This window comes from Petromyzon marinus, chromosome 53, assembly GCF_048934315.1.
Source record: "Petromyzon marinus isolate PM22_M1 ecotype Great Lakes invasive population chromosome 53, UKy_Petmar_22M1.pri1.0, whole genome shotgun sequence".
Lineage (NCBI taxonomy): Eukaryota > Metazoa > Chordata > Hyperoartia > Petromyzontiformes > Petromyzontidae > Petromyzon > Petromyzon marinus.
The window spans coordinates 7,135,105-7,279,283 of NC_133719.1; the positions used below are offsets into that span (position 1 = coordinate 7,135,105).

The 144,179-nt window shown below is 47.4% G+C and overlaps 2 protein-coding genes across 4 annotated transcripts; both read right to left on the reverse strand.

The window, feature by feature from the left end:
- Positions 1-221: 221 nt before the first annotated feature.
- Positions 222-28,139, reverse strand: LOC116953840 (protein FAM161B-like). 3 transcript variants are annotated; one of them, XM_032974096.2, is made up of 11 exons: positions 27,521-28,139; positions 21,264-21,634; positions 19,104-19,371; positions 15,606-15,830; positions 14,995-15,105; positions 12,743-12,941; positions 12,179-12,509; positions 9,773-9,940; positions 8,082-8,181; positions 4,455-4,693; positions 222-3,963 (listed from the first exon to the last, which is right to left on the reverse strand). In XM_032974096.2, the coding sequence occupies exons 1-11, from the start codon at positions 27,611-27,613 to the stop codon at positions 3,837-3,839; spliced, it is 2,232 nt and encodes a 743-aa protein (XP_032829987.2). In that variant the 5' UTR covers positions 27,614-28,139; the 3' UTR covers positions 222-3,836. The 3 variants fall into 3 exon arrangements, with proteins under 3 accessions (XP_032829987.2, XP_032829988.2, XP_032829986.2); XM_032974097.2 differs by having other exon boundaries at positions 9,773-9,943; positions 12,758-12,941; positions 27,521-28,138; XM_032974095.2 differs by having other exon boundaries at positions 9,773-9,943; positions 27,521-28,138.
- A 14,514-nt stretch (positions 28,140-42,653) lies between these two features.
- LOC116953962 (protein c-Fos-like) lies at positions 42,654-72,142 on the reverse strand. Its single transcript, XM_032974305.2, has 4 exons — positions 71,420-72,142; positions 51,904-52,179; positions 44,087-44,194; positions 42,654-43,486 (listed from the first exon to the last, which is right to left on the reverse strand). The coding sequence occupies exons 1-4, from the start codon at positions 71,534-71,536 to the stop codon at positions 42,683-42,685; spliced, it is 1,305 nt and encodes a 434-aa protein (XP_032830196.2). The 5' UTR covers positions 71,537-72,142; the 3' UTR covers positions 42,654-42,682.
- Between the last annotated feature and the right edge of the window lie 72,037 nt (positions 72,143-144,179).

The window sequence follows — 144,179 nt, forward strand, 5'->3', positions numbered from 1 at the left end:
AGGTGTCTGGGATTGTAACGTAGTGAAAAAACCATTGCAATACAGCCAGCTCCTCTACGCACATATATAACTATATCCATTTCACCGACGAAGGCGGGCAAGGCTGGAAAAAAAACTACAGCAGGATAGAACTAGTTGGGTAAATTCACTTCGAGGCAGGAATTTTCTGGCTCTAAAGTGCCCAGAGGTAAATCTCGGCATAATAACACTTACGCAGAACACAACATCCAGATGTTTTTTTATTTGTATTACTTTGTACAGTGTTATCTCAGTACACGTGTGTGTACTCATCCTGAGCAGGCGGCACTCCTTAAACATGTATACATTCACGTGCACACGGATATACAACAATATTGCATGATACAGAATTCAAGCACACTAATAAGGTGAGAACAACTTTGATCCTGGCATATACTAAATGTATCCGTTTATAAATAAAGCATAGTGATGCGCCTCATTGTTGTCACGTGTATTTAAAAAATGTGTCAATCTTAGCATTGTGTGGGGGTACAGCAGTGTCGCAGTGGTCAGCACACTGCATTATGAATGAGACAACCTGAGTTCTATTACCCGTCACAGCTAACGTCAGTGGCAAAGTGATATCTGAACCAGTCCTGCCCCCTCTCTAAACCAGTCCTGCCCCCTCTTTAAACCATCGCCCCCCACCCCGACCTTCACCAACTTGCACGGAATATGGTCTAACTACCCCCAGGATTGACATGGTTGCTGGGAGCCTTTCATCCAGCAGTGAATTGTAAAGGGCTGTAAAGTATAATAAAATAGGTACCCCCAGCCATTATTCTGGGACATTTAAAACTCAAATTTCATTGGATTACATGAAGATTAATATTCCTTATTCTTTTAAAGACATAAAGAGCAAAGGAAAATCACGAAGAGACCGCACTTTCCATGAAACTTTTAAAAAGATCATCTCAATAAGCTAAAAAGAGACAGCTTGACCACAAGCTGCTAGCCATATGAATATATATTATACGTGTAATTTTCATAACTTTATGTCATTCTATTATTCACACACAATTACATATGTTTCCAACAACCCCATTTCCAAGTCTGTACTTTTTAACAAATAAAATGACAACGGTTTTGAGATAAATCCTGATTGTGACATTCTTACCTGAACCAAGTTTTTTTTAATCTCTCCCAGTGTTGCCCTCTTCATTAAAAAATGCAACGATGCTCAAAATCAGAACGAGCAATGTTTATGCACATGTATCTGCCGCAGCAACCTTTTCGTGAGTCACGCACGTCAGGTGGGGTGAGATAAGTAACTTAAGGCTGTAAAACAGCCGAGGTGGCTGGCGTCACAAGTACAGAATACAGCATACACTGAGTTAGACCACGTTCTCACATGTAACCACAGTCCTGGGGAATAATACAACTAACGCAGCACTTGTCATTAGATTACTAAAAAATATATAGGTGGCTGGTGTCAAAATACAGCATACACCAGGTTAGACCACTCTCTCACATGTGACCACAGTCCTGGGGAATAATACAACTAACGCATTACTTTTATTATAATACTAAAAAAAGATGGTACCGGTAATCCAATTTCAGTCGGCAAATGAAAGTAACGTCAAACAGATGGCCATAACTTGTATCCAATGATTACGTTCATGTTGGAAAAAAATATATCTAATTTCTCCCAAATTTGTATTCAGATTGTTCTTTGGCATCACTTCACAAGGCCAAGCATCATTTCGAATCTCTTGCAGAGCGGTGCAAACCTTCGTCTTGGAGAACGTTCGTAGGAAGTTGATATCACAGAGTTACCTCTGAGATTCCTTCAAGTGACCTCTGGTCAACACAGAATAAAGGACATCAATATCCCGCTCTGCATATGAGAGTGAGGTTCGTCGCATGCCGGTCAAACTAATATTTGCATTGTAAGAGGCTGAAATTTTCCCAAATTAAGTGCAGAACCAAATTTTACATGTTTTTTTATACATAGCCTTCGGTAACCGGACTGAGGCCATCAACTCACTGCACTTAATGACCCAGTTTAATCAGAATCTTTATTGAGTGGTGGAATCCGATGAGCTGTGAAGCTTTTTTTCATAGACGTCCAGATCTCAGAGGTGCTAATGCAGCACTCTTGACTTCTTAGCTAATCGGCCATCTCAATTACTTTGATTAAAAAAAATATATATTCAAAATATTCAAATACAATTATACATAAGACATTGCTGGGCCAGAAGCCTGAGTTAATGAGGACAATTGCAACAAATGCATATAGGTTACACTCAGAAGCCTACAATCATTACACCGCCGTGATTCTTGAGCCTAGTTTAATCGTAACATAGTAATTTAAAGACAGTATTAATAAAGGTAATCAAGAAATCAGATTAAATAACTTTGCTAATACGGGATTGCATGAAATGTATTATTATACCTTGAGTTATTGGTTATCGGCATATTTCATCTAAAACTTAGTGCCAATACTGAACCAGCAACAGACGTTCATTCATCATTTCATTGCAATACTTACACTGATAATATACGTATAAAAATTGCACGTGTAAGAATCTGTTATTTAACATGCATGCAAAACAAATGCAAATGTTATGCACTAATCACAGTTTCGCTAACGAAGCATACCGTTTTCAAATAATTTGCATGTTGATTCTTACACGTGTGATGTGAGCCTTAAAAATCGGTTTGAGTTGATGAATCTATTTTACCAGGCCAGGCGCCACTAAGCTATACAGCTCTTTTTCAGAAGTGACCTCCTCACAAATGAGAGCTAAACGAAGTGGCTTATCACGTGGAACTGTATAGCAGCAACCAAATACTCTAACCGAATGTTTCTAAGTGTAGAGGGAAAAATCAGAGGACTCGGATAAAAATCCACGCGACCGTGCAAAACTCCCAATATACAGCAGCATGCGTCAGGGTCGGGATCTAACCCACGACGTCCTGTAAACCAGGCGAGGTAGTTAACATCTCACCACCGTGATGCCTTCCGATGCGTCTTTACACCCCTCACCGATTAGAACACTCAATTGCACCGGTATTGCAGTTACACACATCCTGTTCACAATCTATCAATCAGATCAAGGCGAGTACAAGCATATCACAAAAAAAATCTGGTGCCAATAGCGAACCAACAAATAGCAGACCAGTCGACAAGGTGGTCCAGATGTCTTCTGACCCTTAATTCTCGAAAACCTAATATATATTTTTAAAGTAAGGTTGATGTAAAACACAAATTTAATATGCAAAGTAAAAACAAATGTTAGGGGTTAATGAATTGGGAGGCACAAGATATCTGGACTGCCCTGTACAGCATGAACAGCTGTTTTTAAGGGGGGGGGGGCATTGAAATAGACAAATAGAACAAGCCTGATGAGTCGCTGAAAGTCGAGCGTTTGTTTAAACAAATGTTGCTGTCCAACAAATTGCCCTGCAAAGCCGTGTAGCTAGCTTGTTGATGTGTTGAGACGTCTACTGTTATGCCTTGTGCATTCGTTGAGTGGTGTTGGAGTGCCATCTTGTGGATGTTCTCAGAACTACGTGCAGTGAAAACTGGACAAGCAATTCACGATGATCGATGCAATAATTATTCATTACTTATTTAACCTAGACTCTTTTTGTTTGCAGGCGCGTCCTACATTGGCAATTACACCATGTTTTGCCAGCAACCACTTTATATGCAAAGTTCCATTGGTGAACGTGCCTCTGGCTTTTTAAGGTCTAGATTCTGCTAAGGCATGCTCATTATTCCATTGTCGGTGATTCCATTGTCGATGATATTAAAGACTTTCACTTCCTGAGTGTAAAGTGCACGAGATGGGCCTTCGTCCCATCGTCCGGCATCACTGACGCTCATCCACATCGTCCTCACCTTCGCTGGCATCCTCTTTGTCACCCTCTTCCCGATGCTCTTCCAAGTCACCCTCATCGCTCTCTTGGCTCCCTTTCACATCCTCACTCTCGTCGCCTCTGAGATGCGGAGGTGCACGCACACACACGTACAAGTACACAAACACATAAACATGCACACACACACACAAACGAAAATATGATCATTTAGACTTGTAGAGCACAGGGAACACCTATGAAAGTATGACGCATGAGGGTCCGGAACCATACTTGACTGCCCACATCTCAAAATTGCTGATTATTACACCCTGCTGGAAGCTCATTATTTAAGGCAGCGTTGACCCAGGGCAAATCTAGAACATGCTCACATACCACGTGACATCGATGTGCAAGGCTGGAAAATTGTATTAAGGTTGCCAGGACCATAGCGTTATGGACGACATCGCCTTATTGTGGGGCTTAAAATGTAACGCCACCACTGTTAATTACATACAGTACCTTCCGGCGGCAAACGCATGTTAAAAAGCGTAACGGATTCCATGCGTATGGATGGTTCTTCTTCCCGTGTTTACTGAAGCCCCCGTGTGGCCCCCACTGTGAGCGAGCAGCACCTGCTGTTCTGCAGAGGGCGCGAGTCCTGGGAGTCTCCTCGGCCGATCGAGTCTGGGACGCCGCCCGTCATCCCCGTGTCGCTCGCACCATCGTCATCGTCGTCATCGTCTTCATCAGCGGGCCCGGGCGTCTCCCCGCCGGCCGCCCCGCTTCCAAGCTCGCGCACAAACTCCTCATCCATCCCGGTTTCCTGCAGCGCCTCCCGAAAGCGCCGCTCCGCCTGCCTCTTGGCGTTCCTCTGTGAAGGCGCAGTTTCACATCGGGGCCGAGTGTCTCCCTCGGGCATTCGTCAGTGGATGACAGTCAAGCTTCGTAAACCGGATAGGTTTGATGGTAATTCATAAGTAAATTAGCATTAAGCCCTATCCGGTTTACTCACCTTAACAGCAAAAGCCTTATCACTTATGGCATGTCCATAAATTGCAAAAAAAAAATGGGTAAGTTTGTCCACCCAGCAGCTCGTCGATCCACCGGTGGCGTGGTGGGTTAAAGTGTGGGTACTCCCATATTTTCATTTACGGTAAAAAAATAAAAGGGTAATTTTGTCCACCCAGCAGTTTAAATGGGAATACCACAGCACGTCGATCCACCGGTGGTGTATGGTGGGTTAAAGTGTGGGCACTCCCACATTTTTCCAAGAAGTCTGCCCAGTGGAGGTAGGTGACAATTTGTGTAGTGTTTAAAAAAGAAAAATACACCGCAATGATATAATCAGTCAAGGGATGAGTCAACTTGCTTTGGTAAAAAAATGGATATCTTAGTGGCATAGTTGGCGCGTTGCTCAGAGTTTATGCAAAGCTTGATGTAAAACTAACATTTCCATGTTTACATTCTATCCCTATTAGCCACAGAGAAAACAATGCGTTGTTTACATTTTATCCCAATTAGCTACAGAGGAAAATATGTGTTGTTTAGCACACTGACTCATTTAAAAATAACCATAAATTGTACAAATTTACATGTGCATAGTTCTTAACAGCTGGTGTATTTGATTAAATTCATTAACACAAAATGTAATCTATCTTGACAATTGCTAATTTTAATCAAATCCATCATTAAAAAATTCCGGCGGATCCCCATTGCCACCAATGAAGCTTTTATCCACGTCTTTACAAAACAGAATCCGATGGAAATGAGCAATCATTCGAATGATAAATGACACCCATTTATAAGAATGATGCCCTGTGCGTCTAAATTCCACATTAAGCTCTTGGGTAACACATTTCCCTTGTTATTTAAAGACAGGAACAACCCAAAGATAACTTAAGGAAGGAACAACCCCAAAAACAATTGAAGTCAGTGTGTCCCCCCTACTCAAATGAGCAATAGGGCAGTCTTACGTTGGAGGCCGTGAGTCAGTTTTATGTAAAACGCCACAAACCCATGGTGGGAGTCAGTCTGTGAAAATGGGGAATTCCGACAACGCGGCACTGGTGTCGTTGACCTTTTCAGATGGACTGGCTGAGCAATCTCCGGGCAGGATATGAACTCGAAACTTTTAACAGCGTCATAACCTTGAGTGACCGGTTTACATGATGATGCATTACATGACAAACAGATGCAGACGAGGGACGTCTGAGCGGAAATATGGGAAACCACGCTTCCCGTGACACATTTACATTCACAAGCTGCCTTGTTGTCACTGCACTGCATAGCTACACAATACAGGACACCATCAACTACGATGAGAATCCAGAGACTCAATATTTTACCTTACCTTGAAGAAATGTATAAAGCGCCTTAATCAAGGCGCTTCAAAAGTAATTAACAATGATACATGTGAATGTAACGGTGGAGATGAGGTCAATAAAAATTGATGAGAGGAAGCGATGGGGGCAAATCTGTGATGCGTGAATTCGGTGAGGGCGAAATTGATAGTAAATGATGATGAATGGACGGAATGAATGGGGACTGAGTGACAGCCGTATAATGAGAATATGAAGAGGGATAAGTAACGGTGGCGGTTATGAGGGGGGAGATTAAATGGTCGTGGGGCGAGCTAGGGAAAATAGGCGAGTTTTTAATGAGGGGCAGAAACTAGTGAGCGAAGGTGACTGCTTAATGTGGTGGGGAAGTTTGAATCCAGTGAAGGGAGGCAATACGAGAAAAAGGGCGAAAGCGTGGATTGAGCACAAGGAGGAGGAACAGAGAGAGACGGCAGAGTTTGAGAACGCAGAGGGCAAGAAGGCGACCTAGAATATCCTTACACCTGCACTCCATGCATTCCCTGTCGCAGGGTAAAAGCCCCTTGACCCCCGGCTACATCGTAGCGTAGTTTTTGGAGCGCTCTTTTAGAGACATGAAGGTGAAATTTATCATAGACACCTTCCAATTTATTCCCCTCTTGGTATTATCCCTACCCAGAATTGATCGGCATAAAATACGTATTGTCGATGCATCAATTCTTCTGTAATTCGCACTCTGTCTCTTATCCCCGCACCTCCAATTGGCATGGTTGGCTAAGTACGGTGCGAAAGATGTTCAACATACATACACAAATTAACAGATAAGTGGAGTAAATTGGTAGTGGTTGTTCAGATAAATGTGTCAATAGCACCACCACCCACCCCCCCCTAGATTAGAGGAGTTTCAGGTGATTTCATCCTAAAAGTAAAACAGTACATTTCTATCAAAATTATACGCAAATGTGTCTTTGGGTTGCTCGTTTGCTTTCGTCATGGACCATTCAAAAATAAAATGTGAAAAAAAAAATTCCACCTCCGAAATGTCACGAGCCAGCAGACTCTCCTGTACAAGCTTAGGGACATTATTGCGCTAATGACCTTGAATGGCGCATTTCTGCATCGGCAAAGGTTAAGCTGCCAAACGCCACTTGTGCAACGTTCCAGTCATTTCTACAAAAGAACAATGCGGTGCGCAGCTCTGATGTCTTGTGATGCACTCTCATTATAAACACAACCACAGGATTACAGAAATTATTTGTTATGGGCTGTGCGACCCGAGCAAAAAAAAACAATTACCCTCCAAGATTTTCCTGTCTCGTAAAACTACACTTGGAAATGTGCAAAAACTCTTGATTCACCGTATTTTCTTAATTATGACACGCTCACAAAAGGGAGACGCACCCCAAGCTTGTACCTGGTGCCAATAAATGTATACACATATAGTCTCTCTATCACACACACACAAAACCCAAGCATATTGTACGATGCACCACCAACTTTGGAAACAAGTGTGTCCTATAATGTAGAGAATATGATAATACGCTGGGCCTAAACAGAGACCATCAAGGGCATGTTCAGTTTCCCCATGAAGCGTGACGTGCTGTAAATGCTTTTACAAAATAAGGATGTAAAATTCCTTTATGACGTCAGCTCTCTGACATGTTCTTACCCATTGCGTGCAGTTTGATTTGCTTCATTAAGATCAAGAGTGCGTTATTGTTTTTGTTTGTAAATTGTTTACTGTTGATCGTTGTTGCGCGAGTTTAATTTTGATATCGGCAGGTTTATGATGCAATAGGCTGTGCCCATTTGTTTACGCGTTTACTGATCTTACTGTGGCCCCCAGGCCTCTCTTGAAAGTGAGACTTTTGGTTTGCCAATATGCTCTCACCAACTTTAAACCAAAGCATGTACGTATATGTGAGATGATGATGGCGATACCTGGGTGACTTGCTCCAGCAGCAGAGGTCTTCTGGCCACACGAGCCTTCATAGCCTGCAGCTCTGTGTTGTACTCGTTAGTGCGTTTCTTGTCCTGCTCCCTGCCGGGGGGGGGGGGGGGGGGAATGCACAGGGAGGGGTAGGTGGAGACGCACGATGCACCTTTATCGCCGTATCTTGCCTTCTTTAACTCAACGCGCGCTTTACCTGCTGGAGCTACGTTGTTTTGTTGTTTGACGGCTTATGCCGAGACGAAAATGCTGCTCTCTGCTTTTGCTGCTGCTGGTGGTGATGACGACGACGATGTCTTATGACCTACTTCTCTGGTGTGATTGTCGAGAAGTTGATCGGTAATGTTTAAATGTTCACGTCGATGTTAATGGACCAGTGAATAACTTCAGGATAGCCTGGTGAATATCGTAACTTTTTATCATCAGCGTAGGAGATAAGTGCATCTGCTGTGTGATGTTCTGATGCGATTCAATAGGCACCATTGAGTTTGGTTCTTCTCTGAGTGATTAAGTGCTTGTGAGGGATGTTGGAATTGTCCCAATTTCCTCTTCGCTGAGTTTCAGGATGGAATGATGATGATAATGATGATTAGAAACTCTATTGACCCGCGTGCAGCTCACTTGACCTGCGTGCAACTCACTTGACCTGCGTGCAACTCACTTGATCTGCGTGAAACTCACTTGACCTGCGTGGAACTCATTTAACCTGCGTGAAACTCACTTGACCCGCGTGCAACTCACTTGACCCGCGTGCAACTCACTTGACCCGCGTGCAACTCACTTGACCCGCGTGCAGCTCACTTGACCTGCGTGGAACTCACTTGACCCATGTGGAACTCACTTGACCCGCGTGGAACTCACTTGACCCGCGTGGAACTCACTTGACCCGCGTGCAGCTCACTTGACCTGCGTGGAACTCACTTGACCCATGTGGAACTCACTTGACCCGCGTGGAACTCACTTGACCTGCGTGGAACTCACTTGACCTGCGTGCAACTCACTTGACCCGCGTGGAACTCACTTGACCTGTGTGGAACTCACTTGACCCGCGTGCAACTCACTTGACCTGCGTGGAACTCACTTGACTCGTGTGGAACTCACTTGACCTGCGTGGAACTCACTTGACCTGCGTGGAACTCATTTAACCTGCGTGAAATTCACTTGACCTACGTGGAACTCACTTGACCTGCGTGGAACTCACTTGACCCGAGTGGAACTCACTTGACCTGTGTGCAACTCACTTTACCTGTGTGGAACTCACTTGGCCTGCGTGGAACTCACTTGACCCGCGTGAAACTCACTTGACCTACGTGGAACTCACTTGACCTGCGTGGAACTCACTTGACCCGAGTGGAACTCACTTGACCCGCGTGGAACTCACTTGACCCGAGTGCAACTCACTTGACCCGCGTGCAACTCACTTGACCTGTGTAAAACTCACTTGACCCGCGTGGAACTCACTTGACCAGCGTGCAACTCACTTGACCTGTGTGGAACTCACTTGACCCGTGTGGAACTCACTTGACCTGTGTGCAACTCACTTGACCCGCGTGAAACTCACTTGATCTGTGTGGAACTCACTTGACCCGCGTGGAACTCACTTGACCTGCGTGGAACTCACTTGACCCGCGTGGAACTCACTTGACCCGCGTGAAACTCACTTGACCTGCGTGCAACTCACTTGACTTGTCTCAGCTTTCCGGGGTGGCTCTCGGCGAGGCTGCGATGAGGGTCGTTGGCACGCGCCCGTCGCAAGAGGTCGGCACGCATCGCTCTCTCCCTCTCCCTCCTCGTCTTCGCCCTCTCCTCCTCATCCCTCTCCTTCCGCTCTCTGCCCTCCAATGCCCTACTGCTGCCAGGAAAAAAAAATAAACAAGTAAAAATCACACACGCCAACAAATTTCCTATTTGCCAAATTAAATACACGGAAACATTCTCCGGGTTGCGGAATACCCGACTTACGGAAATCCGACCTCAGAGGAATGCGCCTATAAATCACGTGAAAAAAAAAACGTCAAATGCGGAAATGTTTGCGTTAGTTACGTAAGCGCAAGTAGTGTAGCGCGGTGAGGCTGCGGATGCCACCTTCACTGGGCCAGAATTTCACTAGCATTAAGGTAAATGGAATTTTTTGTTAGCGTTATGCAATTGTTTTTCTATCTCAGAACTCTTTTTTTCCCCCATGTTTCAATGGCTAGTTTTCTTCATTTTAAGTTTATTTCATGAGTTATTTACTGGGTGTACTTTATTTAACACAATTACACTTCGACTGTTTATGGTCTCAGCCAACAACGATTGGAGATGTCTGAGGCCTGGGCTAATGCACGGTAAACAAACATTCGGAAGTGACTGCGTTCCGTTAACAATTAATATTAAAATGTTTCGTGGTATTCATACACAATTGGATACAGTCTATGTTCCACTAGTTTCATTATGGGTAGTGTGAGGGTTGATATTCGATTTAATGAAAGAATCACAGGAAGTGCAGAGCCTATGCACAGCAATACGATACAGGAAGCGATAGAAAATGGACGACAGCAAGATACAATACCGACAGAAAACAAACCTAGTAATCGGGTAGGGGATGCACAACTATTTCCGGCTATGGGATTCTATCGTTGATTTTGGGGGGAAAATGTTCAGTTTCCGACATACGGGAAATTCGGATTACGGGTCGTTCCTGGGAACCTAACCCTTCTGTAGCCCGGGGACTGCCTGTATGATGTTGTCAAACAGAGAAGGCCTGGTGATGGGCAGCAGAGGGCAGTGCTGTAAATTCCACTGCACCGCACTTTTATGTTCCCACGTTTGTGCTCCGCGCATTCACCGCCCCACCACCCTTGACCGTTGCGGTGAAGCATCGTCAAGTAATCCCCATGACCGGCACGGCACGGTGAGGCCATAATTCGGCAGTGGATTGATCCAAGTCCTGTACATGAGTGGGAAAAAAACAAAATACACCCTCTCGCTAGCCTAAAAGAACGTACGTGAGTGTAGGTGGTTGCTCCTTAGCTCTCTGATGCGTTTCTCGGGTTCAATACCGCGTGCTGTACAACCAGAAAACATAGTGCATTGCCTTTGAGCTGTACGCCTTTTGGCGTCCTCTGGTCTAACACCGTTTGAGACGAGGCTCAAAAGAAAGCCGTCTCTGGTGTGGACTAATCAGTTTCAAGGACAATGCATCATATTATCAGTGTGTTTTTTGTTTGCAATTTGACCACAAGTATTGTGGTTAATGCACACATGATTCCTTGTAAAAAAGTTTAAGTTTTGTTGCGAGAAAAAAGAGGAAAAACCCCCTATTATTATATCAGAGCTGTCGCGTGTTCTCCAGAATACAAGACGCACTTTACCCTGGATTTTAAACCACAGGTTATGGTGTCTTATAATCCAGTCGGTGTGTGTATATGTATATCCAGATTTTGATAACTTTATTGACACTTGCGTACAAGTTTGGGGCAAGTCTTAATTTCCAGAGCGTCTAATGAACTATTGAAACTTTTTTTTTAACTTTGGCTCTTTTTCAGAAGCGACCTGGCCACAAATGATAGCGCAACGAAGTGGCTTATCACGTGGACATTTCTAGCAGCCAAATACTCCAAATGCATGTTTCTAAATGTGGAGGCAAAAACCTACGATTTATGTATGTATGTTGAACTTCTTTCTCTTCAACGTGACTTTACCGAAAAAACTAAGAATATTCTTTCGCACCGTACGTAGCCAACTGTGCTAATTGGAGATATGGGGAAAGGACAACAAAACACAAAAAGTAGTTCAATCTAGATAATTTAAAGGTCCATAGTTCCAGCGGCTTCCTAATATTGGCAGGAACAGCATTCCACATGGCCACAGAAGCACATCTGAATGCGCGCGGTGTGGTGACCACCGTCTTTGTTCGATGGTTTAGCCAAAAGCTGCACGCTGCGAGGATTGCCGGAGTTGGCGTGACGATGGTTTATGCTCCTTGACGAGATCAGCGGGGTAAATAATGGGAAGAATGCGGTACATCACAGCCGTTAAAACCTACGCAGCAGCAGCAGCAGCAGTTACTCTTGCTCGACACGTTCCAACCTTGGTGCGACCTCACCGTATGGATTCGTGCCGCCGCCTCGCCGCGTCGTTGCTGCGGGTTGGGATCCAGTCGGCCGCCGGGGGGCACGGGCTCGAGCGGAAGGCCCTCGGCCGCGCGTCCCTCCCGGCGGAGGCCGTGGCTGCGGCGGCCCTCTTCTCCCCGCGTTGCGTCGTGCGAAGCGCGAAGGGAGCACAGGCGACGGGCGGCGGCGGAGGGGCCGAGCGCGACAGCGAGCTGCGCTGGAAGTCGCGCAGCAGGCGCTGGAAGTCGGGCACGCTGTGGTGCACGCGCGGGCGAAACGACGGCTCCGAGCAGCGGGTTGCCACGGGTGCCGTGCGTGACCTGCCTGTCGCGGCGCAGCAGAGGGTGCAGCTTCACGCGTGAGAATGCGATCAGCGTCCTGTACAATCCGTTTTACGCTTGTACGGAGCACTCTACCGTGCAGGGCATCCCAGGGTGCCTTACAACAAAAAGCTCCGACAGTGATATAAACCTTTCGGCCAATCGATCCCACTCAAGGATAAGCTAGTGTAAAACAAATACGTGTTGCCTTCATTCTAATTACTCAAGTCTGCTCACCCTCCCGCTGCTCACCCCGGGCCTGCTGTGCGATGTGGGCGTGGAGTCCGGGTGGAATGGCCGCTTTCTCCAGGAGCTCCTGGGCACGCATGCCGGCCCGCACTCGCCGCAGAAGCTCGTCAGCCGCCAGCCGCTCGCTCACGCTGGGGTCTAGCACGGCTCGCAGGGCCGGTCGCTCTGCCGAGCCCGCGCGCCGGGACTACACACGTGCACAAAGATTCCCGGTGTAGCCTTTAACAGACTGTTGGTGCAAGCGCCGTTAGCGAGGAGCGCCTGTGAAGGTCGGCACGGCACGTGACGTCTGAGGGCGAGTTGACCCAGGGGGAAGCACAGGACCTGGTTCAGCTATTCATCAGCGATGTTGTCTGCGAGCGGGAAATAAACTCAGTGGCCGTATCGGTAGCGCTAATCGCTGCACTGACTCTGCCTACACACACAGCGTACACAAAGACAAAGATCCCCACGTATAGCCTACAACAGACTTTTGGGGCAGGAGCTGTTAGCGAGAGGCACCTACGAAAGTCGGCATGGCACCCGAAGTGGTCGGTGGCCAGCACCACTTCCGGCCGCCTTGGTCTCCCCCAGTGCGGGTATTTTACACGCCGCACCGGCTACTCATTTGAGGCTGAGTCGACCTAGGGGAGGCCCAGGACCGCTTTAGATATTCGTCACTGATGATGGCCATGAGCGGTAATCGAAATCGTGTCGCCGGGTTCGTAGCGCAGTGCACTAACCCCTGCGCTGCCGCTCCCCCACATGTACACACGCACACGTTACACAGGCACACAAGCAGCAGTGACATTTGCGACACTTTAGGTTTCATTGATAGCAGCAGTATTGGCCAAGTATGTAATATTGGGTAAACATGTTATATTGTTATATTGGTGGACACGGATGGAAGAGGGGAGGGTGTGGATGGAGAGTGGGGGAAGATGGGGGGGAGGAGAGAGGGTCTCTCTCTGTCTTTCGTATGGCATTTGAAGAGCAACTGATTGCGCGTGTTGAGTCTGGTAATCCATTCGATGGCACCAGGAGTTGCCGTGGATGTGTGGAATCCGTACCGCCTGTGTAAGCGCATAATGGGAAGTGGTCGGTTACGTGATCAACAGATCGCACTGCGCCACATTCACACATGTGGGTCGCTGTAATTTCCCATTTGAAAAGGAAACGGTCGCACCTGTCGTGGGTGTTAAGCAGTTTATAATGAGCAAGTAAGCCTTGTTATGGGTTTTATTTTGCCTTACATTTGTGTCACCAGTGGTCCACCTGACCACTACCGGCCACTCCATAGCGGCGCAGTATCAAATGTCCACAACAAGTTCAATTGACACATTTACCACATTAGCCTAAGCCAAAGCTAGTGACTCTATTTTCAAGTGTGCTCTGCTGGCAGCCCTGATGAATGTTGTATATTTGGAGTTTGCGTCTCTCTCTCTCTCTCTCCCCGTGGTCGCGTGGATTTTTTCACTCCGGTTCCTCCGGTTTTTCCCTCCACATTTTCTAAACATGCGTCGCTATTGTTTAGATTATATGTGCTGCCATACATTTCCACATGATGGGCTGCTTCGTTGAGCAATCGTTTTTGGCCGGGTTGCTTCTAAGACAAAAAAAGTTTAGTTTTATTTGTTTTTATTGTTTAAACAGATGTGTTTACCTTTCCTATACTTTGCACTTCTATCGTGTTTTTTGTACTGTTTGTTGTGGTAACGTTCTGACCTGCCCCTACTGGACATCTGTGAAAAAGAGCTTTATAGCTCATCGGATTCCTCCAGTATAAATACTGATTCTGATTTGGAGAAATCTGTGGTTCATGTGGAAGCCAGTAAATTAAATGTAATTTCTTTCAGCAAAAGAATAGAAAAAAACTTGGCCTATATTCTCATTCATGTGCTACAAAGGGCCATTGCCCAAAAGGTTGCCTATTACATATTGTTTTACCTTTGAGGCAGTGTTGATGACTATTAATAAAAAATCTAATTCATCATGCGCATTCCATCCTAGGATCCCAATGCGCAATGCAGGAACAGCATGAAAACAAAAAGCAGAACCAGGAGAAAACCGACCAAACTATAGAGGGAAGGCCCCTTTTTAGAGATGGGGTTTCAAAGCAGACTTGAATATATCTCCCGACTCCGATTGTGTTTTAGTTTTTTTATTATTATTAGTGCTTGTGCACCACTGCTCTAATGCAGTTATCACCAAATAATGGGTTACATCCTGGAAGTGTTCGGTTAGCTGCGTCAGGGTGGTACCTTAGATGACACCTCCTTTTCCAAGTCGTGCCGTGGACACACTCTCAACTCTCTCTTGTTCTCCTCCCTCTCCGCAAACTCAAACGGCTTCAGTGATGCCCGCAGTTCTTCCTGTCGGTCACCGCCAGCACCACAAGAATACATGCACCGGTCTTCAGCGTCGAGTGTAACCGGCAAACAAGCGTGGTGCTGCAACATTAGCACAGTTGCTCCGTACGGCGCAGAAAAAGTTCAACATCCATCTTTGTTCGACCTGATGATGGTGTCATGACTTGCGCTTTGGATTTAAGCGAGGGAGAGTTGCACAGCCTCGACCTCACATTCTCGTCCAAACTCATCTGTATCCAGTGGTAACCCAGCTGGCCAGACCGCATACATCCACACAAACGCTCGTCAATTTGTATCGACCAAACATCCCAATGCAGGACCCTCCTGACAAAGGGTCCTGGGACTCGGCGTAACTCTCCTCCTCCTCCTCCTCACCTTGCAGCAAAGGATGTAAGGAGCACCCTGACGCCTGGACCGGCGTGGACGCACACACACCCACACACAACGGCGCCGCATGGCCAACGAAGAAGGCCAGAACGAGCGTGAGCGCAGCGGCGCCTTACTTTGCGTGCGGCGCGGTTGTCGTGGCTGCGCCGCTGCGCCCGCTCGCGCAGCTCGTGGTAGAGCGGCAGCAGGCTGCGCGCCGGCACGGGGGCCGCGCGCACCCTCACGGCGCACTCCGCCTCCTCGCGCTGCCTCCGCTCCAGCGCCAGCCGCGCCAGCTCCTCCGCCAGGCGGCGGCGCCGCGTCCCCCGCGCCGCCTCCCGCTCCACCTCGCGCTGCACCAGCTGCACGCTCGGAGGTGGCGGGCGGGCGGGCGGGGATCGCGGTTTGACAAGCTGACAAGCTGGCGCTGGAGGGGGGCGGGGGGCTATGCACGACGGTCGTCCGCAACTCTGCAGGTAAAAAGGTTGATGGATCACTCACTGGACATTTATGAAAAAGAGCTTCATAGCTCATCGGATTTCTCCAGTATAAATAAATATGCTGATTCCGACTTCGCGAAACCCCCTGCCTACCCATTGGTGTCGAGGTCGCCGCCTCTTGGCTTGCCAGGGTATAGCAGTACAGCCAGTTTAACTGTACTCCATAATGTCTTAAATATAAAAAATAACAATATTAATAATTCTACGTGGGGATTAAGTGTTATCGTCCCTACGCTTGCATGGCTTTTCTCCAGTTACTACCATTTCCTCCCGCGTGTATACACATTCATTGATGAGTTGGCCAAGCATCCCAATGTAGGACCACAGAGCTTGGGCAATAGTTGGCACCAGTGCCGGCTGCCTTCCTGTTTGGCTGTGGTTTGCCATGCCTCCGTGCGAAAAATGAGCGCGCGAAACAAATCCTACAGCGTCATGAAATGCAATTTTCATGAACGACGCTATGTAAAGCTCAACATTATTATTATTAGAACAAATCGCAATCAGAAATGCTCCCATATTCTGCACGGCCCTTGGGCAGAAAGGCTCTTGGAGCCGCCTGAGACATACAGTGAGGGAAAAAAGTATTTGATCCCCTGCTGATTTTGTACGTTTGCCCACTGACAAAGAAATGATCAGTCTATAATTTTAATGGTAGGTTTATTTGAACAGTGAGAGACAGAATAACAACAACAAAATCCAGAAAAACGCATGTCAAAAATGTTATAAATTGATTTCCATTTTAATGAGGAAAATAAATATTTGATCCCCTCGTAATCAGAAAGATTTCTGGCTCCCAGGTGTCTTTTATACAGGTAACGAGCTGATATTAGGAGCACACTCTTAAAGGGAGTGCTCCTACTCAGCTTGTTACCTGTATAAAAGACACCTGTCCACAGAAGCAATCAATCAATCAGATTCCAAACTCTCCACCATGGCCAAGACCAAAGAGCTCTCCAAGGATGTCAGGGACAAGATTGAAGACCTACACAAGGCTGGAATGGGCTACAAGACCATTGCCAAGCAGCTTGGTGAGAAGGTGACAACAGTTGCTGCGATTATTCGCAAATGGAAGAAACACAAAAGAACTGTCAATCTCCCTCCACCTGGGGCTCCATGCAAGATCTCACCTCGTGGAGTTGCAATGATCATGAGAACGGTGAGGAATCAGCCCAGAACTACACGGGAGGATCTTGTCAATGATCTCAAGGCAGCTAGGACCATAGTCACCAAGAAAACAATTGGTAACACACTATGCCGTGAAGGACTGAAATCCTGCAGCGCCCGCAAGGTCTCTCTGCTCAAGAAAGCACATATACATGCCCGTCTGAAGTTTGCCAATGAACATCTGAATGATTCAGAGGACAACTGGGTGAAAGTGTTGTGGTCAGATGAATGGAGCTCTTTGGCATCAACTCAACTCGCCGTGTTTGGAGGAGGAGGAATGCTGCCTATGACCCCAAGAACACCATCCCCACAATCAAACATGGAGGTGGAAACATTATGCTTTGGTGGTGTTTTTCTGCTAAGGGGACAGGGCAACTTCACCGCATCAAAGGGACGATGGACAGGGCCATGTACCATCAAATCTTGGGTGAGAACCTCCTTCCCTCAGCCAGGGCATTGAAAATGGGTCGTGGATGGGTATTCCAGCATGACAATGACCCAAAACACACGGTCAAGGCAACAAAGGAATGGCTCAAGAAGAAGCACATTAAGGTCCTGGAGTGGCCTAGCCAGTCTCCAGACCTTAATCCCATAAAAAAATCTGTGGAGGGAGCTGAAGGTTCGAGTTGCCAAACGTCAGCCTCGAAACCTTAATGACTTGGAGAAGATCTGCAAAGAGGAGTGGGACAAAATCCCTCCTGAGATGTGTGCAAACCTGGTGGCCAACTACAAGAAACGTCTGACCTCTGTGATTGCCAACAAGGGTTTTGCCACCAAGTACTAAGTCATGTTTTGCAGAGGAGTCAAATACTTATTTCCCTCATTAAAATGCAAATCAATTTATAAAATTTTTGACATGCGTTTTTCTGTATTTTGTTGTTGTTATTCTGTCTCTCACTGTTCAAATAAACCTAGCATTAAAATTATAGACTGATCACTTCTTTGTCAGTGGGCAAACGTACAAAATCAGCAGGGGATCAAATACTTTTTTCCCTCACTGTAATTAGATACAAATTATTTGTGAGACTAAAAAAATAAACAAGGGCTAAAGATGAGATGACAACAGACACAACAGTAATGAATCCTGTCTCCTTCCCATTCATGTGTAAGCCGCTGCCTTCTAGCAGGCGGGCAAGGGATCTGTAATTGGCTAGGCCAGTTCGGGGGGAGTGGACGGGCTGGAAGCATTCGTCCCACACACTGGCTGCTGATGAAATGGCCAACAATCACACGAAGAAAAACAAAGGCCCCCCCCCCCCGTGGCCTCGCTTCCCACACGATTCCCAACAAACTCCTGCTGGTGGTTTCTTGGTAATCCTGGCCGTGGTTTCTTGGCAATTCGCAGAAGAGGAAGCGTTGTAAAAACAACGTGCACAAAACACACAATCTGGCACGTACGTCTTGTTCCTTTTGAAATTCGTGTCTATTATTTTCCCCTGGTGGAGGGGGATTACTATCTTTATTACTTACGGAATAGGAGTTGGGTGTGGAGTGGGTGTGAGGGGGTGTTTTTAAAGGTTTTTTTTTTTTATGAAGGAAGAGAGGGGGCGAGGGTGACGGTAAAACAATGCAGTTGTGTTCTCTAATCCGTGCGTTCCTCTTTCTGTCTCTCACAATAATTCCAAGTATGTATCTTTCCATGGACATTTTCACACTTTTCAATGTGCCTCAGTAAGAAAGGTTTCTTTTTTTTTATCAGTTTGTACTTCCTGCTACGAGACACATGGTTAAGAATCATGATCATTAACAAAAATAAAATCGAAGAAAAAACTGAAAAGCATGATGATGGAAATTGTAATGCTACCTTTAAATTTTTGCTCCATATTTTTCTTGAATGACGACATTTCCAAAGCGTACGTCAGAGCAGGTAGTACGCGGCGCGTGACATCACTGCATTGCAATACGTATTGGGGGTCACGTGTGGCAGCTGGCTCACATATCACCAGCCGGTGAAGACGCACGCAAACCCACCGAGAAAGGCTTGGGGATGGTGACTTTGGGCGAGCGAGCGCACGAGGCGCTCCGAGGCTTAGGCCTTGGCTCCGGGCGCCCGTGAAACGCCGCGTAGTCATCCAGACGGAAGCCTTGCCACAGCTGAAGCACCCGCCTCACGGCCGGCGGGGTGTCCACCTCCGAGTCGTCCCACGACCCAAGATCGAGCAGCGAGCGCCAGGGCTTAGAGTGGGAGCTGACGCGCATGCCGCTGCTGCTGGTCCCAGTGTGCAACCTTCCCGCTGAGCTGTGCGGAGACAAACGGCAGCAGGGACAGTGTTAACGTTTAACGCCCTGAAAGGGTTCTTAACACTCGCGATGTATTAACCTTTGATTTAAAGCTTTCGTGACTGCAGGGATTCAGATGCTTGGTTCTTTCGGTAAAGTCACGTAGAAGGGAAACAAGAACCAAGAATATGATGTATTAAGAGACATTTTTTTCCTCACCATAATGCTTGAAACAATGGTGCAAATTCCTTAAATCTCCCCGTCTGTCTCAACCAGCAACATAAATGGGTACACCATATTCAGTCGATCGACAGGTCACGTGTTGTGGGGTAAAGTCTTTAGTGGTGTACTCCAACCTCTTCCAAGGTGTTTGGTCAGCGTGGAAGAGTAGGCCAAGATACGCCCTGAAAGGGATGTGAGCAAGAAATTGCAGAGCTGTCATTGCCAACTGCGAATGCTTCCAGCCCACGTAGAAATGATCAATGAATGGGATTCTGGCAATATTATGTATGTTAAACCTATTTCACACCGTATCCAACCTTGCTAAACTACTGTGTCATGACAGAAGGCAGATGAATAACGAATGGCTCTTGCCCATTCATTCATATTTGGTTGAAGGCGAGAAGCTTCTTTTCCAGTTGCTTTGATAAGGTTCAGCTCTGTCAATAACACAGTAATGGGTTACATTCAAGCAAACTCTGGACCAGTTTCAACGTCTGCTTCTCAGTGTACATTAAAGACCCCATGACATCATTCGCAAGAGAAGGCCATTGTGTGCCGGCTTCGTGGTCAAATATTTGGCAATTTTTTTAATATTACCCTGAAATTATTCGATTGGGATTATGCATAGCAATCATCGCCGACTGAAAAAAAAACTAGGCAGGAACCTCCTGAAAAAGAGACATGAGACTCGGTGAGCCTTAACTGGGTAAGTAAGTGCAAAAATAGAATTTTTTTTTAATAACGATCAGTCAGGCTCGCTGAAACGAATGCTGGTGAATTGCCCAATGTTTACAGGCAAGGACACCGCTGTACTACCAGAAGGCCGTGGCAGCTGATGGGGAGCGTAAAATCACTTTTACCTTTTGCATGGAGAGATAAATACAGGAAGGAGGTGTTGTGTCTGCTTATTTATGTTCACCTTATATTATCGACAACGACGCACAATGATTATGACGTCCGGTGTAAATCAATGTCAATGTGAACGGCATACTGGCCACGGAATTCTGGTTAGGAGTTGAGTCACAATGTGGCCTTAAGATTCTACCTTGCCTCAGCCCCCGGTTTCTTCGTTTGTCCAAGCCAACTTTTGGCACTTGCACTTTATTTGAATTAATATTGATGTTTGTGAACTGCGTTTTGACTTCTTTTGCACAAAGATTGTATTTTGCTCTGATTGCAATCTGCTTCGTTGTTTTTTCTCGTTTTTTATGTCATTGCGTTTGTCATTTTGCGTGACCCAGGTCACTCTTGCAAACTAAACTATATCCCTCCTTTCTTTTGAGTTCTCACTTGAGAAAAAAAAATAAACTTGAAACATTAACCGCTGCAGTGGCGGAGATGTTATCTACCTCGCCTGGTATGCAGGAGGTCGTGGGTTCAATCCCTGACCCTGATGCCTGCTGTATATTCGGAGTTTTCATGTCTCTCTCCCCGTGGTGGTGTGGATTTTTCTCCGGGTCCTCTAGTTTTTCCCACCACATTTAAAAACGTGCGTTTGCAGCATTTGGCGGCTATACATTTCCCCATGATAAGCCACTTTGGTGAGCTATCATTTGTGGCCAGGTCGCTTTGAAAAACAGCTATATAGCTCAGAGGGCCTTACCTGGTAAAATGTAAAAAATATTTTTACAATTTCAATAGTTCATATTGAACGGATTTTTTTTTTTTGCTCGGTCTAAAACGGCAAACCTCGGCAAAGGTGGCTTGGACACGGCACCACGGCGGTTGTCGGCGTCCCACGTGCGATCGCTCCACGCCGCCGGCGTTGCCTTCGCGGACGGCTCCGGCGAGCTCCCCTCGTCCTCCCTGGGGGTCTCAGGTGACATAGGCCGTTGCTCCTGGGCCCTCTTGACGGCTTCCCGGTACAGGACCTCCAGCTGCTCTCCGCCCGTCCGCTCGCCCACTCGCTCGTCTGCCTGCTCGGCGAACCCCCGCAGCCGGGCTGGGTCAGACACAGGGGCGGCCGTGGTGGTAGGGACGGGGCAGACCCGCGTGGAGGGGAGTGACGCCGGCCGGCGTGGCGGGGCATCTTCTAACCCGCTGTCGGAGCCGCTCTCCCGCTGTGTGCACACATGAGAATCTTTATTTAGACTGCAGGAGGAGGGATCCGGTGAGCTATGAAGCTCTTTTACAGACAGATGTCCAGCATGGACAGGTGAGCAAATACGCACAGGCTCATTAGTTTCAGCTTCCAGTTTCATGTATTTGGTATAGAGCCCTGTGAGCCATTCGGCTCTTGAGTCGGGTGCAACCCGCAACAAACAAAAAACAAAACCACGAGCAAGAAAACATCTTAAAGTGACTATGTGACCGTGCAAACAGAAAATCCAGGAAAAAAACAGCAAAATATTCCGTAAAAAGCACCGTACACCAACGTTTAAGGAGTACGGACACCGCTACTTCATTTGTTTACTTGCCTCCTTCACATACAACTTGCCTCCTTCACATACTTGGCCATTCGTGTCAAAAATGTTCAAGTGATTTTAACACATCCCATCAGCAACACGCCCTGCTGGGAGTACAAAATTTCAGCAGCAACAGTTCAACACAAGCAAACTCTGGCATGTTATTTGCTTATTTATTTTGGAACATTCTCCACAAAGATGGTAGTAATTATTCAATTAACTTGGCTGGGATTCTCAGGGAATATCGATGCTACGTCTGCTTTGGAAGGAGAGAATAGGAGAGGATAAATAGGTAATATACACATAAATAAACATACATAAGGTGCAGGATGTGTGCTGTGATGTAATGCTGAGAACACTGGACTTACAATACGGAGGCCGCCAATTCGATCTCCCTGTGTGACAGTTTAAACAACGGTGCAAGTTTCGTAAATTCCTCCCTCTGCCTCTGTTCACCCAGCATCATAAACGGGTTCGCCGCTGCAAGTTGATCGGCAGGCCGCGTGTGGTGGCGTTAACGGTGGGTGCTCCAACCTCTTCCAGTATGACAAGCCAACGTGGAAGAGGACACAAATACCCCTTAGAGGTGCTCTCTAGGGCTTTCTCGAGTGAAGGCCCTTACGCCAGCAGTGATATGAACAAGTCATTGCAGAGTCGCACCTTCATGGCTGCTATAAATTCCCTAGTGTAAAGCCACTCGTTGAGCTATCAATTGTGGCCAAGTTGCTTCTGAAAGAGAGCTAAATAGCTCAGTGGGCTTTAACCTGGTCAAATAAAAATAGTTTCGTTTATATTTGTATAAAAAGAAAGTCCACATTCACTGCAATTAAGAGGCCATCCAGAGCAGAACACAGGACTGTAACTCAGTTCATTCCTTTAAGAGTAAATGTGTCTAATCCCGCTTTGGTTTGTTTAAATAAAAGGCACTGCCTTTACAGTTTCACAATTAGTTTAGAGCTTTAACACAATTTTCTTTATGACGTTTGACCACAGTCACTGTATCTTCAGTTTAACATGAGCGCAATGTACAGTATTGGCAAATAGCAATCTGATTAGGGCTGGTAATCCCGCAGTGATGTAGCTGTGCTGGGACGGCATTAGAGAGGCATTAGTGGAAAGAACATATGTGATGACAAGTACGAGGGCTTGGAGCAACGGCAGATGTGCTTCTCAACGTGTGTTCACACATGAGGTCATGTATGCATGGGGAATTGAATTAAACTGGACTCCCATAAATGTGAAAAGGGTCAAAGATAGAGGTGCAACCCTGCAATATCCTGCTTATGCCACTGCTGGTAGAAGGGCCTGCAATACAGGAAGCTCCAGAGAGTCCCACTAGTAGGTTATTTTGGCCACTTTTACAATTATCAGGAATCTTGGAAGAGGTGAGAGTGCCCACACTTTACCCCACCACACATTGCTTCAACTGCCATGCCAGATGATTGAACCAGCGAACTCTGGATTGCAAGTCGTGTGTATTTACCATACATACTGGCAGTATTATATTTCAGTACGTAATAATGGACATAATAAAGTACGGAAACTAAATTAATGGAAGTTATTAGCCCACAGTGCCAACGGTGGAGTGTGTAGAAAACATAATTTAATGCAATCGTTCAAACCGATGTCAGCTGTAGCTCTGCATTAATTGCACACTGTGGTTTGACCTCAAACTTGGCAATGCAACGATTCTGCTGCTATGGAAACAGATACAATTACTGCTTGTTGCGACGTGACATAATGTAAGCCAGACCACACCTCAACTGCAAATAACCGTACTCCCAGTAAAATTGCCAAGTGTGACGCTTAAATCGTTTAAATCGCAGCATTAATTGAAAGCAGTATTGCGAGCAGCAAGTGATCGGAAGGAAGGTTGCAAGTTCAAATGCTGCTTGGGGATTGACTCATCATACCTCTGGGGTCAATAAAATGGGTACTGCTTCAACATGGGCACTAGGATACAGGCTGGTCTAGTGGTCAGCGTCACGGCTTGCACAGAGTAGAGGCGACAGTATGATTTCCACTGCAGGCGTTTAGTACATTTCTGTGAGGAAGAGTCATAAGTGCATCCTGTTGTAAAATGGATGTTGAAGTCATTGTCATGTTAATTAAAATGTCTCGATTACGTCATTGCACACTGGCGTCATTGTCAAAATTCCCAAGTTTCACAATTCCATCAGCCACGTCTCACTTGCCAAACAGAATGTGGAAAAATCCATGGGCTCTGCCAGATTGCGAGATAGACATTCAAGTGGATGCTTTGCATGAGCAAGAAAAAAATGAATTGCATTAAAGTGCTTAGATTCCTGACAAGGGCTACCTACACAAAATGCCGCGTAACATCCAAGGACGACCGTGAGGTTCAGAAATCGTTTTACAATTTTAGGCTGGAGCAGATGTTGTCGGTGATGTCTGAACATCTTTGAGTTTGGTGCGTTGTCTGAAATAAACTTCGGATATCTGAGCTCAACTCCCACTAATGCCTCATTCTGCATCGTTGTGCAACTCTGTGGTCATGAAATACATGAATAAACCTCCACTCTCTGTCGGCAAAAATACAAAATATGTTTTAGTCTATTGACCTTCTAGACGTGTGTATTCATCGTTAATATTTATTGAGACAAGCAGACGCTGGAGCCATTGATATACAGGATGCCTTGAAGACCGGCAAACTAAATGCTTTATGTTTCCGTGAGATTTGTATGTGGTTGTATTTACATATGATTCAGTAACAGCACGTGCATTTTTACATAGCATTGTTTTCGTTGCACTGACAGGGCCCCATTGTGTTGAACAAGTACTCTGACTGGCTAACATCTGGCTAACCAACAGCAGCTGTTTAACAAGTTTGACTCATCTGATGATGTAGCCGATGGTGATGATGGTGCTAATGGCTTGGCAGCTTATGATGCTGCTTCTGCTTCGAGTGGTGATGATGCTGATGTATGTGATGGTTATGCTGCCCTTACTGAAAATGCTGATATCAATGACTAATATTGCGGCTATTTCGACTGATGATGTTGCGACGAAGGTTACTGTCATAAGGGGCCATCAATAACAATATTGTGACTGTTATAAACGTGACTGTTAGGAGATGCAGCAGTGATGACTGTAATTCAGTTGAAAGCAAGGTAAATGTTTATGAGACGTTGCTCCTGATGATGCTGCTGATGGAGGCGATGCTTATGATGTTTTTTGTGTGCTGGTGATACTGCGACTGCAGATAGTGATAGCGCTGGCAAATTACGCTTCTGCGGCTGATAATGCTGCTACTGTTTATGATGATGATGACACAGTGATGACTCTGATAATTTTAAATTCTGCTGCTTCTGCTGTTACTGATGATTATTGTATTGATGGTGCAACTGTTAATGATTAAACTTCTGCTGCTGACACTTCTGAAACGACTTCTGCAGCTGATGAGGCTGCTGAGAGTGCTTCTCACGCTGTTCACGATACTGATAACACCTATGACTTTTCCAATGCTGAAGGTACTGATGCTGATGGTACTTTTGCTGCAACTGCTGCTAAGGCTTCTGATGCTGATGCTAACGGTACTGCCGTATATGCCAATGCAACATTTACAACTGAAGGTCCGATACACAGACACAGGTCTCTGTAAATCCACTGCTGGATGAGGGCCTTTCCCTACGCCTTGTGGGTCGTGGGGTCACATGCCCATACTTCACCTCAATGGTCAAAGCAGGTTAGGGGCCGTCCATAAATGACGTCACGCGATTTTGGACGATTTTTGACCCCGCCCCCTCGTCACACGGCGTCAAAAAAAGTCAGACCCCCCCTCAAATATGACGTCACAAAGCTCTGCCCCCCCCAAAAAATATAAAACATGCTTCAAATCGCCTTAAACTATTGTCATTGTAGTACGTATTTAATGTGCCGCTGCACTCTGATGTTGTCGGAGAAAACATTTATTTAAAAAAGTCGATTTAATTAAGTAGAACGTGTTGTCTATATTTATTTAAAGTTGCGCATTTTGATGTGACGTCACATTTCTCAAACCCCCCCCACACCTCGTCACACATCGTCACAAATGTCTGACCCCTCCCCTAGGTGCGTGACGTCATTTATGGACGGCCCCTTATTAAAGGCGTGGGGTGCACGGACGTTAGAGAGCAAAGCAGGACTGTACGGTGCAACGATGGACATTGTTGGCCCCACAGGAGCAACCGATAGCGCAATGCGATGTCTTGTGCGCGTCCATCTAAGCAATGTACAGGCGCAACCCCTGCTTAGCTTTGCGGGTGAATGTGGTCACACAGGCAGCGCATATGGGGGGGAGCGGTGGCGTAGGGGTTAGCGCTACGCTGCACTACGCACCCTGGCCACCCGAGTTCGATTCACGCCCACGGCCACCAACACCCGGCTGAAGATTATCTTTGAACCGGTCCTGGGCCTCCCCTAGGTCGACTCGGCCTCAAATGAGCAGCAGGTGTAGCGGTGTGTCGTAAACGTCGCTACTGGGGGAGACAAAGGCGGCCGGGCGCGGTGTTGGCCGCCCACCCTCTCGCGTGGCCGTGCCGGTAGCCTTCAAGGATGCTACTCGCTAACAGCACTTGTCCCTACAGCCTGTTACAGGCTACACGGCGGATCTTCGTCTTGTTGTACAGGCAGAGCCTTCATTTCATTTCTCGGGGAATCTCTTCCGCTGGTTTTTTTTACGGTCAGAGGAAACAAGAGGATGGCTCGGTGTAGTCGGCACTTTGCATCGTTCATCATTTCGGTTTTTTTAAATGCTTTTTTTAAAATGAAAGATTTCACCATAGATTTCACGCTCTGCTCTCCTTACCCCTGCCCTCTTCCGCTCTTAACGTCACCCCACAGCACGCCATGCTCTTACACCCCCCCTTCCTTCTCCATCAACAACAAACACATTTTCCGCCGGAGCTCAGCCCGGGACAGCTCCGCTAACAAACAAAAAACCACACACACACAACCCACAAATCCCCGTTTCACAAAAGGCCACAGTAGCATCGCCCGCACAGCACTGCGTTCTTATTGTTGTCAACATCATCCATCACAGCTTGTCAACCCCTTATCAATGCCCTAACTTATTACAGACCATTTCGGACCTTATTGGTCAAACACCCCGTGCCCCCCTTATAAATCACAACGTTCACCCCACAAAGTCTCATCACAAGGGGAGAAACACGACGCAAATTGCTCCTGCGTCAGCAGTTCCTCCCTGCTGTGTTCGTCTCACCTGATGACGGTTGCTTGTGTTGCGATCGAAACGTCGCCATCTATTAATTTTTCTTATCTACGCGACTTTAACCGAAAGAAACAAAGAGCACGACAACAAACACAGTTCCTCGTTGTTGTCGCTGTTGTTGTTTACCCGCATTGAAAACGTCTGCACGCCGCATTGACCCGAACACTCAATCCCCCGCGGTTGTACAGGAACACGTGGTAACCCGTACGGGTTGACGGCTATGCAGCAACAGCAGCAGCAGCAATCATCATCATCATCAATGATCGCCGTCGTCGCTATGCGCAAGAGATCATCACGTCACCCGCTGTTACCTCCGTGTCCGCCACCGCTGCTGCTGCCGGGGCGACTCGGGGCCTTGCTCGGGCGCCAGCGAGCAGCGCGGACAGGGCGTGTGGGGACGACATTGAGCAGCAGCAGCAGCGGCAGCAGCTGCAGCCCCCCCCAACAACACCGGGGCTGCGGCCTGCGGCCTGCGGCGGTGGTGGTGGTGGTGGCGGCTTCCGTAAGGCGTGGGGTGAACTTCTTTAGCCAGCGCGACGTGAGGCGGCCGTGCCGATCGGAGGTGCTTCGTGGGTAGGCAGTCCCGGCATAAACCACCAGCAGTAATTACAATCACTTGCAGCAGCAGCAGCAGCACAGCCACCAGCAAGTTACAACCACATGCAGCAGTGCAACTGCATGCAATTACAACCACAAGCAGTTACAACCACAAGCAGTACAACCAGCAGCAGTACAACCACAAGCAGCAGTACAACCACAAGCAGCAGTACAACCAGCAGCAGTACAACCAGCAGCAGTACAACCAGCAGCAGTACAACCAGCAGCAGTACAACCACAAGCAGCAGTACAACCACAAGCAGCCGCTGCCGCAACACGCGTCGCCCTGGCAACGGCGGCGAGCGCGCGGTGCCGCTTGGGTGGGGGCGGGGCCTCGGTGCGAGGGGGCGCGGCTGATTGTAGGGGGCGGGGCGTGGGTGTTGCGGGGGAGCGGTGGCGCGGCGGTTAGGGCGCTGCGCTGCGAAGGAGCCGCTGAATCGAAGTTTGATTCAGCATTCACAAATTTAGCATTCACAAATGAGATAATAAAAAAAAAACAATAAACAATGCAATTAAAATGTATTATATTTATTTTATATCTACGTGACTTTACCGAAAGAACCAAGAATATTAATTCCTGCAGTCACGAAAGTTTTAAGTCAAAATTCACAAATGAAATAACTTTTCACTTCATCTCTGGAGGCCCTCCAGCCGGCGGATGCCCCTGGGCTGTAGCCCCGTGCCATAATCCGGCCCTGCCTGAAGGAGTTCGATTCCCGCTCACGGCCAAAGAGTATCTGAATCGGTCCTGGGGCCTCCCCTAATAATCGCAATATTTTATGCTGGAATCCGATGAGCTAAAAAGCAGTTTTAAAAAAAAATTACAGATGCCCTAGTAGGGGCGGGTCAGAACGTTACAATAAACAATATAAAACACGACAGGGGTGTAAAGTTTATGAAAGCTAAACAAATCGCAAATACAACTAAACATGTTTTTTTTTATCTTACCAGGTAAAGCCGACTGAACTATGAACTTATTTTTTTCTGAAAGCGACCTGGCCACAACTGTTAAGCTCGACAAAAGTGGCTTTTTTGGGTATATATATTTAATTTTCTTTTTCTACCTACGTGACTTTACCGAAAGAACCAAAGAGTATACACGAGCCCATCCTCGTGTCTGAGTTTGCGCCATCCACGCGGGGCGCTTCTTGACCCCCTTGGTTCTGTGGCGCGCAGCTTGGCTGGAACTTGGCAGCGCCAATTTTTCGCCCAACTGCGCCTACGTGGGGAGTTGACAGAGGGCCCGGTGGTGGTGGCTGACGGTCGTCTGGCCGCACAGAGAGCATGCGGCGACCAATGGGAGAAGGGGAGGGCGGTAGGTGGCGGGGGGGGGGGTCTACTGCGCGTGGGCAACCAATGGGAGAAAGGGAAGGGCGGTAGGTGGGGGCTGTACTGCGCTTGCGTGACCAATCGGTGAAGCGGAGAATGGTAGGCGGGGGGGGGGGGTGTACTGTGCATGGGCAATCAATGGGAGAGAGGGGAGGGCGGTAGGTGGGGGCTGTACTGCGCATGTGCGACCAATGGGAGAGAGGGGAGGGTGGTAGGTGGGGGCTGTACTGCGCATGTCCGACCAATGGGAGAGAGGGGAGGGCGGTAGGTGGGGGCTGGATCGGCCACTGAACGGCATGGAAGAGGGGAGTTCGACTGCCCCAGCTTGAGGACAGTGAGGTTATTTCCTTATACAGTAATTCGGAAAATACCGAATAACAAAGGGGACTTTGCCACAGCGGCACGCCAGTTGCTGAGCACCAATCTACCAAACCCTAAGATCTTTACCCTGGAATATTTCCCCATAGGTCTAGGTCAGGGATCGGCAGACCAAAATAACAAGAATAGATCTTTTTTACGAATTGTGTAAAAAACAAATAACCCCTCAATGTTTCAGTCACCGCAATGCATGTGAATACCACACGGTGCTCCTCACGAGCTAACGTCAGGAAGCAGTCGTTACAGAGCCGCATGCGGCTAAGGAGCCGCAGGTTGCCGACTCCCGTGGCCTATAGACCTATAGGTCTATCAAAATTATGCAGGAAACTGATTAAGTTTAACACAATGCCACCAAATTTCAGTGCAAATCAATTACTGCCACCTGAACACATGCCAATTCATGGGCCGTCTGGGTCAAAGCCACACAGGTGGTAACCCAATGTACACTACGGATCGTTGTGCGTGTGTGCATCTGTCCATGCGTGTGTGCATGTAAGGGGAGCGATATTGTAATAGATAGAGCACTGCGCTATGGATCCTACACCCCGAGATCGATTCCTGCTCCCAGCCAACATTGGTGACGAATATCTGAACTGGTCAAACAGAGGCAGCCGGGCATGGGACTGACCGCCTACCTCCTCGTGTGTCGTGCCGGTCTGAATTTGTGCCCTCTAAAAGCGCGTGCCCCAACACTGTGTTAAAACGCCTCTACGGGATATTTTTGTCTCTAGATCTAAAATTGACCATGATAATGGTGGTAGTGTCGTCTAAATTTTCCACACTACGGAGCCGCTGACCCAGATGGCAATGCCTCACTCATTAAAACCTCAACCCACGTCATCAGAATTCATATTGAGCCCTCAATCCACGCCGTCATTACACGGGAATTAAGCAAAAACACCATGTGCCCAGACACTGCCAACAAGTGACGTCTCAACTTCCTCTTGTTACAACACATGCCCTCACGTAATGTCACCGATTAACCCACGAACACATTACGGTGATGCTGGCCCAATGGGTTAAATCATTTGATATCACGTGATTCCCCCCCTGCTCCAATTTCAATCTATGAACGTGTGATCTGGCAGGTGAGATGTGGTGGTGGATCCTCGTCCGGCTAGCTGAAACGCCTAGGCTGAAAACCTATGTTTAAAAAAAAATGCAACACATAGCGGACATCTGTGAAAAACAGCTTCATAGCTCAGCGGATTCCTCCAATATAAATACATATTCTGAGTGTGTTACACGTACACATGTACTCCACAGTGCCGTACATATGTCACAGATGAGTGCGTGTGGTATGTGTGATGTATGCGCGTGTCAGTGTAGACCAAAACGGTCTTGATTTGAAGCTTTCGTGACTGCAGGAATCCATACTCTCTGGTTCTTTCGGTAAAGTCACGTATTATTTTTTCTATCTACGTGACTTTACCGAAAGAAGCAGAGAGCATAGACCAAAACGGTTTATGTGAGCTGTGTACTGTGGTGTGTTGGGGAGGCCCAATGGATCGAAGCCTTCACGTCACGTCCCCCATCAGTACCCAGGTGCCACCCACCCTCCCCCACGGAAGGCGAGTAATACAGTCTGGGAAAAAGTATTTGATCCCCTGCTGCTTTTGTACGTTTGCCCACTGACAAAGAAATGATCAGTCTATAATTTTAATGGTAGGTTTATTTGAACAGTGAGAGACAGAATAACAACAACAAAATCCAGAAAAACGCATATCAAAAATGTTATAAATTGATTTGCATTTTAATGAGGGAAATAAGTATTTGACCCCCTCTCAATCAGAAAGATTTCTGGCTCCCAGGTGTCTTTTATACAGGTGTAGTGGAGTAGGAAGGTGTGCTGGGGAAACTGCGCGAGTGTATTGATCACACGGACAGTGTGGGGTTTATCTGGGGTCAGCCTGAGGAGACGGCGGAAACAGTGGGGTCGTGTTAGGACAGCCAGGTGAAGAGGCTGGGGTGGATGAGGTAACGGTCGGGCCAATTAATCCAGAAGGGCTGTGATTGGTTGGTGCTGTTGCTGGGGCCGAGGAGGCGTCGAGGTGTCTGGAAAAAGGGAGGTGGTTGAAGACGCGAGGCGTGCGGAGTCACGCGGACCAATTAATTAGCGATAATGAGAATGGGGATAAATTGGGGGGAGACAGAGAGAGAGAGGGTGAGATTGGAGTTGGGAGCTGTGCGGTGAAGACGTGGAGTTCGAAAACAGAGTTTAGAAGAGAGTTGGAGCATCGTGATGGCGAAGCCGAAGCAAGACGAAGCAGTTAGCAGTGGAGTGAGCATAGTGATAGCGAAACCGAAGCAAGACGAAGCAGTTAGCAGTGGAGTGAGCATCGTGATAGCGAAGCTGAAGCAAGACGAAGCAGTTAGCAGTGGAGTGAGCGTAGTAATTGAGGAGCTGGAGACGAGTTGTGCGGAGACAGAGAAGTGAGATTGGGTTTCGCTGTGTGCGACGACGCTGTATAACGGAGGAGCTGAGGAGGATAGCCAGCAGTGGAGAGAGCGTAGGAATAGAGTTGAAGACGTGTGTGCGGAGCAGAGTGACGTGATACTGGGAACCAAGGTGATGAGCGAGACGGGCGAAGCACGGCGAGCGAGCCGTGGTGTCCAGGATACGGTGGAGTGTGGAGGACGTGTTAACGATGAAAATAAAGAAGTGGTTGAAGAAAGACAAGTTGTTCGTGTAAAGTTCAACCACTACACAGGTAACGAGCTGAGATTAGGAGCACACTCTTAAAGGGAGTGCTCCTAATTTCAGCTTGTTACCTGTATAAAAGACACCTGTCCACAGAAGCAATCAATCAATCAGATTCCAAACTCTCCACCATGGTCAAGACCAAGGAGCTATCCAAGGATGTCAGGGACAAGATTGTAGACCTACAGAAGGCTGGAATGGGCTACAAGACCATTGCCAAGCAGCTTGGTGAGAAGGTGACAACAGTTGGTGCGATTATTCGCAAATGGAAGAAACACAAAATAACTGTCAATCTCCCTCGGCCTGGGGCTCCATGCAAGATCTCACCTCGTGGAGTTGCAATGATCATGAGAACGGTGAAGAATCAGCCCAGAACTACACGGGAGGATCTTGTCAATGATCTCAAGGCAGCTGGGACCATAGTCACCAAGAAAACAATTGGTAACACACTATGCCGTGAAGGACTGAAATTCTGCAGCTCCCGCAAGGTCCCCCTGCTCAAGAAAGCACGTATACATGCCCGTCTGAAGTTTGCCAATGAACATCTGAATGATTCAGAGGACAAATGGGTGAAAGTGTTGTGGTCAGATGAGACCAGAATGGAGCTCTTTGGCATCAACTCAACTCGCCGTGTTTGGAGGAGGAATGCTACCTATGACCCCAAGAACACCATCCCCACCGTCAAACATGGAGGTGGAAACATTATGCTTTGGGGGTGTTTTTCTGCTAAGGGGTCAGGACAACTTCACCACATCAAAGGGACGATGGACGGGGCCATGTACCGTCAAATCTTGGGTGAGAACCTCCTTCCCTCAGCCAGGGCATTGAAAATGGGTCGTGGATGGGTATTCCAGCATGACAATGACCCATAACACACGGCCAAGGCAACAAAGGAGTGGCTCAAGAAGAAGCACATTAAGGTCCTGGAGTGGCCTAGTCAGCCTCCAGACCTTAATCCCATAGAAAATCTGTGGAGGGAGTTGAAGGTTCGAGTTGCCAAACGTCAGCCTCGAAACCAAAATGACTTCGAGAAGATCTGCAAAGAGGAGTGGGACAAAATCCCTCCTGAAATGTGTGCAAACCTGGTGGCCAACTACAAGAAACGTCTGACCTCTGTGATTGCCAACAAGGGTTTTGCCACCAAGTACTATGTCATGTTTTGCAGAGGGGTCAAATACTTATTTCCCTCATTAAAATGCAAATCAATTTATAACATTTTTGACATGCGTTTTTCCGTATTTTGTTGTTTTTATTCTGTCTCTCACTGTTCAAATAAACCTACCATTAAAATTATAGACTGATCATTTCTTTGTCAGTGGGCAAACATACAAAATCAGCAGGGGATCAAATACTTGTTTCCCTCACTGTAATGTCGCACTAATTACACACACAAAGTGCTTGCCACAAATGAACCACAATACCTTGTTGATCTCGTCAAGGAGCATGCATGCACCATCACGCGAACTCCGGCCATCCTCACAGATGGTCACACTGCATCGCGCGGCGCTTTCAGACGCGCTTCTGCGGCTGTCTGGAATGCTCTTCCCTCCGATATTACGACGCCACTGGAGCTATGCACTTTTAAATCATCATCTAGATTTTAAAAATAACTCGTTTCTTTCGGATTGCTTTTTTGTGTTTAGTTTCTTGTCTTTGCTCGCAACTCCAATTAGCAACAGTTGGCTATGTACGGCGCCAAAGAAGTTCAACATACATAATGATCCAACCAGCGGTAAACGAACGGCCATTGAAAATATAGATTATCGATTATACGGCGCGCGATTATCCGGATTCCAACATTATCCGGTCTATCCGGCGAAACTGGCATGCAATCAGACGATCACCGGAAATCCGCTCCAAAGACTGTACCAGTCTGTCACACACATGGTGTGACAACAACAAGTAGTTCTGCTTGGTTTTAGCGTCAAATATTAAAACCAAGCGTTTTTAACCTTTAGGACTGCGCAATACATTCGGAACAATATTTTCATGGGTCCCAAACAGACAAGAGTTTGTGTGACATTAAAAAATAGCATTCTTTATTAAAGTAACAGTGCACACCGAGGCATTTGGAAAACAGCAGTTAGGATTTGTCACGCGTATTTGCCACAAAGTGTGAGCGAAATTCATAAACACTGCATTGTTAGCCTACCTGAAATAATACAATCTCACCTCACATATATCTTTTTTTTCCTTTTGCATGTTGTAAAAAACAGTTTTTTACACGTTTTGAAAAAAGAAAATTCCTTTGCTGAAATATATTTACGGGTACGTATATGCAGACTGGCATGAAAATATACTGGAAGTTAAGTCTGAAATAAAGAGACATCACACCACTTTGTGTTTTATGAATGTAAAAGATACACATTTTCATAACGTATTCCAATCGTGCTATTAAAATCATATCACGTGACAAAGGATCGTTTATCAAAAGTGTCAGAGCAGTGTATCACCCTGTGTGTCAAAGAATGGCTGTGAAGATTGTTTTAAAGCACTTCTAAAAAAGTCCTTCAAGTGGCTTCTTTTACCCTGTACACACAAAGGAATACACTCTCCCACATACTCCCACAAACTCCGACAAACTTCCACAAACTCCCACAAACTCCTACGGCCTCCCACATACTCCTACAAGCTCTGCCATGCGACTCTACGTCACATGACAGTCAGGCCAATATTTTTAAATTCTCAGAGCTGGAATTTATCCACGTTATGTGCAGAACCAAGTAATACATTGCTTTTGTTCGTTGCACAGTCATTGGTGACCAGGCAGAAACCATGAAACTTCCCACACTTGAGAACCCAATTTAATCACAGCCAGCGACCTGGCGTCAAACCCAGAACCTTAGTGGTACTGGCCCAGTACTCTACCCTCTGCGCCACCCGGCCACATCTTGTTTGTAAAACATCTGGTGATGAATAGAAATTATTCCGAACTCAAATACCAGTAACATGAAGCAACTTAAAGCATCCACACAGCGATTTGTACATTGATAAACCTGTCCGCCGCTGAATTACACAATCTTATATATAACATAGGCAGTCATACAAAGTTTCTGGGAAAAAGGGCACAAGTAAGAAAATAACTTTAGGTTTAAAAAATAAAACAAGCTATGTGGTTTTCTCCCCACCAATGAATCTCAGAAATGATGTACAAAGAGCACAGGATACATCTCCCCCAGATCCTCCTGTAAACAGCAGAGCCACTACATAAGTCATAGAGCGATCTGGAAGTGATGTCACAAATCTTCACCCACGTCCACCGGTTATCCTCCAAGGGCCTGTCCTACCACAACATCTCGACTGTCAGAGTCAAGTCAAACGTGTGTCCGTGTCCAAAATGAGCACGGGGCCATTGCTCCTGTGCCAGTGAACATTCCACATTCTTGTGGCAGAGATGTGCTTCTCAAAACACACAACTGCCAAGGATTTCTCATGAATTAAGTATTCACTGTATCACTCCCAAAGGGATGATTGGCTGAGTCATCCTCATTTTGAATACACGACCATCCGATTGGTGAATCGGACACCCTACGATAATGCCACATGGTCTATCGCGGAGATCGGTAGAGTTGTGTTCAAAATAGGTCATCAATAAAGTTAAGTGCAACAAACAAAAGTGTTTTTTGTGTGTGTGAGGTCATTGGTGAATAAACTAAATGCAGGCTATCATCACACCCCCTTCGCAGGGGTTGAAGGAGTCACCTATTGCGTGTGACTCCAGGAATTGTCGCGATTCAGCGTCGCGACTCGAGAATGGATCCTCTTTGTTACTTTGTGGTGACAAGTCGTCACCAGTGGCTGCAGCGGTCACGTAAACCTACGACATGTGACAGTTAAGAATCATAAAAAAAAATTGTGTCGATTCTTACACGTGCAACATAATGCATGCAACTGTGAGCTGAGAGGCAGAGGAATTAATGCATGAATCAGAGACCAAAATTATAGACATCACATTGACTTAAAAAATGTAAGTTGGCTTGGGGAGGACACATAACAATGATGGCCAATGGAATTAGACCGGTAATGGAATGACAGCTTTGGGAGAGAACGTGCCTGAAATGATGATCATCATGAGGATGGAGCAATGAATTTAGCTCATGCGTATGAGCGACATGAATTATTGCATCGCGATACCGTAAGAGTTGGCGACGTGGGGCTGCCTTTATCCAGCAGAAGACAGAACACGACTGATGATTGTGAGCATGAGAACCGATATTCCAATATTATTCAACACATCGATGTATTATACACACCACCCTTACCTAGTTTCATATCAGTTGGCTGTTGGAATTATAACCCAGAATTGCATCAGGATAGACTGATGCAGACTTACACTTCCTCAGCCAGCTCATTGCTAGCATTGAACGTTCAAGGCCACAATCCTAAGTGATGTATCGTGCTGAGGATGCGTGTAATACTTTGGCTGCAGTCAAAATACGTTTTGAAATATGTGTTTGTGTCGAGGTGTCGTTGTGTTAATATTCATTTTGCAGCGGAAATCAATGCCGACTCTGCTCAGCATTCAGACTTTTAACACGTGGTGTGTTTGTTATAGGTTCATACATCCGTACAGCTCGTTGGCGCGGTCAAATTGTTTTTTTTCATGAATTCAAACGTTAACACAACACTGTATATAGTACATTTGAAAACACAGCACCATATATACATCCATAATACAGGTTTAAAAAAAAAATAGATCGCGTAAATATATTAATGCGTCGTTAAACTCGCCACCACCCGACACAGCCAATTAATAAGGTTTGTCACGCAAACAGAACGTGCCAGTTTGTTACTAGTACAGCACACCGGTGTGTGGGAGAGCCGAGCCACATCTACGCCTCTATATAAAGAACGAAACGTGTGGACTTCTCCACAAATCTGGCTGTCGCCTGATGAAGCTAGTTGTAATTACTGGCGAAACGTCGTACTCAGATTGTAAATGTTGTGGCTCGGCTCTCCAACACGCCGGTGTTGCTGTACTCGTAACGAATTGTATTATGGATGATATTGGTCGAGAAAAACCTACACAATTACACTTCGCAACAAAACCCTTGGGAGTCTTACGGCGTCCACATTGCGACCACTTTTCGAATCCGCTGTACGGAACGGGGGTGGTGGTGGTGGGGGGGGGGGTGCTTGTTCGTTTTACAGTCGACCGTCGCCAGATGAGCCTTGGCTCTTAGCTGCAATCATTTGCGGGAAGCCAACAGCACAGGAGCCTGAGGGAAGAGCCGTTTCCACTGGGGAAAAGGAGACCACGTCTTGAATGTTATTCGACGCAGCATTTCAACGGGCACCGTAAAACTTCACCTTCCAAACGACCGCGTGAACGAACCGAACGTTGAGCGGGAGAAGTGCATTTGCTCGAAGGCTTCTGTGCAGAACTTTAGCGGTGGGTGGTCGGAGCTGCTTGCCCAGGTTTGTGAAGCTGTGAGGGGGCGACGATGATTTACGAGCACAGGATTCATTTGTGCGTTTGCCCGGCTTAACGGATGCTTCACAAAGAAGCGCGCGTACAATCTGTAAACGTGCCACATGACAGATACTAAATGAGAAGGTTTATTAAGAGAGGATTACTTTCAAGGGACACTAAATTCCTTGTTCTCCCAAAGGCCACCATTTGACGCGACGGGCGAGTCTGCGGAATGGTAAATATTTAAAGATGTTGAATGACCAAATCCTGCTGGCATATCAGGGTACTGTAGGTGTTTTCAGTGGAAGACTCTGTTCGAAATTGTCACCACGAGTCATTTGCATTCTGAGTGTAAATTGTTTTTTGGACCTGGCGAAATTTGTGTCGCGAGACCCCCAACTCGAAAATCCATTATGAATTATAATATTGGCTTCGACAACCTTAGGCGTGCAGTTGAATAAGTTGCAGTTATTTGTGATTCCACTGCGAGACAAAGGCCTCCCCACGCCGTATACCGGTTATGCAGTCTGTTTGGTTCTACACTACTTCATCACGTGTTGGTGAACGGAGTTGCGGAAAGGGGATGTTCAGATATCACTTGCCACTGACGTGAGCCGTGGAACCACAATACAATTCTGGTAGCCCAGAAACCCACTACTCATCTTAGTGTGGGGTCATTCTCTCCCCATTATGGCCGTGGGGCAGCGGTGTAGCTATCGAGTGTGCAGGCGGTGCAACTGCACTGTGGCCCACAGACTGGAAGGGCCCAGGCACCGGGCTGACCCACCCCTACTCTTTCTGACCTCGTGCCCCTACTGGACATCTGTGAAAAAAGAGCATCATAGCTCATCGGATTCCTCCGCTTGCAGTCTAAATAAAGATGCTGATTTCGATCCAATTGCAGGGCTGATGGTCGCTTTGACCCAGTCACCATGAGGCAGTAGCCAGGTTCATAGTGCAGTGCGCAAACCTCCATGCAAACTGCCCCCCGCAGTGGCGAGATGTTAACTACCTCATCTGGTATACTGGAGGTCATGGCGTTCGATCCCGACCCTGACGCCTGCTGCATATTTGGAGTTTGCGTGTCTCTCTCTCATCATTATCACGGTGGCTAGGAGATATTAACTACATCGCCTGGTATACAGGAGGTCGGGGGTTCGATCCCGACCCTGACGCCTGCTGTATATTTGGAGTTTGCGTGTCTCTCTCTCATCATTACCACGGTGGCTAGGAGATGTTAACTCCCTCACCTGGTATACCGGAGGTCGTGGGTTCGATCCCAACCCTGACGCCTGCTGCTGTATATTTGGAGTTTGCATGTCTCTCTCTCATCATTATCACGGTGGCTAGGAGATGTTAACTCACTCACCTGGTATACCGGAGGTCGTGGGTTCGATCCCGACCCTGACGCCTGCTGCTGTATATTTGGAGTTTGCATGTTTATCTGTCCGTGGTCGTGTGGATTTGTCTCTTCAGGTCCTCCAGTTTTTCCCTCCACATTTTGAATGAACACGCGTTGAGAGTATTTGGCTGCTACAAAATTTCCACTTCATTGAGCTATCATTTGTGACCAGGTCGCTACTTAAAATAAGCTGTATAGCTCAGTGGGCTTTATCTGGTAAAATACATTTTTTTTTAATAAGACACTGTTATGTATCTGAACACTACGTGTTCTATACGAGACATATGCACTTTTATTGCTTTCCATATCTGGTTATAGTGCAACAGGTTTGAGTAAATTGAAAATATCGTGTAAATGTAGCTCGACTGAAATCGACATTTAAAATAAAAATAATAACAACGGGACAAAAGTCACAATCGCTAAAACAACGACGGCAAAAACTGAAATGAAATCACGTCGAATGCTGAAAACCACGACGATCGATGCCCGATTTGGCATTGAGAGCAGGAAGCAGTTGAAAGAGACATGACATTCTGAAACAAAAGCGAATTTGAAAACATTACGACAACACAAGTGCATTTCAAAATACAGACTCATCGCGTTTTGTAACCGACGTTGCCCATGAAGCGTACAATGTGTGACACGCAGAGAAATCCAAAACTCCCTTCGATGCTGAAATGGTCCATGAGCCCAAAGCAGATATTTCACTTGTCGGTACCACCTGAGATGGCACAACTTGATAGTGATTCCAAAATGTGGAAAAACATATGAATTAGACGAGAAATATGATACATTTTACATGGTGGCGTTCGTGCAAATTGCATCTCAAAATCGCAAAGGAGGAACCACAAACATGAGCCAGAAGGCTGCCAGGCAATGAGCCGGCGCCAAAAAACTGCTCTGCAGTTCTCTATATATTAAGATGCTTTCAGCCAATCAGTGAGTGTTTATTATGCACACGGGAGGAAACCGGAAAACCCGGTGACAACCCACGCATGCGAGGGGGCAACACTCTATCCCCATACAGAGCCAGGGTTTGACACCTCCTCGATGCCCACCGGGAAGGGAGCCTCGCGACATTTCGTCGTTTGTGCGGTGATCCACCAATCCTGACTGCCTCTACAGCGCTGGATGACTAGGCCACAGGCATAGCCATCACTACCACCACCAACCGGTTCCTGTTTATTTATGTGGTACTGCAGTGAATAACGTGACGGCAATTTGAAACGAGCGATGGTTATCAAACAATTTACGCTCATCATGGGTTAGAAATAATCCCGTTCCACTAAAGCTTTGCGACCGTAGCTTGGTACCCACTGCTGCTCCGACCCATGGACCGCACATTGAAAAAGGCAAAACGACGCTTCGGACAATTAACGAGCACAGCAATTGTTTTCGCGGCAATTAGTAGCCAAAACGAACATATCTCCAAGTGGTCAAACAAAACGCTGAAGTAAGTCACAACGACATATTATTACCATCACAATTATAACATTGTAAAAATGTTTTTGCTTGCATTGTTTGCGACGTCAGAGAATCGCCGACAAATAACTGGCGAACGCCTTTGCCGTCATGTGGTCAGCATCAAGTAATGTAAAGGATGAGAGGCGAGTGGGGAACAAAATTACTGCACAGTGGCGGCGAGATACGGGAAGTGAACGGCGCGTTGCGAATATCACGGAACGTGCATAGCCCCTTTGGCCGATCCACTGCTGGATGAGGGCATCTCTAATGCCGTTGCGGGTATGGGGGGGGGGCGTTGAGGGGGGCTTTGCCGACTGTATTTCACCACGCTGGTCCAGTGAGGGTTTGGCGAAGGCGTTGGGCGCACGCAAGTGGAGTACAACGATGGATGTTGCGCCGAGGAGATGACCACGGCGAGGAGAGCAGGTGTTCCCTTCAAGCGGCGGAGTTTTGGACATTTTCCGCGAAATGTAAACTCAATCTTGATTTGAAGCTTTCGTGACTGCAGGAATCCACACTCTTTGGCTCTTTCGGCAAAGTCGCGCGGGTAGAAAATGAAATAAATCACGACGTTTCGATCGCAACACAAGCGGTCGTCCTCAGGCGGAAAAAATAGAAAAAAATATAATCCAGCAGTTCCACTGGTTCAGCACTTCCACTGCTGGATTATATTTTTTCCGCCAGAGGACGACCGGCTTGTGTTGCGATCGAAACGTCGTGATTTATTTTATTTTATACCTACGTGACTTTACCGAAAGAATCAAACAGTATGAAATGTAAATTGTTACCGGGCGCGCAACTCGTACTGAAGAGGCGTTTAGGAACTGCCTTATGGAGGACATTCACCTCGGGAGATGGGAAACTGGTGATCAGCTCATGTGCCGCATAAGTACGGGAAAAAATGCGACCCCCTACCCATCACTGTGTCTCCAAATAAAAAAAATATATTTTTTACACATCCAAGCAGCCGCACGGCCTTCTCGGTGTGCTTAACTTCAGCAGCCTCCATTCAACAAAGCAAACTCTGCATTGGTTTTGACATTCAGTGTCTCATCAGCAGCAGTCTGCCTTGCTTGAAGCATTGTTGGTGAACTCCCGGATGTTTAGAGGTAACGATCCTCTCCGCTCGATAGGGGTCCAAGTACAGCAGCTCGATGCAATGTTGCATCGCAAAGCCATGAGAGATAGCGACGCGTTGTGATAGGCCATCATCTAGCAGTGGATAGATCACGGCTGACGATAATCAGGCTTAATTGTAAGATGGTATATGGCGCTTCCCATCGAGCCAATCACAACCCTCACTGATCTCTTTACGGGGGTGACTGATAATGAATTTTATATCCGTGGTGGTTCAGACAACATTTTCGCAAGCGATGTTACTCTGCTGTCAGCAGTTTACAGCGATGCAATGAACTTTAGTCGGCAACGGATACGCGCAGTATTTATATTATTTATGGCTATAAAAGATAAAGGCGCATCCCTGCAATTTCTGGCTCACGCCACTGCCGGAATAATGGCCTGCACCAGATCTCGCTGCTGAGAGGGCCTCTCGTAACAGGGTATTTGGCCTACTCATCCACGATGGCCAGACGTCTTCGCAGATGTCAGAGTTACCACACTTTACCCCACCACCGCCGCACGCAACTTGCAGATGGACTAACCGTGGTGCCCCCAATAATACCGCTGGGTGGGACAGAGGCGGGTGGCTTCAGGAAACGTGCCCCCACTGTTGGCTTTTGCAGGCCCGTGATGTCGTGTGTGACGTGGCCAAACCACCGCGGCTTTATTCTTTTTACTGCTGCCAGTAAGAAGGGCATATGCTCGGGAGCTTTCCTTGTTTTTTTTGCAGTGCGCCACGAAGGGCGTCCGCAAAACATCCACCAAAAACGCCGCGGGTCAAACGCTTGCACGCAGACGATCACAGCCAAACGCGGAGGCCACCCGGTGCAGCTGAGCCACAGGCCCAGCCGGCCCAACCAGGGCTGCCCAGAGGCGGGCCTCGGAGCCTCCTAATCCACCGGCGACAAAAAAAACCTGACTCGTCGTCGGTGGCCCTTCTTTCGTGCGAGGGGCAGACCGCCCATTTCCACCCGCGCCTCCCCCCTTCCAGCCCCCCCCCCCCATCCCCTCCCCGCTGAACCCCAGCCGCCCTGACCGCCGAGCACCAGCGGGAGGTGGCGAGGTCGTGCCTAAAGCGCGAGCAGCGTGGGAGAGCTGAGCGACTCGGAGGACGACTGCTCGCCGCCGCTGCTGCTGCGGCGGTGGGCGGTGGCGCACGTGGCGCCCTCTCCCGCCGCGCAGCCCCCGTCCGCCGAGGCCCCCGCCGAGCACGGGCGCGGACCCGGGAACCCCACCGGGGCGGCCGTGCCCGCGGCCGGGTAGGTGAACACGCTGGCCGGCGGCCCGTTGCCGGCGCCCGCCAGGAGCGACGGCGTGGTGCTCACGAGGGGCGTGTTCAGCGGCTCCTCCGACTCGGCCGCGTCTCTCGCCGAGATGGCGATCATGGGAACCGGCCGCGGGCGGCCGCGTGCGGCCTTCGCTCCCGCGTGAGTCTGAGCTCGTAAGCTGCTGCCGGTGCCGTACCCGCCCGGTTGAGTCCGCAAGCCCGGCGTGGGCCGAACGAGGCCTCTCGGCGAGGCGCGCGAACACTGCGCAACTTCGCCTGCCGCTTTACTTTTGCCGTCGAGGCTGTCGCCTCCGATGCCGAGGTGGTGGTGGTGGTGGTGGTGGACGTCAGCGACGGAGATTCCGGCAACGCGTCCCCCGCCGCAGTCGCCGTCGCTGCCGTCGCCGCTGTCGTCGCTCTTGAGGTTGATGTGGCCGGGCCCCCGTCCGGCGTCGTGGGGTTTCGCCTGGGACGGCGGTCGCTCGGGCGACACCTTGCACGTGTGTTCGTGAGCGTCCAGCACGAACTGCAGTCGCTCCTTCTCCTTCCTCAGCTCCGCGATCTTTATCTGCAGCTCCGACCTCTCGTCCTCCAGTTTGTCCGTCTCCTGCAAATGTAAACACTTTTTGGGTTTTCAGAACGATACGCCCGGTGTCTCGCGGAGTTTGCCGGAATGTCGGCCGGCGTCTCATCGCACGTCGGCTGCCCTCCCTGCTAAGCCGTTGGTGGAAATTCCGCAATCACATTCGTGTGTGCGTCCGTGCACGCGCGTAGCGTCATTGGCGTGTCATCCCCGGTTTGTTTCAGCAATTAGATATTTCCCGTGACCTTGCCTTGACCGCTCGCCCCGACCCCACCGCCTCTCCGTGCCAAATGAAAGCCGTTGCTGCGCGTGCGTGTGTGCGCGCACGGGCGATTGACAGCGGCCGCGTGGTTATTAGCGAAATCCCGAGTTCAATTCCCGCTCACGGCCAGCCTCAGCGGAGAATATCTGAACCCCTTCGTTGGACCTTCCCCTGCGTCGAATCGGCGCGCAAACGTCGGCGCTGGGGGAGACGAAGGCGGGACTGGGCGCGGTGCTGTTGACACCGCGCGCCGTCAGGAGCCGTGCCGGGCACTCCGTAGGCGCTCGCGAACAGCGCTTGCGCTAACGGCGCGTGCAGGCTATGCGGGGGGGGGGGGTGATCTTTTGTCTCCGTGGGCGTACCGCCTGTAGCCTGTCGGTGAGTTCGCGCCGCCGGTTCCGGCATCGCGCGGCCGCCACCTTGTTGCGCTCCCTCCTCTGCCGCCGTCTGTCCATCTCCTCCGGGCTCAACTGCCACAAACACCGGCACACACACGGGGCGGGGGGGTGGGGTGGTGGTGGTAAGCGAATGAATGAATCGATCGACGCTCACTCGCACCCCTTCGCTCAACAATGGTGACGATTTGTATTCGACCGCATCTCATCTGAAGACATTTTTGAAAAGGCACTACCCTGCCCACCCCCCCCCCCCATCGAGTGGCAGCTGTCCCCCGTGCGGCACACGTGGTGACTCGGCATCTGGCCTGCAAGAGGGCATTTTAAGTCTGCCAAGCGAGCGGCTCGCGAATCGCAAAGGTCGTGAGTTCAAATCCTGGTTGGCGGTTGCCTCAGCCCATCATCCCTCCGTGGTCGATAAAATGAGTACCACATTGCGGGGGGAATCAACAGAGGTCGTCCGACAGGTGGACTTGCCTCCGCCAAAGGAAAGCGTACACATAGAAATCCTGCGATACGTCCAATTACCTATGGGACGTATCACAGTGCCCACAGTATCACGGCCTAATTATTGTAACGCGCAACTCCATATATTTTTGGGAACCCCTCAAAATCCGAGGTCCCGAGAGCCCCTCCGTTAAATCAGACCCTGGTTGCAGTTGCGCAGCCTGCGTACCCGAAAGCTATGTCGAAGGAGGGAGGGGGGGGGAGAAGCTACTTCAGGTTTCCCGTGCAACTCGCCGGTGTTACTGTAGTGTCAGCAGCATAGGTGTGGATCGCTGAGGTCGGCATAAAGGCACTGCCCTCTGAGTCACAGACACCTCTATTGTGTTACATGCGGTAAGATGGCACGTGCCCAGACAAAATATCCAACACATATACTGCACTGTACACTCTGTGCATTACGCTTGGCGGATTTTCACAGATTCTAGGACGTACTCTGGAGAATAATGTGTGGCTTTGGCGAGACATTTTGCAGGAGATAATGAATCATGCACACTGTTTTAAAATTGGGAGAGAGATGTCTCGTGGAAGATTATCAATGTACCGCCGGCTGTGTTCTGTCTGCTGGGTCGGAAAGTGGAAATGTATTGCTATGGAGAAGCACCTTCCGGAGGATGGCACTGAAGCACAACCAGACTCCATAATGAAGCCTGTATTATAATACTGGTCGCGAAAAGCCTACGTGTTAAACTAACCAGACTCCAACCCATCTTGTGGAACTCCGCGTGTTCTTTAGGTGATAAACACACACCCCCAACTTTAGTTTTAAAATATAGGGAAACATCTAATCTAGAGCATAAGGAAACAGTGATATCATCATCATTAGACCTCCATTGCCAGTACCAAAATGTAATAGGGTTTTTCCCCTTTTTTCTGGCAACAAAACTGAAACCTTTTTACAAGGATTCATGTCTGCATTAACCACAATACCTGCAGTCAAAATGCAAACAAAAAACATACTATGATAATATATGCATTGTCCTTGAAACTGATTGGTCCACACCAAGGGACGGCTTTCTTTTGAGCCTCGACCCAATTGGTGCTCGACCAGAGGACGCCAAAAGGCGTACAGCCTTTTGGTAGAGCGGGCGGATTGCGTACGGAAGGTTTGCGGAGTCCAAATCCTGGTTTGGGGTTGACTCAACATATCATCATCAACTTATCATTCATCATCATCAATCTATCATCGTCAACTTATCATTCATCATCATCAGCAACCTATCATCATCAACGTATCATTCATCATCATCAACCTATCATCATCAACTTATCATGATCAACTCTGGTCGAGCACCAATTGGGTCGAGGCTCAAAAGAAAGCCGTCCCTTGGTGTGGACCAATCAGTTTCAAGGACAATGCATATATTATCATAGTATGTTTTTTGTTTGCATTTTGACTGCAGGTATTGTGGTTAATGCAGACATGAATCCTCGTAAAAAAAGGTTTCATTTTTGTTGCCAGAAAAAAGGGGAAAAACCCCATTATTACTATTGGGAGCCGCCAATATTTGAACTTAGAATTTCAGTGGCACTTGCTCAACACTTACATCTAAGCCACCCTGCTACCATAAATATATCTAATTTACATGTAAAAAAAATACAATAAAAAACTCATCGCATTTGTCACATTCGTCGTTAATACTGCTTTATAACAGAAACATATATAATGATATTAATGCTGTGCATCGGCCCTCATTTGTGATTAACACTGCCTTCTGTTATTCGGCAGTGTTAATTGTAAATGTCGCAAGTTATTTTTTAAATTTGCACTCGTCCACCACCGCTAAACGTAGCCATTGTGATGATTATTTTCCTTCGTTTCGGTTACCCTTTACAAATATCTGTGAAAAGCGCCGCAAATGAGCAAATATTACGGCTGGCACGACAATTATATCAGACGGCACAATCGGCACACCGTGCTCGGCTGCCCCTTTGTCTTCCGAGCACTATGCTGACGACAGACAATGTCGGGGTAACGATTCCATCCCGATTGGAACCTCGTGGAGGCCCAGAACAGAGTTCGTTCCAACTCATGGGCTGTGTCACAGACGTCCAGCATAGCCACCGTCGCTTGGCCGGGACGAACGCCCGCGATGGCTACGCACGTGGCTGCCCGTAGCCCAGCACTGCGTAGGCAGCGAGGGGTTGGTAGATCACCGCGCGAATCTTGTGAAACTCCCCCTTTGCCCGTGGACTTTCGAGAAGGTCGCCATACCCCCACGTCTCGCCAGGAGAAGGCGGCATGGCACGGTGAACCGATCGCCATGTCTTTACATCTTCGTAGGGGGGGGGGGGTTAGCATTGCCCCAACTCCGGGTTGCCTCGTGGTGCTCCGGGTTTTCCTCCCACACGTATAATAAAACATTTAGACTTAAAGCTTTCGTGACTGCAGGAGTTCATGTTCTTGGTTCTTTCGGTAAAGTCACGTAGAAAAAGAAAAAGGTTAAAATAAAATTGTAAGTAATAAATTAAATTATAATTAATAATTTTAATAATATCATAAAACACTCACTAATTGGCCGAAAACGTCTTCACATAAAGACCCCAATGCAGGCAGGGCCCTACTGAAACAAACAAAAAACAAGAGTCCACTGTGGCTTTCCTGGATAAGTAAGTAAATTATTATGATTACAAAAGAGAGCGGCGAGACTTTTATATTCACGCCAATACAAAATAGAAATCAAGGAACGTCGACCGAGAGTGAAGTGGTCATGTTGTCTTGTAAGTTGATCTTCAGGAGAGGAGAGTGGATGATGGGGGGGGGGAGGTTTAGTTACGCTTCAAAGGTGCTCAGTAACCAAAACCTGCACACACACACACACACGCATGTGCTTAGCCGTTCGCCGTGCTAGATGAGAATAGGCTGAGGCTTGAGAGGAAGTGGTAAATCAACACGGAGGTGAGTCACAGAGGCAGCTCGCCGAGAGAGGGCTCGCTCACGGGGCAGTTGGGGGGAGCCATTGAGAAGTGTGCAAAGCGGTTCAACCGCACCAGGATCCAGGGGCTGGGTCGGTGGAGGGGTGCGGGGGCAGCTGGGCTGGGCAGGCTAACGAAGAGGGCGTGGTGGAAGTTGAATCAGAATCTGAATCTTTATTTAAGGCCGGAGGAATCCGATGAGCCGTGAAGCTCTTCTTGGGGCAGTGAGGTGGCGAGATGTTACTGCCTCGTCTGGTGTTAGCACGGTTGGCTACCTACGGTGCGAAAGAAGTTCAAAATACACACGTGCATTCATGGAGGAGGTCGTGGCTTGGATCCCTATCCTGACCCCTGTGGATTTTTCTCTGGGTCCTCTGGACCATCAACGGTTGCCAAATCTAGCCCCCCTCAATAAAGCCGCCCCCCGCCCCCCCCCGACAGGGAAGCCTTGGCCTACCTCATCAACCCCCACCCCTTCGCCCCCAGCGTGGCTTGCTGCTCTTCCAGAAATTCCTTAAATTGGGCGAGGCTTTTTTGTCCACACCCATCCATTTAGATTTATTCTTAATATTATTACTACTACTACAATTTATTGCCTCTTGTTTAACCGCCTGCGGTTATTAAAGATTCCTATGACAGTACTAAGACGAGAATCCAGTACTTTCATTAAAAAAAATCCTGGCGAGTGGCACTGTGGTCAGAACGCAGATGCCCACAATCTGAGCGTTGCGAGTTCAAATCCTCGCAAGGCGATGACTCAGCCCATCAGGCATCTGTGGTTAATAAATTGAGCACCTCGTGTGAGAAAATGTAATACAGCAGTTGCCCTGTGGAAATCTGGCCCCTGTCACGGACAGTGCTCAAGAAAACACACGAATTAATAATGTGTGTCTTGTTCAACCAGATAACTGACCCGTTAAGATAACCAATTTTAATCGACGAAGCGTTACACGCCTAATAAGAATGTTAATGCCGATTCATGGAATTCAGTATTTTTTTTTGAGATTTAAAAAAAATCTATCTTTTTACACGTTGCATTGGCCACGACGCGGATTTCGAGGAGTGCACTTTTTCAGCAGCGTTGGCTTCATACACAATCGAACTCTGGACCGGTTTCGACACTCATCGTCTCATCAGCAGAGTCAGCCTCCCTTGAACTGATGCCGGTGATGTGCCAGGTGTTCATCGGCAAGGGCCCTCTCTGTTAGATATGGGTCTGCGTTCGACGCAAAACCAAGAGAGATATATATGTATCGCAAAATAATTGCCAGCGTCATTCTCTGAAAAGACGGCAGAATGTTTTTGTTTTTGTTTTAAAGAGCTCCGCTGGGCAGTGTTGGTAAGCTCTCGCCGATCCTGTCGCCTCTTTCCAATGTCCCCATGGCTCAGCTGTGGTCTCTCCTTGCCAATACCGGACTTGGGTTTTATTGTAGTCTGTGGCTGGACCCGGGATTGCTGATGAGGCTACATGAGGGGCGAAAAACACATTCCACATCTTTCTTGCTGCAGACGAGCGAATTCCTTTACTTAAGGCCCCGGCAGAAAAGAAAAAAAAACATCAAGCAGGATTTGGCAGTGGACTAAAAGCGTCAGGGCCTTCGACCAAATCACGTGGAACGCAGCACAATTTCATCAGATCTCAGAAGCTCAGCAGTGTTACGAACATAGGTAGTGCTTGGATGGGTGGCCGCCATGCGCAGCAGGTTGTACTGTACCGTACTGCTATGCTACCTAGCTTTATACCCCACAACCACGAACCGCACACCAAAATGACCAGCGTATCGGGGTACGGTCAGGCACACCCCAGGGAGCCGCGCGGCATGTGCGGTTGCCACCTTTTTCACAGATGTTAACGACCTCGCCTGGTATATAAGAGGTCGTGGGTTCGATTTTGACCTTGACGCCTGCGTGTTTTGAGTTTGCACGTTCTCCCCGTGGTCGCGTGGATTTCTCTCCGGGTCCCCCGGGTTTTCCCTCCACGTTCAGAATCAACGTGCATTTAGAGGATTTGGCTGCCATAAATTTCTACATGATAAGCCACTTCGGTGAGCTATCATTTGTAACCAGGTCGCTTCTGAAAAAGAGCTATAGAGCTCAGTGGGCCTTACCCGGTTTAAAAAAAAAACTTTCTCAGTCAGTACCAGTCTATCACAAATGTGCAGTAAACTGTAGCAAGGTTCAACACAATTGTATGTACGTATGTTCAACTTCATTTGCACCGTGCACAGCCAACAGTGTTAATGGGAGGTGCAGGAGAAGGACAACAAACTAAACACAAAAATCGGTTCTAAAGAAATTAGTTCCAGCAGATATCCATACAAATCATTGCCTGCTACCCTGACACAAAAGCAATTCCCTGACTGTCCGGGCCCAACCTGGGCCAGTGCCACCTGTCCAGGTCAAACCCAGACAGGCAGAAACCCAAGTGGAGAGGCCCTCTCATCCAGCAGCAGTGCATTGATAAAGGGGCCGTACATGTCATGGCACTTTTTGAAACATGTGTTTCTCTTTTAAGACGTAAATAACTAAAGCGCTGCCGTAAGAATCCTGCCGAGCGGCACTGCAGTCAGAACACAAGGCCCCACAATCCGAGCGTTCCAAGTTCAAATCCGAGTGGCAATGCGGTCAGAACACAAGGACCTACAATCCGAGCGTTCCAAGTTCAAATCTGAGTGGCACTGCGGTATCAGATCAAAAGACCCCACAGTCCGAGCGTTCCAAGTTCAAATCCGAGTGGCACTGCGGTCAGGACACAAGGACCTACAATCCGAGCGTTCCAAAATTTAAATCTCTGCTATGGGGTGATTCGGCCCATCAGGCATCCACGTTTCATGCAAATGAGTGCCACTGTGTGAGAAAATCAAAACAGTGATTGCCCTGCGGAACACTGACTTCCACCACGTGAATGTGGAATTTACACGGCCGACTCAGGGTTTCCCATTTGAGATGAATACCGTTCTTCAGTCATTTTGCTAGTTACGTGCGTATGTAGGGCACCAGCCCTGCGGTCAATTACGAGAGTAACTGTACAGCTTGTAACGAATCAAAATGCAATTGCAATTTAAGCTGCCTCACTGCCGTTAACCCCAGGTCTGGATGCCGACATCATTTTACAAGTGGTGTGTTAAGTGAGGTTGCGATGGGGGAGGGGGGGGGGGCGGGAGGGGGGTGCTGTGGGGGGCAAGGGGGGCTGCTGAGAAGAGGCTGGGGGGGGGGGTTCAGACGAGGGCTGAACAATTTGTGGAAATATCTAATTGCGATTTTTCTGACAGATATTGCGATTTGATTTGCGATTACATTTTTTAAAGTCAAGCTTCAGTTCAATATTCACTCTGTAATAGATTTAAAACATGTGATGGAGCATTGCCACATGATACCATCACAATATGAACTGCTCTATATATTCTAATGCAAGGATGAGAACTTAAAAGATATGAATTGCTTCCAACATGTATTTATTAAAAATTTGATAGAAATAAATCAAACAAAGAACAATTGTTAAGTACAAAAATCGCAGCCTTTGCGATTTCCTAATCGCATTGTTTCAAATTGCGATTTCGATTTGAAATCGATCAGACCACACGTAAGATATTAAGGAGGAAAAACGCAGCTGCTCTGGTGTGGAGGAGCTGTAACCGAGGGAATCGGACACCGATCATCTTTGTTTAATACCTCCAGTCCAATAATAGAGGTTTTCCCCCTTTTGTCTGGCAACAAGACCGAAACCTTTTTACTATGATTCATGTCTGCATTAACCACAATACCTGCAGTCAAAATGCAAACAAAACCCATACTCATTACTTTGATAGTGCATTGTCTTTGAGCTGTGTGACGCCTTTTGGCGTCATCTGGTCCAGCACCAATTGGGTCGAGGCTGAAAAGAAAGCCGTCCCTTGGTGTGGACCAATCAGTTTCAAGGACAATGCATCATATATTATCATAGTATGTTTTTTGTTTGCATTTTGACTGCAGGTATTGTGGTTAATGCAGACGTGAATCCTTGTAAAAAGGTTTCAATTTTGTTGCCAGAAAAAAGGGGAAAAACCCTATCATTACATTTTGGTACTGGCAAAGGAGGTCTAATGACGTCAAGGCTTGTACGTATGTATGTCGAACTTCTTTTGCGCCGTACGTATGCAACCGTGCCAATCGGAGGTGCGGGGGGGATGGACAACAAACTAAACATAAAGTGTGTTGAACTTCTTTCACACCGTATGTCGCCAAACGTGCTAGTCGGACGTTGCGGAGGAAGGAGAACAAACGAAACACAAAAAGCAGGTCTAAATGTGCCTCCCAGGACACCAACGTGTGTGTTACGGACAAGACACACACACACACACACGTGCACGCTCACACCCACTCACCATTTCGTCCTTGACTCTTCGCCCCACCATGCGTATGACCCCGGCTCTCGACTGAGCGACGGACGACATCCCAGCGGGTAGCGTATAGGATGGTGGCGCGAGGTGGCAGGGCGCGGGCGCGGATGGGCAGCGGGGCCGGTGGGCAGGGCATGGGGGCATCGCGTGCAGGCCGTGGTAGCCCCCACGGGCCAGGTAATCGGCTCGGGCCTCCTGGTGAGGCCAGGGGAGGCGGTCGCGAGGGCAGCTGCCGACGGCGAGCATCTCCGACACGAAGTCCTGCACGGCGAGAGGAGAGGAGAGGGAGAAGTGGCGGGGTCAGCGTTACGCCTCGCTGGAGAAACCGGTTGCGCAAGAGGGTCGCAACCGGAAACATCGACCCGTCACTCATGGCTCAGTCGTGGACCATTGCAAAAGAAAGGAGTCAATGCGCTCTCGATGCGTTGGGTGGTCCCGAACAAGCGGTGGGAATTCCACATTCCTATGGCCAGGACCTTCCTTTACAGCACTCAAGACTTGTCAGAAAGAGGTACTAATTTTAGCAGTGTTACCTTCATAGACAGAAGCCGGGAAGTCATATTCATGTCAGTGTCGTCCTGACTTCCTGTCCTGATTTGTATGTTCCGAAGATGCTTGCCGCAGTTTTCAGCGAAACGCCGTAGCTCACTGCTAAATTTGGTGGCAAGGATCATTCTTCAACCTGTTGTTGAGCTGTAGCAAGAGTAATCGGTGCATTAAGACACTCGTCTATTGATCATTCCCATATTTCACGCACAAATTTGGATAGAAAGTAGTTCACGAAGCTGCCCAAAGTGTTTGGAAAAACCCTAGCTTCATCTCCATTCTGCCATCTCTGTCCTCATTTAAACAGACTCTCATTAAACAATAATTCAAATGTATAATGCGCATTCCATCCTAGGATCCCAAAACTAAAGAGGGAAGGCCACTTTAAAGAAATGGGTTTCAAATAAGACTTTAATCTATCTACCGACTCTGATTGGCTGATTTCAAGCAGCAAGGCGTTCCATATTTGGGTGTCACGCTAAATGATTTAATTTAACAACATAATTGCTCTCGACTTAAAGCTTTCGTGACTGCAGGAATTCATATTCTTTGGGTCTTTCTGTTTATAAACTGTTTATAAACAGTTTGCCTTTAGAGGCTAACCCCTCTTTTTTTCGCCACCTGATGACGACCGCTTGTGTTGCGATCGAAACGCCGTCATTTTTTTGTTAAAAAAAATGTTTTTAACCTATCTCCGTGCCTTTACCGAAAGACCAACAGAATATAATTGCTCTCATTAAGTTTGTTTAAAAAACTTAAAATCTGTAACTGCGGAATACTTTGACGTTGTCTGCCTACTGAGAGACGCCACTGAGAAAAGAGCCTCTCGGCTTAGTGGGCTTTGCTTGGTGGGAGGGGGGGGGAAAGTCTGATTCTGATTCAGTACGAGTAACAATTAAACTGTGTTTGGCTGCGCACGGGTGCTGTGACATAACGTTGGCCGCATCACTCCGTGGCCTAACAGACAAAGTAAATTAACGTGTCAATCACACGGAAACTAATTAAGTCATAGAGGGTCTTGCGCCTAGAAAATATTACATCATATAATCACCGCACTGTCTTGTCAATTGTGCCAAAACGCCGTTCGGCAAACACTGAGCAAACATTTGATATTCGTTTACTCATAAGTTTTACAGTACTGCAGTAACTGAGGTTGTTACTTCATAAATGTGTTGTCAGGAAATACAACTTTGAAGTTTGCCTTTAGAGGGTAACTCCTTATTTTTTTCTCCACCTGATGATGACCGCTTGTGTTGCGATCGAAACGTCGATACGACCGTAAAGACGTTTAGCAAAACGGGGGGAAAAAAACTATTCTCGCGTGAGTTTTACGTTGCAATCGGCTCAGCGGTAGAGCAAGAGGCTTACAATCAGAAAGGTCTTGAGTTCAACGCCTGTTTGGGGTCGACTCAACCCATTAAAAACTAAAACCTTTTTTATTCTTGAGTCTTTCGGTAAAGTCACGTAGATAGGTTCTTTGAACCTAAAGTAGATAGGTTCTTTGAATCTAAAGTAGATAGGTTCTTTGAACCTAAAGTCACGTAGAGAGGTTCTTTGAACCTAAAGTCACGTAGAGAGGTTCTTTGAACCTAAAGTAGATAGGTTCTTTGAACCTAAAGTCACGTAGAGAGGTTCTTTGAACCTAAAGTCACGTAGAGAGGTTCTTTGAACCTAAAGTCACGTAGAGAGGTTCTTTGAACCTAAAGTAGATAGGTTCTTTGAACCTAAAGTAGATAGGTTCTTTGAACCTAAAGTAGATAGGTTCTTTGAACCTAAAGTATATAGGATATTTAAACCTAAAGTAGATAGGTTCTTTGAACCTAAAGTAGATAGGTTCTTTGAACCTAAAGTATATAGGATATTTAAACCTAAAGTAGATAGGTTCTTTGAACCTAAAGTAGATAGGTTCTTTGAACCTAAAGTCACCTAGAGAGGATATTTGAACCTAAAGTCACCTAGAGAGGTTATTTGAACCTAAAGTCACCTAGAGAGATGATTTGAACCTAAAGTCACCTAGAGAGGATATTTGAACCTAAAGTCACCTAGAGAGGTGATTTGAACCTAAAGTCACCTAGAGAGGTGATTTGAACCTAAAGTCACCTAGAGAGGTTATTTGAACCTAAAGTCACCTAGAGAGATTATTTGAACCTAAAGTCACCTAGAGAGATTATTTGAACCTAAAGTCACATAGAGAGATTATTTGAACCTAAAGTCACGTAGGCGGTGCCTGGATGGGCAGACGACCTACGCGCGACCGGTGGTCACGGGCAGCTGCGAGGCGGAAGGCAACGCGGGCAAAATCCATCGTCGTGCTGTGCCGTAACTTCCACGCTGCTACATTTGTACCCCACGGAGACCCGCACGGTGTGGCCCGCACGGCGTTCCGCGTACGGTTGCCACATTTTCCACAGACCATACCTATCGGGACACAGAATCTTCATTAAGACCGGAGGAATCCGATAAGCTCTGACGCTCTTTTTTTTAACAGATGTCCAGCATGCTCAACTTGCAATCAAGAGCGTTGGTAGTTGATGGTGCAGGTTTCTTAAATCTCTCTCCCCTCCCCCTCCGCCCTCCCACCTGTCCACACAGCAGCGTGAATGGGTTCCCCCCCCACCTCAAATAAGCACGGTTGGCTACGTACGGTGTGAAAGAAGTTCAACATTGTACAAACACCGAAAGTTGATCGGGCGCATCATATGTACGCATGGTGGGGCGCGAAGCGAGGGTATGACCACCGCTTCCAACAAGTCTGGCCAGCGTGGAGGATTAGACCAAAGTACCCTCGAGAGGAGGCTCTCTGCAGGAGGGACTTCCGCTAGCAGTAGCGTGAGCAAGAAATTGCAGGGCTGCACCTCTGCCCTTTAAAATCTTAATCTTAGGCCACCTCCATCTCTAATCACGTGTGTACTGATTGATGTAGGTTGGAGAATATATACAGGGTGGTTCAAAAAAGATATTAACGCTTCTTAAGATAATAGGGTTTTTCCCATTTTTTCTGGCAACAAAACTGAAACCTTTTTTTACAAGGATTCATGTCTACATTAACCACAATACCTGCAGTCATAATGCAAACAAAAACATACTATGATAATATATGCGTTGTCCTTGAAACTGATTGGTCCACACCAAGGGACGGCTTTCTTATGAGCCTTGACCCAATTGGTGCTCGACCAGATGACGTTTTTTGGCGTCATCTGGTCGAGCACCAATAATGTGTGGCTTTGGCGAGACATTTGCAGGAGATAATGAATCATGCAAACTGTTTTAAAATTGGGAGAGAGATGTCTCGTGGAAGATTATCAATGTACCGCCGGCTGTGTTCTGTCTGCTGGGTCGGAAAGTGGAAATGTATTGCTATGGAGACGCACCTTCCGGAGGATGGCACTGAAGCACAACCAGACTCCATAATGAAGCCTTTATTATGAATAATACTGGTCGCGAAAAGCCTACGTGCTAAATTAACCAGACTCCAATCCGTCTTGTGGAACTCCGCGTGTTCTTTAGGTGATAAACACACACCCCCAACTTTAGTTTTAAAATATAGGGAAAAATGTAATCTAGAGCATAAGGAAACAGTGATATCATCATCATTAGACCTCCTTTGCCAGTACCAAAATGTAATAGGTTTTTTCCCCTTTTTTTTCTGGCAACAAAACTGAAACCTTTTTACAAGGATTCATGTCTGCATTAACCACAATACCTGCAGTCAAAATGCAAACAAAAACATACTATGATAATATATGCATTGTCCTTGAAACTGATTGGTCCACACCAAGGGACGGCTTTCTTTTGAACCTCGACCCAATTGGTGCTCGACCAGAGGACGCCAAAAGGCGTACAGCCTTTTGGTAGAGCGGGCGGATTGCGTACGGAAGGTTTGCGGAGTCCAAATGCTGGATTGGGGTTGACTCAACCTATCATCATCAACTTATCATTCATCATCATCAACCTATCATCAACTTATCATCATCCACTTATAATTCATCATCATCATAATCAACTTATCATCATCAACTTATCATTATCATCATCAACCTATCATCAATGTATCATTCATCATCATCAACCTATCATCATCAACTTATCATCATCAACTTATAATTCATCATCATCATCAACCTATCATCATCAACTTATAATTCATCATCATCAACCTATCATCATCAATTTATCATTCATCATCATCAACCTATCATCATCACCCCTTCGAGGTTGGGTATTAAAACGAGCACCACTTTGTGCGGCAGTCAGCAGTGTTTGCCCTGTGGATAAGTTCAACCCCCGTCGTGGGAATGTGGAGTTTCCAGCGCTTGTCTCAGGGCTGTAAACGGTGGGTGGGCACCGCCTCAACGCTCACCTGAGCAGGAAATCATGTTCGACTTGACCGGGCGTTCATTTGAACGAAGCGCTCAAGTTAAATCGGGTTCGTCAGTGCAATGCGGAGCTTGGCAAATGGCAATTAACGAGAGCTACAGGTATAACACTATGTAACACTATGTAAGACTATGTAAGACTGTGTAACGCTATATAACGCTATGTAACGCTATGTAACACTGTGTGACGCTATGTAACACTGTGTAACACTATGTAACGCTATGTGACACTGTGTAATACTGTGTAACACTGTGTAACGCTATGTAATACTGTGTAACACTGTGTAACACTTTGTAACACTATGTAACACGGTGTAACACTGTAACACTGTGTAACGCTATGTAACGCTGTGTAACGCAATGCAACACTATGTAACACAATTTTTGTCCCTGGGTAGTAAGTGTTATTTTATAATTGCTTACGCCTCAAAAGTATAGAAAATGGCTATTATTCTCAACAAACTATGCTTTTGTGACCAGGGCTTTATGTGAAGGAATGACACAAATACACACCACGTTTTATCATTGAAAATATGTACATTTCAAAATATCACTGTCCTGGTCACAAAAGCAAAGTTTGTGGTGAATAATAGCCATTTTCTGTACTTTTGAGGCATACGCAATTAGATAATAACACTTACTACCCAGCAACAAAACATTTTTTTTGGTTACACAGTGTTATATTTCACACAGATAGAGACAAAGGTCCCTCTCCCGCGGTGACCTTCAACGGACTGTCGGGGCAAGTGCAGTTGTTAGCGAGTAGCGCCTAGCACAGACACATCCATACACGTCGACAGAGACACGTCGTAGACACAGACTCGCACACAGATGAAGATCCCCTGGGGTATACTGGACTTTTGTGCATGCTGAGTAGCCAGTTGTCGAGTATTCGGACTGTGCAACTGCACCACGAGCTTGACCCGCCCATACTGGACATCTGTGAGAATCAAGAGCTTCACGGCTCATCGGATTCCTCCTGCAGTCTAAATAAAGGTCCTCATTCTGATTCGACGGCAAATGATGACTCAACGCGCATCCGTAATCAAAGCTGACACCGCCGGAAACCAAATCGCCCGGAGGCTGTTGTAATTACAGGCGAAACGTCGTACTCGGATTGTAAATGTTGTGGCTTGGCGCTCCAACACTATACACTACTATAGACTAGTGCTGTACTAGTGACGAATTGGCCACGTTCTGTTTACGTGACAACCCTTACTGGTTGGCTGTGTCGGGTGGTGGCGGGTTTTAACGACACATTGATATATTTGCGCGATCTAACCCACCCCCTCCCCTCCCAAAAAAAAGCGCCTCTATTAGGGAGGACACCCACATTGGCGTGGCTGCAATTCTCCCCGCATACGACTCCCAGTGAAGTCAAAGCCAGAGGTACAAACGTCGCTGTCAACCCAGTGCTCCAGAAGAGCTTTTAAGTCGCTCGATGTCTCGAATGCACCATACGTAGCCAAACCGTGATTATCGGAAGTGCAGAGGGGGGAGGAGAAGGACAACAAACTAAACACGAAAAGCAGTTCGAAAGAAATGAGTTTTCAATTTGGATTAAAAAGTGCCCAGCTTCCAGTGGCTTCGTAACATCGGAAGGAAGAACGTTCCAGACGGCCGCAGAAGCGCATGTGAAAGCGATGCGGTGACCGTCTTTGCTCGACCGCCGAGTCAAACGCCGCTTGCGAATAAGCTCGTAGCAAGCGCCTGTGAAGGCCTCCATGGCACGCGAGAATGTTGTTTCGGCACGGTGTCCGTCGTTTCGCACCACGCGCTGGGAGCTACTTCAGGAACTGGAACGAGCACCTCGCGGTTTCCCGCCGATCATGGCAGAGTGAGCCGCCTCCATTCGGTTGCTGGAGAAGACTAAACTCTCAAAAGAAAACTACTGTATATATATTTTCTATTTTACCAGGTAAGGCCCACTGAGCTACATAGCGCTTTTCTCGAAGCGACGTAGCCACAAGTGATAGCCCAACGAAGTGGCTTATCATCATCATCATCACGTGGACGTGTATAGCAGCCAAATACTCTAAACGCGTGATGCTGATTCTAAATGTGAAGGGGAAAACCTTGAGGGCCCCGGAGAATAATCCACGCGACCATGGGGAGGGAGACACGCAAACTCCAAATACAGCAGGCGTCAGGGTCGGGATCGAACCCACGACCCTCCTGTGTATACCAGGCGAGGTAATTTCACATCTTCCTAGCCACCGTGGCGCGCGAAACGAAACGAAACGCCGGACAAGGACGCGCGGCACGACCCGAGCACGCGTCGGAGAGCGCCCCTACGAATGAAGATGTCGTCTTCATTCATCCAATCAAAGAGCAAAATGCCACGATGGGGCTACGGTGGCATTTCCACCCCTTTATAAAGTTTTTTTTGTTCCCTACGCTTGCATTCAACGTGACCTTACACAGTCGCCTTGGGGTTGCCTCCCTTTGACGCAACGTACACGGGAGACGCGAGCACGGGTCCAAGACGTGTAGTCTACGTTGCTATTCCCTGGGAAGGGAGCCGAGTCAATTCGTTAGGGCCGGCGCGCGTGTGCAGGGAGCGGTGGCGCAGTGGTTAGCGCGCTGCGCTCCGAACCCGACCACCCGAATTTGATTCCCGCTCACGGCCAACGCCAGTGACGATTATCTGAACCGGTCCTGGGGCCTCCCCAAGGTCGACTTGTAAACATCGCCACTGGGGAGACGAAGGCGGTCGGGCGTGGTGTTGGCCACCCACCACCTCGTGTAGCGTTCCGACCTTCATAGGTGCTCGCTAACAACACTTGCCCCAACAGTCTGTTAAGACTATACTGGGGATCCTTTGTCTTTGTGTGACAGTGGAGAGTGGTGGCGCAGTGGTTAGCACGCTGCGCTACGCACCCGGCGACCCGAATTGGATTCCCGCTCACGGCCAACGCCAGTGACGATTATCTGAACCGGTCCTGGACCGCCCCCGAGGTAGACTCGGCCTCAAATGAGAGGCCATGGTGGCAATATGTGGGTTCGATCCCGACCCTGACGCCTGCTGTAAATTTGGAGTTTGCGTGTCTCTCTCTCTCTCATCATTATCACGGTGGCTAGGAGATGTTATCTACCTCGCCTGGTATACAGGAGGTCGTGGGTTCGATCCCGACCCTGACGCCTGCTGTAAATTTGGAGTTTCCGTGTCTCTCTCTCTCTCATCATCATCACGGTGGCTAGGAGATGTTAACTACCTCGCCTGGTATACAGGAGGTCGTGGGTTCGATCCCAACCCTGACGCCTGCTGTATATTTGGAGTTTGCGTGTCTCTCTCTCTCTCATCATTATCACGGTGACTAGGAGATGTTAACTACCTCGCTTGGTATACAGGAGGTCGTGGGTTCTATCCCGACCCTGTCGCCTGCAGTAAATTTGGAGTTTGCATATCCCTGTCCCCGTAGTCACGTGGATTCTTCTCCGGGTCCTCTGTTTTATTCTCTCTTTACATTTAAAAATACGCGTTCATCACGATCGTTCTCCTGGCCCAGGTCCACTCTTGCAAATACGACTCTACCCTGGTCTGATTAGTTCTCACTCGATGCAACAAAACAATCGACTTGACACGTGGTTATCATCATCACCAGCAGCAACTAAATCCACTGCTGGATGAAGACCTTCCCAAGCCATTGCGATTCCATACAATTCCAGAACTTAATCCTGCTCCCACGCACGAGCTAATTTCATCACTCCATCTCCGCATGGCGACTGTCCCCATTTGGGGGAACGTTCCCGTCCATTGGCTGCCTAAATTCGCCACCAGTTTTTCAGCCATTGGCTATGATCCTTTTTGTAGCAGCGATGGGTCCTACCCAAGCAGACTCTCCCCCCGTCTCTCGGTTATCTATTTTCTGCCCCACGTAAGGGGGGGGGGGGGGGGAATAAATAAACCCTTGCCCAACGCGGCTGTATCGAACGCGCGTTTCGGCTAAGGCCGGTTCACATGATGAACAGTGCCGGATGACGCTAGTGCGGGGCCTGTAGCATATGTTATGAAGGGGCCCTAAATAAAAACAACACGTAAATATTGAAAGACACAATTGTTTTGCTTGCATAGTAAAGCAATTGTATTTTTTTCATTTGCTATACAGCCAGATAATACGACAAATCGCTAACCTTTAGCACGCAGTCGTTCATAAAAGTTGAAGGCGGTATAGTACTGTAGTAATAGAGCAAGTGCAGAATCACTGAACCGGAATTGATAGCTTTTAAGCGTTTAGCGCGGGGCTCTTGAAAGTGCGGGGCCCGTAGCTACTACATTTACTACGAGGATTATCCGGCACTGATTACGACGGACTGTTTGCTGGAACACGAGGGGTGGCGGTGGGGGTGGCGATGTTTCGGGCGCTGCTTCAGACTCTCACCTCGGCGTCGCAGAGTGGCGCCGTGCGAGGTGCACGACGGGGGGAACGATTTACAATATTCACCAGGTGTGCTTTTCTGTGTGCGTATGGTTTTGTGTGCGCGTATTAATTTGTGTGTGTTTTTGTGTGCGTGTGTTTTTGCGCGTGTATGTTTTTGTGCGTGTTTTTTTGTGTGTATGTTTGTGCTTGTATATTTTTGCGTGTGTTTTGTGCGTGTTTTTGTGTGTTTCTGCGCGTGTGTTTTTGTGCGTGTTTTTTTTGTATGTGTGTGTTTTTGCGTGTTTTTTTGTGTGTGTATGTTTGTGTGTGTAGCGGTGAGCGCACTGCGCTATGAATCCGGCCACCGGGTTCGATTCCCGCTCATGGCCACCACCAGTGACGATTATCTGAATCGTTCGTGGGCCTCCCCTAGGTCGACTCAGCCTCAAATGAGTAGCTGGTGCGATGTGTAAATTTCGCCACTGGGAAGACAAAGGCGGCCGGGCATGGTGCTGGCCACCCACCCCCTCGTGAGCCTTGCCGGCCTTCATAGGTGCTCGCTCACGGCACTTGCCCCAACAGTCTGCTGATGCTATACGGGAGATATTTGTACGTGTGTGTGTATGTTTTTGTTCGTGTGTATGTTTTCTGTGTATATTTTGTCTTTGTATATTTTGTGTGTGTATGTTTTGTGTGTATGTTTTTGTGTTTGTGTGTTTTTGTGTATATTTGTACGTGTGTATGTTTGTGTGTGTGTGTTTTTGCGTGTCTATGTGTGTATATTGTGTCTTTTGTGTGTATATTTGTACGTGTATATGTTTGTGTGTCTATGTATGTATATTTGTATGTGTGTGTATGTTTTTGTGTATGTCTATGTGTGTATGTTTGTGTGCGGAGCGGTAGTGTAGTGGTCAGCGCGCTGCGCTAGGAACCCGGCGACATGGGTTTGGTTCCCGCTCACGGCCAACACCAGTGAAGATTATCTCAACCGGTCCTGGGCCTCCCCTAGGTCGAATCAGCCTCAAATTAGTTCCTGGTGCGGTGTGTAAACATGTCCTGGCCACCCACCTCCTCGTGTACCGTTCCGGCCTTCATAGGTGCTCGCTAACAGCACTTGCCCCTACAGTCTGTTAAGGCTGTACGGGGGTTCTTTGTCTATGTGTCTATGTGTGTGTGTCTATGTGTGTGTGTCTGTCGCTCCGCACTAAGCTTCAGGTCTTCTCGGCCACGGTCATTCCCTCCCTTCTCTACGTTTGCGAAACGTGGACCCCCCTAATGGAACATCTTCGCCGGTTAGAAACATTTCGGCTGGCCTGCCTACGATCCATCCTGGGTTTAACCAGGCTGGATTGTGTGAGGAGCTCACAAATCCTTGAAAGATCTGGGCACGGTCCCATCGGTGAGCTCCTCCGGCAGGCAAGGCTGCGTTGGCTCGGTCATGTAGCCCGCATGCCCAGCCACCGCATGCCGAAACAGCTTTTGTTCGGCCGAATCGAGGGGGCTAAACAGGCGCGGCACGGGCTAGAGAAGAGATGGAATGATGTGGTACAGGAGGACGTGGAGCTGAGTGGACTTGCCGATGACTGGTACCAGCGGTGTCAAGATCGGCCTCTGTGGAGGAGGCTCGTGAAGGACGCTACTGGGCAGTTGGAGGTAGTCGCCCTCCAACAACAACGGAGGGCGGACGCTTACGGAGGGCGGACGCTTACAACAACGAGCGGAGCGCTGGGTGACTAGGGCACAGCAGGTTGGCACAGTAGGCGGCACAGGTGGTGCATCAGCCAGTCATCTCAGTCAGTCGACCCGTGGCACCTGGGTCTGCCCCGTGACCTCCTGCCAGCGGGCGTTCGACACTTCACGTGGCCTCAAGGTGCACATGGCCTGGCACAAGCGTCGTGGTGACGTCACCGCCACTTAGTGGCGAATGGCGGTTGTTGTTGTGTATGTGTGTGTCTATGTGTCTGTGTGTCTATGTGTGAGTCTATGTGTGTATGTTTGTGTGTGTCTATGTGTCTGTGTGTCTATGTGTGAGTCTATGTGTGTATGTATGTGTGTGTCTATGTGTCTATGTGTGTATGTATGTGTGCGTCTATGTGTCTGTGTGTCTATGTCTGAGTCTATGTGTCTATGTGTGTATGTATGTGTGTGTCTATGTGTCTGTGTGTCTATGTGTGAGTCTATGTGTCTGTGTGTATGTATGTGTGTGTCTATGTGTGTGTGTGTTATTTTGTCGCGTTGCATTTGCTTCTCCTTCCCCCCTCCCCTCCTCGTCCCGGGCACCTTCAATTAGCACGGTTGGCTACGTGCGGTGCCAAATAAGTTTAACACACACGGACACACAGACAGACACACACACAGACACAAGGATCCAAAGACAAAGATCCCCCGTATAGCCTTAACAGACTGTAGGGGCAAGTGCTGTTAGCGAGCACCTATGAAGGCCGGAACGGCACACGAGGGGGTGGGTGGCCAGCACCATGCCCGGCCGCCTTTGTCTCCCCAGTGGCGATGTTTACACATCGCACCAGGTACTCATTTGAGGCTGAGTCGACCTAGGGGAGGCCCAGGACCGGTTCAGATAATCGTCACCGATGTTGGCCGTGAGCGGGGATTGAATCCGGGTCGCCAGGTTCGTAGCGCAGCGTAGCGCTAACCGCTACACTACCGCTCCCCACGATGCGTACAGCACACACATACACAAACAGACACACACACTGACACACATACACACGGTGCATGGAGAGCCACTCAGCATCCAATAGTCCAATAACAAGGACACGAATCTTGTAAAATTAGTTTAACAAGAGGGGGGAGGAGTCGGGGTGGGGGTAATAATTTCGGAGCCGGGAACGTAATCCGATATATCCCACGTAGGTCGATTATCAGTCGAACGCGGTTTTGCCCAACGCGGCATTTTCCATGAACGTAACCCTCCCCTATGCCCCAGCGTTGGGCGAGGTCTGTCGGGATTCTCCTTCCTGCCTCTCGGCAGCGTCGTTCCTCTCCGCTGGGAAGACTTTTCCTTTTTATTTTATTAATCAGCGAGCAGACGGGTTGACCACGGCTTTACGATGATGATTGTCTCGATTATTTTTTCTATTTTTGGCCAAACTGCGTTCATAATTATTCTGGGCATAGCATCAGGCGATGGTTGAACAAAGATGACCTATCTTACTGATGAGACCCAATCTAGTCGAAAACTGGGCCGAATGTTCTCTCATGCTTCAGGCAACCTGATCGTGGACAAACTTCATTTGATCCGTGTCGCCAGGTCAGTCGGCGAGAAGCTTCGTCCGCGAAGATTAAACGCACGTTATGAAACTTACACACTTGTACGCATTGCCATCCATTGATCTTTTTCTTTCATACCACGTTAGGGTCCACAGAGAATCACTGTCTTTTTAAGAAGAGACCCAGACAATGTGAGTACTGTATACAGGATAAACACAGTCTCTCTCTCTCTGCATGCTGCAATTCACTTTAGCAGCTCACATTTAAATTGTTGAGATCATCATATGGGCACGAACGCTGGCACACAAGACAGCTGCACTCGTCAATGATGTCACGGAGTTTTAAATATCCGCTTCGCATAATTGGGTAATTATGGATATACATTATTGGGCATTCGTGGAAATTAAACCATTAATTGTATGTTTAACTCATTCGGATTGTGATGCTGTCTTCAAAATGAGTGCACCCATTGACAATGAGTACTCTATAGTCATATCATGGGGAGCTTTTTGCCAGTATCAAAGTATAAAAATAAGGATAGGTTTTACTCTTTCTGGCAATGAAACAGCAGGTGTTAAGATGTTTAAATACGAAATAGATACCTTTTGAAAGGAATCAAGTCTGCATTAACCACACGTACTTTTGGTGGATATGCAAACAAACATGCTCTGTTTCGATTTAAAGCTTTCGTGACTGCAGGGATTCATATTCTTGGTTCTTTCGGTAAAGTCACGTAGAAGGGAAATAATAAAATAATAAAAATAAAACAATATAATAAAATTCTCACGACGTTTCGGCCACGACGCAAGCAACCGTCCTCAGGTGAAGAACAGAGCTGTCGGAAAGACAGCGTCCTAATTAACATTGTGTTCATTAGGACGCTGTCTTTCCGACAGCTCTCTTCTACGTGACTTTACCGAAAGAACCAAGAATATGAAACATCTTCTTGGTTCTTTCGGTAAAGTCACGTAGAAAGGAAATAATGAAGTAATAAAAATATAACATAATAAAATAAAATTCTCACGACGTTTCGGCCACAACACAAGCAGCTTTAAATCAAAATATGAAACATGCTCTGATAATAATAGATGATGCATTGTCTTTGAAACTGATTGGCCTACACCAGAGACAGCCTTCTTTAGAGCCTCGTCTCACCAGTGTCAGACCAGAGAACGCCACAAGGCGAACAGCACAAAGACACTGCACACTATCAGAGCACTTATAGCTCGGGGTGAGCAGCGACATCATGGGAACCTTTTTTTGCAAGTTTCAAAGTATCATTCCACAGTCAGCCCATCATCCCACCGCGGTCCATAAAATACATACCACTCTGTGGGGAAGTCAAACAATGGTTGTCCTATGGACTAACTCGCCCTCACCATGGGAATGTGGATTTTATACTCCTGTATCATTTGAGCATACTTTTCCTTTTGACTCGGTAGTCAAAATGAAGTGTCACGATGCACAAATGAGCCGGGGGTTGTGGCCGCATCCGTTTGTGGCTCTAAGCCAGCAGTGGAAATTCACACTTTTAAATCTAGACTGAAAGCTCATTTCTTTAGAACTGCTTGTTGTTGTGTTTAGTTTGTTGTCCTTCCGCCGCACCTCCGATTAGCGCGGTTGGCTACGTACGGTGCGAAAGAAGTTCAACTTGCGCACGTGAAAAAAATTATCCCTGACCTCTTTCGAATACCCTAGGCCAGTTGCGTGCCGGACGGATCACGGTCATAATTTGATGACCTTGGAAGAAAAAAAAACAATCACCTGCAAGTTACTCAACTGTGATGAAACACAAAGCAGAATCACCCCCCCCCCCTGACTCCCACCTCTGAAACGACTGCGCCTGTGAAACAAGGCACCTTCCTGATAGCCTCACGCTATAAAAATAGCGTGACTATAAATTGTCCTAAACTGTTATTATAATTATTATCATCCAAGAGTGGACGCCAGTGTCTCCTTCGTTCGACAACCTCTGCTGATTTTTTTCGCCCCTCTCTCCACAGACTATGATGATGACTGTAAAGGGTTCTGACACTTTAATTGCGATTACGCACGAGACACTGTCTTTGAAATGCCGTGCGCGTGTCACAACACGGCTCGACCTCTCAGTGAGCCAAGGATGTGGAATAACAGCATAAATAATAACGCATCCCCTTTATTTGTGTCTCCACTTAGTTCTTTCGGTAAAGTCACGTTGAAGGGAAACAACAAAATAATAAAATATATATAAAACAATAAAAATTCTCACGACGTTTCGACCATAACACAAACGGTCGTCTTCAGGTGTGTTGGTTTGCATAAATTTATTTTTAAACGGTGCATTTATTTATTTATAAAATAGATGGACTAGTCCTAAATAAACTGCCAAATCGCTGCGCGTGGCGCTAACGTTTTTTTTAAAATAAACAAATGCACCGTTTAAAAATAAATTTATGCAAACCAACACACCTGAAGACGACCGTTTGTGTTATGGTCGAAACGTCGTGAGAATTTTTATTGTTTCATATATATTTTATTATTTTGTTGTTTCCCTTCAACGTGACTTCACCGAAAGAACTAAGAATATGAATTACTGCAGTCACGAAAGCTTTAAATCAAAAATATAAAGTTATTTTTTTTTTACACCACTCATCAGCCGCACGGACCTCCTAGGAGTGCATCTCATCAACAGCCGTTGGTTTCTGGACAAAAAGAATATAGGTTTATAGCACGCGTCGTGAGCAATTCATCTCTTGACCGCCATATAAGAACGCTCGGGACTGGTTTTAAACATTTAGCGTCGAGTCAGCAGTCAAGTTTGGCCAATGTTGGTGTGAACTGCCTAATGTTTATAGGCAAGGACCCTTTCGGTAACAAATGGGTCACACATCTATATTGTACAGCTGACAAAATAATCACGAAGCTCCGTTGGGGAGAATGTTATGCGTATAATCGTTTCTTTCTGTAGTTTATTTTGAATTACCCTCTGAGCCAATAAGCTTTTAAAGCGGGTTTCATCAACAACAAAAAAAACAACAATACCGCTTCCTCGATATACGCAACAAGTCACGGTAAAATGAGCTCACAATAAACAAATACAGGGAAACGAAAAATAGCAAAATCATAATCGCAATATAAATATGGCTCCCGCGTCCCATAGGTGTGTTATGCAGTAGATGTGAAACGTGTGACCGTTCGATTCTGAGAAGCTTTGATCGGATATGATAATGACGTATTTAGATCGTTTGTAAATTTACATTGTGATGTTGGAAAAAAGCAAAATCGAAACATTCAAAGATCGTTGAGCGTCGGCCCATTCGCTCCTGAAATTAAATTCCCAACGGCGAATTCAAAATCCGAGTTACTAACTCCAAGGTCAACAGCATCATCATCATCATGCGAGGTAGGTAAAATCAGCAGCACGCATTGAGGCTGCATCGATGGGTGCTCGCTAACAGCACTTGCCCCAACAGTCTGTCACGGCTACGCGGGGCATCTTTGTCTTTGTGCGAGAGGATGGAGAGCAGAGAGCGATAGCTCCATGCTGCGTGACTCATCATGGGCCCTCCTCCCGGAGGAACCCGGGTTAAACTGGCGTTCTCACTCGTACAGCTCCAGTTATCCGGGCCATGAACACCGCGTAACTGGATTTCAGCAGCAGCCGGTTAACTGAAAGAGAGATCCGTAATCCGCCGACCCGCGGATAACGAGACCACGGTTAAACCGGAGTTCCGACTATATTCAAGGCGCATTACTAGACGCCGCGTGGATGCATTACAACGCAGATCACGATATCGCACCTTTCTGCTTTCGTTCAATTTTGTGTGTGTGTGAGCGACGCCGCTGCTGAACCGGATGTCACTGCGGTGGGGGGGTTAGTTAATCGCGGATTTAAAACGTTCTTATCGAGGCACACTGGAACTACTGCGATGATGCATGGGGGGAGAGGGTGGGGGGGGAGATACGCAAGGTTAGAATGACACGAGATGTCGCGCGGCTGCTGATGTAGATGCAGAACAACGACTGCGATTTCACATTCAGGTGGTCAAGCAGCCCAGCCAAATGACCGCGTCAGCAGGAGGCATTGCGTCGTTATTTGTTGTGCGCTTTGTTCTGGACGAGCCACGGTCGCACACTCCTGGTGAACACACCGTGTCAACCCAGACGGTTTATCCCGTATTCTTGTACAGGGAAACTTACAGTCAATCGGTTTGTTTAAAAAAAACCATAATTGGCACCATCAAGTTCACGTGACCCATGAGTTCATTTCATTCGCATTGCTTCATTCAATCATTGCTATCTGCAAGAACATTTTTTTAATTGTACTGTATTAAGTTTTTATTCCACTGAATACAATGAGAACCCCCTTTTACCAAATCACCCTTAATCTTCCTTCATTCAACCCCAGGGCCCTTTTGAGATCTTGGAAGGCGAATTAGGCTTGAGCTGGGAGAATACTCACAGATGTCAACCCACACGATTTAACCCGTATTCTTCTTGTACAGCAGGGAAATTGAGTTTTCACGTACAGTCGTTTCAAGAAGGTCACCAAAAATGTGTTTTGACTGTTTGTTTGTGTTTCTCCCCTTGTGATGGCACTTTGTAGGATGAACGTTGAGATTCATAAGGGACACGGGGTGACCAATAAGGTGTGAATTGGGTCTGTAATAAGATAGGGCACTGATAAGGAGTTGACAGCTATGGGTGAGATTTTCAATTTACCATTTGTGCATCAGGTATCCGCACGGGGTTAAAGACATTAGTTCACACGCTTCCTGGGCCAGACGGGGACGGTGGGCGCTTGTTCAAAAATCGAGTGGCAGCCAAGCAACGGAACGCAGAGAGGAGGTGGATTGTTACATTAACGTCGGACATTGGGAAATGTTGGCGGCTTGGAGAGGCCTCCTTCATCTAGTAGTGGATTGACCATGGCTGATGATGATGCTGATATTACAGCAGTGATAACTATCTATATATCAGCGATTGGTACAAGGTATTGCTCCGGTGATATACACGACAGCTTTCAAACTCTCACAAAAAGTACCCAAAAAATTGATCAAAAATGTAATTTCTATAATTTAATTCAAGATCCTTTAAAAAAAACTACAGATATAAAATTGTTGCACATCTAGGTTCAAAGAGCCACAAGTTGAAACATTTTGTCCTGAATTATCGGTCATTCTAAATCATTTACATCATTTTGTTAATTTCACGCCTTGGTGAAGGCCTCCACATACCACGTGGGTCAAGGGGGTATTGTGACCATACCTCGCCACTCTGGTCAATACGAGCTTGTGAAATATGAGGGTCAGGCCTGCTTCAGACAATGTCGCTCGCCACTGATGTTAGCTGTGGCTGGGAATTCAACTCGGGTCTCTCGGTTCATGGCGCAGTTGTGCTAACCACCGCTGCGAATGTGTAACCAAAATGGCTTCATGTTTTTTTTGTTTATTAACTCACATACTCAAATATGGTCTTCAATATGTCAGCTTTCCGCTCCTTCTACAATACGAATTAATAGCTTAGCCACTCACTCAAGCCACGGTCGTCTCTATATATATTACTTCCCTATGGCTGCTCGGGTCTGTACAAGTATACAGAACGCATTGAGCCAATCTGTACGCAAAGTGGTACACAATTAGGATGATGTCAAAGTTGTTGAATCGTGCAAATATCGACGAATGAGCGCTAGACACCCAGCATCAGCGTTAAGAGTTCAGCCCTTAAAGCGGGTACAGCAAGTAGATTTTGGTCAACCTGTATCGATTTTTTTGTATATATATAAGCGTTAACTCTTCAACAAAAAACATCGTGAGGTTTCTCCAGGCAGTCCTGGTATAATCGTATATACCCAAGAATACTCGCTCAAAGAATTATCCAACAAAAAAATTCCAAGCACAGCCCTCGTCTGAATAAGTTTTATGAGTCAGAAAGGGGCTTTTTTTTATTTCTCTCAACATGTAAATGAAAGTCGACCACTGTTAAACGACTACAAACTGGAATTAGTTTCATTTATAAGAAACGCACTCCACGTAAAAAGACAAAAATCTCCCATATAAAAATTATCATGCTGTCGGGACAAGTGCTGTTAGCGAGCGCCTAAGAAGGCTGGCGCGGCGCACGAGAGGGTGATTGTGGCCAGCATCACGTCCGTCCGTCTCCCTAGTGCTGATATTTACACGCCACGCCAGGGTACACTCATGCGAGGCCCAGTCTACCCAGGGGGAGGCCATGGACCGGTTCAGCGTTATTCGTCACCGATGTCTCGGTGGCCGCGCCGGGAACGCTCACCGCAGCACTCACACAACACGCACAGCGCACACACAGACAAAGATCTCCTCGTATAGCCTCCCAACAGACTGTTGGGGCAAGTGCTGTCAGCGAGTAGCACGTACGAGGGGGTTTGGTGGCCGGCACCACGCACGACCGCCTTTGTCTCCCCCCCCCCCGGTGCCGATGTTTACACACCGCATCGGCCGCTCATTTGAGGCCGAGGCGACCTAGGAGAGGCCCAGGACCGTGTTCAGACGATCGTCGTCACCGGTGTTGGACCGCGAGCGGGAATCGAACTCGGAAGGGGGCCGGGTTGGTAACGCAGCGTAGCGCGCTGACCGGCTGCCCCCACGGCTCCCCGCACAAAGACAAAGATCTCCCGTATAGCCTTAACAGCCTGTAGGGGAAAGTGCTGTTAGCGAGCACCTATAAAGGCCGGCACGGCACACGAGGGGGTGGGTGGCCAACACAACGCCCGGCCGCCTTTGTCTCTCTAGCGGCAAAGTTTACACATCGCACCAGGTACTAATTTGAGGCTGAGTCGACCTAGGGGAGGCCCACGACCGGTTCAGATAATCGTCACCGGTGTTGGCCGTGAGCGGGAATCGAACCCGGGTGGTCAGGTTGGTAGCGCAGCAGCGCGCTAACCGCTACACCCACCGCTCCCCGCACAGCGCACGCGCACACACACACACGAGCGCGGAGAGCAAGCAAGAGCAGTCGTAAGAACAGTACCTGGGCATGTGGAGCTGATCCCTCGAGGGCAGGGAACTGTTCAGCCGACGAGAAGCGAGACTCGGCGGAAGACGTACTGCATTGGGACTTTGTCTCCACGTCAAAATCCCGAAGCATCTCTCGTGCCGCGGAACCCGGTGAACGGCGGCAGCTTGGTGTAGACGAAATCGACCGTCGGTGGGATTCTCGTTTCGGTATATTGTGTGTGTGTGCGCGCGCGTGTCTCTCCCCGACCCCGGCTAACTTTTGAGCGAAATTCAAAAGGTCCACAGGAACGCACTTCGCCCTCCCTTCTCCGCCCGCCACTTTTGATTACTCACCGCCAATTGAGCGAGCCGAGCCGAGACTGACCCAAAGAAAAATCTTACAAAAAAATAATCCGAGAACACGAACTGGCGACCACCACAGTGACGCGGGTTGAGTCAGTCAGTTACAGTGCCCCGGCGCAACTGAACTGATACACAAAGACAAAGATCCCCCGTGTAGCCTGTAACAGACCGCTGTGCCAAGTGCTGTTCGAGAGTAGCACCTATGACGGCCCGCACGGCTGCAACCACGCCCGACCGCCTTTGTCTCCCCGGCGGCGGTGTTTACCACACACCGCACCAGGTTACTCATTCGGAGGCAGCGTCGATCTCGGTGAGGCCCAGGTACCGGTTCAGACAATCGTCACACTTGCTGTTGGCCCTGAGTGGCAACCACACACAGCACACACGGCGCGCCACCACCCCCACCGTTCCCCCACCCACCCACTCTACTTTCCCCCCCCCCACCCCTTTCTGGCAGGTTCAAAATAAATGAATGAACTCCCGGAGCGCGATGGGTGTCTCAATGAATGAGCAGCGAGACTTGTGAGCGAGCTTCCAGCACGCCCCGCCTCAAACTCCCTCCTCCTCTGCTGTCACACACACAAACACACACGCCTCTTCTGCTGCTGTCACACACACACACACCTCTGAGTCACCCTCTCCGGAGCCAGTGGGGCGTTCCTCCTCTGTTGGCCAACACGGGGGGGAGGGGGTGGTGGGTGCAATGATCTTTTCATATTTGCGTTTTTCTTTTTTAAACGATGAGGTTCTCCATCCTCTTTTTGAGTGGGGCGGACGAGTTCGCTTCGTTCGTCCTACACTTCACGGCAGGGCAGGGCCGTAGCCATGGAGTCAACATTGGGGGGGGGGAGACCAAATCTTCCACGGGGTTCGGGCCCCCCCCCCCCCCAGAAAAAATAAATCTAAATTTGAAAACGAATTTCCTGCCATTTCCTGCATAAAATATAAAAAAAAATCAGTAACACGTGGGATGGATTTTTTTATTTATTTTACAATAATTTCTAATAGTGTATTGTGTTACATTTGCTCTGTCTTTTCTTTTTATCTTTTTTTGTTTCATTGTACGTAATGGCAGAGATTAGGGATTAATAAAGTACAACCATAACCACAATCATATAAACAGAAATCTATTTTATAGCGATATTTCGGGGTGGACATTTTGAGCATATTTGAATATTGGGGGGGGGGGGGATGTGTCCCTCCCAATATATATTATAATAATTACGGTCTTGCGGCAGGGCATTATCCAGGGGCTGGTTGTTTTCTTTAATTTTCTTTTGTTTGTTGTTCGTTTGTTGTTGTTAATAAACATTCAGATTCGAAGTTCAAAGTCAGAGGTGTCACAGTGATTTTCATTGCCTGCTCGAACAATCACCGCTTACAGACCTGGGATAAATTCCGCACGTGTCTATGATGGGGGGGGGGCGAGTCTAATTCCACAGGACCACCGATTGTTGACTTCCCCACAGAGGTGGTACTTATGTCATTGACCCCAGAGGGATGATGGGCTGAGTTAACCCCCTCCCCTCTGCCACCAACCAGGATTTGAACGGTTTAACACGTGGGAGGCTGTCGCGAACAATATCATCCATAATAGAGGGGTTTTTTTTGTGGGTTAGATTTTAGGATCACGAGCCGCTCGCTTTACCGCTGAGCCAGCCGGCTGGTCCACGGTTGGAGGGTTACCCTGAATGTTTGTTCGATCTAAATTGAATACGCAGCTGTTTAGAACTTCTGTTTTGTGTTTAGTTTGTTGTCTTTCTTCCCCGCACCTCCGATTGGAGCGATTGGCTACGTACGGTGCGAAAGAAGTTCGGAGGTGTGGGTATTGGGCCAACATCCCAATGCATGAAACATTACCTGCAAATGACTCAATTGGGAAACATAGGGGACATTAACTCCTTCCTTCGGGAATTTGTTTTTAACTTGGCAGGACCCTCCTGACAGAGAGTCCTGACACTCAGCGAGGCTTTCCTGGGTAAACGAGCGTAGTCGTGAATTAATAAACAACCAAAAAATAATTTGGGTCGCGAAAAGCCTACGTGCTTAAATCACACATTTGCGAAAAGATCTGATGGGAGGGATTAAACCACCACGTGTAGTCCGGTGCCAGCATCAGTTATCAAACATTTCACGGAATAAAAAAAAAATTGACGTACCATTTTTGAACGCTGTCCTCTATTCAACCTCGAGGATCAAATGTTTAAATATAACCAAATGAACCTGCAGTCTGCGAATCACACTTTACAGAATTAACAGACGGCTGTCTGTCTGGCAACTTAAAACTAAATTGAGGTAACCGCTCTCGGTTTAAGGTCCCGCAAAGATTACACGAACGTCGTTAAGTGCTTTTGTGGTGGAGTGTGGGACAGGATATTTTTTTTGTTTATTTACAGAGGCAAGAGACTGTGTCACGACATGAAAGCAAAATGACATTTCAGTCCTTCGGAGTTTGGGCTTTTGAAACAATGTTTCCCATCAGTATTCATTTCAAATGCCCGACACTATGGGCTGGTTTCATCAGCACAGCCAGGCCTGTTACAACAGACGACGCTTGGTTTGCCTGATATTATAGGCAAAGGCACTCCACACAAATCCACAAATAGGCCCCACGATGAGCACGAAGGCTGTGTGCTCATGCGCACATCAGCACGTGTGCTGATGAGACCCTGAAAGTTGGAAGTGGACTACAAATTGCCTTCTTTTTTTGCCGTTCCAAGACGTCTGCAAGTTGCAGGGTATGGGTGTCACATTCACCGCTGAATCTCGGAAGGCACCAGCGGTTAGCGTTAATTTTATTTAGAGAGGCGTAGCGTCGTTGTGTTTTAAAGACGTTGTTCCCACCGCAGAGAACCGTAGCGACACGATCGCCACAACTACGATAGCTGGCGCCCAACTGAAAGGTAAAGGGGCAGCACCTGCAATTACTTTATGGTCTCACTGCTGGCGGAAGATCCTCAACTTGTGGGAGCTGTAGAGAGGGCCACACCTAATAAACAAGAAAATCGGATCGCTTTTAATTCAATAAAATAAAATACGAAGTTTTGGGAAGACAACAGTGGATGCCCTTACGGATAGATTGTCTCCTTCCATTAAAATTGTAGAATATTCATTGCTGGCTCAGTGAAATTAACGGATAAGAGCGTTGCCCTATGCTCTTACGATCATAGGGACAAGTTGATATATACTTTTACTGATTTACTAAAATCACGAAAACTTCAAATCTAGATTATTATCCCTGAGTTGATTGTATTTTTTTCAGCAACAACATGTATACAAATAAATATACAGGTTTTATATATTTGTTTGGCTAAAAGCTGTAGGAGTGGATAACAGCTCATTGCACTATGAACCTGGTGTGACCTAAGTTCGATTCCCGGCCACCGCTAACACGAGTGGCGAAAGATATCTCAAGGGGTCCTGTCTCCCAACCCCAGCACTACTTCACCGACTCGCACTGACCAGCCTGGTGAAGTATGGTCAAACAACTCCCGTGGCCAACACGGCACGGAGAGGACTTCATCCATCAGTTGATTTACAATACTAACAATAGTACGAGTAACTCATTAGACAGCTGTACTGGGACCCATTTCTCTAACAGAGAAGGTCCATGTCCATGCCACCTGGCAGTTCACCAGTATTGTTTCAAGATAGCCCGACTCTGCATATAAAGCAATGAATGTCAAAACCGGTCCGGTGTTTTTTAGCTATGCATTGAACCAACGCATGATGACATTACACACTCCCCATCACGTCGTGTGGATGATGGGTGTGTAAAAAAAAACACAACACACACACATTCGCTTATTTGTTTTACGTGGAGGGGACAGCTATGGGAAGAAAATATAATTACCGTTTGCCTATTTAATTGCTTTGCTTCGTGACACACGTTCCACACGATCCCCGCCTCCCACGTGATCTGACAGTCGCAACATTGTGCGGCGTTTTCCGTGAGACCGCGCCACCCTGTGGCTTGGCGTTGAACATCGCCTCGTGAACGCGGCATCGAAAACTGGGAAAAGTTTCACGAAAGGTCATCGTGGTGCAGCGGGAGCGATGCGTGATGCAGATCGACAATTGGACAATGCAGCTGTCACCCAGCGTAGTGACGAATTCGGCACGGCCTGGGAATCGAGATTCGATTGCAGGGCTGACACCCTCGGTTTCAGTCACCGCAGGTTCTCAAGCGCAGCGACTTGATGGTCTCAAGTCTGGCCATCAAGCTCGGACGAGGATCAAACTCGCTCGTAATATTAAAAAAAACGAGAAGCCTTCTTTCATCTTGGTTGACAGCCAGGGATTTGCACCTAGGGCGATCAGTGGTTGTTGACTCAACGTTTCCATCATAAGCTCGACTGCCAGAAAGACAATTTTAAGGATTAAAGCGTCGTACGAGCGTTGTGGGCGGTTGCTGCTGTGTAATGTTTAACGTAGTGGATCGATCCTCCTGGCGGCATTTGAAACAATGGAGCAAAGTTTCTTGAGTTCCTCCCCCTCCTCTTCCCACAGCCCTCGTTCAACCAGCAACGTGAAATGGGAATGTCGCAGTTGAGCGGGTGGGCAGGTCACGTGTGCGGTGGGGTAAAACGTGTGGATGCTTCCACCTCTTTCCATGACGTCTTGCCATGGCGAAATAGTCCATAGTAGAGGGGTTTTTTTTGTCGGGTGAGATCGCGTAAATATATAAATGCGTCGTTAAAACCCGCCAACACCCGACACAGCCAACTAGTAAGGGTTGTCACGTAAACAGAACGTCGTGCCAATTCGTCACTAGTACAGCACACCGTGTGTTGGAGAGCCAAGCCACAACATTTACAACCTTGAGTACGACGTTTCGCCAGTAATTACAACTAGCTTCATCAGCCAGATTTGTGGAGAAGTCAAACTGTTTCGTTCCTTATGATGAAATCGGTCACATTTTTTTTTATTTTGCCAGGGTAAGGCCCGCTGAACCGTGCAGATCTTTCTCAGAAGCGACCTGGCCATCACAAATGAGAGCTCAACGAAGTGGCTTATTATCACGTGAATAAGTAATATTCAAAAACACTTAAAAAAAACACGCTTTAATGAAATGTACCGTACTCGTAATGGCAAAACTCCACGACTCCAGGAAGTGGCCCCGAAGCTTTCCACAACGTAAGGGGACCGTGGTGATTTACAGCCAACGTCAGTTGAGCGTGGACAATTAGACCCAAAGCCGAAACATAACATATTAAAAATATGGTTGAATTTTTTTTTAAATGATAGAATATAGTGTTGTCATCAGTGAGACATAAGTATACCAAGTTTGCAGTCGATACCACATTGGGACGCGGTTAAAATTGAGTTACACGATTTGAGGATACGACAACAACAACAACAGACAGAGTGAGTTAAATAAAAGCGTGTGCAATAAAATGTTCTAGCAGCCAAATACTCTAAACGCACGTTGATCCTCATTGTGGAAGGAAAAACCAGGAGGACCCACGTGACCACGGGGAGAACGTGCAAACCTCCAGAGTCGGGAATCGAACCCAGGGCCCTCTGTATACCAGGCGAGGTAGTTAACATCTCGCTACTGCGGCACCCTCTCGAGAGGGGCTCTCCAGAGTTCCCGCTAGTGGAGGCATTTCAGCCAGCAGTGGAGCGAGCAAGCAATTTCAGGGCCGCACCTTTACCTTTCCACGAATACCGTATCACAACTACGTTACAATAAAACAAAAACACTCATAGAAAAAAGAATAACTGATGTTTTCACATTCAAATTGCATATTCGCAAATTTATACTGGTAGGAACCTCCTGGTTACACCCGCTCACAGGGGATTATTGTGTCCGTCCGTCCGTCGTGCATCCAAAAATGGGAGGGGTGGGGCTGGGTGGAGAGGGGAGGGTGGGGAGGGGCTGGGGGGGGGAGAGTGGGGAGGGGCTGGGTGGGGAGGGTGGGGCTGGGTGGGGGTTTGGGATGGGTGGGGCTGGGTGGGGAGGGGCCGTTCACCCCGTGGTGCCCTTATAAAACTCAACGTTTAACCTACTCACGCCGGCTTGTGCCCGCCCTCACAGTCGGGCATATTTGCGGAATACACCACGTGGTGCCGCCGTTGTTGACCCTGGCCATTGACCGAGCAACCCAACGTTCCTACCAGCTCCCTCCGCAGGAATGTGTTTTTCAGTTTTGAATTTCAGCAGTGGAGTACTGGCCAACTTGGGAGGTTCTAGAATGAGTGTAGTACAACCCCCACATTTACTTCTGCGCGGGTCATCGTGGGGCCTATTTGTAGATTGTTTTTTTTGGTGGAGTGCTTTTGCTTATAATAATGGGCGAACCAAGCAAGCATCGTTTGTTTTAACAGGCCTGACTGTGCCGATGAATGCTGATGTATACCAGGCGAGGTTTGCGACCCAGCAAACCTCACCTTTACACCAGCCAGAAGTGGCTGCAGTAAAGGTTAAGAACCGCTTCTTTAGAGGGTCGCAGTCATCGCTTCGAACGTCGACCGACCGCCAACCGGAGTGGAACATTTGCTGCAGGAGTCTGCCCATCAAGACGGGGCTGCGCGGTCCACAAAGTTGACAGCCGCCTGCCTCGAACCGAGCGCTTGATCGCCGGGAGGCCGGTCTCGTCGAAGCAACGTCGACGCTTTCTGACGAAGGTCGAACCACCATCGGATGCCGCCGGAGCGATGTCTGCTTTGAGATTCAAACGGAGAAGCGAGAAAGGGGCCGCGCACGGAAGGGAGAAGACGCGTAGGGTTAATGGCATCATCCGAACTGTGCAGAAAAGCGAGCGGGGAGCTTTGGCAGGGCGCGTCACGGGCACAAGGGACCCACGATGACCTACGGGTCAAGAGTGGTAATGGAGTGGCAGTCAAGGAGTGGAACGCGTCCCGAGAGCGCGTGCACATGGGAGACGGAGCGATGGAAACACCTCCACGTGAGGTTATTCGGTGGATTATTACATCGCTGTGTGAATGAGGGATGGTGGCCACTTGGGGAGGACTTCATTGCAGCAGTGGCTGACGATGACGACGACGCAAGTGCTTTGATTAATTCAGCGCCCACACCATGACCTATTAAAACCCACGAACGTTATTTAATCGCCCTTCGTAGGCCACGCTGACGGAAATATGAAGCTGGGTGGTTTCCTGAATGTTTTGGAGTCATCCGTGCAAGGGCGGAATTGCTTTCTCGTGCCAAGGTTCAATTGCCGGGAATCTAGTTGCGACATCTCTCCTCTTCGACCGACGCGTTGACCGCTTCGAAATCGAAAATCGTTAGGGAAATGAGCGACTTATCATCATGAGCGTCATCATCAGCCACTCGGTTAGTCCACCGCTGGACGAAGGCCACTCCACTCCGCACTCCAGCCTGGTCCAGTAGCTGGGACTGCTGCCCCTATCACTGATCCACTCAGGGGCAGTGTCACTGCGCGCCAGCCTGGTCCAGTAGCTGGGACTGCTGCCCCTATCACTGATCCACTCAGGGGCAGTGTCACTGCGCTCCAGCCTGGTCCAGTAGCTGGGACTGCTGCCCCTATCACTGATCCCCTCAGTAGCAGTGACACTGCGCTGCAGCCAGGTCCAGTAGCTGGGACTGCTGCCCCTATCACTGATCCACTCAGGGGCAGTGTCACTGTCCTCCAGCCTGGTCCAGTAGCTGGGACTGCTGCCCCTATCACTGATCCACTCAGGGGCAGAGTCACTGTGCTGCAGCCTGGTCCAGTAGCTGGGACTGCTGCCCCTATCACTGATCCACTCAGGGGCAGAGTCACTGTGCTGCAGCCTGGTCCAGTAGCTGGGACTGCTGCCCCCATCACAGATCCACTCAGGGGCAGTGTCACTGTCCTCCAGCCTGGTCCAGTAGCTGGGACTGCTGCCCCTATCACTGATCCACTCAGGGGCAGTGTCACTGCGCGCCAGCCTGGTCCAGTAGCTGGGACTGCTGCCCCCATCACTGATCCACTCACAACGTTTAACAATTTGAGTACGAGGTGTCGCCGGTAATTATAAGCAGCCTCACGAGGCGACAGCGAGAATTCTGTGAAATCACTGGGACACCAATCCCCTGGCTCACCCATTTTGCCGAACATTCTGCCACCGAATGTGTCCGCAGAGACACCCCAAACTGCAAAGGGAGTTATACACCTTGTTCTTGCCAACGACATCAATCGGCGGGCGAGATGGCAGGATGCGTTGGGAACAAGATATGGGGGCAGTCAGTGTAAGTCTGTGGATCTCTACGCGGGTCTACTACGTGTCTGTATATCAGTGCCTGTGTTGTAGTAGTCAGGCATGTTGTTGTCTTTGAACGTGAGCCACGAGCCCGTTTTGTCTCCGCAACGTTGCGCTGACGTTCCCCACGCGGACATTTGACATTTCTCCTGCACGGTATCCGTGCCGCAGCCCATGGAAATCTTTGGCGGGGTGAGAAACAGTGCCGGATTCTCCTAAGTAGCATAAATATCTACATATGTAGTAGCTACGGGCGCCGCACTTTCAAGAGCCCCGCGCTAAATACTTTCAAGCTATCAATTCCGGTTCAGTGATTCTGCACTTGCTCTCTTACTATAGTACTATACCGCCTTGAATTTTTATGAACGACTGGGTGTTTAATGTTAGCGATTTGTCGTATTATCTGGCTGTATAGCAAATGAAAAAATACAGTTACTTTACTATGCAAGTAAAAAATGTATGTGTTTTAATATTTACGTGTTTTTTAAAAAAAATTAGGGTCCCTTTAAAACATATGCCACAGACACCGCACTAGCTTCATCCGGTACTGGGTGAGAACCGCTGTCGTAAGCAAGAAAAAAAACGCCCCCTCCCCCCCCCACAACCCATCCCTTAAAAAATAAGCCGTCAAAATAACAAACCCAACCAAAAAAAACCGTACTAATTGAGAAACGCTATCAATAAATCAGTGCAATTCCACCGGAAATCACGCGGCTGTGGCCCTTGTGAATGCTGCTGATAGCGCGCGTTGGCCGGAGTGTGCGCGCCTCTGCCATGGAGTGTGGAACAGACGCCTCGAGTTTGGGGGCGAGCAAATGCTCCGTGCTATTTTTAGCCGCTGGCATTTTGGAGAAGTGGGGAGCTCCGCGGAGCCGGCTTGGGCACAGTGACGCAAGTGGAATCGCGCTGATAGCCACCGCCGCGGATGCACATTACGTGCGTGTGCCCGCATGGGATTCGTGGCGTTATTGGTGGGGTGTGGTGGCAGAGACACACGCGCGCACTGCACTGCGCTACGATTCGCAGTGGAAAGCCAATCATTTAAATAATGAGAATCAGGGCTTGATTTTGGGTCGGTGACCCGGATAATGTTTCCGCGCTCGGCATGCCACATCCAGTTTACCTCTTGTAGCCACAGCCATAAAGGAGAATAATATTGGACGCATTTCATTTACGAGTCAGCGGTAAACTGGAGTAGAAGGCATGCGATTAGTAGCCACAGCCATAGTGAGTCACCTCCAGTCTACCAGCGCAGTTGATTGACTACGGCTGACGCTGACGATGATGAATCTATACAAACGTTTGACCTCTAGGGCCAATAACTAGGACCCACAACTAACAGAGGGTCCTTGCCTATAAACTTCCTGATGTTTACCAGCACTGGTTCAAGAAAAGCGTGCCTGCTGATGAGCCACTGAAGGTCGAAATCGGTCCAGTTTTTTCTTGCGTCGAACCAAATGTCGCTGAAATTGTGCGCTCTCAGAAGGCGGCGTGGCTGATGGACGTGATTGTCATTTTGTTTACATGTGGACGAACAGCTATGCGATGGGAGGCGTGCATTGTCTGCCAATTCACTTGAAGGTGCATTCATCGCTGTAGGAGCATATTTGTGCGAGTGGGCGCTTGTCTGGCTCAGCTTGCGTCCGCACGTGTGTTTGTGTCACCCGCATCACAAGCGCTTGTGTGCGCAATGCCATCGCTATGCGTTCTAAGAAGCTTTGCCGTAAAAAATAAAAAAACCCAGGTGAGAATCCTCAGAGCTCTGTGATCTTTGGAAACAAGAAACCCCCCATGCGCACGAGTAAATATATATTTTTAAAATTCACAATTTTATTTACAAATAAATTGGGGATAATCATACATGGGGATGGAACCGTTTAAAAATTGCACGCAAAAATGATGCAGAGGAAGAACTGCATTGTGGTCCTCTAGTCAGTCGCCGTCGAATAAAATGTCATCAAGTGTGACCGACCTTTGTTCAAGTTTATTTTATGTTGATCAAAGACACGAGGGCCCCACAATGCAGTTCTTCAGGAACTGCTGATGGTTCATGCAAAAATCACTCGGTCGAGTGATTTCTGTCCATGTGTTTTTTTGTTAGCGCTGCTTGAAACTTATGGCTTTGCTACCCGCGTTGTTGTTGTTATGATGATAATGGGTTTTCTTTCCATTTAGAGATCATTGATTATAACTGTGTAACAATTTTTTTGTTCCTGGGTAGTAAGTGTTATTTTCTAATTGCTTACGCCTCAAAAATATAGCAAATGGCTATTATTATTCCCCACAAACTTTGCTGTTGTGACCAGGACAGTTAAATTTTGAAATTTACCTATTGTCAACGAGAAAACGTGGTGTGCATTTGTGTCATTCCTTCACATAAAGTCCTGGCCACAAAAGCAAAGTTTGTGGGGAATAATAGCCATTTGCTATACTTTTGAGGCATAAGCAATTAGAAAAGAACACTTACTACCCAGGAGCAAAAATCGTGTTACATAGTGAATTATGAATGGGCGACAATGGCGAAGCGGGTTAACGCATTGCACGACAGGACCAGTGAGCTTCTCGGTCATGGCAAGCGTCAGACAAGAGCGTTGTCTCGACCAGTGCAGGGTGCTGCCCCATTCAGCAATCCTCACTGACCGGCAGCGCGGTAAAGTGTGGTCACAAACAACCCCCAATGATCGTCTCACACACACACCACACACCAAGGCCGTAATCATAATAAATATTGAAGGGGGACACATCCCAAACAATATTCAAATATGCTTAAAATGTCCCCCCCCCCCAATATATTGCTGTAAAATAGATTTCTGTTTATATTATTGTGGTTATGGTTGTACTTTATTGATCGCTAATCTCTGCTATTACCTACAATGAAACAAAAAATGGTAAAAAAAAAACAGAGCAATGTAATACAATACACTATTAGACATTATTGTAAAAAAACAAAAGTCCATCCTATGTGTAAGTGAATTTTGTAATATTTTAGGCAGGAAATTCGTTTTCAAATGTAGATTTTTTCTGGGGGGGGGGGGGGGGGGAGACACCCCCAGACCCCCTGGAAGATTTGGTCCCCCCCAATGTTGACTCTATGGCTACGGCCTTGCCACACACACAACACACAACACACACCACACACACACACCACACACACACACCACACACACACACCACACACAGTGGAGATGCTTTAATCTCGGAGTGACATCACACGCCGCCGATGTCATTCGTGGCCATGGATTAAGACTCAGGTGGCCGGGTTCGTAGCGCAGTTCCACTGCTTCACCCACGTGGGGGAAAAAAAACGCCAATGTGTGTGTTTTAATGCTTGGAAGAGCGAATTAACATTGAATACGATGGTCTATAGAGCAGTGGTTCTTCACCTGGTGTGCACGCACCCCCTGGGGGTGCGAGATGCCCTTTCTGGGGGTGCGAGACATGGCCAGATCTTTTTTTAGAAGGTAAATCATGGAAAACACAAGTTAAGAACGGGCAAGTAAGTACAACAACAACTTTGTTTCATCAAACCCAATGTATTTATTAAACCTGTTTTTTACGATTGAGAAACCAAAGGGGTGCAATGGCTGCAGTGAAGGTTGAGAACGACTGGTCTATAGGATCGTGCCATTGTGCAATGATCAGCGAGCGCACTAGCCAGGGCAGCGGGCAAGAGCAAGCGATTGCGGGATCGTAATACGGTCGGCCGGGCGTGGTGCTGGCCACCCAGCACCTCGTGTGCCGTGCCGACCGCCATAGGTACTATTCGCTAACAGCACTTGCCCCAGCAGTCTGTTACAGGCTACACGGGGGATCTTTATCGTCGTATGCGATGCCGGTAGACATTGTGATGTGATGAGTTCATGAAGAGAGAGCAGGGCCACCATCATCACCACCACCACCACCAGCCAACCACGGCACGGTGACCAACATGGCATGCCTGTGAAATGTGTCACACATCCCTTGCTCCCTCACTCCCATGCGTCTCCCTCCGCCCTCTGCCCCCCCCCCCAGCGAAGGCTACGGGTTTCTCTTCCGGCGGATGACTCAGCCGTGGGCGATGCAGCCCCCCACCCCCAGGTTGACTCACGCCGCACGCCGCGCGAGCAACAGAGAGAGAGAGGTTCGACCAATCTGGGTGGTATTTGGAGTGGCCCCAAAGCCGCTCCAGACACACACAAAAAAATATTTAATCCGACTTCCCTCCACCAGGAGAAGTCGTGGCGGCCGAAAGGGAGGAACGCGCGTTTTGTGCCACCACGCTGAACCAACAACAGCAACAACAACCGCCATTCGCCACGGCTCTTGTGCCAGGCTAGGTGCACGCTTAACCGGCCACCCACCCACGCACACCTCCAACACACACAATTCCATCTTCTCAGCGCCAGGGAACATTTCCTGCCATTGTTAGCAAGAGCATTGGAAATATCACGGGACATTTTTTTTGTATCGCCAGGATCAAAGTATGAAGAATAAGAGTAGGTTTTTTTTACCCTTTCTGGCAAATCAAACAGGGGGTGTCAAGATGTTCAAACACCACGTAGATACACACTCTGTGGTTCTTTCGGTAAAGTCACGTAGGTAGAAATTTTTTATAGATCGCGACGTTTCTATCGCAACAACCGTCTGCAGGTGAGAGAATCAGACTGCTGTGGACGAGGCGTTGCGTTGGTTTAGAGTAAAGCAGATAAAGGACTTTTGTTATAAGGGGCCGTCCATAAATGACGTCACGTACCTGGGGGGGGGGGGGTGGTGAGACATTTGTGACGATGTGTGACGATGGAGGGGGGGGCGGGTTTGAGGAATGTGACGTCACATCAAAATGCGCAACTTTATATAAATATAGACAACACGTTCTACTTAATTAAATAGAAATGTTAATAAATGTTTTCTCCGACAACATCAGAGTGCAGCGCGACATTAAATACGCACTACAATGACAATAGTTTAAAGCGATTTAAAGCATGTTTTATATATTTTTTGGCGGGGAGGGTGGGGGTGGCAGAGCTTTGTGACGTCATATTTGAGGGGGGGGGGGGGTCTGACTTTTTGTGACGCCGTGTGACGAGTCAAAAATCTTCCAAAATCGCGTGACGTCATTTAGTGCTTTTGCCGGGACGTGCCGAGTGAGGTGGGCGCACACTCCGACTCGCTCATCCCACCACGGCGTCGCCTTGCTTGCGGGCGTAACCCGTCCACACTGCTGGCTGTCGGGACGGACGCGGTATCAACGGTAAATCACACGCTTGGGATTCCTCAAATCATTAAGCAAGGATTCCAAGCAGGCTTCGCGACCGGGGCTGCTTCGTTTAGACGGCGTTGCCAGGTGTCACACTCTCCGTGTGACACACTCTCCGTGTGTCACACTCTCCGTGTGACACACTCTCCGTGTGTCACACTCTCCGTGTGACACCGAGATTGGATTTGCATCACGAGCTGCGGTGCTGCGAAGCGCCGCGCAGTCACCAACTCATCCCTCTCCATTGTTGTTTCACGCCACCCACTCTTATTGAGCACGTCCAGTGCCGAATGAGCGTAGTAGCACAAGTAGCTACATGTGTAGTAGTAGCCTACATGTGTAGTAGCTAGTAGTGCATGTAGTAGCTACTACATATGCAACTGCTACACATGTAGCTACATGTGTAGTAGCTACATGTGTAGTAGTAGCTACATGTGTAGTAGCTACATGTGTAGTAGTAGCTACATGTGTAGTAGCTACATGTGTAGTAGTTACACGTGTAGTAGTAGCTACATGTGTAGTAGCCACATGTGTAGTAGCTACATGTGTAGTAGCTACATATGTAGTAGCTACATAGTAGTAGCTACACATGTAGTAGCTACACGTGTAGTAGCTACATATGTAGTAGCTACATATGCAGTAGTAGCTACATGTAGTAGCTACATGTGTATTAGTAGCTACATGTGTAGTAGCTACACGTGTAGTAGCTACACGTGTAGTAGTAGCTACATGTTTAGTAGCTACATGTGTAGTAGCTACATGTAGTAGCTACATGTGTAGTAGCTACATGTGTAGTAGCTACACGTGTAGTAGTAGCTACATGTGTAGTAGCTACATATGTAGTAGCTACATATGTAGTAGTAGCTACATGTAGTAGCTACATGTGTAGTAGTAGCTACATGTGTAGTAGCTGCATGTGTGGTAGCTACATGTGTAGTAGCTACACGTGTAGTAGTAGCTACATGTTTAGTAGCTACATGTGTAGTAGCTACATGTAGTAGCTACATGTGTAGTAGTAGCTACACGTGTAGTAGTAGCTACATGTTTAGTAGCTACATGTGTAGTAGCTACATATGTAGTAGCTACATATGTAGTAGCTACATGTGTAGTAGTAGCTACATGTGTAGTAGTAGCTACATGTGTAGTAGCTACATGTATAGTAGCTGCATGTGTAGTAGCTACATGTGTAGTAGCTACTACACATGTGCAGTAGCTACATGTGTAGTAGCTAAATTTGTAGTAGCTAAATTTGTAGTAGCTACATGTGTAGTAGCTGCATGTGTAGTAGCTACATGTGTAGTAGCTGCATGTGTAGTAGCTACATGTGTAGTAGCTACATGTGTAGTAGCTACTACATGTGTAGTGTCACACTCTCCGTGTGACACACTCTGTGTAGTAGCTGCGTGTGTAGTAGCTACATGTGTAGTAGCTACTACATTTGTAGTAGCTACTACATGTGTGGTAGCTGCATGTGTAGTAGCTACATGTGTAGTAGCTGCATGTGTAGTAGCTACATGTGTAGTAGCTATCACATGTGTAGTAGCTACTACATATGTAGTAGCTACTACACATGTGGTAGTAGCTACTACATATGTAGTAGCTACTACCACATGTGTAGTAGCTACGGGCCCCGCATTTTCAAGGGCCCCGCGCTAAATGCTTTCAAGCTATCAATTCCGGTTCAGTGATTCTGCACTCGCTCTATTACTATAGTACTATACCGCCTTCAATTTTTTATGAACGACTGGTTGTTTAAGGTTAGCGATTTGTCGAATTATCTGGCTGCATAGTAAATACAAAAAATACAATTACTTTACTATGCAAGTTAAACATTTGTGTTTTAATATTTACGTGTTTTTTTTATTTAGGGCCCCTTCATATCTATGCTACAGGACCCACACTCACCCCTCTGCCTTTTTGTTTCACGCCACCCACTGTTATTGAGCACGTCCAGTGCCGAATGAGCGTAGTAGCACAAGTAGCTACATGTGTAGTAGTAGCCTACATGTGTAGTAGCTAGTAGTACATGTAGTAGCTACTACATATGCAACTGCTACACATGTAGCTACTACACAAGTAGCTACATGTGTAGTAGTAGCTACATGTGTAGTAGTAGCTACATGTGTAGTAGCTACAGGTGCAGTAGCTACAGGTGCAGTAGCTACATGTGTAGTAGTAGCTACATGTGTAGTAGCTACATGTGTAGTAGTAGCTACATGTGTAGTAGTAGCTACACGTGTAGTAGCTACACATGTAGTAGCTACATGTGTAGTAGTAGCTACATGTGCAGTAGCTACATGTGCAGTAGCTACATGTCTAGTAGCTGCATGTCTAGTAGCTACATATGTAGTAGCTACATGTGTAGTAGCTACATGTGCAGTAGCTACATGTCTAGTAGCTGCATGTGTAGTAGCTACATGTGTAGTAGCTACATGTGTAGTAGCTACTACATGTGCAGTAGTTGCGTGTGTAGTAGCTACATGTGTAGTAGTTACATGTGTAGTAGCTGCATGTGTAGTAGTAGCTACATGTGTAGTAGTAGCTACACGTGTAGTAGTAGCTACATGTGTAGTAGTAGCTACATGTGTAGTAGCTACATATGTAGTAGCTACATATGTAGTAGTAGCTACATGTAGTAGCTACATGTGTAGTAGTAGCTACATGTGTAGTAGCTGCATGTGTGGTAGCTACATGTGTAGTAGCTACACGTGTAGTAGTAGCTACATGTTTAGTAGCTACATGTGTAGTAGCTACATGTAGTAGCTACATGTGTAGTAGTAGCTACACGTGTAGTAGTAGCTACATGTTTAGTAGCTACATGTGTAGTAGCTACATATGTAGTAGCTACATATGTAGTAGCTACATGTGTAGTAGTAGCTACATGTGTAGTAGTAGCTACATGTGTAGTAGCTACATGTATAGTAGCTGCATGTGTAGTAGCTACATGTGTAGTAGCTACTACACATGTGCAGTAGCTACATGTGTAGTAGCTAAATTTGTAGTAGCTAAATTTGTAGTAGCTACATGTGTAGTAGCTGCATGTGTAGTAGCTACATGTGTAGTAGCTGCATGTGTAGTAGCTACATGTGTAGTAGCTACATGTGTAGTAGCTACTACATGTGTAGTAGCTGCGTGTGTAGTAGCTACATGTGTAGTAGCTACTACATTTGTAGTAGCTACTACATGTGTGGTAGCTGCATGTGTAGTAGCTACATGTGTAGTAGCTGCATGTGTAGTAGCTACATGTGTAGTAGCTATCACATGTGTAGTAGCTACTACATATGTAGTAGCTACTACACATGTGGTAGTAGCTACTACATATGTAGTAGCTACTACCACATGTGTAGTAGCTACGGGCCCCGCATTTTCAAGGGCCCCGCGCTAAATGCTTTCAAGCTATCAATTCCGGTTCAGTGATTCTGCACTCGCTCTATTACTATAGTACTATACCGCCTTCAATTTTTTATGAACGACTGGTTGTTTAAGGTTAGCGATTTGTCGAATTATCTGGCTGCATAGTATCTATGCTACAGGACCCACACTCACCCCTCTGCCTTTTTGTTTCACGCCACCCACTGTTATTGAGCACGTCCAGTGCCGAATGAGCGTAGTAGCACAAGTAGCTACATGTGTAGTAGTAGCCTACATGTGTAGTAGCTAGTAGTACATGTAGTAGCTACTACATATGCAACTGCTACACATGTAGCTACTACACAAGTAGCTACATGTGTAGTAGTAGCTACATGTGTAGTAGTAGCTACATGTGTAGTAGTAGCTACATGTGTAGTAGTAGCTACATGTGTAGTAGCTACAGGTGCAGTAGCTACAGGTGCAGTAGCTACATGTGTAGTAGTAGCTACATGTGTAGTAGCTACATGTGTAGTAGTAGCTACATGTGTAGTAGTAGCTACACGTGTAGTAGCTACACATGTACATGTGTAGTAGTAGCTACATGTGCAGTAGCTACATGTGCAGTAGCTACATGTCTAGTAGCTGCATGTCTAGTAGCTACATATGTAGTAGCTACATGTGTAGTAGCTACATGTGCAGTAGCTACATGTCTAGTAGCTGCATGTGTAGTAGCTACATGTGTAGTAGCTACATGTGTAGTAGCTACTACATGTGCAGTAGTTGCGTGTGTAGTAGCTACATGTGTAGTAGTTACATGTGTAGTAGCTGCATGTGTAGTAGTAGCTACATGTGTAGTAGTAGCTACATTTGTAGTAGCTACTACATGTGTAGTAGTAGCTACATGTGTAGTAGCTGCATGTGTAGTAGCTACATGTGTAGTAGCTACGGGCCCCGCACTTTCAAGGGCCCCGCGCTAAATGCTTTCAAGCTATCAATTCCGGTTCAGTGATTCTGCACTTGCTCTATTACTACAGTACTATACCGCCTTCATTTTTTTTATGAACGACTGGGTATTTAAGGTTAGCGATCTGTCGTATCATCTGGCTGCATAGCAAATACAAAAAATACAATTACTTTTCTATGCAAGTTAAACATTTGTGTTTTAATATTTACGTGTTTTTTTATTTAGTGCCCCTTCATAAATATGCTACAGGCCCCACAATAGCTTCATCCGGCACTAAGCACGTCGCATTTAATAAATTATGGGGTCAAGATAATTCATTTTCTACCTTTGAGTGCAAATAAACGTGCGTGCATTTTTTAGAAGTGAAAAAAACGGATGGTGTCGAGGAGACATCCGCTTAACCCAACGGTGCGTATATATTCTCCACAAACGGCCCCCAATTTATAATTATTCTTTAGTTAATCATCCAAATGTGGCGTTCAGAAACTTGCGCCATAGCTTCATCTTCCGCGCCCGGGAGATTGAATCGGAATGGGTGTCCACTGGATGGCAAGTCCAGTTGCACTGATCGTTACGTTGGCAGCGAATGTATATATTAATAGAGCTGTCATATAGCTTGTGGAGGCGCACAAACACAGGCACACGCGCGCAATGAATCATTGATAGCTGGGGGATTTTTGTTGTTGTTGCCACGTTTATATCGTTATGACTTATATGTATGGCCTCTATCAAGATCCAGATACATTTATACACACGTGCTGCAGTCTTATTAATACTTCCCTGTGGGAGAAAACGAAATACAAAAAAAATAGTTCCTTGATTATTACACAGAACGCGCTTTTGCCACGCGAGATATCATCGTCACTATGTGACTTTTAGTTCAGCCGCCGACCTCAAACCACCACGGTTTTGGAATGGGATGGAATGCGCTTAAATATGAATCACGATTTTTTTTTTTATAAATCTGCATCGTTCCGTTTCTCACCAAACCCACAACCTCGTCACATTTTTGCCACGCGGTAGATATCACAAACGACGACATTGTGTCAGTTCATTTTGTCAAGAAAACTGAACATTTTCAGCGTTTAATGCCTAATTTGAATATTGTATTACAGGAGTGTATATTTGCGCATGCTGCAATGATGTACAGCCCGTCCTGCTATCACGCGGCGTGTTGTTTTCACGACGCGAATTGGACACAACGTGATGAGTGTATTAGGGAACGCGTTTCTTTTTTTTAAAAGGCGGATGCGAATTTGATATAACGCGATCGAGTGAACGGAGATACGTCGGAGCGCGAGTAGGAATAAGCAGTCGTGCGGCTGCCTCGGCCGTAGCATCGCACAAGGAATTGGGATGCTGCTGGATGGTTATACATGCTGTCCACGCGCCTCAGACTTTGTTCAGCCTACATACGCATTTCATTATAACGCGATTTTTACTGGTAGGAACGAAGTTGTAAACTGAGTGTACCAGCCTGCAATAGATTAATGTGTCCGTCCGTCCGTCCCCTTTCAATACTTTAACGAAGTGAAATCTCGTGCTGTTGGGTGTAAAATCAGCAATAGACAGCGCAGAGACTTGATATGTCTTATTGCACCCAACATTTGGAAGTCACAATGTCATAAAATTGCGCTAAAATTCCAATGTTCCTACCAGCCCACCCTGCAGGGACCTGTTTTTCATAACGCGGTGTTCTTCAGGAAGGCAACTCCCCCGTTCTAGGGGAGCATAACGTGAATGTTTAACGCACTCCACTCGCCATCCCAAAGGTCGCCGGTTCATAATCAGATTCTTTATTTTATACTGGAGGAAGCCGATGAGCTATAGAGCGCTCTTCCTCCCAGCGCAGCAGTTGAAACAACGCTGCAAGTTTCCGACATGACCCTCAAGCGCCACCTCTGTCCACACAGAAGTATAATCAGTGATTACACCACGGTCAGGCGATTGGCAGGTCACGCTGTGGTGGCAGTGCCGGATGAAGCTAGTGCGGGGGCCCGTAGCAAATGTTATAAAGGGACCCTAAATATATATTTAAAAAAAACACGTAAATATTAAAACAATTTTTTTTACTTGCATAGTAAAGCAATTGTTTTTTTTTTCATTTGCTATACAGCCAGATAATACGACAAATCGCTAACCTTAAATACCCAGTCGTTTGTAAAAGTTGAAGGCGGTATAGTACTATAGTAATAGAGCAAGTGCAGAATCACTGCAACCGGAATTGATAGCTTGAAAGCGTTTGAAAGTGCGGGGCCCGTAGCATATGTAGCTTCTTTCGCAACTCGAATAATCCGGCGACGTGTGGTGGGGTGAAGTGTGGGTACTCCCACCTATCTCCAAGACGTCTGGCTAGAGTGGAAGAGTAGGCAGAAGCACCCTCTAATCGAGGCCCTTTAGTGGAAGCCTCTCACGCCAGCAGTGGCGTGAGCAAGCAATTGCAGGGCTGCACATTTGCCTTGTACCGGCAATACTGTCGATGTAAGGGGTCGTCCATAAATGACGTCACGCACCTAGGGGGGGTGGGGGGGTGGGGGGTCAGACATTTGTGACGATGTGTGACTATCGGGGGGGGGGTTGAGAAATGTGACGTCACATAAAATGAGCAACTTTAAATAAATATAGACAACACGTTCTACTTAATAAAAATCGACTTTTTAACAAACGTTTTCGCCTACAACATCAGAGTGCAGCGCCACATTAAATACGCGCGACAATGACAATAGTTTAAAGCGATTTGAAGCATGTTTAATATTTTTTTTGCGGGGGGAGGGGGGGGCGCAGAGCTTTGTGACGTCATATTTAATTGAGGTCTGACTTTTTGTGACGCCGTGTGACGAAGGGGTGGGGTCAAAAATCGTCCAAAATCGCGTGACGTCATTTATGGACGGCCCCTAAGTGCAGTGTGCAGGAGCGAGGCGGAGAGGAATTGTGACGTCATCAGGAAGCATTCGTCCAGCAGTGGCTCCATCAAGGCCGTTGACTCGTCGTGAAGGAGCACACCGAGATGACCTGCACGCCTGTGATTCTAAAGTGTTACTGCAGCCTCGCAGCCCTTTGCTGCTCAATGGTTATGATCATTATTTCTAATGTTAATAAATACATAGGTTTGATGGAACAAAGTACTTGCACTCCGGTGATTTGTGTTTTCGATAATTTTACCTCCTAAAACAAAATCTGGCATGTCTCGCACCCCCAGAAAAAAGGCATCACGCACCTCCAGGGGATGAGTGCACCCCAGGCTAAGAAGATTTGAAGTTTTCGTGACTGCAAGGATCCATACTCTTTGATTCTTTCGGTAAAAGTCACGTCGGTGAAAGTTTTATTTATTATTTATTTTTCCACCTACGTGACTTTACCGAAAGAATAAAAGAGTACGTTTCTTCATCATTAGACCTCCTTTGCTAGTACCAAAATGTAATAATAATAAGGGTTTTCCCCTTTTTTTTCTGGCAACAAAACTGAAACCTTTTTTACAAGGATTCATGTCACTGCATTAACCACAATACCTGCAGTCAAAATGCAAACAAAAAACATACTATGATAATATATGCATTGTCCTTGAAACTGATTGGTCCACACCAAGGGACGGCTTTCTTTTGAGCTTCGACCCAATTGGTGCTCGACCAGATGACGCCAAAAGGCGTCACACAGCTCAAAGACAATGCACTATCAAAGTAATGAGGGCTCGGGGTGAGCATCTACATCATTAGACCTCCTTTGCCAGTACCAGAATATAATAAAGCCGTCCCTTGGTGTGGACCAATCCGTTTCAAGGACAATGCATATATTATCATAGTATGTTTTTTTTTGTTTGCATTTTGACTGCAGGTATTGTGGTTAATGCAGTAAACATGAATCCTCGTCACAAAAAAAGGTTTCAGTTTTGTTGCCAAAAAAAAAACAGGTGAAAAACCCTATTGGTACGTTTCTTGTTCATGTTTTTGTTTGTTGCGGTGGCACCCAAGAGCTGAATGGCTCACAGGGCTTTGCCTAATAACTGAACTGAAGAAGAACTTCTGCCGTAGAGTTCCCTCAAGCAGAGGCCCTTCCGCCAGCAGTGGCTTGAGCAGGCGAATTGCAGGGCCGCACCTTTGCCTTACGAGCAATGAAAGCCACCGATAGCTATTTATCCTGGATTGCTGTGACCAGTTACAAGCTAATCACTCAGCTATTTCAATGCTAAATTCTATGCTAATTCCTTTGCCAAGGGGTGCCTCTGCGGATGTGTATACTTTAGCTTAGCTATTTCAATGAGCCATTTCAATGCTAAATTATATGCTAATTCCTTTGTCAAGGTGCTTTGTTTCTTCTCACACAGCTTAAAGGTCGTGATCTGAGCGTGGCTTTTTCACTCCAGCGCTGTCCTCCAGACAGTCTCGTCCCTTCACCTGAAGAAGGCCGCTTGTGTTGTGGCCGAAACGTCGTGATTTTTGTTATTTTATTTTTTACCTACGTGATTTTACCCAATAGAACCAAAGAGTAAGGTGCGGAATGATTCACCATGCGTCTTAGAATAGGTGGGAGCACCCACGAAATGTCATCTCTTTCGCCTGGTATGCAGGAGGTCGTGGGTTCGATCCAGATCCTGACGCCTGCTGCTGCTGTATATTTGGAGTTTGCGCCTTCTCCCCATGGTCGCGTGGATTTTTATCCCCGTGTTTTCCGGGGGTTCCCCCGCCACATTTACAATGAACATGACGCGTTCAGAGTATTCGGCAGCTATAAATGTTTCCACGTGATGAGCCACTTCGTTGAGCTGTCATTTGTGGCCAGGTGGCATCTGAAAAAGAGCTACATAATTTTTTTTAGCTTTTTTCTAGTTTACCTGTTACCCCCCCCCCCCCACCTTAAGGGCCGTCCATAAATGACGTCACGCACCTAGGGGGGTGGTCAGACATTTGTGACGATGTGTGACGAGGGGGGGGTTGAGAAATGTGACGTCACATCAAAATGCGCAACTTTAAATAAATATAGACAACACGTTCTACTTAATTAAATAGACTTTTTAATAAATGTTTTCTCCTACAACATCAGACTGCAGTGACACATTAATGACAATAGTTTAAAGCGATTTGAAGCATGTTTTTTTTAGGGGGGGGGGGCAGAGCTTTGTGACGTCATATTTGAGGGGGTCTGACGTTTTTTGACGCCGTGTGACAAAGGGGGGGGGGGGTCAAAAATCGTCAAAAATCGCGTGACGTCATTTATGTTTTTGCAGCACCCTGTATATAGTAGTATATACATACATTGTATGTATTACATTGGTGTAATGACTCCGACGACAAGGATATAAAAAGAGCCGCTTTTATTAGTTTACACCATAAGGAACCCTACTATGGATTACACAAGCAGGGACCCCAGGCCTCGTGACTGACTTCCAGCTTGTATCTTCCTACGAACGTCCCCACTCCTCGTGCTCTCCCCCTTACAGTATATCTCCCTGGAACCTTCTCGTCCTTGTGTTTTTTTTTACCTCTAGCCAATCCCCGCCCTTTCCTTTTAACGGATCATTTTTATTTTCCCATTCAACCCCCTGATTCTCCAATCCCCTTTAAAAGTCTGCACTCCCGACCAATCAGCGTGGAGGCCTCTTTCCTCCAATCGGAGACCGTTGTTTATTTTTAAATAGCCGTTTAGGGTGCATATGCCTTGGGGTCATTTTCGGTCATTGCACTCGTATAGGCGAACCCCAACTTACGCGAATCCGCGCTTACGCAAAGGCACACGGAACCTAACCCCCGCAGTACTCTGGGACCTTGCTGAACTTGAAACTAACAACTGCGCAATAGGACGTGGGTGTGCGAACCTCGGTTGCTAGGGCTTTTGGCCAAATGCTCTGATCGCCAGGCTGTGTCAAACACAAACACGAGTACAGTTGGTCAACAATGTCCCCTTGGCCCTACAACCCACCCTTGAAGTTCTGCAGACATTATCACAGACGCACTGAGCACAAGAGAAAAAGGCATTTGCCCAGCACATACCAGTGCAACCGCGCATACACACACACACCCAGACGCACCCGGACGAACACACGGACACGTATGGCCACACGCATCTTCAAAACGAAAGTCGTACCTCCACATAAATGAGTCTCATAATCGTTGGCGAATGGCTTCGTGGTCAAATTCCGGAAAGTCTACCTTTTTTCTCTCTCTCTGTCTCTCTCTCTCTCTCACACAGACACACGTACGCTCAATTCACAGAGAACAAAGGTAGATGAGATTCCTCGTTATTTCAGACTGTGTCCGGGGGGGAGGGTAGGGGGCGAGATGTTAACTACCTCGCCTGGTATAAATGAGGTCGTGGGTTAGATCCCGACCCTGACTCCAGCTGTATATTTCGAGTTTGCGTGTCTCTCTCCCCGTGGTCGCGTGGATTTTTCTCCAGGGTCCTCCGTTTTCCCCCTCCCACATCTAGAAATATGCGTCTTGAGTAATTTGGCTGCTACAAAGTATCCACGTGATCAGCCGATTCGTTGAGCTATCCTTTGTGGCCAGGTCGCATCTGAAAAAGATCTGTACAGCTCAGTGGGGCTAACTTGGTAAAAAAAAAAAATGTTTAAAACAGTTGTGCGCGGGCTGCCGGCGTGAGCCGATGACCGGCGGTTGTCCAACGCAGAGGGCCCGGTACCCATCATAAAAAAAAATTGTGGAATTCCCCACCGCTGGATCAGGACTGGAAATGGACGCGAAATCCATTGTGGCTCACAGCTATTAGCTCTCCGATGCCTTCTCAGGTCGTTCCGCGTGCTGTTTGGTACTGAAAGAGAATTCTGAAAGAAAGAAAGAAAAAGCCGTCGTGCAGACGGAAGCCTTTCTTGTCGTGGCCGGGTCACCCGAGTGGGGTTCAGGTCACGTGCAACTCAGTGGCGGATTAAGCGAGTGCGGGGCCTATAGCATATCTTATCAAGGGGCCCTAAATAAAAAAAAAAAACACTTAAATATTAAGACAATTTTTTTCACTTGGATAGTAAAGTAATTGTATTTTTTATTTGCTGTACAGCCAGATAATACGACAAATCGCGAACCTTAAACACCCAGTCGTTCATAAAAAATGAAGGCGGTATAGTACTATAGCACAAGAGCAAGTGCAGAATCACTGAACCGGAATTGATAGCTTGAAAGAATTTAGCGCGGGGCCCTTAAAAGTTCGGGGTCCGTAGCATATGTAGCTACTTGTGCTACTAGGATAATCCGGCCAGGAGTTGGACACGTGCCGTGAGAATCGGAGTGCAGCCTCACGGCAGCCTATTATTTCACCATCGTTGATATTTACCAACCGCCCCAGACGCTCGTGTGAGGCTTACGGAGAGCGAGTTGTGACACCACTTCACACTCATGTTAGCCGTGTCCGGGGAATTGAACTCAAAACCCTCCGGGTTCGTAGCGCAGTGTAAGGACCACCACGCCAACGCTACCCATCCATACACATACAGACACACACGTGACCCAAAGACACAAAAGCAAATCCCCCGTGTAGCCTTTAAGAAAGTGTTGGGGCAAGCGCTGTTATCGAGCAGCACCTATGAAAGCCGTATGGTGGCACACGAAGGGGGTGGGTGGCCGGGACCACGCCCGGTCGCTTTTCTCTTCCTTCGTTTCGATGTTAACAGGGGCCGTCCATAAATGACGTCACGCGATTTTGGACGATTTTTGACCGCCCCCCCCCCTCGTCACACGGCGTCACAAAAAGTCAGACCCCCCCGTCAAATATGACATCACAAAGCTCTGCCCCCCCCCCCAAACCATATTTCCATTTTGAAAATAAAACATGCTTCAAATCGCTTTAAACTATTGTCGTTGTAGTGCGTATTTAATGTGGCGCTGCACTCTGATGTTGCAGGAGTGTTGTTATAACAATTAGTGCTGTTATAACAATTCTATATTTATTTAAAGTTGCGCATTTTATGTGACGTCACATTTCTCAAACCCCCCCCCCCCTCGTCACACATCGTCACAAATGTCTGACCCCCCCCCCGTGCGTGACGTCATTTGTGGACGGCCCCACACATCACAGGAGGTACTAATTTTAAGATTAGCTCAACCTAGGGGAGGCCCGAGACAAGATCAGATAATTGTCACTGTTATCGGTTGCGAGCGGGAATCGAACCCAGGCGACCGGGTTCATAACGGAGTGCGCTGACCACTTTGCCAACGCTCCCCCACCCACACACACACACGTGCCACACACACATACACACGTGCACGCACAGTCACACTTTAAAAATGCCATTCCACTCTCTCTGACTATGGAATGCTACTCAGCTCCGTAAGTGACAGCTGACAGCTGCTCGTGTCAATATCGCACCCAACTACGCTGAACGCACCAATCCTTTGTCAGACGTCGGAAGCCAAGTAGGGTGGAGCATCATTGGTACTTCGATGGGCGATCACCAGTGATTGCCGTGAGATGCCAGTGTTGTGAGTCACCCCGCTCGCTTGAATGGATTTTCTCCTGGTCCTTCAGTTTCCTCCCACAGACCAAACATCCAATTCGCCGAATTGATTTAGGCAACCTGAAGAAGGCCCTCCTGAAATGAAAAGGTTCTTGAGGCTCAGTGAAACAAGAGCATCATCATCACCATCATCATCGTTATTGTAAATCATACCAGTGAGCTTCATAGACCGTTGTTGTGAAGTGCTGTGAGCAAGTTGTGCGCTCAATTTCCACCCACGGCAGGCCACCTTTGTCGCCAGAGTACTCATGTCGACAACACACACAGACACTGGAATAGGTGAAAGTTGTAGGTCGAGGAAACTTCGTCGAAGCCCCCAGGCGAAGTTCAGTCACCCAGTGCCAACGTTGCACAGGGCTGGCAATGGAACGCACGGTTGACAGGAATGTCGAAGCGCTATGTACATTACTTACAACGCCTTCTCGCCCGACACACACGAAGATACAAAGATTCCCGGTGTAGCCGACGCGGGCTGTTGGGGCAAGTGCTCTTAGTGAGCGCCTCTGAATGCCGGCGTGGAGCACGAGGACGTGGTGGTGGTGGTGGTGCAAGCAGCAAGCATGGACACCTTCGTCTCCCCAGTGCTGATGTTGACACGCACACATTACACCAAGTAGCCATCATTAAAGGTTGAGTTGGCAGAGGGGAAGCCCAGGAGTGGTTTAGAATTCAGGAATCTAACCCCGGTTGCTTTGTTCGTTGTGCAGTCCGCTAAACACGATGCTACCGCTCCCATAAGGCTCACACGCACGCCGTGACGCAATGGCGGGATGTTAACTCCCTCGCCTGGTATGCAGGAGGTTGTGGGTTCGATCCCCGACCCTATATTTGGAGGTTTGCGCGTCTCTTTCCCCGTTGTCACGTGCATTGTTCTCCGGGTCCTCCGGTCTATCCGTCCACATTTAGGATCAACGCGCGTTTAGATTATTCGGCTGCAACAAAATATCCACTTGATAAGCCACTTCGTTGAGCTATCATTTGTGATAGCCAAGTTGCTTCTGACAAAGAGCTCTCGGAACTCAGTGGGCCTTACCAAGTAAAATACAAAATATTTAATAGTTTGTTAAAGACACTGTTGTGTATTTGAACACCACGTGCTCTACGCGAGCTATATGCGCGTTCCATTGCTTTCCATCTCTGGCTCTCGTGTAGCAGGTTGGGCAAATTAAAACAAAGATATCGTGTAAATGTAGCTCGAAACAAAAGTCACAACCGCCGAGCAACGAAGGTGAAAAGCCGAAACGAAGTAACGTGGAACGCTTAAACCAGGGCGATCAATGTGGCTTACGACAAAGGGCCTCTACATAGCTCGGCGAGTCTTACCTCGTGCGATAATACAACAAAAGCGTTTAATCTTGATTTGAATCTTTAACTTTTACTGCAGCCTTGCACCCGTAAAAAGAGAATGTTAATAAATACACACAGGGGTTTGATGAAACAAAGTAGTTGTAACGAACGTGCCCGTGCTTGCTTTGTGTGTCCGATGATTTACCTTCTAAAAACAAAAATCTGCCCGTGTCTCGCACCCCCAGAAAGGGTTCGAGTACGCCCCAGGGAGTGCGAGATGCCCTGGGGCGTGCACCCCAGGCGAAGAACCACTGGCTTAGAGGAAGCTCTAAATCAGTGGTTCTTAACCGGGTTAATATCTAGAGAAGTGGTTCTTAACCTGGTTAAGCTTTAGAGGAGTGGTTCTTAACCTGGTTAAGATCTAGACCAGTGGTTCTTAACCTGGTTAAGCTCTAAAGCAGTGGTTCTTAACCTGGTTAAGCTTTAGAGGAGTGGTTCTTAACCTGGTTAAGCTCTAGAGCAGTGGTTCTTAACCTGGTTAAGCTTTAGAGGAGTGGTTCTTAACCTGGTTAAGCTCTAGAGCAGTGGTTCTTAACCTGGTTAAGCTCTAGAGCAGTGGTTCTTAACCTGGTTAACCTTTAGAAGAGTGGTTCTTAACCTGGTTAAGAACTAGACCAGTGACTCATAACCGGGTTAAGCTCTAAAGCAGTGGTTCTCGACCTGGTTAAGCTCTAAAGCAGTGGTGCTTGACCTGGTTAAGCTCTAAAGCAGTGGTTCTTGACCTCGTTAAGCTTTAGAGGAGTGGTTCTTAACCTGGTTAATATCTAGACCAGTGGCTCATAACCGGGTTAAGCTCTAAAGCAGTGGTTCTTGACCTGGTTAAGCTTTAGCAGTGGTTCTTATCCTGGTTAATATCTAGACCAGTGGCTCATGACCGGGTTAAGCTCTAAAGCACCTGGTTAATCTCTAAAGCAGTGGTTCTTAACCTGGTTAAGCTTTAGAGGAGTGGTTCTTAACCTGGTTAAGCTCTAGAGCAGTGGTTCTTAACCTGGTTAACCTCGAAAGCAGTGGTTCTTAACCTGGTTAAGTTAAGAACCACCGGTTTACGCGCTGCCCGTGCACAGAACCCCAGGATGTGTGGTGTCAATGAGCGTCCCTCTCCTCCCTCTCCACGTCCCCAGCACCACTTCCGCTTCGTGTCCGCTCCCCCACCCCACATCCCACAGCGGACGGCGCTGTAAGTCATCGACTAGGAATTTTTCTCTTGGGTATGATTAATACGGCAATCATAATGATGATTATTACGGCTCGGACGGGGAAGAATGTGCGTAGCGTCCGTTGGGATTGTGTTTGGGAGGGCTCTTGAATGGAAAAGCTGCCTTTGAACCGACGGTGATGAGTCATTGGAATGCTTGACACGCCACTTGTCCCTAGATGTCGAAACACATTGTTAGGTTAAATAGTAACGTGAAAAAAACCCCTCCACTATCGATCTATGTATTAGAACAACAAGAAATAAAACACCGCCTGTATAGAAAAAATACACAATATATTTTTTTTTAAAAATAATGGCTCGTATTGTTAAAACTATTACACGTTGACGCCGCATTATCAGTGCCGCCAAAGCACAATGAACTACAAAACTCAACACATTGCTCAATACCACTGCCTTTGCTGAAAACAATTAACACAATAGGCAACGTTACAGGCAATGGTCCTGCAACAGCAGACAAAGGGAGCCCTCCCGAACTACATGCCGCGGAGGCGATTCCACCGGCAAGTGACGAGGGTAAGATATTTCAGGGCTGCACCTTTACGAAATTCAACACCCGACTTGCCGCACTGTTATCATCTGGTTTAACCGTGTTTTGTGTGTGTGTGTGTGTGCAGCCCACCTAGTATACTGCAGTCGCGTTTGTGTGTGTGCAGCATCATATCTGTATGTGTGTCTCTCTGCAGCAAGGAAAACATGCTTCTGGATTCAACGTTCTTTCGCCGCTTGCACCCCAATACTCCAAGGGCTTGGCCGCAGACACGTGCTAAAACTGCCCGATGATTCAGCAGAACTTTTTTGTTTTTACACCAAAGCCAGAGCGCGTCTGAGCTAAACCTCAACCTCCAAACGCTGAAACATTCCCCCGCTCGCCCTCGTTCCTTCGCCCGCCAGATTCCTGGACGTTGACCGCAAAAGCGTTCTCTCGGGCGCCTTGTTACACAAACGACGCGCGGCCACCACCCCCACCCCCCCCTCCCATAGCAGCCACGCCACGATCACTCAAAAACGACCATCGACACGTGCAGGCCGCTGGGGTGGGGGGGAGTTCTCTTTGCTACTACTGCGGTCGTAAAAGTAATAATCATCATTATTTTACGGCGTGCTGTACTCGTGCCATACCGTATATAGCCCCAGTGCTCTGAGCAAGGAAGGCGCTGTGGACCGGTCCACAAGACACTGCCTGCAGTAGTTTCGCAGGAGAGATCGATGTTGCTCGAAATCCCGATTGACTAATTTAGCGGATATTCAGTTTTTTTAACGTGACAACCTTTGGATCGTGACAACCGGCGTCAAGGTATCGTGGAAGGCTCTCTGGGTCACAAGGCCAAGCCCTGCGGTAGTTTCAAAGAAGCGGTTGACATCGCTGCGTGTCATCGCGATTGATTCATTTTTCAGACATTGTTTTTAGAATTTGACATATTTGGACCGCGACAACCGGCGTCAAACGTCCGCTCTGAAGCAGACGGCGCGTTTGGGCCCCCCCCCCCCCTGCCTTGCACCACCACGACACTTCCAGACTGCGCATTTACCAGCGCAACCGACGCCAGTCGATTTGATTCGGACGTGGAATCTCGTCCGCGCCTGGCTCATCGCGCGTCGCCATGGGCATTGACATTGGGCGCGTGAGCCCACACACCCAACCCAGCCAGTTATATTTTACTGAGACCAATTTTTATTTTTATTTTTTTGTGTGTTGCATTTGGCCTTATCTCATTGAGACAAACGCGCTTTGACAGTGTCCCGACGAAAATCCTGGCCTACCCATTCTCCACGAGACGCGCCGTCTCGTTGTCACGGTGTAATTAGCAGGTTCCGTTAGAAAACAATCCAGCAGGGACGGGGTGACGGGAAAATAAATAACACCTTGGCTTCCCTGTTGAATCGCGCCAAATGCAATGCGTGTAAATATATCTCCATAGAATGGTTAATCGTCGCTATTATCAGCCACGGTCCAACTACTACTGCCGGATGAAAGCATTCCCAAAGTCGCGGCCATCAGCTCTCGCGGACTGCAACGCAACGATCCAGCAATTCCTACCACGCGAGTTGATTTTATCGCTCCATTTCCGCCTTATACGTCCTCTCCGGCAATCGACCCTTCCTCTGGCCCGCCACAAAATAGATTCGCAACAAAACAACATCTTGAGCTGAAGTGTCGTCCTGCCGCCCGCACCTCCGACCAGCACGGTTGGCTACATACGGTGCAAAAGAAGTTCAACATACATCCACACAAACGCAATCATTAGTCACGATTCAGGTCGTGATTTCGCTCAAGAATGACTTCCGACCTTTGACGATTGTGGTGAATGTAGCGTCCACCTCGTGGCTGCAGTGGCTGCATGGAACAATTACATGCAACACATTCGAATTGAAAAACACCCGCGTGTTAGCGGAGGGCTTATTCATGTTGTTCGTGTTGTTTTATGGGATCCTCCGGTTTTGGCCCTGCATTGAGAATGTGACCAAATGCAGGATCCTCCCGACAAAAAAATAAACAAACAGTCTCCAGGCTTTTTTGGAGTAAAAAAAAAACTAAATCTGATCGACCAACGTCTGCCGAATGAATCGGCCGAAAATCGTATGCTCCAGATTAGAGTGGGTTTACCAAGGGACATTGCGGTTTTATTTTCGGATAGGAGGAATGACCTCCCTCCCACCCTCCCGTGAGCGGCATCGAATATGTTCCTGTGATCAAACACTAAGCCACGGAGAGGAGTTACCAGCGGAAGTAACAAATAATCATCGCGACGGGATGTTTTTGCCATTGGTGACCGGGCCCCAGGACCATCGATTCGCCTGCGTGCGTGAACTCGCAGCTAACGGCGAGTGGGCTCGCTGGATTTGAACCCAGGACCTCAAAGTGTGTGTGTGCTTTCACTGTTGTTTGGTCCCCCATCCCCCCCGCCTGTGCCAATTGTCCACTTATTTTCTCGGACTCCTAAATTAAAATCTTCTATTGCTTTTGCTTTTTATTTCCCCTTCTCCTTTTTGCTAATTGCAATCAGTAATAGTTTCAAATATATGATCGTATTAGCGCATATCGTATTGTTTTTCCCCCCTCTCTTTCTCCAAACTGCCATCAGCTTTAAATTACTGGAATTTCTTGACTGAGAGATGTGGTCTTCAATTGGGTCTCTAGACAATCGACTGATGGGGTCTCCATTCAACGATAGGTTGACAGACTGCTCCATAATGGGGTCTCTAGGCAATAAACCCCCCCCCCCCCCCAACTGACAGACCAGTCTCTTATGAGTTCGAGAGACAATAACAGACTCACAAAGAGGTCTCGGAAAGTGTCTTTAGACAGAGGACTAAGAGATTTGTCCCTGATGGTGAGTTTCAAAACAATCATAGACATATCGGTTTCCGTCGGCGTCTGGGGGCCATGGCAGACTTGACAAAGGTGTCCACGATCGGGTTTGAAGGCAATCATAGACTGACGAAGCAATTTCTCGAGGCACCAAAATGAATTGGCGCTCGAGACAAATCTCACAAACCAGTCTGTGCTACTGCTTCAGTAAACACTGACAAGGCACTGTCTGAGACAACGTCTTGAGAAGACGGACAGGCTCCTCTGCTTCGTCATGGGACCTTTCTTTCCAGAAATATTAGAATAGGTTTTACCCTTTCTGGCAATAAAACAGTCGTGTTAAGATGTTAAAACACCGAACTGAAACCCTTTGCTGGGAATCGTGTCTCCATTAACCGCCCACACACTTGTGGTGAAACATGCAAACAAAAAACACATGTTCTGGTAATATGTATTGTCTTTGAAATCTATTGGCCCACACCAGGGACAGCTTTCTTTAGAGCCTAGTCTCACCCTTGTCCAGACTATACGGAGTAACTTTGTGTTTACGTAGTTTTATAGTTGAGGCCCTGTTACACTGCTCTTTACTCAACAACCGTTACCTAAAAAAAATCGAGTGTGATGAGATTACAAAATGGGACAATTTTTGCCCAAAAAATAACAATAATTTTGTCGTACTTTGATACTGGCAAAATAGTAATTCTTTTTTTCCAGTATCACAGTATGAATGTCTTTCCATATTTTTTGTTTCATAGATGGACACTGCCAAAGAGGCCCCATTTTGTAGCTACTCAACCGAGCTATGAATGCTCTGATTGAGGCGTTGTCTTTGTGCTGTTCGCCTTTTGGCGATCTCTGGTCTGACATTGGTGGTGAGACTAGGCCCGAAGGAAGGCTGTCTCTGGTGTAGGCCAATCAGTTTCAAAGGCAATGACAAATATTATCAGGGCATGATTGTTTGCATGTTCACCACAAGTACTGTGTGTGGTTAATGCGTGACTCGATTCCTTGTTAAAGGTTTCTATTTTGTGTTTGAACATCCAAACACCTCCGGCTCAATTGTCATAAAAAGGGTAAAAGCTATTCTTATTTTTTCATATTGTGATGAGATTACATTAACAATAAAAAACATGTCTTTATAACCACATACATTTATGCATATATAAATACTTTCACCCCAGATGTTCTCAATTTTCCAGACAGACAGCAAGAATGGGGGCATCAATCATTTAGATTTTTGGCTGCAGATCGCGCTATTGTATTCCCCCCCCCCAACCCACTGTCCTTTGACACAATGAAATGCATAATAATATATATATAAAAATAAATAAAATGAAGCTAATACAATTCACGGCCCGATTGTTTGTTTAAATTGGGCGCAAGCACCACGCTCCGTGGACACGGCCGTCACGGACTTTCAGCATTCGGCGGAAAACCACAACGGGGGGGGGGGCTTCCATAATAAGAGGGTTTTTTTTTGGGGGAGGTGTCAGATCGCATAAATGTGTCGTTAAACCCGCCCGACACGGCCAATTAACAAGGTTTGCCACGTGAGTAAAAACATGCCAATTCCGTTGCTAGTTCGACGCATTCATATTCACGCGCATCTGACCCAAAGACCACTATTATGGATGATATCGGTCGCGAAATCCTACCGCGTGCTAAACTCACAGCGGGGGCCTTGGTTATGACGACCATCGTTTCCTTATCTACAGACGTCAAGCGCTGCGTCCTGGGCATTGCGCAATATCCCAGCGGTGGCATCTCGCCCTTTGGTGGCCCTTTGAGCGGGACATTATTTTTTAGGCCCGCCCCAATCCTTCCCTTCCCCCCCCCCCCCACACTTTTTCATTTATAAATTACTGGCGGTGGAATGACACAACAGATATATGGGCCCGCAACAACTTACATGGGGTGCCGAGATGTTGTCTCCCTCGACTGGTAAGCAGGAGGTCGTGGGTTCAATCCCGACCCTGACCGCCTGTATATTTAGAGTTTGCACGTCTCTCTATCCCCATGGTAGTGTGGAATTGTCTCTAGGTCCTACGGTTTTTTTCCCCTCCAGGATAAATAAATATCCTGATTTAAAACCATGTTTTTAGAGTATTTAGCTGCTATACATTTCCATGTGATAAGCCATTTCGATGGTCTATCATTTGTGGCCAGGCCGCTTCTGAAAAGGAGCTTCATAGCTCAGTGGGCCTTGACCTGGTAAAAGAAAAAAAATGTCAAACAAATAATTAATCATGAAATTCCCTCCCATCGCGTTTTTCCCCCGCACAAACCCTTAAACCCTTTCTGAATTAAGTTACGATTTTTGATTGTGCTGTTTATTGCTGGCCGCATGGCGTTCGTGGCCTGTGTCCACCCGCCCCCAAACCCATAACTTCAGGAGTGGGGTTCTGATGGTGCCGTTTGCTGCATTGAGGCTTACAGACACTGCCATCTCGTGGAAAATTCGTGTACTAAGCTCTGCTTCCACAGCGCTTAACCGAGGCAAGAGCCGTGCCAATAATTATTGGCACAATAATCATTTTTCTCCCTGGATAGTAAGCGTTATTTTTTAATTTCTTACGCCTCAAATGTCTAGAAAATGGCTATTGTTCCCCACAAACTTTGCTTTTGTGACCAGGACTTTATGTGAACGAAAGACACAGATGCACACCACGTTTTATCATTGAAAATATGTACATTTTAAAATATCAATGTCCTGGTCACAAAAGCAAAGTTTGTGGGGAATAATAGCCACTTTCTGTACTTTTGAGGCATAAGCAATTAGGAAATAACACCGGTACTACCCAGGAACAAAAATGTGTTTTTTTTGTGGCGTTACACAGTGTAATTATTCCTTGCTCACGCCACTGCTGGCAGAAGTCCTCTGCACTGCACCGGAGGGCGCTCTCGAGTCGGGAGCGGTGTTCTGCCTTGCGGGGCCTCGCCGTGCCACCGGCGGCCCCTGGTGGCATTTAGTGCGGCCCTAGACGTGCGCCCACTACCCCCCACCCCCCACCCCCCGACAACACACACATCATCATCGTCGTGCCGCTGACAAAGCCCCACAATGGTTTAAAATGCGTGGCGGACCTCACCAAACCGATGATGTCTTATCGGCCAAAGTGCCCACCGCGCCCTGAAAATTGGTGAAGTAGCGGTTCAGCGCTACGAACCCGGCAAACCCGAGTTCGATTCCCGCTCACGGCCATCACCAGCGACGATTTTCTCAACCGGTCCTGGTTTGACCGAGCCTAAAATGAGTACCTGGTGTGGTGTGTAAACGTCGTCACTGGGGAGACAAAGGCGGCCGGGCGTGGTGTTGGCCACCTACCCCCTCGTGTGCCGTGCCGGCCTTCATAGTTGCTCGCTAACAGCACTTTGCCCCAACAGTCTGTTAAGGCTATACGGGGTAACTTTGTCTTTGCGTAGTTATATATTTGATGCCCTTTTGCATGAATTATATTATTATATTCTTGGTTCTTTCGGTAAAGTCACGTAGAAGGGAAACAATAAAATAATCAAAATATAAAACAATAAAATTCTCACGGCGTTTCGACTGCAACACAAGCTTGTATTGAGGCATTGTGTTGCAGTCGAAACGTCGTGATAATTTTATTGTTTTATATTTTTATTATTTTATTGTTTCCCTTCTACGTGACTTTACCGAAAGAACCAAGAATATGAATCCCTGCAGTCACGAAAGCTTTAAATCAAAATGTATATTATTATAGTTTCAGCTTCATCACCTGCTGCTACAATGTTCGGGCTAACGTAACATCAAATTGGGGTTGATTCTGGGCTCATCAGAATTCATTCCTGCAATTGAAATTATCCACGATGGTGCATTGCATTTGCTTTTTGTTCGACTTGTTTAATCAAATGCTGATTTTATCTCTATGATTCGACTGAATAAGCAGTGAAGAATGTATTATTATTTGTAAAATAGAGTTTTGACATCCACAGGAGTGACACGCTCCAGCTCTGCACATGCGGTATTCAATCAATCAGTTTTCTTACTGCCGGTGGCGAGATGTTATCTCCCTCGCCTAGTATGCAGGGAGTCGTGGATTCAATCTTGACGCCTGTCGTCTATTTGGAGTTTACGATGTCTTACTCCGGGTCCTCCGGTTTTTTCCTCCACGTTTGTAAACATTTATTTGGCGGCTGTACATTTCCACTTCGTTTGAGCTATCATTTGTGGCCAGGTCGCTTCTGAAAAAGAGCTGTATAGCTCAGTGGAGCTTACCTGGTAAAATAAAAAAAATATATTAATAGTAGCAATATTTTTCCCAGCCACCCCACATCCCAATGGACCTTTGCTTCCAAAGTATCGAATCGATTTGACTGTAAACTGTAAGGAGGCTCCCATCCTGCAGTGGATTGAAAACAAAAACAAATGGCCTTTGAAAAAAATTATTAACAGATATGCACAATACGCACTTATGTTGTGTCAGACAAATATAGGACTCACGCTGTTTTGATAATGATGATGAACAAGGGCGGAGCCACAGGGGGGGCTGGGGGGGGGGCTCAGCCCCCCCTGAAATTTTGGGAAAGTCGGAAATCGGGATAACCGGATATCCGGCTGCTGCAAAATGCTGGCTGCCACCTTGTGCTGCCCTGCAGGCTGTCACCTTGTGTGCTGCCCTGCAGGCTGCCACCTTGTGCTGCCCTGCAGGCTGCCACCTCGTGCTGCCCTGCAGGCTGCCACCTTGTGCTGCCCTGCAGGCTGCCACCTTGTGTGCTGCCCTGCAGGCTGCTTGAGCGGCAGCCTTTCGAACTTATCGAACTTATTAGCCACATCAGCGGCTCCGACCTAATAATAAACTCCGCGTTCAAATCGAATAAAATTTGTTTTATACATTTGTGGCGCCCATTGGAAAACATGAACACTGGATATCTCAGAATATTGAAGTCAGCCCCCCCCAAAGTCAAAATCCTGGCTCCGCCCCTGATGATGAAGAATAACATGACTTAGTGGTATCGTGATCAGCGCAATTACATAGCAGTTCAAAGAATTGTCCGGTAGAGGGAGTCATTGGCCTGTCTTTCCGCGGGGCTTTTCCATATTACATGTGATTTATTCGTCTCAGTGTTGATTAGCTTAGACAAGACAGGCAAATGCTATAATACACACACACACACATAAATAGGCAAAAATACATAAATATCCTTCGTATAGCCTTTTAGAGTGATGGGGAAAGTCATGTTAGTGAACACTCATTAGGGCCGGTAAGACACGCAAAGATATAGTGTGGGCAGCACTATGGATTAATCACATCTAGATCTATAAATTAGACTATACACTTTTTTTATTTACCGGGTAAGGCCCACTGAGCTATATAGCTCTTTTTTAGAAACAACTTGGCCACAAATTATATCTCAACGAAGTGGCTTATCATGGTGAAATATATAGCAACCAAATACTCTAAACGCACGTTTCTAAATGTGGAGACAAAAACCGGAGGACCTGGATGAAAATCCACGCGACTACGAGGAGAACACGACAATTCCAAATATCCAGCAGCCGTCAGGGTTAGGATCGAACTCACAACCTCCTGTATACCAGGAGAAGTAGTTCACATCTTGCCACCATGCAAACTCCAAATATACAGCAGCCGTCAGGGTTAGGATCAAACTCACGACCTCCTGTACACCAGGCGAGGTAGTTAACATCTCCTAGCCACCGTGGCGCCCCCTAGATCTAGGGTTGACCACCATTTCCACTATCGACCAAAATCCGCACGTATATCTCAGCCTGCGTCTATTGTGAACGACTGTGCAGAATACTGTGATAAAGTTCAACACAATGCCACCAGATTTGGGTAAAAAAAAATCAATTCCTCCAACCCAAACGCAGGTGCCAATTCCCGGGCTGTCTGGGTCAAACCTGGACTCTAGCCTGAAAAGGGCATACAAAGATAAACAGCATTGCGGATTCTAGATTTGAAGTTTTCGTGACTGCAAGGATCCATACTCTTTGGTTCTTTCTGTGAAGTCACGTAGGTGAAATAAATAAATAATAAATACAAAAATAAATGAATCAGGACGTTTCGATTACAACACAAGCAAAAAATCATCATCAGGTGTGACAACCACAGCAAGGAACTTCCTTGTAGTTGTCACACCTGATGATGATTGCTTGTGTTGCAATCGAAACGTCGTGATTTATTTACATATATTTTAGCATTACGAATTCCAACCATTCAACTATAATGAGGATGCACAGTGCACGTCATCTTGGAACGGCCGTAATCCTAGCAGGAGTGTTCAAGTCCAGGCTCAACGCCTCATTTTCTCCGATGTCCTTTGGTTTACAACGTATACATGAAATACGCCTGATTTCTCACGCTGCCCGTATCCAACCGTTATGTACTACATCTTGGAAATGTGGCTGTATTTAGAAAATGTGTGAATCCACATTGTATTATTAAAGAGCAAAAATATATACACGCTGGAAAACGGTTCATTACTTAGCTTAACCCATTAGTATTTTATTCAAATAAGCTGAGTTGTTTCTCATACACGTTCAATTTCAACCCAGCAATTGTCATAATTCCGCAGAGTCTGTAGAGATATCCTGTCACATTGATGAAGCTCAGAGTTGTCAGCTCCCAGGTACCCTAATATTGGGATGTATCGTGGGAATGAGAATATCCGACAATGTCACTAGTGGGGAGAACCACGCACTTACATTTCATTGCCTCGTCAAAGCCGTCTCTGGCTCAAATGAGCATTGAAGCGGCGCTTATTTCCTGTTTCACAGCCCTGAGCCAGTGGTGACAACGCTATATTTAAATCACAGGGACAGGTCCCTCATGAGGATAACCACGTATTGACTGCCAACCCCACCCCGCACCCCCTCACAAAGCGGTACGTAATTTATCGACACTGGATGGATAATGGGCCGAGTCAACCGCCAACCGGGAGTTGAACTCGTGAGCTTCAGACTGCGAGCTCCACCGCTGATCCACCCGGCAGGCTCCTCCATTGTCTTGACTGGTGGATAAACACGAACATTTATAACCACACAGAGACTCTAGACAACTGCCTCCTCAACAAAATGACGATTCTGGAAAACCAAGATGGCTGGCAACCTGCCAGACATTGTCCGAGAGCTTGAGTGGTGTATTTTTTTAGAAGAAAAAAATTAACTGAAAAAAATTGGCACTTTTATTTCCCCCCCCCCCCCCAGAAAGATTGACCGATTTTACAGGGTGACTATCTCTAAAATTTAATCATCCCTGAGACACCTGAGGCAGGCGGGAAGCCAAATGTTGCGAAATAAATTAAAACTTGCGTGACAAGGCTCTTGCCCTAAGATATTAACAGATCTAGAATCGATCACACCCAGCGATACACTGTAGGCCCTCGCTCTCTCTCTCTGTAGCACACAAAAATGGTAAAAAAAAGCATTTTCTTAGGTCGTAGGCAAAGTGGCTACTGCGCCTATTGGATAACACGGCCCTGCCGCCAGCCATTATGGGCTCATAGCTGAGCTGAGACCTTGCTAAGGTTTATGCCTCTCAGGGCCCCAATTAACTACCCAGGAGTTGGGGTAGGCCATATGCTGTGGCCCATGGGCCCTGCATGGACGTCACCGTTCACATGGGGTGATGACAGCTGGACGGGAGGGGGGTGGGGGGCGAGTCAAGACCCAGAGGCTCGAGACACAGGGGCACAAGTTAGGCCAGGTTCTAAGGGTCTAGAATGACCTTGCTCTAAGCCGGGTAAATGTTATTGTGTGGTTAAATCTCACCACTGACCTACAACAAAAATTTAATGGATGGTTAAATTGTTGCGGCAGCCAGGCGGGTAGTGTATATTGCCATAGGAATGTGGAATTGTCAACACTGGCTCTTGGCCCCGTGCCGGTTTGAGTAGCAAACCACTTTAGTTCTTTTCACTCGTCGTTTCTGCAGGGTGCTGTTTATATAATAATGTGTTTTTTTAAATATATAAAACAGCGTCATTCATGCACATTGCATCTCAAAACGCTGCAGAATGTTTGACGTGCACAGCTTTCGCACGGAGGCGCGGAAAACCCCACAGACGCACGGGGAAGGCAGCAGAGAACTGGCACCGATAATTAATTTGCCCAAGATTTGTGGTCCTACATTGGGATGTTTGTCCAACTCCACGAATAAGCGTTATAAATGCACGTCTTCTGTTAAGTGGAATGCGGAAGACCCAGTGCCTTCTGTCACAAAGGCTTGCCCATTGTGGATGATACAAACAGCATTAATTACACAACAACATAAACACTACGGTACTATACACCCAGCAACGTATGACTGCCGAGTGTGTATCGGTGAGCCGAAACATATTTTCGAACATCCGGCAGCACACCACATGCAGCATCGAGAAAATGTTTGTGCACGACACACCACATCCAGTATGCATTTCGCAAATTTCAGCGCGGAAATGAGCCCCCGATTCTAGCTCACGATTCTAGCTCACGAAAGTGCAAAACCATCTACAGTACGATGGAAAATATAATGTGTCTGTTCGTCTTCACAATTGGGAATGCTTCTCAACGGGTTTTCACCTGGTTCGTTAAAGGCCCTTTGAATTTAATATAATTAGTTTCTGATGATGGAAATGAGTCTTCGATAGAAGGCATTTCACCCAAAAAAATATAATTGAATTCCCACCCTAATTCATTAAAATTGGTAGGATTCGCAGGAACATCTGGACAATGTATGATAGAACGAATCGGGTGTAAAAAAAAACCGGCTTTCAAAGTTGCTGCATTGATACGACTCTTAAAATTAAATTGCTGGATCATTCCTCACACAAATGAGCTCCATTATGGATAAAAAGAGACACCTCTTAAGGGCATCCATCAAACAAAATGACTTCAGTGGGTCAGCCCCCAGAGACCAGAGTGCAAGAAAGGATGAACCTCATTGTCAAAGCCAGGGATGAAATACTGGCAGCGTGGAGGGCACACAGAACGGTCCCTGGGAAGATGGATATTTTTTGTTGTTGTTGTTGTTGTAAAACACCGCCTTCCACGTGGGATTAGGATGTAACCTCAAATAAATAAGGACGGCAATTCGCATGGCCTTCTGCGGACTACAGCGGGCGGCTTCATACAGTGGACTGCACGGATCGTTTTTGACAACCCAAAGATGCATGCCGGAGCGTCTGACCTTTGCGTCGAGGCTATCTGGGATGTTTGGAATTTATAGTCGACGGCATTTAGGTCATTGCTTACAGGACAGCGATCCATTCACCGTTTTCTGGTTTCACGCACACCCACTCCTTCCCCTCCCCACCCCATCCGACCCCACCCCCCGTTTGTGATGGACACGCATAAATCCGAGCCCTCCCGGTGCTCTCCGAGATGATGTCGTGAGCTTTTGACCCGTGACAATTTTAAAAAGCCATCAAGCACGCCGCGTACGACAGCCTGTTTACCCGTCGTAGTGGCCTGGAGCTTGAACCCAGCTCGGTGGAGAAGCAGCGAGTGTGCCCTGAATCGGTATCGGCTCCTTAAGAGGCACCCGGCTCCAGGACTTGGCCTCAGAATTCACAAACGCCCTGTCTGAACACTCTATTAACTTAAGGTTAATGGATATATATACATTTCTGGCATAGCAATGCACTACGTCGCTTACGTATGTTGAACTTATTTTGCACCGTGTACCTGATTTTTCGGGGGATTTAGGTGTAGGAGGATGTGTGAAAGGGCCGGACATGCGTCCATCATTAGACAATTATGCGTGTTGCCATCGCGCAATTACAGGTCACTGCACGCAAAGAGCAATACTTATTTAAACGTGTGGGCGAATGCCTGACTGCGCTTTCAGAAGTGAGCGAGAATTAAGAGTGCATGCCCTCGTGCGCGAGAAGATTGGAACGCGTGAACATCGATAGAAGATGACAGTCCCACTGCGTGTGAACACTGCACCCAGTACATGGGTGGTTCAATTGGCCGGGCGGATGTGCGACGGTCGGATATGCGACGTTGCGCTGCGTCTATGGAACCTTTTTTTCGCCAGTATATATGCACACACAAAAAAATCATGCAAAATAAGAAATGGGTTTTTACCCTTTCTGATAAAAAATAAAGTAACAGAAGGTCTAAAAATGTTTAGACGCCAAATTGACACCTTTTTGCAAGGCTTCAAGTCTGCATTTACCACACGTACCTGTGGCAAAATATTCAATCATGCGTTCCCCGATAATATTTGCACCGTATTGTAGTTGTTCAAGCGAACTCTCCGTTGGAGCGGGCTTCAGTTATTAATATTATTCTGATTCCAAACCCAGATATTGTAAATATGTAAACCCGAAGCGTACGTTGGTTTTCATGAGTAGTATCCAAATGGCCTTTTCATACATGTACTCATTTAGAAATCCATCAGATGGAATTATAAATCTCGGTGGAAACATCATCCACAGGCTACACGTCTGTGTAAATTAATGCTGCTATTAAAGTTTAATTATGAAGAGCTCAGACACCTATCCTAAATTAAGCGGGATACCACGTGAAAACTGGTTGTGTTAATAAGCTTAATAAATTTTAGACTTAAAACTTTCGTGATTGCAGGAATTCATATTCTTGGTTCTTTCGGTAAAGTCACGTAGATAGAAAACAAAAATCTAAATTTAAATCGTGTTTTTTTTGCTTTTAATTTGGATTTTTGTTTTCTATCCACGTGACTTTACCGAAAGAACCAAGAATATAAGCTTAATTAACTTAAAAAAATGCTACCATTACCATTTTAACATATCTATTATAACGGCAGCTCTACTTTGTACATTTATAATTTCACAAATGCAAACTCCGACTTATATCAATGCCCCCGACCTTTTAAACAAATTATTGCATCGCATATTACATAACGATTAGCTTCTCGGATTGATGTCATCAGGTGAACAATGCAGAGCGTTTCCATTTGCTCAGAGATGGCCGTTGAAGTTGATGATACAGAACCAAATTTTAACAAATGTTTTTGTTCTCTCCCCCAACAATAGATGGCACTCATTCGTGCGGTGTCCGCTGTGGATTGGCATGTGCCACACGTCTCTCTCCCACCCCTCACCGTGCCCCCCTCCCCTCATGCACGATCACCGCTTCCCTATTTGCCCCCTTGCACTGGAACAAACTTCCCCTCCGCATGAAGCGAGAAGCGCCCCTCTCTCTGTCTCGTTTCTGCTCCTCCTCCTCCTCCTCCTCCCTCAAGGAGCCACCTCTTCTGCCTGGCCCAATCCTTCCCTCCATCCCTTAGCTACCCCCGTAATCCTCGCACCCGCTAACCTCCCTCCACCACACCCCATCCCTATTCACCGTATCACCTTCAGCTACCCTCATTGCACCACTCACGACCCTTGTGAAGCGTTCTGTAAAGACAAAATGCGTCCTGAACACGTTGAATGCCGACCTATGACGCACGATTTGCACGCGGTGTAATCAATATATATATTTTTAAATAGATGTTCACAAATCCGACCTATTCACACCGCGGTCACGCGTTCTTAATCTCGCGTACATTCTCTCGGGTATCAGGAACCAGAATATGTTTTTTTATGTCAAGTAAAGAGAGCGTAGTGAAGCATTTGGCCGCGCCTTTGCTGTTTGTGCTTCATCTTCGTCCAGCACGTTGCACGCGTCGGGTCTCTTCACACATCCGCCCGTGACCGGCACTTATCATTGGAAGAAGAAGATTATTATTGTTGTTATTGTTGTTGTTATTATTCGACAATAGCAGAAGACGGGAGAACTACACATGCATGGTGCTCAGCTCCTGATCACAGCCACAGCAATGCCCCCTGGGACCAGAATCTCCCCGCTTATTCTTCTTCACTCTACGATGGAACTGGCTCCCCGATGAACACATTGTCGGCGAATTCACCGCTTCTGGTATTGTAGGCCTGCAAATGCCCGGCACCACATGGACACCTACACTTCACCGCACGCCTTGTAGTTGACTGAGTCTTTGAGGCGCAGCAAACTAAATGATTATGCCGATTAGATGTACCAATGTCTGATATGGCTGTTGTTCACAATTGCACCCACTAATTAAAAAAAAAATATTTTAACAAACAAAAAAAAGCCTTGAACTAGTGGTGACAATTCCATGTCCTTATGACAATGGTGATTCTATCCACTTGGCAACACACTGTTGTCACCTATCAACGACGTGGTATTCGTTTAAAAAAAATTAACCCCTAAGGCCTATTTACATTATGAGACCTCCTTTGCCAGTAACAAGATATAGGAATAGGTTTTACCCTTTTAACTGGCACAAAAACTGACACCTTTATTCAAGGCATCATGTTTGCAATAACCACAACACAAGCAGTCAAAATGAAAACAAAAAAGACAACTCTGATAATAATATGCACTGTCCTTGAATTTGATTGGTCCAATCCTATACCCTAAGGCCTAATCAACCGAACGTGCGATCTTGCGAACGCTCGCCGCTCGCTGTGCTACCGAGCCGCCTGTCCCGACGTGCGAGAGACCCGGCGCAGCGCCAAGCCAGGGCCGAGCCGAGCCGTTGCGAAAAAGTTCACTTTGCAGCGGCTCGCCATGTCGACTATTTTGGCTGCTATGAAATGTCCACGCGATGAGCCGCCCCGTTAAGCGTTCATTTTGTGATGGCCAGGTCGCTTCTGATAAAAGAGATGCAGTTTATAGTTTTTTTTTTTGTTTTTAACTGGAGTGGGCCCTGGACCACGAACTGGCCCTTTGTCACACCAGAGTTAACTCTCCTTCGCCCGCCTTCTTCTTGCGTATGGCAGGATAGAAAGTTTATTCAACCAATCGAAGGAATTTCTGTTATGGTGGCCAACATAACGGCTTTGCTGCACCTCCCCTCTCCCAATCTGAGAGGAGCTGCAGCCGGGCCTGACACACAAAGACTCCCCCCCCCCCCCCCCCCCCTAGTATAGCCTGTACAGACAATAGGGGCCAGTGCTGTTAGCGAGTAGCACCTATGAAGGCCGGAACGGCACACGAGGGGGTGGGTGGCCAGCACCACGCCTGGCCGCCGTTGTCTCCGTTGCGTCGATGTTTACACACCGCACCGGGGTACTCATTTGAGGCTGAGTCGACCTAGCGGAGGCCCAGGACCGGTTCAGATAATTGTCACTGGTGTTCGCCGTGAACGGGAATCGAACTCTGGTCACACACGCAGCGCAATGTACACACGCGCAGGCACACAAAGCGCACCACGTGGGTGCGTCTGTCACTTCGCGTGCGCGTGCGGCATTATCTCGGTGTTTCCTGGCTCAGCACAAAGTGCATACGCCCGTGATGATATTAAACACTCGCCACATGTTTGACATTTACCGCTTAAACCAACTCATTATCATAGAGCGGTCTGTTTCAGAATATCGTTGCATTTGCATTTTTTAAGAGTTGGCATTTTATTTATATAATCACGTCCAATTTTAAGGTCGCGGTGGGGGTGGGATGGTTATGTGGAGAGACTAATTCTGCTATAATAATATTCATGGACGGCCTTAATGTTGGGGAGGTGACCTGAGCGTTATTACCCGGAGCTCGCGCGCGCACGCGAACTCGCTGCGAGGGCGAGCAAGCTGGGTCGTGAACTCTCAATCAAACAGGTTCCAACACGTGAAATGAAAATAAAATATTCCAAAAAATTTTTCACTCACGGCCAAATCACCTGAAATGAACCGCACGACGTGCTGAGCGGCCAGTGACGCAGCGATGGAGCGTTCACATGGTGCAACTAAACAAAGATTCTGATTCTAATTCCGATTCAGCGGAGCCCAGGGCGCTGGGTTACAAAGAGGGGGCCCCATATTCGTTGCACCCAGCAGGGCCCATGCTGACCACACCGTGCCACTGCATGCTCAGCAGGGGGTAGAGGCCTGGTTAGGATTTGGATGGATCAGCACCAGAGTTTGTCAGGTGTTGTAGGTGTGGTCAGGAGAAGGCCGAGTTGAGTGTCACCCGCCTACCTTGTCTGCATGAGTTTTGTATTCATTAGATATCGGTCAAACGTCCCTGTGGATGGAAATGTGTAACTTACACAGTTGGACAATTGGCTCGAATCTATGTATGTTTGTTACGTTGAACTTCTTTATCACCGTACGTAGGCAACCGTGCTAATCGGGGGTGCGGTACAATACCAACAAACTAAACACAACATACTCGTTGTTTTTTTCGGTAAAGTCACGTAGGTAAAATAAAGTAAATGAAAACATCTAAATTAGAGTATGAATCCTTGCAGCCACGAAAGCTTCAAATCTGGCATAAACACAAAATGTGCTTGTAAAGGAATGCGTTTTCAACGTTGATGATTTAAAAGCGCACAGCTCCAGTGGCTTCGTGACATCGCAAGAGAGAGCGTTCCAGGCGGCCGCAGAAGCGCATCTGAAAGCCCCGTTGCGAAGCGGTGACCGCCGCCTTTGTCTTTCGATGGCTCGCCAAAAGCCGCCGCCGCCGCCGCTGCCGCTGTTGCTGCGGGGGGTGACCGGAGTTGGGGTGGTGATGGTTTACGCTCGTTGGCTCCTGTCGAAAAATGGAGATGGGCCACTGCCACGAGGCTTACCCGATAGTGTGGAGACACTTTTACTTGGACTTACAATTTTTGCAAGAAACCCTATGTGATTGACTATAATATTAAACAATTGCTCAGGATGGGCAGGAATGGTACAGCCCTGCGATTGCTTCGCTTGTTGTGACAACTGCTGGCGGGGGAGACGTCTCCACGAGAGGGAGCTCTGGAAAGAAACTGGTCGTGACTCTGTCCACGTGGGGACGAGCGAGTTGGCAGGCGCGCGCGCCCGCTTACTCGTCTGTTGGGCATGCAAACTCGAGTTGGTTTGTCCACGGCATCCTCTGAAGCCATGCCCACGTTGGTGAAGCCCTGCAGTTGCCTGCTCGCGCCAGTGCTGGCGGGAGGACCTCCACTCGACAGAGCTCCAGAGAGAAATTGGTGTGACTCAGTACCACGTGGGGAAGAGCGTGTTGGCAGGCACGTGGGTGTTGGGCACGCACGCTCGAGTTGGCTGGAGGCCATGCCCACGTTGGTGTAGTGGCCGTGCCGCCCAATAGCGGCAGCCGGGAATTGCCTGCTCATGGCACTGCTAGCGGTAGGGCCTCCACTCGAGGGAGCTCTAGAGATAAACTGTCGTGAATGTCCGTGTGGGGACAAAGTGAGCTGGCACGCACGAGCACGCGCGTGCGTGAGTTTGTTGGGCATGCAAACTCGAGTTGGCTTGTCCAACGCACCCTTTAAAGCCATGTCCACGTTCTTGTTCTGTAGTGGCAGTGCCGCCCAATAGCGGCAGCCAGGATTTGCCGGCCAGACGTTAATTCGACAGCTCGTCCTTCGCGGGAACCTTCGGCAAATTTGGTCGTGGAACGCGATTTGTAAATTCGAAGGGTGAAGGCGCAGCCCTGCAATTGCCTACTCGCGGCACTGCTGGTGGAAAGGCCTCCACTTGAGGACGCTCTAGAGAGCCCCCTCGAGTGGAGGCGCTCTAGAGAGCCCCCTCGAGTGGAGGCCCTTCCACCAGCAGTGCCGCGAGTAGGCAATTGCAGGGCTGTGCCTTTACCCGTTGTATTTATGAATCGCGTTCCACGGCCAAAATTGCCGAAAGTTCCCGCGAAAGACGAGCTGTCGAATTAGCGTCTGGCCGGCAAATCCTGGCTGCCGCTGTTGGGCAGCACTGCCACTACAAGAACGTGGGCATGGAGGGTGTTTGGTTCACGATCAAAGATGAACACATCTGTCAACTGAACTTTTAGCTACAGTGCAGTGTTCAACTTTGGAATCCGTGCACAAATATCCATTAGCATTCTACATATATACCAAACGGATACTTGGGAATGATTACATTAATTTTCATTCAACGACGTTCTCATTAAATCAGGTTTTAAAACCCTCCGAGATGCCATAATCTCTCACAAGGTCTAAGAACTGCTAAAGTTTAGATCAACTGGGGCAGATAATACACGATCGTCATCATTCCAACGATGTATTGTCGTAAATTAGTTGTGCATGTATATTCTGAATTTATGATATCGCTTTTGGTTCAGGCGCACGAAGGGCAACTGACTCTTGCAAGTGACACTGCAGGTCTCTTTATCCACGTGTCTGCGTGCGCGCGCATACAATTGCGCGATCGCCATCGTCTCACGAGACAAAATATAATAAATCCACACGACGTCTCAAAGTGCAGGCACGCCACGGCGACGTAGCCACACAGCGGCTGCGCGAGATGTTTTTCACCGGACCTCTCGTGAAAAGAGAGAAAAAATTAAACATCTCTCGAGAGCATTGAAAAAAAAAGCATTTATCCAGCGGCACTTTCCCACGTGCTCTTTCTTCGTGTGACCCCGTTTGTCCCGTGACAGTCGAACCGATAATTTTGTTGTAATTCCCAAATCTATATTTTGGCAAAAAATGAAGTGCAAACGCAAATGTCACGTGAAGTTTTCGATGTGTTCAGTCATTTGTGCCCAAGCTTCACATCATCACCCTAATACATCCGAGAACCGTATTTAGTCATGGGTGGCTGAAACCTGGACTCGAACCCAATTGTTAGCTGTTCTGGCTCAACGCTCTGACCCCTGAGCCACTTAACCACATCCCAAGTGGCCTTTTTAATATAAATTACCAATAACGGGCTCACAATGTCCCGCACACTCTTCTACGAGAGTGTTTGTCCCATGACAGTCAAACCGAGATTTTTTTAAAATTCCTAGAGCTGCAATGTAGCCAAATGAAGTAAGCAAAAAATTTAATTCAACGTGCTATTTTTCTGTGTGGTCATTTGGTGACCGAACTGATACCATCACCTCGCTTACATCTGAGAAGCCAGTTTTTTTTTTAATCACAGGTGGACCCAGCACGTGGAATCGCACCCAGCTATCCCAGCCGTGTGGGGCTCAGCGCTCTGACCTCCAATTCAGCGGGCTACCCTTGACATCACAGGTGTTGTATTTTTGGCGGGTTTTCATTAAAGATGAAAAGAAACCCAAAACGCAGACATCAAAGGGGGAAACACGGTGTCACGAGCACGTAACGAACCCCGTGAAATATTAACAAACCATTTTACCAGGTAAGGTCCACTGAGCCCATATAGCTCTTTTTCAGAAGCGATCTGGCCGCAAGTGATAGCTCAGTGAAGTCGCTTATCACCTAGAATTGTATAGCGACCAAATCCTCGAAACGCGCGTCGATTCAACATTTGGAGGGAAGAAACGGAGGACCCATACAAAAAAAAATCCACACAACCGCGGGGGAGAACGTGCAAACTCCACGTATATATATAAAAAAAAACGTCAGGGTTAGGATCGAACCCTAGGACACCCGCCGTGTACCAGGCGAGGTCGTTAGCATCTCGCTACCGTGGCGCCCAAATGAGAGAGAAACTTGGGTCCACGTGCTCGACCACAGTAGGAGAGGACGGGGCGTGGGGGGGGGGGAAGCACGGCGAATAATTTCACCAAACAAAACCGGATAATAAAATAAACGCAGGCGCGATGCCCGAGGTTATCCTTCTTTCAGTGTCAAGAGTTCCACCCCCACCCCCCCACACCTTCTCCCCCGTCCATCCCCACCAGTGAAGCTCGGTAAATACCGGCTGAAGCACACCGCGTACATCTGCTGCTTCTGCGAGCGTCGCAGCAAACTCTGCTCACGGTGGGGAGGGGAGGGGCGGTGGCGGAGGGGGTGGGGTGGGGTGGGGGGTCCACTCTGACCGTGTAACATTTATTTTGGCGCTGCTCTCGTAGCGGACTAATGATGCATTGATCCATCGATGAACATTGATCGCCAAAGCTCGCTCGACGCACATTGAGCGGCGCAAGACGCTACGGCGCTCTTTAGGTTCGCGTACATCGTCTCGTGTGATGGGTTCACACGACCTCCCCCCCCACCCACCCCGCTCCAGCTCTGCAGGCACGAGCAGATGCCGCATTCATCCCGACGTATCAAAAGAAAAAGAGATTCTGGCTCCGAATCGTGACTCCGGATTCATAACAACCCATATTCAAATGCCGCAAAGGGGTCAATTGATACGCTTCGAATAATTATTATCCGTGCGCGTGCGTGTGTCTGTCTTTGGTTATTTGGATGAGCTCTCTCTGCGCGCGTAATGACGAAGCGCGGCGTTCCCACTTGCAAATTGAATGTCATCTTAATCACCCATGTAACCTCAACAAAGAGAATGACTCCCCCTCCCCCCCTACCGCCCTATCACTTGTTACAGACTGTAGGGGCCAGTGCTGTTAACCAGTAGCACCTATGCAGGTCGGCACGGCACACGAGCGGGTGGGTGACCAACACCACGCTTGTTCGGCGTTGCCTCCCCAGTGGTGATGTTTACGCATCGCACCAGGTACTCATTTCAGGCTGAGTCGACCTAGGGGAGGGGCTCGGGACCAGTTCATATAATCGTCGTCGGTGTCGGCCGTGAGCGAGAGTCGAACTCGGGTCGCCGGGGTTCGTAGCGCAGCGCTAACCGCTGCACCACCGCTGCCCCCCGCAAACCTCAACTCCCCACTTTAACACCCACGGTTGAAATAACTGCGCTAATGTCTTAAACCTCTCCTCCCCCCCACCTGCCGCTGGCCATCCGTCGGGATAAATGTGCGGGCCGACAGGTAGGCGATCGCCAGGTGGGGTAAAGCGTGGGTACACCGCACTGATTCCAAAACACATCCCTGCCTGCGTGGAAGAGGAGGTCAACGCATCCTCTATAGGGAGAAAGCTCCAGTGGCGCGAAAGAACACATTGCAGGGCTGCGCCTTCGCCTTTTGTGCATTCCGGTCAGGTGGCGAGGAAACGGTGGCTGCCTGCCGACACGTTACCCCGGGCACGCGAATCGACCAGCGGGCAGCAGTAACCCCGACACCGCCAAGTGAGCACTGACGCCGATTAACGCTGCATGCAAGAAAGCCTGGCCGCAGACTACCAGCTGGATCTCCTCTCTGTTTCAAAGAACAAATTTGACCTCAGGTCATCGCTCATCTACCAGCTTCACATTTCTCTATTGTCGAACAAAAACCGGAGGAAGGGCCTTTGCTTATTGATGCCCCCGGGGTGTCTGGAATGCTATTGCCAATAAACTGCAAACTTGAATCGCTACCTATGAGATCTTCACTCAAAACTGCTCTAGAGGAGTTGTACACCCCTAGCTGTCACTGCTATTCAGTGGCCTAAAATAAAATAAAATGTTTCGCTCCGGATGACCGCTGCAAAGTATTATCTGTATTTTGATTTAGTGTGTTGATCTTAAAGGTGCATTGAAAAATTTGATACTCCGACTGATGCTCCTGTTGTTTGTGGAGTGACTCATGCAGCCAGCTGTGGCTCTAGGGCAGTGGTTCTTAACCTTGTTGGAGGTACCGAACCCCACCAGTTTCATATGCGCATTCACCGAACCCCTCTTTAGTGAAAAATAAAATGTGATTTTTTTCAAATTCAAGACATAGATATGTTTTTTACTGGTACACAAAATGAGCCGTGCATGAACATTACCTTGTTCAAAGAATAAAACCAACACAATGCATAAACTCACAACAAATTACATACCTGGAAATCAATGTGACTTCTGCTGTTGCCTTTGAGAGATCAGTTCAGATATGCGTGGCTTCACCTTGGCAAGTGCCACTCTCATGTCATTTTCACAGCAAAGTCTGTTCCTTTTCTTCGTTTTTATGTCCAGCATCCTCGAAAAGGATTGCTCACAAAGATATGTTGTAACAAATGGTATAAAAAAATCCAGGGCTTTCTTAGCAATAACTGGATACTTGTTCATTTGTCGACACCAAAACGTTGAGAGCGTTGTTGTTCTGAAGAGTTGCTGTTGAACCTGGCTCTGCTGAATTTCAATGATTTCGTCGAGGAATTCATCATTGACATCTGCTGTTTCAACAGCAAACGTGAACGGCTGTCTCACCCATGCTGGATATGACTCTCTTGTAGGGAAATATCCGTCGAGAGACTTTGCAAGCTCATCTAAGTGCGTGGCAATTGTTTGCTTCAGTTCCGTGGATACAGAAATATCTCCGATTCCAGACACATCTTCGATCTTACTTGCACAGTCGTCCAGAAGCGGGAAGTTTGCGAAGTTATTGTTCTCTGTTCGTCGTTTCCATAACGGTAGCTTTTTTTGAAAAGCCTTCAGGTGTTCTTCCGCTTCCATGATATTGACTCCACCACCCTGCATCTGCTGATTGAGATGATTGAGAGCTGCGAATATATCAGCCATGTACGCTAAAATGAGAATGAACTCAGGATTTTTGAAGCAATCTGCATGGCAGTGTTGGTGCTCTTGCAAAAACAGGGCTAATTCCACACGCATGGCAAAAACACGATTCAGCACCTGTCCCCGGGATAACCACCGAATATTAGAATGGAGCAGAAGTACCTCAAATTCAGAGCCCATTTCTTTACACAGCTCACTGAAGATGCGGTGCCTCAGAGCACTTTTTCGCACATAGTTCACACATTCCACCACAGTTTTTAATACTTCTGTCATTTTTGGAGGTAAGGTTTTTGTTGCCAACGCATGCCTGTGCAGAATACAATGCGTCACAATGATGTGTGGTGCATCGGCCTTTACTAGCACACCAAAACCAGACTTTCTTCCCAGCATGACTGGAGCTCCGTCCGTACAAACTGCAGAAACCATATCCCATGAAAGATTGTTGTCTCTGAAGAAGTCATCCACAAGCTTCTTCACATCGGCTGCCTTCGTTGTTGTTGTTAGAGGCTTACAAAATAAAAACTCTTCTTTTATCATGTCGTCTTTCACATAGCGTACAAAAACAGCAAGCTGGCTTAGATCAGAAACGTCTGTGGTTTCGTCGAGTTGAAGGCTGAATTTTGCCGGGCTTGAAATCAGATCCGCGACTACTTGAGCCAAGATGTCTTTACTCATGTCTTCTATTCTGTCACTGACGGTGTCATTTGAAAGGGGAATTTGGGATAATTTACCTTCGGCCGCTGTTCCGAGTATCAGATTCGCCATCTTTAATGCAGCTGGTTTCACAAGTGTTTCACAATGGTGTGTGGCTTGCCCTGCTTTGCGATCAGGTAAGCAACTTCGTACGATGCTGTCAGGATCGGTTTGTTAACAGGTACAAATCCAAGAGCAGGCAGAGTGGCCCTTTCATCGAATCTGGCTCTCTTCACCCTGAATTCAGCAAGTGTTGTGTTCTTGTATTCCCCGTCTCCATGCAGCTTCAAGAAGTGTTCCTTTAGTTTTGCCGGTGCAAGACTAGAGTTGCTCAACTTGGCGTTGCAAATCATGCAGATAGGACGCTCACTCCCATCACGTTCCGTGATACATGAGAATCCATGTTGTACATATTCGTCCGACCACTTTCTTCTTTTGCCCGACATAGTTAGTATGGATAAAATATTAAAGAAATCACACGACGTACGACAACAACAGTCACACGTTGACTACTGAGTACGCACTAAATTCCCCGCAGCGCTGATTGGCCAAGCAGTGTAGCATGATCATCTGCAGCCAGTGATGGCCAAGCGGGCCGTGTGTGTCATCACAAATTTACACAATAATTCAAGTGTGTCCGGACCTCCGTGGCGGGGGCTCTGCCGAACCCCTGAGATCGACTCACCGAACCCCTGGGGTTCGATCGAACCCAGGTTAAGAACCACTGCTCTAGGGTTTGGTGTTACATGTTATTTATGTAGTTTATTGTCAAAAATTCGGTCACAGTCGCTGTGATCACTGTTACGTTGCATTTATGGCTTTATTTTGGTGATTTCTAAAAGTTTTTTGGTTTGGCCATGTTATTTTTATGTAGTACGGAGTTAGACTGATGGCCTTAATCTAAGTTTTCTTGTTGTTGTTTGACTTGCATCCCACTAGGATTTTTGCACACAGCGTTGGTGTACGGTGCTATTTCAGGAATATTTTGATGTTTTTTTCCTGGATTTTCTATTTGCACAATCACATAGTCACTTTAAGATGTTTTCTTGTTCATGTTTTAGTTTTTTTTTGTTTGTTGCGGTTACACCCGATTCAAGAGCCGAATGGCTCACAGGGCTCTACACCAAAGAAATGAAACTATGAAACTAACCTATGATTATCGTGAAATATATTTTTTGTTGTTGTTGTTCCAAAAATCCGAGCATTAGGCCTCAAAGGCCCGAAACGCCACGCGGCCAGTCACAAACGGCAAGATCGAAGCGCTGAGAGATGAGCGAGCGAGGGACAGAGGAGGAACTTTGGCAAAAGGGACAACGAAGAGAGTTTAGCAGACACGGCTGAGACAAGGTGATCTGAGACCAGGTGATCTGAGATCAGGTGATCTGAGACCAGGTGATCTGAGACCAGGTGATCTGAGACCAGGTGATCTGAGACCAGGTGATCTGAGACCAGGTGATCTGAGACCAGGTGATTTGAGACCAGGTGATCTGAGACCAGGTGATCTGAGACCAGGTTATCTGAAACCAGGTGATCTGAGATCAAGTGATCTGAGACCAGGTGATCTGAGACCAGGTGATTTGAGACCAGGTGATCTGAGACCAGGTGATCTGAGACCAGGTGATCTGAGACCAGGTGATTTGAGATCAGGTGATCTGAGACCAGGTGATCTGAGACCAGGTGATTTGAGACCAGGTGATCTGAGACCAGGTGATTTGAGACCAGGTGATCTGAGACCAGGTGATCTGAGACCAGGTGATTTGAGACCAGGTGATCTGAGACCAGGTGATTTGAGACCATGTGATCTGAGACCAGGTGATCTGAGACCAGGTGATCTGAGACCAGGTGATCTGAGACCATGTGATCTGAGACCATGTGATCTGAGACCAGGTGGTTTGAGACCAGGTGATCTGAGACCAGCTGATCTGAGACCAGGTGATCTGAGACCAGCTGATCTGAGAGCAGCTGATCTGAGACCAGGTGATCTGAGACCAGGTGATCTGAGACCAGGTGATTTGAGACCAGGTGATCTGAGACCAGGTGATCTGAGACCAGGTGATTTGAGACCAGGTGATCTGAGACCAGGTGATTTGAGACCAGGTGATCTGAGACCAGGTGATTTGAGACCAGGTGATTTGAGACCAGGTGATCTGAGACCAGGTGATCGGAGACAAGGTGATCTGAGACCATGTGATCTGAGACCAGGTGATTTGAGACCAGGTGATCTGAGACCAGGTGATTTGAGACCAGGTGATCTGAGACCAGGTGATCTGAGACAAGGTAATCTGAGACCAGGTGATCTGAGATCAGCTGATCTGAGACCAGCTGATTTGAGACAAGGTGATCTGAGTCCAGCTGATCTGAGATCAGCTGATCTGAGACCAGGTAATCTGAGACCAGCTGATCTGAGACCAGGTGATCCGAGACCAGGTGATCTGAGACCAGGTAATCTGAGACCAGGTGATCTGAGATCAGCTGATCTGAGACCAGCTGATCAGAGACCAGCTGATCTGAGACCTGGTGATCTGAGACCAGGTGATCTGAGATCAGCTGATCTGAGACCAGGTGATCTGAGACCAGGTGATCTGCAGGTGCCGGCAGTCTTCGACCGTGTGTGGAACTCGCGCAGAACCGCAGCATACAGGGTGGCGTGGTGGTGGTGCGGGGGGGGGGGGGGTGGGGGGCGGGCGGGGGTGCTAGCGATAGTTGGCACGGCGAGGTGGCCAGACGGAGGAAGCCAACGCTCCCGGGCTCGCGGAGGTTCTTAAATTTGGAGCAGGGCGCGCGGGACGCTGTTCAGGGCGGTAGGGAGGCTCGGGAGATGTCTCCACACAGGGCGAGCGTCTGCGTTATTAGCACCACGCGCGTCTCCTCCCCCCCACCCACCCACACGAGGGATAAGCCAGAAGGATATTTCCAGCAGACACGGCTGACACTGCCAGGCAATAACTTATATCACCCGTCACATGCCACTCGATCTGACACGCTCGTCGCTCGAGATTGGCCCGCTTGGAGAAAACCTAAAATGCGTCGGTTTTTAGCGGGTGGAATACTATGCATGGATAATGGGGACTGCAAATTCTGAGATTAACATGATCAGTTGTTATTTATATGACTACGTTAACCTAGCCCCCCCCCCTCCTCCTCCTCTGGTCTTCGCATCTGATAGGCTCACAGAGATGACTTCGTCACAATTCTGGCTATCGCCTGATGAGGCTGGTTGTAATCACCAGCGAAACGTCGCACTCGAATCGTAAATGTTGTGGGTTTACTCTCCAACACATCAGCGTGCCAAAGTAGTAACTAATTGGCACGTTTTGTTCACGTGACAAACCTTCCTAATTGGCTGTGTCAGGTGGTGGCGGGTTTAATGACACATTTATATTTACGCGATTTAATCCCCCCCCAAAAAAACTTTACGATGAATTTCATCACCAAGTTTTGGACATCGCTTTGATGAATGTGGTTCGGGTTTTCTCGGGGGCGAGCCGCTAACAACCACTCAACTATTTGTTTTATTTGTTTCCCTTAAAATTGTGTCCGTATGGAATAACCTTTACGAGAGTTACAGACAAGACGGATGGATGGACGGACGGAGCCAAAGTTATAACGCTTTTAACCTTAGGTGTGCGACTTTATTGATGGTGCCGGATGGTTCAGGGGGTCTGGCAGATGCTGTGTCCTTGTCAAGCGCTGTCAACAACTTTCTTCGTTCTTGGGTTCAAATCCCAGGCTCCAACGTGGGATGAAAACCGAGTTCTCAAGTGTAGCGAATTGTATGGTAACAAATGAGTCATACATTCAACGGAAAATATCTCCCTAGGGAGCTGCAGCTGGGTCTCCCTCGCAACATAAAAAAATTCGTGATATTGGGGGGGGGGGGGTCTCATCTAATTACACGTAATGCATAAACCGTTAAAGTGAGTCTCTGCACGCTGCATAATGTTGGTCTGGAAAGCTAATAGTCTGACGTTCGGTACGGAAAGAGCACATTCTTTATTAAGTGGAAAGACAAAATGGAGTTCTGCTTAGCCATAATACAGGTTTTTTTGTGTTAGATCGCGTAAATGTATAAATGTGTCGTGAAACCCGCCACTACCCTACACAGCCAACTAGTAAGGTTTGTCACGTAAACAGAACGTGGCCAATTCGTTACTAGTACAGCACACCGGCGTGTTGCAGAGCAAAGCCACAACGTTTACAATCTGAGTACGACGTTTCGCCAGCAATTAGAACTCGCTTCATAAGGCGACAGCCAGATTTGTGGAGAAATCCTCCTGTTTCTTTCCTTAAATAGAGGGGTCGATGTGATGACGTCACTTGTGAGCCCTTCTTGTGCGAAGTGGGGGGTGGGGGATGAATGAATTTATCCATAAAACCTGTTCCTATAGATGATATTGGTCGCGAAAGCCTACGTGTTAATGCTGCTTATATTTTATTTTACCCATCATGCTCCACGGCAACCCACAATGAGTCTGTCTCTATTTTAATTCACTTTATTTTTTATTATTTTATTGTTACTTTTCCTATCTACGTGACTTTACCGAAAGAACCATAGAATATGAATTCCTGCATTCACGAAAGTTTTTTAGTCAAAATCTGTCTCCTTTGTTTTTGCTTTCTGTGATGAAACCCTTCCATTGTTTGTGTGATGAGAGAAAGAAGGTCAAACTCTGGCTCGGAGAGTTTGATTGCTTAAACAAACGCTGCTTGATAATATTGGTCTGGAAATCCAACAATAGACCGATGGAATAAAACGCAGTGGTATTGATATGTGGAGACATGAGAATGCAATTCTGCTTAAACAGTGTGGCCCAAAAGTCAGGACACATGGGGTTATTCTATTTATTTTAACAAAGCACCAAGGTTTCGATTTAAAGCTTTCGTGGGCGAGAAGCCGTGCATGTGTGACGAGTGCGGCAAGACGTTTTCTCACGCTCGGCCTACAAGTATATATATTTTCTTTTGCGCTTGTGTGTTAATCTGTGTTTACCCCGGATATTTTAGAGATGGCAATTCTCCTGCTGTGTATCCTACTGCTGTCCCTCCCGGCCATATCTAGTGCCACATTCAACTCTACAAACGGCTACCCTCGTTACTTTGCATCCATACTTGTTGCTCGATTTGCCATTGCACTTGCAAATGAAACAGCTTATAGACACTTATACACTCCATCATTGTATCCTTTTAAACCCTATCTTTGTCCCATTACTTCACCAGCACTCCTTCCAAACTTCATTCTGCTCTTAAAAATAACAACACCATCTGCGAGCTGCTGCTATTCGTCCAAGGTTCGCCGCTCTTCATCCTTTCACAGAAAATGCTTGTGCAAACTATTAATTTTACTTTTCTTATTTCTGGGTGGTATTGAGCTTCATCCTGGCCCAAATGTAAAGAACTCGTTAAATTCTGTAGATTTTTCTGGCAGGAAAGGTGTTGGTGTTCTACATGTCAACATCAGAGGGCTTGTGATTAAATTAAGTCAACTAAAACTAGAAGTGGCAAATCTTGACCCGGACATTTTTTGCCTAACAGAAACATTTCTCACTCCTGCCGTCAATTACTTGCAGATTACGATTGACAACTACAACCTTTTTCGGCTTCACCGAGGATCTAAAGGAGATGGAATTGCCATCTATGTTCGTAATACTATTGCATGTTCACCAGCTCACCCCTTGTTTAAAAAAGTGTTGCTTTGAAGGTTTGGCTCTCAGAATAACTCTCCCAAATAATCAACAGATATTGGTAGTGTGCTGCTATAGACCGCCTAGTGGGAAGGATGTTGAAGCTGCATCTGCACTGAGAGAGCTTTTTCGGGGCCTCCCTAAAGGTGAAATAGTTTTAAGTGGGTGTTCTAAATTGGAATTGGCTAAACCCGCCGGCCGTGGCCACACATTTTGCAGATGAATTTAACCTGTTTAAATTAATAAACGTTCCCACAAGACCCAACCTAAAAAATCCGGGACAGTCATCTCTGCTTGACGTCCTATTGACAAATGCCCCTCACAATTTCGCACTGACTGATGTTCTGGGTAATAACCTTAGTGATCAATCCTTCATTTTTGGGGTGAGATCATCAGCCAGACCCAAAGCCCCCTCTAAATTGGTTGAGAAGCACTCTGAGGCACTTCAGCACTCAGGCATTTACTAATGATGTGCTTCACTCAGATATTGACAAGGTCTGTGATATCCCCAACCTGACTACGGCTTGGGAGACCTTCAGGTACACGTTTCTCCAAATTCTTAACAAACATGCTCTGTTGGTTAGATTTAAAACTAAAGGCAACCGCCCGCCATGGTTTGATCCTTTGATTACAAAGCTCATGAAAACTAGGGACAAGGCTTGGGCATGTGCTCAGAAAAGTAATTTGGTCAATGACTGGCTAGAATACAGGATTTTAAGGAATAGATGCGTCAAAAAAATCAGGCATGCAAAAAATGCCTATTTTTCCTCCACTCTCCTGAAATCACATGGAAATGCCAGGATTTTCTGGAAAACAATCAAATGTATCGAAAAGGCATCCAAAACAGATCATCTGCCCGTTGAGCTTAACCGAAATGGGGAATATTTTTCAGATCCCCAAAAAATAGTTGACAATTTTAACCTTCATTTTCCTCAAGCTGGTAATCTTTTTGATAATGTATTGGGAGTCACCCCTGCTCATGCAAATTCCTACACCCCTGTCCAAACATTAAATGAATTTAGTTTCCAGCCATTCCACGAAAGTAATGTTCTGAAACAACTGTCCTACCTCAAAGGGTCCTCCTCTACCGGAGCAGATAGTATTCCCGTCTTTGCTCTACTAACTGTTGGTCACCTAATATACAAACCTATAGCCCATTACTTTAACCCGTCCATCAAAGAAGCATCAGCTCCTCTAGAATGGAAACATTCCTATGTCCGTCCACTTCACAAAGGGGGCCCTAAAGATGATCCAGAGAACTACCGACCTATGTCAATTTTGTCCCCGTTGATGAAAATTTTTGAAAAATTGTTGAACTACCAAATTAGCAGTTTCCTGTCCACCAACAATCTACTACATCTAAAACAATCTGGGTTCCGGAAAAAATACAGCACCACATCTGCTGCATTAGACTCTCTGAATCACATTTACAGTAGCCTTGATAATAAGCAGTACTGTGCCTGTATTTTTCTTGACCTGTCCAAAGCTTATGATACAGTAGACCACAACACCCTGCTTAGTAAACTAAGTTGCCTCGGTTTTTCCGAAAACGCAGTAAAATGGTTAAAAAATTACCTCTTTTCTCGCACCCAAACTGTACTCACAGATGGTTGGTGGTCAAACAGTATTAAGATAACAAAAGGGGTTCCACAGGGTTCCATCGTCGGCCCCCTCTTGTTCTCTCTATATGTCAATGACTTGGGCACTGACCTGGATCATTCCAGGGTAAATCTTTTTGCAGATGACACGATACTGATTACTGCTGGCCGCTCTCCGGATGACGTGATTGCTAAGCTCCAGGGTGATTTCAACAAACTACAACATCAGCTAGTTGCTCTTAAACTAGTCCTGAATACCTCCAAAACCAAGGTGCTATGCTTCTCACCAGGACTAAAGCAGGAAGTTATTTTTCCCCAATTACATTCCTTAAATAATTATCAAATAGAGAAAGTTAAGATCTGTAAGTATGTTGGGGTCATCCTGGATTCAAAACTGAATTTTGAAGATCACATTGATTATATTGGTAAAAAGACAAAAATAGGTTTTCTGTATCGACACAAGCACTGCTTCCCCCCTATGTTCCGTTTGGAATTGATAAAAGCTACCATACTGCCTTTACTTGGTTATTGTGACATCGTGTATAAATCAGCCCCAAGTATTGTACTAAAGAAGCTTGATTCCATCTATCACTCGGCCTTAAGATTTACATTGAACTACCCATATAGGACTCATCACTGTGATCTCTACATTGGGTCAAACTTAACATCTCTTAATGTTCGACGGCTTGTGCACCAGATCTTATTTATTCACGATGTACTTACAAAAAAATCCGCAGGCTACCTGCTGGATCTCCTCTCTGTTTCAAAGAACAAATTTGACCTCAGGTCTTCGCTCATTTACCACCTTCACATTCCCTATTGCCGTACAAAAACTGGAGGAAGGGCCTTTGCTATTGATGCCCCCAGGGTCTGGAATGCTATTGCCAATAAACTGCAACTTGAATCACTCCCTATGAGATCTTCACTCAAATCTGCTCTAGAGGAGTTGTACACCCCAAGCTGCCACTGCTATTCAGTGGCCTAAAATAAAATAAAATGTTTCGCTCTGGATTACCGCTGCAAAATATTATCTGTATTTTGATTTAGTGTGCTGATCTTAAAGGTGCATTGAAAAATTTGATACTTCGACTGACGCTCCTGTTGTTGTGGAGTGACTCATGCAGCCAGCTATGGCTCTAGGGTTTGGTGTTACATGTTGTTTATGTCGTTTATTGTGAAAATTCGGTCACAGTTCCTATGATCACTTTTACATTGCTTTTATTGCTTTATTTTGGTGATGTCGAAAAGTTTTTTTGGTTTGGCCATGTTTGTTTGTTGTAGTACGGAGGTAGACTGATGGCCTTAATCTAAGTTGTCTTGTGGTTGTTGTTGTTTGACTTGCATCCCACTGGGATTTTTGCACACAGCGTTGGTGTACGGTGCTATTTCAGGAATATTTTGCTGTTTTTTCCTGGATTTTCTGTTTGCACAGTCACATAGTCACTTTAAGATGTTTTCTTGTTCGTGTTTTTTTATTTTTTGTTTGTTGCAGTTGCACCCGATTCAAGAGCCGAATGGCTCACAGGGCCATAGCAAATAAATGAAACTGAAACTGATATTCTTGGTTCTTTCGGTAAAGTCACGTAGAAGGGAAATAATAAAATTATAAAAACATAAACCAATTAAATTCTCACGATGATGATTGCTTGTGTTGCAATCGAAACGTCGTGAGAATTTTATTGTTTTATTTTTAATATTTTATTATTTCCCTTCTACGTTACTTTACCGAAAGAACTAAGAATATAAAGCACCATGGGTTATTTAATTTATTTGAACACATTTTCAAACTGACTTCCATGAACATGAATGCACGCATTGATTCTCTCTTGAAATGTAGGACTTTAAACAAAAACATATATACAGGTGTAACCTTTGAATATTAATCAAATTGTGTTTTATTGTAAAATTTATTCGTGATTCTTGGTCGAGTCGTGCCAACGACGGATTTAGAACAACCTCACATGAAGGATAAAAAAGATATATCAATACTACGAATACATAAAATATTACATTCACAAACAAATAATTAAGAATGTTTCAACGCGATTGTTGAAATAAATTAAATAACCCCATGTGTCCTGACTTTTGGGCCACCCTGCATGTACTTATCCCGTAGTTACCAAGTTAAGTTTCAGCAGGGGCTTGAACCCATAACCCGGCACGGCAATGTTGGTCACCTGAGAACCACGGCAGGCACGTGATGCACAACGACATTTATCAACGCACGCGCGCGCACACACACACACAATATTACTCTCTGGAAACAGTGACATAAATCGTGTGACCTTGTGGTTTTATATTGCGGTGAGGTCGTAAGTTGAACGGAGGCATCGTGAATCATCGCGAGAAACGCGCCGAGTGTATATCGGGAACTTTGACCGAATACAGAATATGCAGTGTTCAATTTTAGCCACAACAGTACGGGACGCCTGTTAATTCTAAATGTGGTGGGAAAAACCGGAGGACCCGGAGAAAAGAATCCGTGCGACCACGGGAGAGAGTGAACGTGCACACTCCAAATATACAGCAGCAGCAGCAGGCGTCAGGGTTGGGATCGAACCCACGACCTCCTGTACACCAGGCGAGGTAGTTAACATCTCCTAGCCACCGCGGCACCTTGGCATGAGCAGAAGGCAGGGAGGTTTGTCTTCGTGGTACCTTGTGGGCACCTGGGGCAGTGCAGAGAGGTGGTGGAAGATGTTTGTTCCATGCGTGAATTTAATTTAGATGGTTAAGAGTGGGAGATATCTCTCGGGCCAGCATTGAGTGTGTTATTTCTTTTTTAAATGTTTGTAACAGGTTACGTGTGCAACCTACATTGCATTGACCTTTAGACACAACCGGTGATATATTTCACACTTCCTGAAGGAGCTCCCATTGAGTGAAACGTAGGACACCGTGTCAAACACCATGGCAAGATACTACAATAATTTTTATATAAACGCGATCTAACCCAAAAAACCTTTATTATGGATGATATCGGCCGCGAAAGCCTACGTGTTAAACTACAATAACCCCCAAAAACACATTGGAGAGCAATGATACAGATTGGCAAACGTACAAAACCAGTTTCACCGTTGCCAGAAATTATCACTGCGATAAAGCCTCTACTTTCACTGCAACACACAGTGCCTTACAGCTGCGGTAAAATAACACACCCAAATCTCTCTCGCTTAGCATTTTGATATTACCATGTACTTTAATTCCACGTAATAAACATACATCAGCACGGTTGGCTTTGCACGGTGAGAAAGAGGTTCAATACGTGTACGTACACACACACACACATTGCATGCAAACACATTGGCGGCTTGCATTACACAATAATAGTAACATCAGGCTAACCACAATGTTATCCTCAATATGAAGCCTGTGTTTATCTCCGGTCTGTTTTTTTTTTAACTTTATAGACCTCGGAGAAAGCAATTTCGAGATTAGACCCTGATTTTAATTTAAACCGCAGACGAACGCAGACACACACATACACGCAAAAATTCGCTTCGAAAAACACGGGCGATCAGAAGCACAATATCTCTCGTCTCCAGAACACAATTGCTTCTCCATGTTCATAAATTCTTCTCAAACGTGCTCAGATTACCCGAACAGCCGCTTTAAGTTGCAATTTGTTCTCGACAGTTTTTTGTTGTTTGTTGTTGTTGTTTGTTGTTGTTCTCTCTCTCTCTTCTCGTTAAAATGTTGTTATCCTCAATCTTATTACGAGAACCGTAATTTATTCGCGCGAGCAACTGCAGCACGAGGCAGCATCGCCATGGCGATGTGCAACCGTGGTCACCGATGCCCCGAGTGATCAGCGCGCACACCCGACTCGCATTCCCCGAGACGCGCGTTCATAATAAGTGGATGCCCCCTCTCTCCCCCCCCCGCCCCCCCCCGTTTCTGCAAGGAAATGCACGCATACAAATGGCATGACGGGACTGTTTTGAAATACAGGACGTGCCACTGCGCGGACGGAAGTCGTTTATAAATAGCGCGTAGCAATAAATAAATAAATAAACGCCTGGGCAGTGTCAGGTATCTTTACGCAGTTTTATTTTTGATTGTATATTAATCACGGGGTCACGCGGCGAGGCTGCGAATGTTAAACTGCGATGCGAATGCAGCGACCCCGAATTTTAATTGCCGGCGACAGCGATCGCCAGCGGCGAGTGTCATCTGAACCGGTCCTGGGTCCACCTTGACATTGGCGGGGTAGCCACGGTGGCGAGGAGATGTTAACTACCTCGCCTGGTGTGCAGGAGGTCGTCGGTTCGATCCCGACTCTGACGCCTGCTGTACATTTCGAGTTTGCGGTGTCTCTCTCTCATCATCATCATCACGGTGGCTATGAGATGTTAACTACCTCGCCCGGTATACAGGAGGTCGGCGGTTCGATCCCGACTCTGACGCCTGCTGCTGTATATTTGAAGTTGGCGTGTCTCTCTCTCATCATCATCATCATCACGGTGGCTAGGAGATGTTAACTACCTCGCCCGCTATACAGGAGGTCGGCGGTTCGATCCCGACCCTCCGCATTTAGAATCAACATCGTGCGTTCAGAGCGTTTGGCTGCTATGAATTTGCACACGATGATAAGCCGCTTCATCGAGTTATCATTTGTGACAGTTGCTTCTGAAAATGGAGCTATACAGCTCAGTAGGGCCTCACCTGATAAAATAAAGAAAAGCAGTTGAAATAGTAGTTTAGTTTAACCGGCAACACCTGTCTGACCCACTCGGTAACAGCCTTAGATGTGGGCGCGCCACAGGGAGCTTAGCTGGACTGAGCCTGTTCCACGTGAGAGCCCCGGTGAAGATTGGCGCAGGGCAGCCACAGACTTGAACACGTGGGTAGTGTTTTGATTTAAAGCTTTCGTGACTGCAGGGATTCATATTCTTGGTTCTTTCGGTAAAGTCACCACGTAGAAGGGAAACAATAAAATAATAACAATATAATGCAAAAAAAATTCTCACGACGTTTCGACTGCAACACAAGCAATCATCATCAGGTGTGAAAACCACAAGAAAATTTGAAAAAAAAAAATATTGTTGTGGTTTTCACACCTGATGATGATTGCTTGTGTTGCAGTCGAAACGTCGTGATGATTTTTTTTGTTTTATATTTTTATTGTTTTATTATTTCCCTTCTACGTGACTTTACCGAAAGAACCAAGAATATTCTTGGGTAGTGGCTAAAATCACCGTCAGCGATGCCGCAATCCTGTTCCAGCTTCTGCAACAAGAAAACAAAAACACACACACACAACAATGGCACCCCAATAGCACAAGATGACAGGGCCACACCATCGCTGAAGAGCATCAGCGATGGCGAAAGCGGTTCGTTGTCTTTTAGCGAGGAAAATATTTTGTGCCGAGTCTTGAGAAACATGTCCCGGAGATTAATGCAATGGGATGCCCGGCCAATTCCATTTATTTAGTGGTGTGTGCGCGCGCGTGTGTGCGTTGTCTCCTCAAATAAAACAAACCTTAGTCTGCAATGCCTGCAGACTAATGTAAAGATAAAGAGGTCCAGCCCTGAAATTGCTCGCTCACTCCACTGCCGTCGGAAGGGCCTCTACTCGAAAGAATTCTACAGAGCCCCGAAATCCCCCTCCCCCTCCAGGGGGAATTTGGCCTACTCTTCCACGTTTGGCAGACAGGGTATCTTGCTCGTGACCACTCTTGACCCTGCCCAGTGTGACCTGCCAAATCGACTGAACTGTGGAGTGTGGACCAATCAGTTTCAAGGACAACGCATATTTAATCAGAGTATTTTTTTGGTTTGCATTCTGACCACAAGCGTTCTGGTTAATGCAGATATGATTCCTTGTAAAAAAGGTTTCAGTTTGGTGTTTGAACATCTTAACACCTGTTTTGTTGGCAGGAAAAAGGGTTAAAAAAAACCTATGATCATATTTTGGTACTGGCAAAGGAGATCCCATTATGTGGACTAACTCATTCGTGCTTCTGGGTGGACGGAGGAGGCGGGTTTGGGAGTGTGTGGAGTGTGTGAGGTGTGTGGGGTGTGTGGGGTGTGTGGGGTGTGTGGGGTGTGTGGGGTGTGTGAGGTGTGTGGAGTGTGTGGGGTGTGTGGAGTGTGTGGGGTGTGTGGAGTGTGTGAGGTGTGTGGAGTGTGTGGGGTGTGTGGAGTGTGTGGGGTGTGTGGGGTGTGTGGGGTGTGTGGGGTGTGTGGGGTGTGTGGAGTGTGTGGGGTGTGTGGGGTGTGTGGGGTGTGTGGGGTGTGTGGAGTGTGTGGAGTGTGTGGAGTGTGTGGGGTGTGTGGAGTGTGTGGGGTGTGTGGGGTGTGTGGGGTGTGTGGGGTGTGTGGGGTGTGTGGGGTGTGTGGGGTGTGTGGAGTGTGTGGGGTGTGTGGGGTGTGTGGAGTGTGTGGAGTGTGTGGAGTGTGTGGGGTGTGTGGAGTGTGTGGAGTGTGTGGGGTGTGTGGAGTGTGTGGGGTGTGTGGAGTGTGTGGGGTGTGTGGGGTGTGTGGAGTGTGTGGAGTGTGTGGGGTGTGTGGAGTGTGTGGAGTGTGTGGAGTGTGTGGGGTGTGTGGAGTGTGTGGGGTGTGTGGGGTGTGTGGGGTGTGTGGGGTGTGTGGGGTGTGTGGAGTGTGTGGAGTGTGTGGGGTGTGTGGGGTGTGTGGAGTGTGTGGGGTGTGTGGAGTGTGTGAGGTGTGTGGGGTGTGTGGGGTGTGTGGGGTGTGTGGGGTGTGTGGGGTGTGTGAGGTGTGTGGGGTGTGTGGGGTGTGTGGGGTGTGTGGGGTGTGTGGGGTGTGTGGAGTGTGTGAGGTGTGTGGGGTGTGTGGGGTGTGTGGGGTGTGTGGGGTGTGTGGGGTGTGTGGGGTGTGTGGAGTGTGTGGGGTGTGTGGGGTCTGTGGGGTCTGTGGGGTGTGTGGGGTGTGTGGGGTGTGTGGGGTGTGTGGGGTGTGTGGGGTGTGTGGAGTGTGTGGGGTCTGTGGGGTGTGTGGGGTGTGTGGGGTGTGTGGAGTGTGTGGGGTGTGTGGGGTGTGTGGAGTGTGTGGGGTCTGTGGGGTCTGTGGGGTGTGTGGGGTGTGTGGGGTGTGTGGGGTGTGTGGGGTGTGTGGGGTGTGTGGAGTGTGTGGGGTCTGTGGGGTGTGTGGAGTGTGTGGGGTGTTGGGGTGTGTGGGGTGTGTGGGGTGTGTGAGGTTTGGGGGTGTGTGGGGTGTGTGGGGTGTGTGGGATGTGCGGGGTGTGCGTGGGGTCTGTGGGGTGTGTGGGGTGTGTGGGGTGTGTGGGGTGTGTGGTGTGTGTGGGGTGTGTGGGGTGTGTGGGGTGTGTGGGGTGTGTGGGGTGTGTGGGGTCTGTGGGGTGTGTGGGGTCTGTGGGGTGTGTGGGGTGTGTGGGGTGTGTGGAGTGGGTGGGGTGTGTGGGGTGTGTGGGGTGTGTGGGGTCTGTGGGGTGTGTGGGGTGTGTGGAGTGGGTGGGGTGTGTGGGGTCTGTGGGGTCTGTGGGGTGTGTGGAGTGTGTGGGGTGTGTGGGGTGTGTGGGGTGTGTAGGGTCTGCGGGGCGTGTGGGGTGTGTGGGGTGTGTGGGGTGTGTGGGGTGTGTGGGGTGTGTGGGGTGTGTGGGGTGTGTGGTGTGTGTGGGGTGTGTGGGGTGTGTGGGGTGTGTGGGGTGTGTGGGGTGTGTGGGGTGTGTGGGGTGTGTGGGGTGTGTGGGGTGTGTGGGGTGTGTGGAGTGTGTGGGGTGTGTGGAGTGTGTGGGGTGTGTGGGGTGTGTGGGGTGTGTGGGGTGTGTGGGGTGTGTGGGGTGTGTGGGGTGTGTGGGGTGTGTGGGGTGTGTGGTGTGTGTGGGGTGTGTGGGGTGTGTGGGGTGTGTGGGGTGTGTGGGGTGTGTGGAGTGTGTGGGGTGTGTGGGGTGTGTGGGGTGTGTGGGGTGTGTGGGGTGTGTGGGGTGTGTGGGGTGTGTGGGGTGTGTGGGGTGTGTGGGGTGTGTGGGGTGTGTGGGGTGTGTGGAGTGTGTGGGGTGTGTGGGGTGTGTGGGGTGTGTGGGGTGTGCGGGGTGTGTGGGATTTGGGGGTGTGTGGGGTGTGTGGGGTGTGTGGGGTGTTGGGGGGGGGAGGTGATTTTGAAAACTCGTGCCGTTCTTTCGACTTCCGCGCCAGGAGATCGACTCGAAGCGGTCACCTCTGGATTGTAGCCCCGGTGCGCTGACCATTAAAGGCCGCGGCAGTGCAGGGCAGTAGCGGTGAGCGCCTTAGCAGAGCCCACGACAAAACAAATCGCAGTAAAGTTTATTCCTTGTTTATCCCCCTGACGAGGTTCTGTCAGCGAGCACATATTAAGCCCAGCGGAGCACCCTGCGATGTCGCTGAATTATCGTCTCACCAGTCCTTCAGCATGCAATGTATTTAAATCTTGACTTAAAGCTTTCGTGACTGCAGGAATTCATATTCTTGGGTCTTTCGGTAAAGTCACAAAGAAAATCATCTGTTATTTTTTATTATTTTCCTTGAACCTATCTGCGTGACTTTACCGAAAGACCAAAGAATATGCAATGTATTTACTTTAGGTTAAGCTGACCTAGGGGAAGCCCTGACCTGGTTTAATTACCCAATTGTGAATGGCATTGCCCATGGCCAGGAAATGGACGCAGGCTTCAGAGATTCATAGCACAGTGTGGTAGCCACTGCTCCATCAGCAACAAACAAAGATCCCCCATCTAGCCTACACAGGCTGTTGGGGCAAGTGCTGTTTGCGAGCACTAATGAAGGCCGGCAGTGGCACACGAAAGGGGCGGTGTGTTTAACACCATGCCCAGCCGCCTTTGTCTCCCCAACACTGACTTTTGCACACTGCACCAAGCTACTTACTCATTTAAGGCTGAGCCAACATAGGGGAGACCCAGGACCAGATAATCGCCAGCGATGTTAGCCGTGGCCAGGGCTCAAACTCGGGACACCGGGTTTGTAGCGCAATGCGCTAACCACTACGCCACTTCTCTTCGGAGAGAGAGACACACACACAAAGACAAAGCTTCCCCGTATAGCCTGAACAGACTGTTGGAGCAAGTGCTGTTAGCGAGCACTTAAGAAGGCCGGCACGGCACACGAGGGGATGGGTGGCCAACACCACGCCTGGCCGCCTTTGTCTCCCCAGTGGCGATGTTCATTACACACCGCACCATATACTCATTCGCAGCTGAGTCGACCTCGGGGAGGCCCAGGACCGGTTCAGATAATCGTCCCCGGTGTTGGCCGTGAGCAGGGAATCGATACCCGGGTCGCCGGGTTCGTAGCACAGCGTAGCGCTAACCGCTGCACCACCGCTCCCCACAAACCGTTCCCCACACACACGGACACACGCGTGCACACCTGCTCATGCCACATGCTGTTATTAGTGGTGTTGTGATGGGAATTATTGCCGTAGAAAGTAATTAAGTCTTGGAATTAGAGCACCAGCAAACAGCTGGGAGTTTGGGTCGCATGTGCCACTGTTTTGGCTCAACAAAAGATTACCGCTAACCCACACAGGACGCGAGAGAGAGAGTGAGAGAGAGGGAGAGCGAGCGAGCTAGCGAGCAAATAAATAAAGAATCTCCCCTACTCGCGACAATAAATAAATCACCGGCAGAATTAATGGCAGACAGGGCGCGCATTAGACCATCTGCATTATTAACGCAATCTAATTAGATTGACATTCGCAACTTTTCTCTTAGTTTCAATTAAGACCACAACTATGGCGAGACTCCCTCCCCTCTATCACCCCTCTGTCGCTGCCTCTCGGCTCGGGGTAACCAAAAACAACATTTTCAGGTGCAGCCGTGCAAGTGCTTGCTTTGGGCCGCTGTCGGCGGAAGGGCCTTCGCCACGAGAGGAGGGCTCCAGGGAGCCGGCCTGACGTCTTGGAGGAGTGGTTCTTCACCTGGGGTGCACGCACCTCTCTGGGTGTGCGAGATGCCCTTTCTGAAAATGCGAGGCATGGCCAAACAATTATTTCAGAAGGCAAATGATCGAAAACACAAAATGAGCACGGGCACGTTAAGTACAACTTACTTTTCGATTTAAAGCTTTCGTGACCGCAAGGATTCATCTTATTTGGTTCTTTCGGTAAAGTCACCACGTAGAATGAGAATAAAAGAATAAAATTGATAAAATAAAATAACGCAATAAAATTCTCACGACGTTTCGGCCGCAACACAAGCGGCCTTCATCAGGTGAAGGGACGAGACTGTCTATTCTCATTCTACGTGACTTTACCGAAAGAACCAAAGAAGACACAACTTACTTTACATACTCTTTGGTTCTTTCGGTAAAGTCACGTAGGTAGAAAAAAATTAAAAGATCACGACGTTTCGATCGCCACACAAGCAGCCGTCTTCAGGTGGGAAGACGATTGCACCTGAAGACGGTTGCTTGTGTGGGCGATCGAAACGTCGTGCTCTGTTATTATTTCCAACCCACGTGACTTTACCGAAGAACCAAAGAGTATGGATTCCTGCAGTCACGAAAGCTTCAAATCAAGATACAACTTACTTTGTTTCATCTAACCTATGTTTGTACTCTATATATATATTTTTTTAAGGAAGGGAATGAGCGGTGTAAGGTTAAAAGGTTTAGGTTGTTTGTGTGAGTCAGATGTGGAGGAGGAGCAGGTGGAGGATACATGGAGTGTGGTGTGGAGATGATTTTGCTGCTATGAAATGTCCACGTGATAAGAGACTTTTCTGAGCTATCATTTGTGGCCAGGTCGCTTCTAAAAAATAAGCTAACAGCACAGTGGGCCTTACCTGGTGAGATAAAATAAATTTTTAGTGTTATTTGTATATGCTTTTTTTTAAAAAGTGATTTGTTTACCTTTCATATACTATGCACTCGTATCGTGTCTGTGTATCGTTTGTTGTTGTTGTAACGTTCTGACCCGCTCCTACTGGACATCTTTGAAAAAAATATAACTTTATCATTGCTCATTGGATTCCTCCTGGAGTTTAAACATATATTGCGATTCTGATTCTGAGGTCGGGCGGAACTCGGAAAGCGTGGTGTGGGAGAGGAAAGGAGGATAATGGATTCTGTCATTAGCCAGCACCTGGCGCTCGCCGAGAGCACGCGTTGAAGGTCGGCGCGTGATGCACGAGAGAGATCCGGGAGAGAGATGTGGGAGAGAGTTGCGGGAGAGAGATGCGGGAGAGAGATGTGGGAGAGAGATGCGGGAGAGAGGGACATACAGACACACTGAGGGACATTCACACACACTAAGAGACATACAGACACACTGATAGACATACAGACACACTGAGGGACATACAGACACACTGAGGGACATACGGACACACTGTTAGACACACAGACACACTGATAGACATACAGACACACTGATAGACATACAGACACACTGAGGGACATACAGACACACTGAGGGACATACAGACACACTGTTAGACACACAGACACACTGATAGACATACAGACACACTGATAGACATACAGACACACTGAGGGACATACAGACACACTGAGGGACATACAGACACACTGTTAGACACACAGACACACTGATTGACATACAGACACACTGATAGACATACAGACACACTGAGGGACATACAGACACACTGAGGGACATTCAGACACACTGATAGACATACAGACACACTAAGAGACATACAGACACACTGAGGGACATACATACACACTGAGGGACATACAGACACACTGAGGGACATACAGACACACTGATAGACATACAGACACACTGAGGGCCATTCAGACACACTAAGAGACACACAGACACACTGAAAGACATACAGACACACTGAGGGACATACAGACACACTAAGAGACATACAGACACACTGAGGGACATACAGGCACACTGATAGACATACAGACACACTAAGAGACATACAGACACACTAAGAGACATACAGACACACTGAGGGACATACAGACACACTGAAAGACATACAGACACACTAAGAGACATACAGACACACTGATAGACATACAGACACACTGAGGGACATTCAGACACACTAAGAGACACACAGACACACTGAAAGACATACAGACACACTGAGGGACATACAGACACACTAAGAGACATACAGACACACTGAGGGACATACAGGCACACTCATAGACATACAGACACACTAAGAGACATACAGACACACTACGAGACATACAGACACACTGAGGGACATACAGACA

Bases quoted from the DNA above. Each gene is read 5' to 3' on its own strand.
- LOC116953962 (XM_032974305.2), bottom strand. From the start codon at position 71,536: ATGCTTCGGGATTTTGACGTGGAGACAAAGTCCCAATGCAGTACGTCT. The intron at 44,195-51,903 runs GTGAGTGGGTGT...TGTTTGTGGCAG, and splicing joins GAAGAGTCAAGGACGAAATG to TTGAGCCCGGAGGAGATGGA. The intron at 43,487-44,086 runs GTACGCCCACGG...TTACATTTGCAG, and splicing joins TCACCGACAGGCTACAGGCG to GAGACGGACAAACTGGAGGA.
- LOC116953840 (XM_032974095.2), bottom strand. From the start codon at position 27,613: ATGTCGTCCCCACACGCCCTGTCCGCGCTGCTCGCTGGCGCCCGAGCA. The intron at 12,510-12,742 runs GTGAGCAGACTT...GCGCCGCGACAG, and splicing joins CCGGGGTGAGCAGCGGGAGG to GCAGGTCACGCACGGCACCC. The intron at 9,944-12,178 runs GTGAGGTCGCAC...TTTTCCTGGCAG, and splicing joins CGGCGGCACGAATCCATACG to CAGTAGGGCATTGGAGGGCA.